This window comes from Corvus cornix, chromosome 7, assembly GCF_000738735.6.
Source record: "Corvus cornix cornix isolate S_Up_H32 chromosome 7, ASM73873v5, whole genome shotgun sequence".
NCBI lineage: Eukaryota > Metazoa > Chordata > Aves > Passeriformes > Corvidae > Corvus > Corvus cornix.
The window spans coordinates 38,894,035-39,007,670 of record NC_046337.1 but is presented as its reverse complement, the minus strand read 5'-3'; the positions used below and the strand labels follow the sequence as shown (position 1 = coordinate 39,007,670).

At 54.6% G+C, this 113,636-nt stretch overlaps 4 protein-coding genes across 8 annotated transcripts; 2 read left to right on the top strand and 2 right to left on the bottom strand.

Annotated features, from left to right (window-relative positions):
- Positions 1 to 11: 11 nt before the first annotated feature.
- LOC120410325 (proline-rich protein 2-like) lies at positions 12 to 785 on the top strand. Its single transcript, XM_039555552.1, has one exon. The coding sequence runs from the start codon at positions 12 to 14 to the stop codon at positions 783 to 785; it is 774 nt and encodes a 257-aa protein (XP_039411486.1).
- A 25,755-nt stretch (positions 786 to 26,540) lies between these two features.
- Positions 26,541 to 45,866, bottom strand: LOC104694604 (aryl hydrocarbon receptor-like). Of its 5 annotated transcripts, XR_005602404.1 has the most exons (12): positions 45,605 to 45,866; positions 45,342 to 45,529; positions 35,954 to 36,060; positions 32,518 to 32,607; positions 31,573 to 31,696; positions 31,219 to 31,349; positions 30,392 to 30,594; positions 30,198 to 30,307; positions 29,799 to 29,940; positions 28,703 to 29,443; positions 27,877 to 27,990; positions 27,639 to 27,730 (listed from the first exon to the last, which is right to left on the bottom strand). XR_005602404.1 is itself a non-coding variant. In XM_039555497.1 (11 exons), the coding sequence occupies exons 1-11, from the start codon at positions 45,643 to 45,645 to the stop codon at positions 27,575 to 27,577; spliced, it is 2,859 nt and encodes a 952-aa protein (XP_039411431.1). In that variant the 5' UTR covers positions 45,646 to 45,866; the 3' UTR covers positions 26,541 to 27,574. The 5 variants fall into 5 exon arrangements, 4 of the variants coding, with proteins under 4 accessions (XP_039411431.1, XP_039411432.1, XP_039411433.1 ...); XM_039555497.1 differs by having other exon boundaries at positions 26,541 to 27,730; positions 27,877 to 29,443; XM_039555498.1 differs by having other exon boundaries at positions 26,541 to 27,730; positions 27,877 to 29,443; positions 31,591 to 31,696.
- A 1,172-nt stretch (positions 45,867 to 47,038) lies between these two features.
- Positions 47,039 to 65,984, bottom strand: LOC104694579. Its single transcript, XM_039555345.1, has 10 exons — positions 65,944 to 65,984; positions 62,758 to 62,945; positions 55,519 to 55,634; positions 53,137 to 53,226; positions 52,459 to 52,558; positions 52,218 to 52,342; positions 51,887 to 52,077; positions 51,485 to 51,594; positions 51,056 to 51,197; positions 47,039 to 50,678 (listed from the first exon to the last, which is right to left on the bottom strand). The coding sequence occupies exons 1-10, from the start codon at positions 65,982 to 65,984 to the stop codon at positions 48,884 to 48,886; spliced, it is 2,898 nt and encodes a 965-aa protein (XP_039411279.1). The 3' UTR covers positions 47,039 to 48,883.
- Positions 65,985 to 68,420: 2,436 nt separating this feature from the next.
- On the top strand, positions 68,421 to 95,992 carry NDUFA10 (NADH:ubiquinone oxidoreductase subunit A10). Its single transcript, XM_039555293.1, has 10 exons — positions 68,421 to 68,537; positions 69,525 to 69,693; positions 70,145 to 70,360; positions 70,453 to 70,539; positions 72,245 to 72,366; positions 73,942 to 74,021; positions 77,131 to 77,185; positions 80,750 to 80,835; positions 86,123 to 86,231; positions 95,561 to 95,992. The coding sequence occupies exons 1-10, from the start codon at positions 68,436 to 68,438 to the stop codon at positions 95,627 to 95,629; spliced, it is 1,095 nt and encodes a 364-aa protein (XP_039411227.1). The 5' UTR covers positions 68,421 to 68,435; the 3' UTR covers positions 95,630 to 95,992.
- Positions 95,993 to 113,636: the final 17,644 nt, after the last annotated feature.

The window sequence follows — 113,636 nt, the reverse complement described above, 5'->3', positions numbered from 1 at the left end:
CCTCCCAGGCGATGGGGGACTTCAGGACAGGGAGGAGGCATGGGACCCCGGGCACGGCGACAGGAACCCCCCTCCCCAGCATCCCGCAGCATCCCGTGCACGTTACCCGGCTCCTGGGAAGCGGCGGGGACCAGCAGGACAAAGAGCCCGAGCAGCAGCCGCGGCGGGGGCACCTGCGGGAAGGGAAGGGGAGAGAGAGGTCACCCCCCCTCCTGCCGAACGCGGGGCGGCCCCCGGCCCCCGGCCCCACCCCGAGGTCCTCCCGCGGTCACAGCGGGGACCCCCAGCCCCGGCGGCTCCAGGATCCCGGTACCCCCAGCCCCGGCGGCTCCGGCGTCCCGGTGCCCTCGTGTCCCGGGGCACCGGGCTTCCCGCGCTGCCCGTGCCCGCACACCGGCGGCTTCTCGGCCCCGGTGCCCACCTTCCCCGGTGTCCCCGCGGTGCCGGTGCCCCTGGGGTCCCGCCACGGTTACACCGAGGACCCGCCGCCCCCGCGGCTCCAGGGTCCCGGTGCCTCCCCTCCACGGCGGCTCCAGAGTCCCGGCGCCGCCTCTCCACGGCAGCTCCGCGCTTCCCGCACTACCTGTGCTCCCCCACCCCCGGCGGCTCCAGCGGCCCGGTCCCCCCACGGCCCCGGCGCTCACCCCGTGCGCATGGTGCCCGCTCGGTGCCCGCAGCGCAGGGCGGCTCAGCTCGGCTCGGCTCGGAGCGGCGGGATCGGCACGGCCCGGGGGGCGGGGAGGGGAGGGGAGGGGCGGCAGGGCCGGCCCGCCCCGGGCGCGTGAGCCGGGGCCGGGGCTCAGCCCGCCCCCAGCCCCCGGGGCCGGAGCTCTCACGGCCGTCGGTGTCCTGCAGCCAGGAGGGGGTCAGGGACACCTCTCGGGGACGGGCGAGCGGGAGGGGCACAGCTCTGCTCCCCGAGGAGCATCCCTCCCGAGGAGCATCCCTCCCGAGGAGCATCCCGCCTCTGCCCGGGGCGCCGGGGAGCACCCTCACCCCCAAAGAGCACCCCCAGGACCTGCCCTGGCACCTCCTGCTCGACCGAGCCCGTGGGCTTCGGCTCGCAGGCCAGGTCTGGTCTTGAAGGAGGGAGTGAATCAGCGAGCTGAGCTCATTGCCTCTCCAAGCACTTATCCGAGCCCCGGGGGCACGGAGCAGGGCTGGGCGCTCCCAGCACGGCACCTGATGCTCTCCTTTTCTGGCCCTTCGCTCGCCCTCACTGTGTGCGTGGGGCTCGGGAAGCCCACGACCCCGCCTCCCTCATCGTGCCACGAACCCAGCCCAGCCCGGCAGGGTGGGGAGCAGGGGGGCTCCTGGGCACCCTCCCGGGGCAGCCCTTGCTGCGGGCTGCAGCGCCAGAGCCAGGGCAGCAGTGCCCCTCACCTCACCCTGCCCGTGCCGCGAAAGGGGTTAAAAAGTGCTGCCCACTTTCACTCCTACCCGTACCCCAGCTTTCATCTTCCTCCAGCCCCAGGATTATCCCAGCAGGATAATCCCCAGAAACCTGCTGCCACACCTTGCTTTGTCTTCCGCAGCATTTTAGTGCCCCGCGGCAGCAAAGAGCTTCTGAAATCCAAGCCCTGGAAACTTCGAGGGGATGTAGAAGTGATTCACTAATGATGGCAGAGGCGTGTTTAGTCTGAGGCAGGGTTTGGATCTAGCAGGATAAACCACAACATCCAGCTGCTCGGCTCCGCGCTCGCACACGGGCACGCTATCGCTCTCCGAATTCTGGCTGTAAATCTTTCACCGGCGCCAAAGGCAGGCAGCCCCTCAGCACAACCCCGGTCTGGGGGCCATGAATACACACCGAAGCCGCCTCTTGTTTGGCTGCAGAATGATTTCACGTGGTCAGGACTCTTAAATTTATGCTTTCCCAGCTGGATGCTGAGTGATTTACCGCCCCTTTCTTCTCCCGCAGCTGGATTCCTTCTCTCCAGGTAGAGGCTGGAGTACCTGAGCTGCACAAAAGGCAACACGTGGCAGCCTTGAGTCACCGGGCTGCCCTTCTGCGCAGGGATTTTGGAGCGGTGGATGGGGCTGCAGGGCCTGGACTGCGTGGAGCGAGGGGGAGGAGAGTCCTGGGGCAAGGATGGTGCTTGGAAAAAAAACTCGAAAATGGAGAAGGATCCTGCCTGATAGCAGAGGCCTGTTCAAAGTGACCTGGCTTTATATGGGCCGGATCAGAGCGGGTGGATAAGTGCTCCAGTGGGGCGGGAGAGCCTGTGGGCAGCTCTGGGAAGGCTCCACGGGGGAATTCTGGCCCTTCCAATGTTATCAGCGCTGCAGGAGCTGGGAGGCGCAAACACTCAGGGCGACACCGACCGCCCGGCTGGACCTTCCCACACACGGAGCACAGCGATGTTATCGCTGCTGCAGGTGAATGTGGAGCAGGATTACATCCCACACTTCCTCCTCGCTGCACCTCCGGACTCTGCCTGGCCCGGCTGCGCTTGTTCAAGCGCATCACCCTCTGCCACCCTCCTGTCTCGCCTGTGTCTCAGCCCCGGTGCTGTCCCCACTGCCACAGCAGGGCCATGGTGTCCCCCAGTGGACCTCCATGCAAAGCCTGACACCAGGGCAGTTTCCCATCGTAAAATCTCCTCCTGCTGAGCTTTAAAGTCCGAGAGCCACGCAGGACAGATAATGAGGCTCATCTTTTCCCAAGCAAACAAACACTGCCCGCCGCGGGAGGGGGGACACCCACGCTGCCAATGGAGGCAGCTCTTTCGAAAGCCGACCAAATGGAAACCAGCGGTGCTCCCATGGTGGCTCTGCAGCTCGCAGCCCAGACTTCCCAAGCCCCAGCCAAAAAGGCTCTCCTACCCCGCAGGCTCCCAGCTCCAGCAAAGCTCTGGCATTTTTCATCTCTGCGTGGCTCCTCCAGCGTCCCGCTGTCCCCCCACCCCTGCGCCTGGCTCCCACCTGCATCCCGCGGCCGGTGGTCCCACACTGCTGGGTGGCCCCGGACAGGGGCACCCCGGTGCAGGGACAGAGGGGCTGCCCCAGCTCCCAGCACACAGCCCCTGCCAGCTCAGCGGCCGCCAAAAATGTCACCCTGGCAACCCTGCGGGACACTGGCCTGGTTTTCCCTCTTTTGGGCAGAGAGGAGGGGTTGGAAACTCCGTCTGCTGCGGCCCAGGCGTGTCCCCGGCAGTGGCTGCGGGGCTGGCATGCATGGCCGGGGCCCAGGTGCCCCCCCGGCCCCGGCGGGACGGCTGGCCCGGCGCTGGGAGGGCGGCGGGTCCCCAGGCGCCGGCGGCCCCAGGAGCCGTGACCCGGGAGCCGTGGGAGCGGCGGGGGTGCCAGCGGGCACCCGGGCTGTCACCAGGGCCCAGAAACGCGGCTTGTGCGCGGCTGCCTCCGGAGCCGCCGGTGACCCGCTTAGTCCCGCTGCCACCACGCCGAGCCAGGAGCCTGGGGAGCAGTGGGGGACAGAGGAACTGGGTCAGGGGGGCAGTAAAAGACAAGAAGGCGGAGGACAGTATTTGGCGGAGGACAGTATTTGGCGGGTGTCCCTGCAGAAAAACAAAGGCCGAAGCAGGCAGAGGGAGCAGAAAACCACCGACAGGCAGGGCTGCCCCATCTGGGCCAATCCCCAAGGGGAGGCTGTGGCTGGTGCTGCCACTTTGATGTGCCATTTGTCCGTGCTAAAGCCACTTCCTCCTGGGGCAGCCTCCGGCTGGGAGTGCTCGGGACCACTGGGAGCAGCTGGTTTTGCATCTTGCTGCCACATCTGTTGCTCTGGCTCAGAAGTCTGTGTCTGCTGATGGCCCAGGACCTGCCAGGATGTCCTCAGGAAAGGGCAGCACCATGCCCTGCCTTCAGCTGACACGTCTGGCGAGGATGTGGCAAGGGATGACGTGAAAGCCATCCCTCCTTTCCAGAGGTGAAGCACGCACGGCCACAAAGGTGGGCGTTTGGGAAGGACTCAGGGAGAACAGGCAGGGAGTGGGAACAATTGGAAATCCAGATAATCCCCCAGTGAGGAAAGCTGGCAGGCACAAGGGCTTGGCTGAGTCGGGAGCACGTTACCTGCCCGTGTAGGCGGGGGATGAGCTCAGCCTGGGGTGCCGGGCGCTGGGAGCAGGGCAGCACCACGCCTGGCCCCGGCAGCCAGAGCTGCTGGATGTGTTAGCGGGGGGCTGTAGAGAGCACGAGGTGTTCCAGGGGCGGCTGGAGACCTGGCTGGCAGCAGAAACACTCCGGGATCTGGAGCCCACCCGCACCCCACCCATGGACGCGAGGAGGATGGGATGGGGCAGCACGGATTGCTGAGGCCCAGCAGGGAGGCGAGCGGGGCCAGGGAAGCACCACACCGTCACCTCCTGGCGCAGCAGGGGCAGGACAGGTTCCAAGTGGCACAGCCCACAGCCCCGAGCCCTGCCCACAGAGCTGCTGGGCCGGGGACCCCAGCCCTGGCCACATCCCGGAGCCCCTCCCGTGGAGAGCTCCCATCTGGCAGATCATGAGGGGACAGAGCTGGCCCGGCGCGCTCCCAAGCTGGACATCGTCAGTGTAATAGCCGAGAGAGAAGGGCAAGTGAGAGCTCTGCGCAGCCAGCAGAGACACGGCCCCTCACGCAGCAGAGGCACAGCTGGGAGCTCACCCCTACACACAGTGACCTCCTGCCCGCCGAAGGGTGAGGGGGACCAAAGGAGGGACCCCCCTTCCTTTCCCAGAACTGCGGCGCCGACAGAGCCAGCCCCAGCTCCCCGGTTCACACGCATCTTCCCTGCCCTCTGCCCGCACCCCTGGGCAGTGCCTGTTCCCTCCCACGCAGCCCTCCCAGCGCACAGGGCACCTGGGATGTCCGGGCAGCCCCCTCCCTCCCGACTTTCTCCGTGACTCATCCACTCCAGAGGAAAACCAATACTTCAGCACACACCAGAGAAAGGACCGGGAGAAGCATTCCATGGGAAAGGGGACGCGGCGGATGCTTCTCGCATGCCTCATCCCAGCGGCTCGCCCTCGGGTCCCTGCCTCTCGGCTGGCTGTGGGAAATGGCACTTGTTTCCCTTCCCGCTCGGCAGTCACGGGCCAGCACTGCAGCAGGAGGAGGGCAGAGCTCTGCAGCCACCTCAGACCTCGGGGCATCCACACCCCAGGTGCGGGGTGCAGGTTTGGTTCCCCCAAAGCTTCCGAGGGATCCGTTGGAGCTGGGGTGGGGAGCACCTGCAGCAATGGAGAGGATGGAGATGCCCCATCCCACTTCTCATCCTGCCCCAAACCCCATCCCTCTGCAGGGCTGGGGCTCGCTGGGAACGAGAGCTGCTCCAAACTCAGGAAGGTTGGGAGAGCTCCCGAAGCCTTCTGTGATGCCTGAATTGCTCATGCAAGGGAGGAGTCCTTCTCCTCCCACACTAGAACACCCTGGCTGCCAGCTCCAGCCCCTCCACATCCTTCCTGTGGCCAGTGGGGGCTACCCACAGCCTCCAGCTCCTGGCTGGGATGGGTTTCCCAGGATCACCCTCCTTTCCATGGACGGTGCCCCTGCCACCTTCCTGTTTTCCCCCCAAAGTGCAGTTCAATTCAATTCAAATCAAATCATCACCGACTGCCTTCCCTGCTGGGTGTGAGCCGGGGCCAGCAGCCACAAAGCAGGGAAACGCATCTGGATTCCTGCTTCCCCTCACCAGCCCTTTCAGAGGGACCACTTGAAAAGCAGTTCACTCTTAACTGGAAAAAACATGCTCCTCCTCCTCCCTGCATTGGCAGACAGGTGCTTGCTCAAGGGAGAGCACTGAAATCCAGCCAGGCACGACAAGGGGTCCAGGAGGGAGTAACGGGGCTGAGCCCAGGCTGTCACCTGGGGGACAGCCCTGAAAGCGTCCCTGTCACCTTGGCAGGCACAGCGCTGACGTGGCTGTCTCTGGCCTCACAGGGAGCTGGATGTGGACAGGACACAGGCTGCAGTGCAGGTGGTGGCTGCATGAGGATGAGGGAGCAGCAGTGCCCCGGGGATGCTGTGCGTGGTGGAACACACCTGTGCTTTCCCCGTGTGCAGGTAACACAGAGGAAACAGCCCCGAAATGGAAGGTCTGGGCATGTTCCTGCTGCTTCCTTGGGGACTGGCCCAGCAGTCACCTCTTCTCTCCCAGGCTGCACTCGGCACCTCCTCTGCAGAGGAACGGTCAAGTTTGACTCATCTGGGGAAAAAAAAAAAAAAAAGAGAAAAAGAGAAATCAATGTCCTTTGCTCCAGCAAGACTCAAAATAGGAGCTGGTTCCTCCCTGGGAAAAGGAAATTCCCAGCTCCCCACTGAGGACTGGACTGCTCCAGACTGCTCAGCAGCTGGATGAGGTTCTGGCCCTGTTCCCCGTGCCAGGATGCACAGGCTCCCTTCTGGGGAGGGGGAATGGCCCCAAGGAAGGATTGCTCCTCTGAGGATCCCCACACTCGAGGGGGATCACCTAGGACAGGACCTGACCATGTTCCTGCTGACCATCAGCGTCCCCATCCTGGTGTTGGCCACTTCCAAGCTGTCCAGGACATTTAGCTTGTCTACCCAGGATAACCCCACCAGGATTTCTGTTCCAATTTAAGAGCCCTTCCCACCCTAAGGGAAAAGAATGGGTGGCAGTGGGAATGCCCCCAGGGAAAGCCCTGTCACTTGTGTCCATCCCACCGCTGTGCACCATCCCACCTCCCAGTCCCTGCAGAAGACTGGCCGAGCTGGTCACCACCGGTTTGAGCACGTTTGGTAGGACAAGCCTCCAGCTTGCTCCTAGTCCTCTTGCCTCTCTATTTATATCTGACTTGATGTGTTTTTTCAGCTTTCCTGTTCTTCTGGGAGATCTTCAACTCCTCAGCATCACTTTTCCCTGGACTCCCCCTTCTTTCCCATCAGCTGTGTGGGCGCTTTACAGGACTGCCCTATTTGCTCTTTACTCCGTGTTTTACTCAGACTCTTAATTTTTTTTTTTTTTTTCTGGGATTGGCCTGGTTTGTTGCTTTGTTTTTTTTTTTTAAGCATTTCCTCATTTTCAGAGCAGATCCAGAACAGCACCTTTTCCTGGTGGTTCTCAGACTCTTTCTGGGGGAATGGCACCATGTACTGCATTCAGAAGTTTTATCCTTATGTCTTATTCCCTGACACTTCAGTCTGCAAGCTGACATGTCCTCTTATTACAGCCTCCTCTAAAATCCCTGAGTAGCTGGTTTAGGTATCTGGTGTTAGTGTGGGAGCACATTTAGGTTTGCCCTTGCTCTGTTGTCCAGGCAAAGAATCATGGAATCCTAAAATTCCAGCGTGGTTTGTGTTGGAAGGGGCATTTAAACACCATCTCATGGCCAGGGACACCTTCCACTAGACCAGGCTGCTCGGAGGCCCGTCCACCCTGACCTTGAATGTTCCCAGGGTCGGAGCATCCACCATCTCCCCGGGCAAGCTGTGCCAGTGTTCCACCAGCCTCATCCTAAAAAAATGCTGCCTTCTATCTGACCTAGATGGACGCTGCTTTAGTCACGCACCGGCTGCTCTGCTGGCACTGCAGGAGGTCGGATTTGCCTCCCATACTTATTGCAGTTGTGCTGTTTGTTTTCCTGCTGGCATGTTCCGAGGTGAACGTGAGGTGCATTTCCCACCTCAGTCCCACCATGCCCTCTCCCCCAGCCGCCTGCTGCTGCTTTAAATCCCCTTTGTCACCGCAGTGGTCAGTGCCCTGGGCGAGTCCCTTGCATCCCAAGATGTGCTACAAGTCCAGCCACAGCTAAACACCCCCTCCCTGACCCACTGTCTCATCCCCACCCCGAAATTCCAGCTCTCCAGGTGTTCCCTGGCTCTCACCCCTGGGAACGGTGGGGTTTTCCTGGGCACCAGTGTCTGGATGTAGCTGCTGGGTCACCTCTGATGCTCACACGGTGTGGCACCAGCAGCCTCTGTGCTGTAGTCGGATCATCTCTCTGGAGGTGTGTGAAGCCAGGGAGCATCAGGACATCCTCGTGTGCTTGCCTGTGGCACACAAAGCCCCTGTCCCCAGGCACCGCTTCCCCCGAGAGCCTGACCTGCTGCCTAACCCCGCTGATGAGCAAACCGGGCCATTTTCTCCCAGCACTTGCAAGCTGCCTTTGGCTCGCCTTCACTTGCTCAGCAAACGCCCCCGAACAGGTCAGCACTTTCTTCACAGCAAAGCTATGCGAAGAATTTCTCTCCTAAGGCAGCTGGACCCTTTCCAAAGAAGGAGAGCTGCCAAATTCCCACCCCCCAGCCCCCAGCAGCGAAACAAGGTGCAAATTTGGCCCCCGGAGGCTTTCTGCTTGCTTCCACTTCTGCCCTTGCTGTCTGCTGGAGGTGGGGAGGAAGGGGCCCTCTCCACTCCCCTCCCGTGCCTGCGTTGTGTCCCAGGGAAAGGGCTGGTTCTGTCCCAGAGGGAACTTGAGGTGTCAGAGCTCTCCCCAAATGCAGCAGGTAGAAGGCCCGGGTGTGGGTTTGCAGCTCCCTGCGCTCCCCTCGTGGTGCCTGCTGGGCAGTGGGCACCTCTCTGCCCCCGCCGTGCTCCAGAGGGCTGGGGACTCTTGGGCAGTTGCCTCCCGTGATTTATTTATTATTTCATCTCCAATTGCTTCTCCATACTTCCTGCTATTTACGAGCATGGCTGTTGCTACAGGAAGGAGGCTGCCGGTCTGGGCTGTGGGTTCACAGTTTTTCTGCCTTCCACTCCTCCTCCCCAAGGCCTCTGCAGAAGGTGCAGCTCCCCCACCCCTGCCTGGCCCCCAGCCCCTGGCAGAAATTGGCTTTCTAGCACATCACCCCGGCAGCACAGCTGGACACTCATCTGCTTCATTTCTCTGGCTACAATCCATGGGTGGGAAAGTTGGGGCTTTTCTCTGCTGCCCATCTGCTGGGAAGGGGAAAGAGCATCTCTGGGGGATGAGACCCCTCTGTGCACATCCTCATTCCAAGTGCCAAGGACCCCAGGAGAGCACACGAGCAAGTCAGCCTCGGGCAACCAGTGACCCTTTCCAAAGCTCAGTGACCCACGCGCTCCTGGATTTCACAGGAGCAAAGGCAACGAGTGTTGGGGGTACTCTGAGCTCTGTCAGAACCTCTTTACAAACACGGTGCCTGGCTCTTCCCCCTTTCCTGAACCAGCAGGTCACCCCCAAAAAAGTCCATAAACTCCTGTGCACACAGGAAAAGGTTACAGGGAGCCATGGGGATGGGCACCGCCACCCCCATGCAGCTCCCCTCAGCCCCCATCCCGAGGAGCAGCCCCAAGCAGAGCTGTGCCCTCGAGGCACTCATTGCTCCCCTCTCACACCCTGGGCTGCCCCGAGTGCATCAGGGCACTGCTGGCCTCACCCGGGGTCCCCACCCACGCATCCTTCAGTCACAGCCCCAGGCCCCTCAGCTCGGCCCTGGCTGCGCTCAGGCACGGTGTGTTTATTGATGCCTCTGTCCCCAGGCGGACCTTGCACCTGTGCAACAGGTAGCTTATCTCAGCTGCTGCTTCCTGCATGGCAGCTTGCTCCCTGTCTCCCAAAGGATGCCAAGAGAAGCAACTCTGGCACCTCCAAGAGCACCTTCACTGGCACCCTGTCTATTTTCTGCCAGGGACCCTGCCCAGCTAGCTGCATCCCCCTTGGGGAGGTCAGCTGGGCACCCTGGCTTCCTCTTCCTCGTATCCGCCACCCACGGCACTGCAATGGGACACCAGCTCCTGGGAATTGTCCTCGCTCATCCTTTGGTGGGATTGCCCTGCCCTCTGCCGATCTTCCCACACATGGGCAGGACACAGGCGGCTCTTCGTGGCTGGGAGAGTTTGTGGTCATCTCCAAGGACGAGTTTCTCAGGGATCCCCGCACAGACAAGCACGTTCGCGCAATCGGGAGTCAGGACTGGATACGGAGGACGCCCCGCTGGTTTGAAAGCCAGCCCAAGATGTAAAATAGGAGTTCTTCCCAGCGGAACACACGGCGGGATCACTGCCCTGCCGCCCTGCACTAACAAGCTGCACCTGCAGTGCCCTCGGTGCTCACCTGGAGCCAGCACTGAGGCACACCGGGAAGCGCCCGTTCGCGGCTTAAAAGGAGGGGAAAACATATTCTTAGCAAAGCTTTCTGTGAATTATTGATACGACTGAAATGCCAGGGTCTGTTCCTGGAGAGGCAGTGGTCGTGAACATGAGTTCATTGACGGAGAGATCATGTTCATCCAGAGGAATCTGCACTGTGGGGATGCGTGGTTTTGAGGATGGCCCTGCACAGACACCCCACCAATCCTACCCTGGGCGTCCCTGGCAGCGCTGTCCAAACGCTCCTGGAGCTCTGGCAGCCTCGGGGCTGTGCCCATTCCCTGGGGAACCTGGGCAGTGCCTGACCACCCTCTGGGGGAAGAACCTTTCCCTGATATCCAGCCAAAACCTCCCATGGCACAGCTCCATGTGACCCGTTCACCTGGGTGCTGTCACTGGTCACAGAGAGCAGGGATTGGAGCTGTCCCTCCACTGCCCCTCATGAGGAAGCTGCAGACCCTGATGAGGTCTTCCCTCAGTCTCCTCCTTCAGGGTTTTCTTTTTGTCCCAAAGGGTCAGACTGCAACCCCCACACAGGCCTCTCGTCCTACAGGACAAAGACAAAAAACAGCACAGGAAACTCACCTCATTTGTAGCACAACCACAACCCAGAAGGTCTGAACTTTCTTAGCAAAAGCTGGGGACGCTGGGTGCTCCTGCCACACTCCACCCTGTGATCCCAGTCCCAATCCAAGCAGTTTCTTTGGGGTGGTGGTGCAGGCACCTGCTGCCTTCAGAGTTAAAAGGGGGCACAGTGTGGGTGAGTTGCAATGCCTGCTGTGGGTCACCACGTCCATGTATCACCAGCAACTGATCAATTAACCATCCATCAACAATAAGGGCAAACAAGCAAGCAGTAATAACCAGCTCTAGATCTTCCTAGGTCACAGGCACAACACTGAGATGGGTTGGCAGTGGACCCCTTTTATTGCTTGGTACAGGATCATCACCCTTTGGAATCCATTAGGGCAGAACACTCTGATTTTGGGGCTCCCGTATGTCCCTCAGTGGCTATGGAGGGTAAGAGCTGTCTGTGCCAGCCGTGTGTCCCAGTGGGGTCAGAGACATCAGCATGTCTTTTATTCCTCCAGAGCTCCTCCAGAGCTGCCCCACTGCAGGGCAGCTGGCTGGGCAAGGGCCCTTTGTGACGGTGGGCACTGTGGGAATGATGTGGCCATGTGTCACAGGGCCCTTAGCAACACACCAGGCCACAGCAGGCTGGGTGCTGGTGGCCACAGTGTCCAGAGGGGGGATAGGGTGGTGCTGCAAGGAGGCCCTGTGCAGCCACCTTGTTCCTTGCTGTCCCCAGGCCTTAACCATTTTTATTCCATGTGCCCTTAGGGACAGACCTCGGTGGGACAGGGGAGAGACCCTCCAGCACGGCCTGGAGAAGAAGGAGGATGCAGAACCTGACACCACACTGACCACACGACCAACGCTGACATCACACGCACTCCGAGCATGGCAAATGTGAAGGCTTCTGCTTCCAACCTGGATTTTTTCGGGGAGAGAGTTGTCTCCCACCCAAATAAAGTAAGCAGCCTGGGGCCAGGGCTGGATCCCCCCAGGAATTGTGTGGCTCCTCAAGTCTGCTGGGCCCCCTCAGCCTTTGAGGCCATCGCAGGGTGGTGGGAAGGGAAGCACTTCTCCGAGGAAGCTGGGGAAGTTGCTGCTCTGGCAGCTCTCCAGCTCTCCCTGTGCCTCTCCAGGTGCCAGACTTTGTGAGGAACATGCACCACAGGCTCGTGTCCAGTGCACCTCCAGATGACAGGACGTTCATGGACATCCTGAGGCTGACGGAGGCACACCCCACTGATGTTGCAGTGACCCTCCTGCGCTGTGCCCCATCATGTGACAGGTACAGGGGCCACCTGCCTTGAGGCCTTGGGGCTCGCCCCAAACAGCCAGTCCAGTGGGGTCTGACAGACAGGTGGAGAGTTCCAGGGCCCACTAGGCCCTCTGTGTCCCAGCCATGGCATGTCAGTCCCCCAGCCTGTTGCCATGCTCCCTCCCTGCCCTTCAGGGCGCTGTGGCTCTGTCACCTGGGCCCCCACAGCTGCCCAGGCCACGGCGCCATGGCTGAGATCCTCCTGACACAGAGCTCTGGTCCCACAGAGCTGCTGCAAGCATGTGGAGGACCATAGCCTCGTCAGCAACAGTAGTGGAGAAGGTGCTGCCAATGCTGCTCTGTGTGCTGGAGGACTGGCCTCTGCACAGCACGCGCACCTCTGACGGGGACAAAACGGAAGTCTTTGCCCTGGCTGTGAGTTTCTGGAACTGGCCTTTGCTCACCCCCAGGTCACTGCTCCAGCAGCTCCCCATCCTCCTTCGCCCACTGCGTCTCCCTGTCTCAGGCGCTGGGCTGAAACCTGGGCTAGGGGCAGGTTCAGGGACACCAGGCCCGGTGCTCCCCCTGCGTCTCCCCTGGCCTCCCCTTCCACGCTCGGGCCCTGCCACATGGACACCTCAGCAGTGAGCGCTGTCTCTGGGTGGTTTGTCCTTTGCAGGCAACCAGGGTGGTCTGGGAGATTCTCCGCCTGCCCTGGTGCCCAGCGCCATTTATAGAATATTCCCCCCGCCTCCTCGTGGCTCTGCTCTTCCAAGTTTTTGTCAGCACATTGGGTATGCCAGAGGAGGTCAATACACTCTGGAAGGGATGCCAGGAGCAACTCAGCCTTCCCACCAGCATCAACAGGTGCTCCATCCCATTTCTCCCAAGTCCCCAGGGCAGGAGCCAGCCCTCCCAGCGTGACCTGGCTTTGCTCTGCACACAGGTTTGCAGTGCAGACCTTGAAGGCTCTGCTCCGCCATCTGCGGTGTCTGGATTTACTGGTGGCTATGGAGCGCAAGCGTGGCTGGGATGCGCTGCTCTGTGCTGACACCCACCCCTATGCCGTGGCTCTGCTGGCCAGGTGAGAGCCCCTACTCCCCGCTGCCCTGACATTTGTGCCCTGTGCCTGGGGTGCCCCCCACAGTCCCCGTGGTCGTGGGCCAGAGGGTCTCGTCACCGAGGGACGGCTGAGCTGACCAGGAAAGGCCGGGAGAGGAGGGTGCCCAGGAGCAGCCGCCTTCCAGAGGGCCCAAGTCCCCTGGCAGGGTGGTGGGGAAAGAAAGACAAGACCTCAGTGAGTCAGTCCTGGGAAAGGTTTTCCCCCGCTGGCTCAGGCTCTTAGTGCCTTTTTCTGCCTGCCAGGGAGATGCGCCGTGCCTCGAACCCCTTGTGTTCCCGCATTGCACTCCGCCTGCTGGGGCTGCTCAGCACAGAGGAGCCACGCTGGGATCTGCCTGCCCTGGCGTTCCTTGTGGAGGTGAGACTGACGGCCAGCGCTGCCTCGCTGAGCTGCCTCCCAGCTCTCTGCCCTCTCGCAGCCGCAGCTGCCTGGGACGGTGCCCGCGCCCTGCGCTGCTGCCTGGGCCCAGCCCTGGGCGGTTCTGGGCTCCTGCTGGCCGGCTCCCCTGTCACTGCCCTGTGCCTTTCAGGTTGTCGAGTGCCACGACATGAGGGAATGGAGTGACAGTGTCCTGGAGATCATTTCAAGGCGCCTGCAAAGTGAATCCAGGGAAAAGCGTCGCCTGGCACTCAGAGGCCTCGTGGCGCTCAGCAAAGATCCCTCAGTGGTGAGAAGGGGGCAGCGGCTGAAGCTGCGCTGGCACCGTGGGGCTGGGGAATGCAGTCCCTTGGGCTTGGCTGGGCTTTGGGCGCTGAGGCAGCTGCTCCCAGCTCTCCTGCCTCCCGGCTCAGCTGCCCGAGTGCTTCGGGACAGGCCTTTGGCCTCTGGGCCCTGCGGCAGCAGGGTGGGGCTGCAGCACCAGAGTGGCGTTGGTGGTGCAGCCGGACATAAATGACTTGGACACAGGACTTGAAGAAATACTAAATAAGTTTGCTGACAATACTGAATTGGGAGGAGCTGTTGACTCCCTCGAGGACAGAGGCCCTGTAGAGACAAATTTGAGGGCTGGGCAATCACCAACCATATGAAGTTTAACAAGGGCAAGTGCCAGATTCTGCACCTGGCACGGGCAGCCCAGCTGTGTGTCTAGAGCAGAGAATGCGAGATGGGAGAGCTGTGCTGTGGAATCGCCTGTGATGGCAAGTAGGAGTCAGCAGTGCCCTGGCAGCCAGGAGGGACATCTAGGGTGCATCAGGCACAGCATCGTCAGCCAGGCGAGGGATGGGATTGTCCTGCTCTGCTCTGGGCTGCCATGGCTTCACCTCAAGTGCTGTGTACAATTTTGGGCACCATAATGTAAAAAAGACATGAAACTATTAGAGATTGTCCAGAGAAGGACATGAAAATAGTGCAGGGTCTAGAGGGGAAGCCATAGGAGGAGTGGCTGAGGGCACTTGGCTTGTCCCAGCTGGAGAAGACCGAGGGGCAATCTGCAGCTTCCTTGCAAGGGAAGGGGAAGGGCAGCACCAATCCCTGCTCTCTGGTGACCAGTGACAGCACTCAAGGGAACAGCTAGAGCTGTGTCACGAGAGGTTTAGGTTGGATATCAGGGAAAGGTTCTTCCCCCAGAGGGTGCTGGGCACTGCCCAGGCTCCCCAGGGAACAGGCACAGCCCCAGGAAATGTTTGGACACCGCTCTCAGGGATGCACAGAGTGGGATTGTTGGGGTGTCTGTGCAGGACCAGGAGTTGGAGTCGATTATCCTTGTGGGTCCCTCCCAACTCAGGACATGCTATAATTCTACAGTTCATGGCTTCACTGTGCAGCATTGTGTTCCACACAGGCTGAAGGCATCCGGAGTCTGACACAAAACCTCATGGACCTACTGCAGGATGCAGATGGAGAGGTGGTTGCACTGATCCTCTCTGTATTCCTGAATGAACTCCAGGACAGAGCCACCCTAATATCCAGTCCCACTGCCCTGCAGCTGGCTGAGGTGCTCCAGTCACTCTTTGCCAATGTAAGGCTCAGTGCCCCCAGCCAGGACACTGGCTGCCTCCTGGACACTTTGTGCCCTGGGGATTTTCAGGCCTGCACCCAGATGGGCCTGGAGAAACCTTTGCTGGTTCTTTTCCTGTTCCTTTCTAACAGGACAACAGCCATGTGCAGCTGCTCTCCATTCGCCTCTTCCGAGAGGTGATGGAGCTGGTAATGGACAAGGGAAAAAAGGCCCTGAAGGCGCACGTGTGCCAGAGCCTGCTCCTACTCTTCTTGCACTGCCATGAGGAGAACCGCCACGTGGCAGAGGTGAGGACTCGTGGGCTGCCGGGGTCCCCCTGGGAGGGGGCTCAGCTGCCTCCTGCCCTGGTACCTCCTGGGCTCCAGCATCCTCCTGGCCTTGGAACAGGGACACGAGTCCTGTGCCCTGGGCTGCGGTGCCATCTCTGTGCCTCTGCTGCTCTCCAGGCCTCCCAGGAAACGCTGCTTTCTGCGCTAAGGTTCCTGAAGAGGAGGCATCTGAAGCAGGTGGTGAAGAAGGAGCAGCCGTGGAAGTTCAGTGAGCGCCTGGTAAGGATGGCCTGGAAGCCCCAGCCGCAGCCTGGAGAAGCCCCCTGCTCGTTGTGCCCAGTGCATGGGGCTGGCAGCTGTGCCCCTGCCCACTGCTGCACCCAGGGGCCGCACAGGCTCTTCTCCAGGCTCCTCTGGCCCCGAGCCGGGTGCCCATGGAGCCCCGGGCTCCCCGGGCAGCAGCCGGCCCTTGGCCCCCTCCAGAGCCCGGCGCCAGCGGCTGCTGGCCGGGCCTCGGGGCCGTGTGGGCAGGGGAGGCCAGGGCTGGGCGCAGGGAGAGCCCGGCCAAGGGGCTGAGCCCGCGCCAACCCTTCCCTCCTGGCGCTCTCTGCAGCTGGAGGATGACAGGAGCCGAGCAGCTGAGCACCTGCGCCAGGCCCTGCTGTACCTGGACAGCCCACAGGAGCCCCTGCGAGAGGCGGCCATCAGGTTCCTCGGTGAGCCACGAGATCAGGATCCTTCCCTGTCCTGCCACAGCAGGATCCAGGCCAGGGTCCATGACAGGCTCTGCATTCCCAGGGATCGCAGGGCGGTATGTGAGGAAGCAGCAGGAAGAGCTCTGGCTCATCTACAAGGGTGAGTGAGGGCAGCGGGCTGTCAGCGGGGGCTGGCGGGAGGAGCCGCAATCCCTGCCCCGGCTGCGGAGGGCTCTGCTCCCTGTGCAGACGAGGGGCGGTGTGCACAGAGCACAGAGAGCTTTCAGGGGCACGTGGGGGATTCGTGGCCAGCACCTTCGGGCTGATCCCGTTGGTCCCTCCTCCCTCCTGGCCATGGCAAGAGCGGGCTGGGATGGCCCTGGCAGGGGGCTCTCCTCAGCTGCTGGTCCCTGCAGCTCTGGGCTCCAACCATGGCTCTGTTCCTCTCTGTTTCAGCCCTTCAAGACCTGACTGACGACATCAGCCCTGCCATCTCAAGCTTGGCACTTCAAACCCTGCAACTTTTAAGAGCAGCACAGAGAGCTCCATACTCTCCAGGTTTCAGAAGGTGCAGGACCACTTGCAGAAGGGTGGGGAGTAGGAAGCCTCCTCTATGTGGCAGCTTGTGTAAATCTCTGAAGAACTAATCCCAGGAGCTCTGGGCTCCTGGGATTAGTTCCCAGGTCACCTTAGCCTGCAGGGAAGACCTCATGTCAGTATGGAAATATGAAATCACTGCTGTCATGCACAGAGGTCCAGGAGCTTTCTTTTGGTGCCCAGTGTCTGCACAGCACAGGGGAAGAGGAGAAAAAGGGTGCTTGTGCTCAGCAAGTCCCCCGGGAGTGCAGCGCGGAAGGGAAAATGGCCATAAGCCCTTTGGCCTTTGGTGGTTGTGCTGAAGCCTTAGCGCTGCCGACAGAGCGGGTGGGCAGGAGGGGCCAGAGCTGCAGGGATCCCTGCGAGGCTGGTGCCTGGAGATGGCCCCAAGCCCTGTCCCGGGCAGGAGCCGCCATCTGTGTCCTCCTGCCCATGTGTTGCTGTCTGGATTGCTGAGGGCTCCGAGGTGCCTCTTGCTCCGGCTCCTCTGGAGCTCCCTCGGGGCTGCACCGCTGCCGGGCAGCTTGGCCGGGCTGGGGGAGAGCCTGAGGGGCCGGGGCGGTGGGAGGCCGTGAAGGGATGAGGTGCTGCGGAGTCCCTGACGGGACAAGGCAGTGGGAAGGCACGAGGGGGATGTGTGAGGGGGTGGGTGGCAGCAGGCTCCGAGGGGACAGGAGGCCGGGGTGGTGGGAAGGCCTGAGGAATTGGGGGTCAGAGGCCCCCAGGCAGCCGCCTCGTTCCTGCCGCCCGGCTGCTCTGGCGCTTTCCCAAAGCGTCTCCCAGGCCTGCGGCAGAAGCCCTGGAGGCCGGGCCTCGGCAGAGGGTGGGGGCAGCCCCGAGGTGCTGAGTCTGGGCTGGCTGGGGACAAGGAGGGCAGGGGGCCCTGCTGGGGCACGGCCCCTGGCTGCTGCCAAGAAGGGGCAGTGGGCAGAGGCAGGGCTGGCGGCCAGCCCGGGCCCCCGCGGCTGCCCAGGCCACGGAGCTGTGACCGAGGCCCCTCGACACAGAGCTCTGGGCCCGCACAGCTGCTGCCACCATGGGGAGGGCGGCGATGTCTCCTCGAGCAGGGCTGCCGAGTCAGTGCTGCCAAAGCGGCTCTGGACACCACAGAAACAGCAGCAGAGTGTGCACAGGAACAGCAGGAGCCCCAATGCCGGCAGCAGCTCAACAAGGCATCCGCACCAGCCGGGACGCCAGACGGGGGGGTACTGTGGGCACAGCTGCACGTGGCTTGGCAAAAGGCTCCAGCAGAATTGGCCACAATGGCTTCCTCTTGAAATGAATGAGCAGTCAGAAGAGCTGAGTTTTCACTCCCTTTTTGAGCCGTTACTGAAGTTCATTTCCAGCTGTCTTAGATGCTTTTGAGAACAGACCCTTCTGCCAGACACAACACAGTCGGTGAATTGCAGGCGTATCTTAGCTGGAGGGGACAGGCTGGGGGAGATGGAAGCAAACATTTTGCCTATACTCAGTTTCCTGAGACAGTGCTTAGAGTGCTCTGCTGTCACATCAAATCAGAGGGAGACGCCATGAATGGTTCGTGTCATTCTCCCCTTTCCAAGAGGGCCACGTGCTGTCTTCTCTTATAGTCACCTTTTAAGGTTCTCCTCAGCCACAGATGTAAGGAAGACACAGAAGCTTGGGAAAGACCACCTAAGTCTTTACACTCTGCCTTCAAGAGAAGGGGGAAGGGCTTTGTGCAGCTTGGAGCTTCTCTTTACCCTGTTTTCCCTCCGGTGCTGTGCTGGGAAGCAGCGGAAGAGCCTTTATAGAGGCTGTTCCAGAGCAACATCAGGGAGCATTTGGCTGTTTCCAAACAGATAACCCCAGAGAGTAGGTGCTATCAAATCAATTAACAACCCCCCGCGGTGAAAGTGATGCCTTTGGTGAGCTTTTCAGGCCAAGCCACATGTGTGGCATTTAACGCTGGAGATCTGACTGCATTCCCAGGGAAACGGCAGGTCTTAGGGCTCAGGGAACTTTGCTTCAGGGCAAAAGCTCATGGGGAAAACCCAATCAATTAGTACCAAACTCTCGTGCCACTCTCTTAGGCCCCTGCACACGTTTCACAGAGTATGAGAGATTATGTGGGTACACCACAGGCATCCCGTGGCTCCTGCCTCCACTGGAAAACTGAAGGGTGACCTTCCTGCAGGGAGCAGCCTGCTGCCACCCCAGCTCCGGAAAGCCGGAGAGCTCTGCCAGTCTTTGCTACAAACCCCTGGGGCTCAGTTCTGCCTCCCAGCGTGGAAGGATGCGTTCCCAGGGATTTGAAACACATCTAGTACAACATGAACTCTAGGAAACAGTACAGGGGAATCACAGGAAGGGCTTTGGGACCCTATATGAGGTGGGAGAAAAAAAAAAGCATTTCTGCGGAAACAAAAGATTAAAAACCCATAAAGGGCTTCAGCTGCAGCTTGGGAAAATACCATGCTTAGGACACAGGATCTCAAAGACATCATAAATAAATACCTAATTCTTCATAGAAACCCAAACCAGCTTCCTTTGCAACACAAAACACATTTTAAATGGCTATTTTGACAAAAATGCCAGCATTTTCCCTGGAAACAACAAACACTCTAACATTCATTGCATTTGAAAGCCAGTTTCCTCTCTGCTTTTGTTTTTTAAAGGAAAATGTTGGCTAGCCCTGTCAGGTCTGTGTATAGTATATACATCTTCCAAACACAGAGAGCAAAGTGTTGGCTGCAAATCAGAATTCTCCCTGCTAAAGCGACCTCAGAATCATGGAATGGTTAGGGTTGGAACAGACCTTAGGCAGCGGCAAAGACAGAGACAGAACGCACCTGCCACCCCCAGAAACGCTTTCCCCCCAGGCTGTGGTTCCAAAGCACCAAAACTCTTCATTCCCATGAAATCCAAGCAGCTGTCCAGAGTGACAGAGGGCAGGTTTGGATCAGGTATTAGGAAGAGATTCTTTGCTGCCTGGGTGGTGAGGCACATCCATCTCTCCCCCAGCCACCATGCAGGGAAATGTCTGGTGTCGCTGCTGTCAGTGTCACCGTGTGTCAGGACAGTGACAAAACCCAAACAAGCAGAACAACCGGCCTGCTGACAAGGTTATCCACAAACCCCAGAGTCTGGAATTGCCTCTGGCAGCAGCTTGCCCAGGGTCTAGTGCAGAGGGGAGACCTGCCCGTGTCACAGCTCGTTAGCACAGGGCTCGGGAAGTGACAGCCGGCTGGCTCGAAGAGGGAAGGCTGCCCCAAGCTGCTGTGCTGCTCTCTGTGATTCCAGCTGAAGCCTGCGGGTCGCTGCTTCCAAGCACACAGGGATCAGGATGGAGGGGAAGGGAAGCTCGTGGGACAGTTACTGGGGCTGGGCAGGCTCAGCCACTGCAGGAGACAGCAGGAGTTTTAGGGACTGAAATCCCAGCAAATGTAGAACAAAGCACAATATGATGGTTGTTCTCATCGATGGAAGGATCTACACGGGGACCTGCACTCCCAGGGAGTGGGAAGAGCTGTCCTTTTACAAAAATCCCACTGTCTTGCCCAGAACTATGAGCAGGTTCTTGCTAGGGGCTGGTGCCACAGGGGGAAACTGAGGGCCCTTCGTGTTGAATGAAACCCTCAGTTCCCTCTGGACAGGTCCTTAACGGTAAGGAGCAGCAGAATGGCTGTGCTTGTTACAGGGACTGCACCAAGTGACACAGGATGGCAGTAGAATCACAGAATCAGGGAATCACTGAGGCTGGAAAAGCCCTCTAAGATCCTTGAGCACAACCAGTCCCCCAGCACTGCCAAGCCCACCACTAAACCGTGTCCACCAAGAGCCCCGTGGCCATTCTGGGTCGCCCCACTAGACAGTGAAATGATGTTCTCTTCTCATACTCCAATTAAGTTATGAGCACCCAGCTGGATTCATGGTTTCTCAGAATTCAGAAGGATGCTTTTGGTCATTAAGGATGTGCTGCTTTGAGGTAATGAAATTTGAAGTTCAGAAGGACATAAACGGTCCTCACAGCTGTGATGTTAACTCATGCACATCCCATGGAGCACAAGAACACGCACACCCAAGGAGTTTTAAAGTCTTCTATCTTGCTGTTTTTCCCCAGCCACTTTCAGAGAGGCTCTAGGGGAAAACCCAAAAAACTCCTTCGTTTTTTTTTCCTTTTCCCATTTAAAAAATTTGGCTTTGGCATCCAGTACGATTTTGTAGTTCTGAGCACTTTGCCTTCTACCTAAGCAAAGTCCTTGCCCTTCAAAAAGAAGATAAATTCAATTCCAAAGTAGTCAGCCCTCCCCTTCAACCCAAAAACCACAAAGGGACTTGTCACCATTCCTTTTTCTGTCTCCAAAAGTACTCAGGGTTTGGTGTCCTTGTATTTCCATGCAGCCAAGTGAGCTGGAGAGCCAGTCCTGGAGCGGCACAGCTGAGTCCCAGCACTGTCCAAACACACCAGGAAACGCCCCCAGCCCCAGTGATCAGGATAACCAGGAGGAAGAGCAGAGCCAAGGGGATACCCAGTGGCTCTGGAAGAGTGCCCACGATGCACCACAGTGAGCCTCCTCCTCAGGGCAGGCAGGTCTCCTCCTCCAGGGATGCACTCGGGATCCTGAAGCCTGGCTCCCCAACTCCACCCCAGCGGAGAGAACACCCTGGAAGCCAGACAGGATGTAGCCACCTCCTCTGTGCTTTGCCCTTTTGCAAATTGACTTGCTCTGAGCCCTCTGCTCTGCTTAATTGATCCTCTGCCCATCTCCAGCAAATTGTTCCCCTGTCTCATTCATAATGTGCTCCAAATAAAGTGTGTTTCTGCCTGAGCGAACGCCCTTCGGGGGTACTTTAAATTGTCACAGTGCATAAGGCTTTCCCTGAAATCTGCATTTTTCCAGTGCTGCCTCTCCACAATGGCCCCTGGAGCCACACTTAATCCATGTCAAGGGATGTGGAGACTTCCTTAAACAAGCTGGCTAGGAAAGCAAAGCTTGCTTTAAACCAAGGCTTTTCCATCCTCCCTCTTCCTCCAAACCAGCTGGGTTTTCCTTTTCCATCCTGAAAACAGTGATGCAAACCAAACTCCAAAGAGCGTCTGTTGATCCAGCTCCGAGAACCCACCAAACCAAAGCCCTGTCCCATTGAAACTGGGCAAGGATTCGAATCCTTGTGGGATCTGAGGACCAGCAGCAGTTGCAGCCGATTCAACCCAGCCTTTGCTGCTCGAGGAGCATCGCTGAGGTTATCAGGGAGGCTGAAGCCACCCAAAGCAAGCAGCCAGTGTGTCCAGGAAATATGATCCTTGTAACTTATTCCAGACCTAAGGATGGCACAGAAATACTGCTGGAGGAGCAGCCAGCCCTGCTGATCAACATGGAGGAGCTCAAGTTTGAGCTTCTCTGCAGCCTTCTCATGTATTTCCAGGACACAGACCCAAACCAAGCATCTCCCAGGAGAGAGAGCTCCCATGTTTGTATGGGATGGTTTCAGGGAGCAAAGAACTCCTCAGCATTGGGAGGCATGGATCCAAATGCTCCAGTTTTGTCTTTAAATCTGCATATTATGGAGGGGGAAAAAAACCCCAAACCAAACAACCAAGCCCAAGGCCCAGAGCCCCTTCCCAGGAGCCCCGAAATGGGCAGCAAGGCACAAAAAGGGAGCAGTGTAAAGGTCTTTCCCCTCAATTGATGCTGGCAGGTTCTCACCACGCGGTCCCGCCTTGCTCAAAGCCAGCAATGGCAGATTTGGAGCCTGGGCTTGGCAGGATATTGCAAAAGCTGGGATCAGAACTGCATCCCAGCTGGAGACTAAAATAACTACGAGATTACCTCCACGGGAGCGCAGCCAGCACGGATAATGCTCGGCCTGTTCCTCTCCCAGCTTGCCACAGCCTCGCCTGGCCTCCCTTCCATGTTTCTTCCAAGCCTCCTTCGCTGCAGGACCTTCAGTCCTGCTGAGGGGAAAGAGAAGGCTGAGCTTGCCCTGTCTCACACAGGGTGCTTGGCAGGGCCCCCATCCATGCCAGGCTGCCCAGTCCCTCTGCACCACCCATACCCCACCATGCTCCCAGGAGTGCTCCCTTCCTGCCTGCACTGGGAAAAGATCCCTGAGCCAGCTGCTGACAGGCACACGGACACCTTGGGAAAACAACTCCAAAACAAGCTGCAGGCAAGTACTTCAGGGCAGGCTCAAATCCATAAACCCCAGGGTCAAACCCATAAACCCTGCTGCTTGTTCAGGGGCAGGAGAGGAGAAGCAGAGGCTCCTGTCCCAAGGCAAAGGCACCCTGGGAAAATGAAGCTGATCTCTCTTTGGGATTAACTGAGCCACATGGGATCACTGCAATCCGGAGAGCACCTCAGCAGAGTCCAGCCCAATGTGTCTGTTGTGCTCCACAGGTTAGCTCAAATAACTCTCCCCACAGGAAAGCAACAGGATCTGAGCAACAGCCAGGATCTTCCAGGCTGCTTGGCACAGCACTGGCCTCACAGGTTGGGTGTCCCTTCTGTCCCCGAGATGGACATGCAGCTCAAGCCACCTCTGAGCTCCTCCACTGTGTGCAGAACTCACACTGCTTGTTTGTCTGATCCTTCGCTGCCAGGCTCTGCTCTCTGCAGAGTAATCCCAGCTATTGACTGTGCAGAGGGCCAAGGTGGAAATGGGTTTTCTTCTCCCCAGAGAGCTCCCTTCCCCATGTGTGGCCAGGCCACCATCAGCCTGGGCTGGGAATTTTAGTGCTGAAGATATTTCAAACTCAGGCCAAGGGGGTTTCTGGCATGAAACATCCTGAGAGGAGGCAGCAAGCTCAGAGGTGCAAACTGTTCTTGGGCAAGCTTGAAAAAGACATTTCCTCCTCTGGAGAGCCAGACCCACCAGAGATGGCTGCAACAGCTGTGGCTGGAACCCAGCATGAGTACAGAGCACTGTGCAAGGTAGGTGTGACACTTGGTCCACCTGCTCAGCTTGGAAATCCTCCTAGATGCATTTGAGGGTTTAGCAACCACTTGAGGGTTTAGCAGCCACAGCTGGCCAGGAAAAGGGGAATTAAGGACCGGGGAGGATGGCGAAATTCAAGGCAGAGATGGGACACCATGACACCAAACAGCCCTGGAACACATCTCTGCTCCACAGAAAGACATCTGGGAGCCATCAGCAATGTAATAACAATGGCACATCTGTGAGCAAGGGCAGGAGTCCTCACAGCTGCAAAGCAACAGCCCCCGTGTCAGGAGAAGGGTCAGGGACAGGGATACGTGGCTGGAGCCAGCAAACAGCATTCCAGGGATGAGGCACAGGTGACTCCAGCACCAGAGATACTGGGAAGGAATTGTTCCCTGGGAGGGTGGGCAGGCCCTGGCACAGAGTGCCCAGAGAAGCTGTGGCTGCTCCTGGATCCCTGCAAGTGTCCAAGGCCAGGTTGAACAGGGCTTGGAGCAGCCTGGGATAGTGGAAGGTGTCCCCGCCCATGGCAGGGAGGGGGGAGCAGGATGAGCTTTAAGGTTCCAACCCAAACCATTCTGTGATTCTGAGATTTCACAATAGATTTGAGATTATTTTTTGTGCCACGCACATTTATCAAACAATACAGAAAGTTTCAGCCCATCCATCTCAAACTTTCCTAGGTCCAGGTAAAATAATAATGATGAGGGTGATGATAATAGCAACAACTCTATTATTCCAAAGTACCTCTTAGCCATGAGCAGGTCCTTCCTTCCAGGCTGATGGCTGATGTGCTCCATCACTCTTTAGATCTTTCCAGCCAGGCTTGGAAAGTCTTTGGACCTATCAGAAAGATACACAAATATATTTTTTGGGGCAGCTGACTGCTATCCTAAGTCCTTTATACTTGAAAGCCATGGGCACAGAAGGTTGTGTAGACGGCTGGCCACTCAGCTCGGCAGGGGGAGTTCCAATGCTGATGTTTTGAACTGCCCCCTATTAAGAGACTTTATGATTTGTCCAAATTGGCTTCTTAATAATTTAAAGCAAGGTGAAAGGTGTCTCAGCTGTTCTCCAGGAACACACTGGTTAACTCCACACCTGCTGTCCCGGGTACCCCCAGCCAGGCTGCAGCACCAGTCTCCTGGTGGGCTTTCCCCTGCCCACAGCAGGAGCTCAGCACGGCTCTGGCACTGAGCAGCAGCCAGCACAGAGGACACAGGCTGGGTGTGAACAAACACCACCTCCCCACGTCCTCCTTCATCTCTATTTAATGCAGGAGCCATCACAGCGTGTTCTGCTCTACTGCCCATGGCTCCTGCCCCCATCTATAATGGATGGTGCACGTAGGTGGTGTGGGCAAACACCGGGCTGAGCTGCCACAGAAATATTTACCTTGCTCTCTGCTGCCCTGAGAGACATCTCAGCCTCCGTGATGCCAGCTGGGGACTGGTGCTTTCAGCCTCAGGGATGCAGCCAGTATCAGATGTCACCTCTCCCAGCTGGCTCAGGACAAGAACTCCTTTTTGCTGTGTCTCACAGGACCTTCTTCTGGCTGCCATTTGGGAAAACAGCAGGCAGGAAGGGAAAGGAGAAAGAGGCAAACAAATAAATGCCCTCCGCTCTCCTCCGTATGCGCACCTTACCCTGCTGCAAGGAGCTCCACAGCCCTTCCTGCCCTTTCCTGAGCTTAGAGCTACACAAGCACCCCCAAACCCAAGCACACCGTGGGATTCTCGGAGCTGTCCTGTGCAGGGCCAGGAGCTCAGTGATCCTTCCAACTCAGGATATTCTATGGTTCTGTATTTCTCCGCACCCTTTCCTCACACCTTCCTCGGCCTCATCCAGCTCCTGGGAATCAGTATGCCCCATGGGACTATGCTCCCTCCAGATGTGCAAACCAGAGCACAGCTGCCCAACTCCCCTTTTACACCACTGCAGCTCAGGGCAGGCTGCAGATGCTGGGATGATGAACAGAGCTTTCTCCCTTGCTGCAGCAGGAAGTCTTCCTCCAGCCCAGCTCCCTGGGCCAGCCCCATGTGCCAAAAATCAATGCCATGAGGCCCAGGGGAAGCCAGGCAGCAGCTGGCGTGAGGATGGGCATAAATTATGGATGTGCTGGCCTACTTTGGGAGCAGAGGGCACCTCCCTCCACAGAAACCATGGCTTGTGCCCCACAGACCTCACAGACACAATGCTGGACAAATCCACGCTGTGCTCACTGAGCACGGCGCCCTGGTGACACAGCCAGGAGGGTGCAGGCCTCCCGAGGTCACCAGGCTGCGGGGAAGCTCGTGGTGCTGTGGAGATGTGTGGCATGGAAGAGGAGGAGCCCATCAAGGCAGCTGCTCGTGGAACAGCTGCCCACACATCCAGGAGCTGGCACGAGGAGGAAGTCTGGCAGCGGGCAGGTTGTGCTCAGCGTCTGGGACCCAACGGAGCTTTGGAAGTCACTGACCTGCAGCCCCCAGGGATGCTCTGGTGCTGTGCCTCCATCACCCTTGTCACAGGTGGTGTTGCCCAGAGCCAGCTCCTCTGAAAGAACAGGGAGGAAAAAGCAGAGTAGGGTACAGAAGCTATTAAAGATCAAATGCTCCCAGCAGATCTCCATCAAAAGTGTTACAAAACCGCCTTGCTTTGCTAAGGAAAAGCAGGTGCTGGGTAGGGGTGGGAATGCTGAAAAACTCAGCATTCAGAAAAGACAAACCTGTGGTTTTTTCTAATTTCCAGGTTGAAAAATGACAGTGCAAGGGAAAAGCATCAGGTAATTTGTCCTAAAAGATGTTTTCTATTACACAGTAGAAACTATATATAGACACTTTATAAATACATATATTATATATCTCAATATATCTACATGTAACTTTGTATACATGTAATAGTTATTATTATATATTGTTATTATATAAAAATATTGTACATCTTTTTAATACACTCACCCTTCTCTGTCAAATTTCCCAGTTCCTTTCAAGCATCCATGGCAGGAGCTGGCAGATGGATTGTGTGCATCCCAAAGGCTCCACGTGCTCCTTAGGATCCCTTCCAACCCAGGTCACCAGTAGCAAGGCCTGGGCTCCAGTGCTGCAGCCAGCAAACCATGGCATGCTCCAGATTGGGAAGAGACACAGACACAACCAGCCAAGGGGACATCAGGGAGGAACTCCAAAACCATTTATTGAAACAAAACCAGTAGGAATTCACATGAATCCAAAGCTGGGCAAGCAGGAGGAAGGATGAGCTTTGTCAGGTTTCTTGAAGGGTCACTGTGTTTCTGATCTTTTAAACAACCTCTGCATCCCAGTCCACAGGATGCTGCTTTGGGATGGCAAGAGGTTGTTTTTCCCTCCACTGGACTGGCATAAAAATAAATCTGTCAGCTCATGTTATATACACACATATAGGGGATTTTTTCCTGTGGGAAAACATCACTCTCTCAGTACTTACTTACAATTAAGTAGCATTATACTTATTTTCTTTACTTACTGAAATTTCTGGTTTTTAACTGAAAACTTTGAGACTTGGAAGCCTGAAGGTACCTGAGAGGCCAGCACCCAGAGAAAACCAGCTCAGCAGCCAACCTGGGCATATCTTGTACAGTACAGCAAAGCCCAGGGTGCTTGCTACAGGAGCTCTAACCCAAACAGTGGGAACACCTGGGACACAGGGAAAGCTGGGGTGGGGAAGGACCAGAGCAACACGAGAACACAACACAGGGCTCATTTTCCTTATAAAACAGGCAAAATCTGTACAACGTGGCCACATACACAGGTGCCTGGCTGGGATGGCAGGAAATTTAAATACCAGAGGTAAAAACCTTTTCTGTCTCTTTCTTTTGGGCACATCAATCTTGCATCCGTGTTGGATTGTGCACATAAATGCAAAGCTTTGGTTGCACTCATGGGCTGACCTGCAACCACAGCTCAGCTTGCTCCAGTGCCCTGGGAAATGTGTCAGCCTGCCCTGCTGCTGTCCCTCCCCAGGCCAGGGACACCTCCACAGGAACAGCACACGGAGCAGAATGGTGGGAAGGTGAGAAAAGGGCCCAAACCCCCAGGCGAGCCAAAGCAACCACCATCAATAGCACCAGCAGGATGTGCACAGCAGTGGGGAAGGTTTGTTATCTGCAGCTTGAAGGGAGCTCCTTCCCCAGGGAACAGTCCTGCTTTGTCCATTCCAGACTCTTCTACAGACAGAAGTCTCCCCTGGAGGCGTGAGGGGGATCTGGCAGCACTTCTGCCCGGGGCTGAGGCTGGCAGGGCAGTGCCAGGCTTCCCCCCAGCACCGGGTGCTCTTGGGGCAATCCCCTGGGAGAGCTGGGCAAACCACAGCTGCTGTGGGGCTAGGGGAGAGAGAGAGAGAGAGAGAGGGAGAGAGAGAGAGAGAGAGAGAACAGTGGTGAGGCATTTTGCAGGGGGCTATTAGGACTGGCTGGGCACATTCCCAGCACAGAGAACACTGAACCCCAGAGGGGAAAAAGGCCCTTACCCTGTGCCTGCCCTCCTGGCTCAGTGCAGAGGTGCGTGTTCCACAGGAATTCAGAGTGTCCAGAGGGCTGCCGATGCTCCCAAAGTGCCCTGCAGCTGAGCTGGGGAAAGGGTGCTGGGGCACAGAGGGAAAAGGGCTCAGCTGCTTTTCGGGAATAAGCTGGCAGGAAGAGGGAAAAAAATGGGGGTATGGAGCCACCTCTTCCCAGGAGTCCCCAGTGCCTGCAGCTCCCACGCCGCAGGATCCCTTCAGGATAAAGTGCTGTGGGGGCATACTGGGCCTGGGGCCCCAACAGCCCTGCTGCTGGGACATCAAGTCATGGCTGAGGCCGTAAGAGCCAGGCTGAGCTGGAGACCCCAGGAGTGGGGAGACATAGTCCTGCCACGGGCTGGGGCGTGGAGGGGAGCCGGGGCCATGGCCACACACCCCGTTCACCAGCAAGTGACAGCGCTCTGACCGGCTGGGCAGTGCCACGCGGGCCTGGCGCTGGCTGGGCAGGGAGAAGGACTGGTGGGCATCCCCTTGGAGGGGCTGCACGGCTGGGAAGCCACCCTGCAGCTGCTGGGCCCCGGGCGACCCCTGCAGGCAGGGGGTTCCCGGGGCTGAGCTGGGGGCCTTGTCCCATGGGGTGCTCGGCGCTGGCTGGAGGAAGCGGAGCAGAGCCTTCTCCCCAGCTGGTCTCCACTGGGAGCCACTGGACGGCTCTTCCTGCTCAGCCAGCTCCAGAAGCAGCCCTGGCACAGCACTGAGGGGCTGATCCCACAGCGGGACAGGGGGCTGGCCCGAGGCAGTGCAGGGCCGCCCTGCACGCTGTGCCAGGCAGTACCTCGAGTCCTTGTTCGTCGTGTGGCATGGGGCAGTGCCTCCCTGTGGGCTGGGGGACGTGCCTGGCAGGGGACAGACCTGCTGCCCTCCCTCGTGCTCCTTCACCAGAGGGCAGGGGATGTAGGAGAGAACCTGGTTGCTGACCAGGCTGTTGTTCAGGGATGGGTGGTCTGGGTCCATATTGACCATCACCATTTTCTCATCCAGCAGCAGGAGCTCCAGGTCCTCAGCGTTCAAGCCCAGGCCCTCCAGAGCAGTGAAAAGCTCGTTGTTGGAACAGCTCTCGTCACTCTTAATTGAGAGCGAGTCCAGAGTGGCCAAGAGAGGGTCTTCCTGCTGCAAATCCAGCAGCTTCTCTTTGAGGCTGTTCCCCCTGGAGGAAACTGGAGCAGTGCCCATACTCCAGGCATTCCTTCCTGCACCTGGCAAGGACACATTCCCGAGGTGGGAAGTGCTGCTGAGGGAAGGGCTGGGAGTGAGAGCCGGGTGGGAGGCGTACACTGCCTTGTCCTGCCGCATCACAGTGCCCAGCAGAGACCTGGGGTCAGCGCCGTTCTTCTGGGAGCGCCCTCCACGGCTGCAGGAGGGCTTCCTGCACTTGCCGGGTTTCCCTTTGCTCTGGAAAGGATCAGGGAAGCCCGGGAGAGGGTGGGCGCTTTGGTACAGGAGCGCCTCTCCCGTAGCAAAGGTAAAGGGAAGATGCATGGACCGTTTCCGAAGGTGCTCTCCTCCTTCTTCATCTCTGCAGGGCAGGAAGAAGACACCGTGGCTGACACGTGCACAAACCCACCCCACAAAGTGCTTCTGTGACAGGCAGTTGTGACCCCTCAAGCCGCAGCCCCTTTGCTACAGCCAGCATGCATTCACACACCAATACACACCCAGAGCACCCATCTGCAGCACAACCAGGCATCACCCCGTACTTGTGGGGTGGCCTTGCAGAGGGGGATGTGGCTGAACAGCACCAACCGCCGCATCCCACGGCTGCTCCTTTAAAAGGCACAAGCAGCAATGACAAATCCAACATCCTGCCCTGCTCAGGACATCCCAGAGGCACGGAAAAAGGCAGGCTGACCCCATCCCAGCCCGGCACGTACACGAGGGGTCTCTGCGTGACCACGATGTACTCGGGTTCGCCGTTCTTGTAGACGAGCCGCGCATTGGCCTGCACCCACTTCCAGCGGTTCTCCTTGGTCAGCAGCCGGAACACCGTCAGGCCGCTCTCCCCCGTCCTCATCACTGCCGGGAGGAAGCGCGAGGGCTGTACCACGGCACGCCGCCCTTCCCAGCTGGGAACGGCGGGAGCACGGCTGGCACGCACAGGGGACAGAACCCAGCTGAACACCCCTCACTACGCTCCTCCCCGAGCTGCCCGCGGTGACAGCAGCCGCACAGCAAAGCATCCTGCGGGGAAAGAGCCGCTAGGCTTGACAGAGCTGTCCCAGTCCCAGCACACCCATCAGCACAAGTGACCAGGGAGGAGAGGAGACTCTTACTCCTGACGTGGTTCTCAGCACAGTACAGCGTGTCAGCAGCGTGGACAAACTGGTACCCGGTGCCACACATCCGCAGCTCCGCCTCGGTGTAGCCCAGGACAATCTTCCCCCTGTGAGAGACAGAGCACACCCAGTTCAGAGGCACGACCAGGGAGGGATGTCTGGAATGGAGCACTGGAAACTCTGCTGCTTACTTGGGATCACACGCCAAGGGCGTGAAGTCCAGCTTGTGCTTCGTCCTGAAGATCATGTTCTTGGTTTGGATCTGCAGGATGGACGGGGGCTGCAGGGGCGTGGAGATGGCGAACAGAGCGAGCTGGGGGGGCAGGGCAGAGCCATCTGCAGACCTTTTGTTCTGCCCATGAAGGAATTTCAGCCTGCCTTGAAGGTTTAAAGCCTGGGAAGAGAAGAAAAGCTCAGTGTCATGCAGAAAAGTGGATGGAGAGGGAAGAGAAGGAGGAGAGCTGCACAGAAAGCAAGATGTCTGTCTGCAGAGCTGGTGTAAATAAAATCATCAAATCACAGCATGGCTTGGATTTGGAATGGACCTTAAGGATCATCTTGTTCCAATCCCCCTGCCACGGGAGGGACACCTTCCACTGTCCCAGGTTGCTCCAAGCCCTGTCCAACCTGGCCTTGGACACTGCCAGGGATCCAGGGGCAGCCACAGCTGCTCTGGGCACCCTGTGCTCTCCAGTGCAGAGAGGAGGGGGGATGAACACCACCTACTTGATCTTAAGACATGCTTTTAACAGAAAAGCCAAGCAACACACGTGGAGGAAAAGCACTTTTGTTCCAGCTTCAGCATTTCTGAGAAGAGAGGAACAAAACCCACAGGGAGAGAGAGGCTGTAGGTACAGGCTGAACCCATGAAAAACAGGGAAAAAGTCTCCTTGCTGAGACAGGCAGGTGCTGCTCGTAGCAGAAGGAGCACTGGGTCTTTCCAGGCGGTTGTTCCAGTGGTGGCATGAACCCCTGTGGTGAGCCTACCCCTTTCCTGCTGTGGAGGGTCTGTACTCACCAGGAAGCCGGAGGAATTATCCAGGAGGCAGCGAAAGCGGCACACAAAGCTCCTCTCCAGGAAGGAGGAGTTCTCTGGGGGCAGTTGATCCGGCTTGTAGATGACAGCAGAAGAGCCAAGACTCTTCCCCACTGTGGAAGAGAGGCACTGAGAGAGGATCAAGCCAGGATTCACCCCAGTGAGGGTTGGAGGTCCCCAGCACTGGGCACTGCAGCAGCTTGCCGAGCACAGCCACAGAAACTGGGGAAAAGCCGCAACACTGGGATGAAGCCATGGCCTGAGCCACATGGGTGCAGGTGGTGACAGGGAGCTGGGCTGCCAGCAGCCCTGGAGAGCTGGCCAGCCTGCCCTTACCTTCTGGAGAAGGCTCACCCTCAGGAGCGCGTGGTGGGTCGAGGGCCCAGTGGAGGTTGCGCCTGAATTCCGGCTGGTCCTCAGTGTGGATCAGCTCGAAGATGCTCTGGTGCATGACCTCTGTCTAGAGGGGAAACACCGCCTGTGAGCTCTGCAGCCTGTCCCCAGTGCCAGCTCTCGTGTCCCACAGCCCCAGCTGGTTTTATCCTACCCAGTTTCCCTGGTGCTCAAATGGGTCCTGCCTAAGTGAGGTTGGAAACTTTCCCCCAGAACTGATGCTGGTGGAAGCAGACAGCACATCTGGCTCTAAGGCCCGTGTTGGGCCTGCCCTGCTCCCCCCAATCCTAAAGAGCCAATGCAGTTTCCCTGAGACATCCCCATAACTCAAAATCCTAGTTCTGACTTAAGAGATGAGATGAAAACACTGATTTGGGAACAAAACAGCAGCAAGGCCACTCCATCCCTACACTATTCCCAAAAGAACAATGCCCTGGGACCTACACCCTGCGCCCAGGTGGACAGTTCTCACCTACCCCAGGTGCTGGGGACAGCCAGCTGTGTGCGGGTGACACCAAACCACAGCAGCTGAAGGACTGCAGGCAAGTCCCACTTCCCTGCCAATCTGATCTAGTGCCTTCCAGGTTACCTGGGTGCCCAAGGCAAGCAGGGCAAGGAACCCCAGACATCTCACCACAGCCATGAACCCCATGAAGGCACATCAGTGTGGCTCCTGGGAAGTATCCATGGGCTGATGAAGCCCGTTGTCACCCACCAGTGACCATGTTTGGCATCTGGGGTCCAAATTCCCAAGGCCAAGGAAAAGCCCCAGACAGCCCCCTGAGGCCCTGTGATCCCTGCAGGGCCTCCTCCCTGCAGGCAATGTGGGGCTATTCTCCACCAGCAAGGAAAAATCGACTCCCCGCAGCAACTCAGAGTCGCACCGACCTGATGAAATCCCAGATAGTCCTGGATTGTATGCGAGGAGTAAAATATCAGCCCTTCTGCTGTCACCACCAGCACGAAGCCATTGAGTGCCTGTGGGAGAGAGGACATCAGCAGGTGCAGGCCACGCTCACATCACTTTTCCAGCAGGACACTGGTCACCCAAAGCCTGGCTGGCCCAGCTAGCAGGCAGCCGAGCCACCACAGATGGACTCTCTGAGGTCATGCAGCTCTTCCATACAGCTGCCCGAGGCTATCCTAATCCAGACTGATGGAAAACTGTGCTTCCATCCTGGGAGCATTCACTCAGACTCCGCTTTGGACATGTGTCCTCATCCTGTGCAGGGAGCAGACAAAAACCTCCGAACTGCTTGCAGGATGAAAGTGGACATCATCAGGAGCCGGTCCATTCTGGTGGAAATGAGCCTTGAGGGCCTTGGCAGCCATGTGTGGCCACCCCAGGTGCCAGAGGAGTGGCCTGGAGAAGGACCACAGTGTGCCTGGACTGTCCATGGGCAAGGAGCAAGGCCAAGGAAGGTGCTGTCTCCGCCGCCCGCTCCCTCCTCAAGGTGGCCAGTGTTGAAAGGGCCTTAACCAGTGGAAATGGAAAGGCCAAAAGCTGAAGCATAAGGGTTTGGATTTGAAATCCCAGCAAAAACCATCTGATTTCCAACAAGCCAATTTCCTCCAAAGCAGCAGGGAATTCAGGCTGAGGCTGGTGCCTGAACTTGGAGGGAAACCACAGAATCTGTGGGTGACCCCAGAGTACATGTTGCTTTCAGCCAATACATAACAGAATGATTTAGGCTGGAGAATCCCTCTAAGTTCACCACCTCTGAGATCACTTCCTCCAGAGCCCTCCCTGGCTCATGCACACCCCACACCCCCCAGGGCTGAATGCTGTGCTCTGCTTTTACAAAACAAACACCCAAAGCTGCTTTGCCCACACGGGTTGGAAGCCCCAAGGCCTCCCCACAGAGAAGAGCAAATGCAGCCATCAATCTGAAGTTTTCATTGCATTTTTAATGTTACACACTTCCACATCTCACAGGCCCTTCCACCCACTTCTCAAGCTCCAGGACTGCAAAGTCAATATTCAAGGGAGCACCAGGCTTCCTGGCAGGAACGGGCTGAGCTGATCAGAGCTTCTGTCTTCCTCAAGAGGCTCATTCCTACCAGTTGAATACATTGGGAAGTAATTTGGGTGTTTTCCCTGAGCTAAAAGCCCCAAGCTGGCAGGACAGGATACAGGAGAAGGGACCAGGGTGCTGGCTGACAGTGTCCTTTACACCTGGAGAAGACTAGAAGGGGCAGAGGAGCTTCCCTACCAGTCTGGGAACGCAGCTGCTTTCCAGGAGCCCTGGCTTTCCATCCCTGCTCGCTGGCAGCAGGCAGGAGCTGACAGGCAGCAGAACACTGCTAACATAGGCACTGGCAGGGTCCAGGCAAGCATCCTCAAGTGCTGCAGGCACAGCACCAACCCTTGCAAGCCTCTGTGGCACAGAGCCCAGGGCTTTGGAGACCTTGCCACCCCACTGCCAGGGCTGAGAGCAGGCCCACAGCAGTGCTCCCTGAGCCCAGCTGGCAGACATCACTCTGGCTCAGCTTCCCAGCTCTGAAAATCCTGAGAGTCACCCAGCAGACACCTTCAAGCCCATGGCGCTGCCTAAGAGCAAAGGCAGTGAAAGCCCATGAAAATCATTGGTTTACCCTCCCAGAAGCTGAAGAGCTTTCACTGCCCTGACACCACCACATGGCCACACCTCCCTAAGGGCAGCAGATCCCCATGGGGACACCCTGGCAGCAGGACCCCTCTGGAAGGCAAGGCTCCTGCAGTGTGGGCCCTAGGGCTTTTCAGAGCCCAAACCATCCTGTACCACACCAACCTGGCAGGGAAGCCACAGTAGCCAGCCCTGGCCTGCTTCCCCCACTTCATAATGTACAGACACCAGCACTAATTAGGGCCTGGCGTGCAGTCTCAGCCAAGTCCAGCTATTGTTGCTGCCAACTCCCGCTTCATTGTCCAGGTCAGAGTTTCTCCCCCCTTCCCTTCCCTTTATTCCAGGCACAAACGCTCTCTCTATTTACTGGGCTTGATCTCAGTGTGTGGGAATCCGCTGCAGAGGTTAATTAGTGCTGCCAAATGCACTTTAACCCTTTGAGCAGCTTCAGGAGGAGGAGAGGGGAAGAATCAGAGTGGACCAAGAGACAAAGGAAGCTCGGCCATCAGAGGTGACAGACCAGGTGGAAGTATGTTTATAAGTATGTGGGAATGTTTCCTTGGGGGCACGGAGGCAGATTCTGAGCTCCAACCACATCCAGGGTCACAGAGATGAGATGAGCCCTGAGAGAGCTGAACCAGCTTTTAAGACCCACTTTGGTACCTCTAAAAGGATGGTACCCAACTATGGGAGGGGCTGACAAGCAGGACATCAACCCCCAGCAAGCCCTGCTGAGCAGTTTTGTTATATCCTGAGGGAAACCCCCATTTGTTTGGTTATTAACTGGGCTGGCTTTGGCACTTCTCTCACCAGACACAGAACTCCTCAGCCCTCAGGCAGGACAGTAATTACACTTCATGCTGAGTGAGCATTTGGACAGGAGCTGGGGCTGCCCAGCACGCTCAGCCTGTGCTGGAGGATGGCCAGGCAGGCAGGGGATGGTGCCACAGCCCGTGCCCGGGTGCCAGGCAGGGACAGCAGACCTGCGTCCTTGCAGGACCTCATGCTGCCAGAGCCTTACCACTTCCCATTCACTGTGCACAGTTTGGGGACAGAAGGTGACCTCCTGGCATCTCTGAATAAACCATGGCAGCTGCAGCACCACCAGCCCTGTCTCCAGCATGGCCAAAGGAGCCCACTTGGGAAAATCAGAGCTCCTGGGATACACCCACCTACCCTGTGTTTAAGGGAGAAGCACATGGTTCCTCAGCACCTGTGTGCTCAGTGTCACACATTGCCTCCTCAAAATCAGGGAAGACTTCCAGGATGTTTTCTTCCCTGTTTTCACCAGTGTTTGGACAATGTCCTTGAGCGAGGACCAGAGTGCCCATGTTGAGAACTGTGCTCAAACACCTTGCTCAGTTTGGTTCCCACATTACACCTCTGATACACTCACACATGAGAGTGCAGAAGCAGAAGAGATCAATCTCCACGCTCAGAAATGCAGCAAGATGTTCCCTACATATGGACTATATACAGATAGCAGTTTTTTCCAGGAATAATGGGAAAAGTAGGGGAGAAGCAACACAGTTTCTGCCCCAGGGACCTTTGGAGGTCTTAAACCTCTGCCCAGTGAGAAGCACAGCGAGCTACGCCACATGAAATCACAGATCACCTGCTATCAGCAACACAACAGCCTGGTTCTGGGGTAAAACTGAAAGGAGCTGGAAGGGGGACAAGAGGAACATCCTTCGAAGGCATTTGTGAGGAGCACTAACCTGTAGGAGCAGCTCACCCTCAGGCACCGCTGCCGAGCCCGGAGCTGGTCCGGGGGCACAGTCTCCGTCCCTCTGGGCCTCTTTGGCACTAGGATTCTTCAGGGCAACTGCACCAAAGAAAGGGAGGGGATATCAGTGCTGCAGGAACACACTGCCACAGCAGCTGGAACGCTGCAGAGCTGGACAATGCAGGGAAGCCACCACGCAGCGACAGCCCTTTGCTTTGCCCCTCACAAGAGTCGATTTTAACAGGGTGTTTCCCCACCCCTCAACTGCTTTGGTCTGGAGTTTTGTTTTTTTCCCCCACTCCTTTTGCCCCACTTTTAACAACCTACAGGTAAAAAGCAGTTAGAGCCAGGGATCCTTAAAGCAGGTAGGCATCAGAATCACAGGATTATGGAACTGTTAAAGATGGGGAAAAAATGCCAGGATTGAGCCCAACTATTCCCCCAGCACTGCCAAGCCCACCATGAGCCCATGTCCCCAAGTGCCACATCCACAGGTCTTCTGAACACCTCCTGGGACAGTGAATCCACCACTGCCCTGGGCAGCCTGGTCCAATGCCTGACTTCTTTTGAGAAGAAATTTTTCCTAATACCCAAACTAAACCCACCCTGGGACAACTTGAGGCCATTTCCTCTTGTCCTGTCCCTCGATCCCTAGAAGCAGAGCCCAGCTCCCTCCTGTCAGGGAGTTGTGCAGAGCCAGAAGGTCCCCCCCGAGCCTCCTTTTCTCCAGGATGAGCCCCCCCAGCTGTTCCTCATCAGATTTGTGCTCCAGACCTTTCCCCAGCTCTGTTCCCTTCCCTGGACACACTCCAGCCCCTCAATGTCTTTGTTGTTATGAGGGGCCAAAACTGAACACAGCATTCAAGGTGCAGCCTCAGCAATGCCCAGCACAGGGGACAGTCACTGCCCTGGCCTTGTGGCCACATCACGGCCTTCCTGACCACCTGGGCACATGCTGGCCAACAGCAGCAGGACTCTGCCCTACACAGGAGGCACTGCAGCAAATCCCACTCTTCCAGGATCAGGAACATGCCATTTTGAAGGATACAGCTCAGCCAGTGATGTCTCGTTACAGTTCAGCAACACAGTGGGTTTACTCAACCAAATTAAGGCAAGCCACAGCTCACAGTGGGAGAAAAACAACACAGAAAACACATGGATCCAGACACAGGCACCCGAGATCTGCCAGCGGTCGATGCACAACCCACATGCACGAGGGAATCTGTCACTCAGCTGAACTGAAGGATGCGCCCATAAATTTTGCTCGGTATTCCCCAAGAGAATAAATCCTGGGGATGTTTTGGTGTGGCTAAGAATTAAAGGGTAAGATGACAACACACCTCTGCATGACATGCATTTCCCATGCAGGAAAGCTGGGAAGCCTCCTGCCAGCACCACGAGGACCAAGGACAGCATTTGGCCTCTGGTGAACCAGCTGCTCCCACTGGGACCCAGGGGGAAAGGTGTGAGGCACCAGTGCACCAGCATGCCAGTGCACAGAGGGAGCAAAAGCTCTCTTGGATCTGCCTTTCCCAGCTCCTGGGCTGCGTGTGCTGCAGGGCTGCCAGGCTCAGAGGTGATGGCAGCATCGAGTGGACCCTGGAAGCAACTGGACAGCGAGTCAGAAGGCAACAGCCACCAGCACACAAACAAAACCAGGCTCTGTAACAGGCTCTGCTCTGCCAAAGCAGCTGCTGAAACTCAGCTCCTCCATCCACATGGAGCCGGTCCTGAAGGATCTCAGATGCTGCAAAACATGGATGTTCCAGAGCCAGGGTTTGGGGACAAAGTTCTTCCACCAGGCACAGGACACAAACTCTGTAACCAAAAGCAAAGCATGTCCTGGTTCTAATACTTAGAGAAAACACCTGATGCAGCAGCAATGCCGCTGCTTCTGGGAGCTCTGGGGAATTCCCTGAGCTCAGCCTGACCAGACAATTTCAGGAGCTGTTTGGCCAGGGATGGGCTGACACCAGGCCTGAGGTTACAGCACGTGTTTGTACAACTGTGGGTCAGGCCCAAGCGAGCTGGGGTGGACATGCACAGGCTGCTGTGGCCTCACTCTTCCCCACCCCAAGGGACCACCCAGGGTCACCTGTCCAGGTTGGAGCCTGCACAAAACCTCGGAGATGGACAGGCCATCAGGCAGAGCAGCAGGAGAGCAGCCAGAGCACCCAGGCAGGGCCCTGTGGGGTGGATGGAGCAGGTTTGTGCCAGCGCTCTCCCAGAAACTCGCTTTTCCGATTGCTGGGTGCAAAATGTGGGAGCTATGAATTATTAAAGGTCTCCAGTCCTCCTCCGTGAGCTCCCAGCCCGCTGTGCTGGAGGTGAGAGATAAAAATAAACCTGGCTGACAGGAGAGCAGCTAAAGGTGCTGCCCTCTGCTCAGGGCTCTGGTTTAATGGTTTGATATCGCCCCTGCAAAAGGAAATCTTGATCCCAACTGCTGCCTAAAAATAGGCTTTGCTATCAGCATCAGGGCCAGAATGGACATGTTAACAGCAGAGGACAGCCCACTGTCCTCGGTGGGGATGCCTGCCACCAAACAGGATCCAACCACCAGGGTGTGAGGGATAAATCAGAATTCCCAGGGAGGTTTCCCCATGAACTTTGCCAAACAGCACCTTTTCCACACCAGTCACCCAAGGATCCCCAAAGATGATGGGCTCTTGGCTGCGGCCACGCCAGGCTGGCATCCTGCCCGGTGTCCCCCGGCTTTGTGTGTCCATAAATAGCCCCGTGCAGCCCCTGGGGTCAGCAATTCAGCAGAACTGTCACAGCACATCAGGCTGACGGAGCAGAACGAGCCAGGGAACCGCCACATCCTCCCTCCTGCGTGCATCCCACATCCCGGCACCAGGAAAGGTGGGACGCACTTCCAGCACAGCACTCGCCTTCACCTAGGGCAGCAGGACCACGTGCAGCCTTTGCAAAAGTGGGGACGGGCACTTGCAGGAAAAAAAGAGGGGAAGTAAAGGAGAGAAGTGGCTTTTCCTGGGCTCCCTCCCTCTGGCCACCAGCATCACCCTTGCTGCTGGAGGGAAAAAGGTGAGGAGACAGAAGCTGGTCACCTGAGAGCAGCAAGGCCTGCACAGCTTTCCTGCTATTCCTTCCAAGAAACAGCTCCTGCCAGGCCCTGCAGGCTATTTGGCCACAAAAAGCCTTTTAGCTGAAAGGAAGAAAATCCCTCCCATCTCTGGGAACAAGCTCCCTGCCCCGTGGTCACCCTCACACTCGGTGCTCACCAGCTCTCTGCTGCCTGACCCTGTGGTGTCACCAGGAGGGGCCACCAGGGGTGGGTTTCCTCCCTCCCTCTCCAGGTGCTTCCCCTGGCACCCAGCCTGGGAAGCTGCTCCACGTGGTGCTGCAGGGACACCTCACTGCCTACCAGGTTTGCTGGTGAACTCCTGAACCTGCTTTGCAGACCTGGGAAATCTCTGCACCACCAAGCAGGAATTAACATTTTTGAGGGGATATCTCCCACCCCCTTCCCTCTACAAAGCAAAAACTCCCAGTGGGAGCGGAGTTTCACATCAGCCACTGACTGTGAAGCAGGAAAATGAAACAACTCAATCCCAAACCTGCTCCAGGCATTGATGCAGGAGAAGGAAGCCAAACTGCATCTTGACTCTTCAAGAGATGCAGGAGAGGGCTGGGCCGTCTGCACGGCCACAGTCAGTCTGAGCAGGTCATAGGGAGAGAAGGATTTTGGTAATGGTGCTCCCTGCAAGCCTTCTGCCAAACACCCCAGCATGTACCAGCCCCTCTGGGAGAAGGATTGATTGATTTCTTAATAAAACTGCCTTTTATCCACCTCTCTCTTTCTGTCATGTGTGCCAATCCCCTGAAGAGCTGGTCTTACCACACGGTAAAGTCTCTACTCCCACGAGCGGATCTCCAGATCTCCCTTTCCCATCCACTTCTCCAGCTTTTTTGTGCTCACAGGAAGAGGAACCTGTGGCTCTGCTGCTCAGTACACATCCCCCACATCAAATAACCCCTAAAAATTGTTTTTTTCCTGCGTTTTACTGCTAGTAAGAGAAAATACTGGAAATTTAGAGAACGCCATGGAAATGGTGAGGGCAGTGGGCACAGATTTGCTGATGCCAGGCCACAGAGCCGTCTTCTTCCTGCCTTGCTGAACCATTAGTTGGGTTCTTGTCAGTGCTGTTCAAAGCCCATTTTCCAGCCACTGGCAAATGCTTCCTGACTTCCCATTTGTTAATTCATAATGGATACTGCAGTTTTACTTAACTTCATACCTGCCGCAGCTCCCTGTTGGCAAAAATTTCATTAAACAGATGAATTATTTATCCCTGCCTGAATGGTGTGGACCCCCCACTTTCCAAGAACACTCGTGGTTAATAATGGATGGCCTCTTAAAAGATCTCATTGCGCTTTCAGAAGCGAGGAGGCCTTGCCTACGTGTAGCTTTTGGTTGTGTCACTCGGGTCTCAAAGGGAGAAGCACGTGCAGGGGTTTAAACAAGGACAAAGATGACAAGGACCTGCCAGATTTTCCTTCCTCCTGCAGCATCAGGAGCTGTTGGAACCCTCCCTCTCCCACTGCTCCTCCCTCGGGAGCTTTAATGTCAGTCACAGAATGGTTTGGGTTGGAAGGGGCCTTAAACACCACCTGGTTCCACTCCCCTACTCTGGACAGGGACACCTTCCTCTAGACCAGGAAGGATCATCCCAGCCAGCCCAAAACCTCAGCCTGGAGTTTCTTCCCAGCTCTGCTCCCCTGCCTGCCTTTGCAGGAGCCTTGGGACAGCCCAGGTGCTCGTGGGCAGCAGAGCAGGCAGCCCCCAGGAAGCTCCCACAGCTTCCTACCAGCTGCTTTCCTGGGAGTCGGGGAAAAACACTGGGCAAGGCAAGCAGGCAGCAGGAAAACTGCCCACCTAAGGGAAGTCACAAGACTTCTCCAGCTCTATTTGCTCCTCCGAGCTCAGCTCATTACCTAGGCAATTAAGAGAGCACAGTGATCACAGGACAAGGCTTTGTTTTTCTTAAGCCAGCCCTTAGGCTTCCCCGCTGCTGCAGCTCTCTGCAGCTCTCGACAAACAGCTCCAGAGGAGGGAGGGCAGGCAGGGAAGGGATGAGCAGCGTTAGTCCCACACACCCCACCCCAAGCAGAGGTTTCAGGGGCACAGTTACGTAGTCCGTAATAACTATATAATTAAAAGCACTTTTCCAGCCTGACCTGACTGCAGCTCGGGCACTTTTTGGGCCATCACAGCTCCAGCAATAACAATCTGGATTCATATCACAGTTCAAAGGGCGAGGCTCAGCCCCGAGGCTCCACATCGATCCTACAGCAGCCACCAACGACTTTAAGAGGACTCTGGGAAAATACCCAAGCCCCCAACATCCACAGGAGCGTTATCTTTTAAAGATACACGGGAGAGAAAAACTGCTTAAGTTTTGCATACACAGCCTTAACCTTCCATATAAAATAGCCCCACGCAGAGCTCAAACCCACACAGAGCCCAAAACAACTCTCTGATCCACAATTGCAGACTGTGCAGCCAACGAGCTCTCTGGAGCCAAAAGTTTCTACAGCCACAACACGTGCCGGGGTGTTTCCCCCCTCTCCTCTCAGCCAGAGATGCACCTGAGCTGCCCAGAGGCTGCTGGCAAGCCCGGACATCCAGGCAGGATGCGTCTTCATTTCCAAGGATTCCCACTTCAAGACAGGGTTAGCCCACTGCTGTGGGGTTCAAACACACAGTTCCTGGCACCACGGACCGACCTTTTCCTACAGCTCATAAACCCTAGGCTTGATTCAGAGCATCAAGAGAACTCCCACAGGTCAATCACTGTCACAGGTCTGTGACAGTCACAGGGCGCCCTGGGGACACCCAGCTGGCCCCCAGGGGCAAGTGAGCGCCCAGCAGCGGCTCCTCTCACACACCAGAGGGGCCAGGCCTGCTGCAGGATGGGAAGCACAGCGTGGATGACCTTCCCAGCACGCTGCAGGAACAAACTGCGAGGGACACTTGTGCAAAGTGAGCCCTTGGTCATTGTGACATCTGCCAATTGACCTCCCACCAGGAGTTTAAATGGCCCAAGCTACACAGATGGTACCCGACAGCCACATGACAAGGTGCCTTTGGGGCATCTTCCTTTTTTGATAAGAAATCCTCACACAGAGCGAGACAGCAAACCCTCCCGTGGAGCATCTTTCCTTCTCTCTCCCTTTCCAGAAGGTGAGGGAGGCAGCAGAGACAGGGACCCCTCCTCCCCAGCCAGCAGTCAGCTGGGCCCTGGCTCCAAGGGGGGGAACAGGGAGGGATTAGAGGGGAGCAGCCCGGCCAGGCACCACGGGATAAGCTGCTGGCACTCAGATGGGGTGACCTGCCGTGCACACCCCGGGGCGGTGGCACAGCCAGGGAGGTGCCCTGCAGCACAGTGCCACCTCCACCGAACCCCATGTGCTGAGAGAGCCTCCAGCAGAGCAGGGAGGAAGGTTAGAGTGGTGAATGAGAATTAAAAACACTTGTTCACCAAGGGGGAAAAGAAATAAGGCATTTGGGAGGACTGTCGTAGGAGAAGAGACCTGGATGGGAAAGGAGGAGGTACAAGCCTTTAAATCAACTGGCACTGATATTTGGATAGGACCCTCAGCTTGGAAGCCAGCCTCAGCTCCTTTTGGTCCTCCTGGCCCAGGTGCTGGCTTCTGGTAAGTGCCACTTCTCCAGCAGGATGGACCTTACGAGTCCAGCTCCCTGGCAGGACACCTCTCCCAGTGTCTCCATCCCTGCCGTGATCCTGCTCCCCCTTCTAAGCTCACCTCTTTCATGGTAAGGAAGCACTGGTGTGAATTTGGGATTGTAAAGTCGGGCAGTGGCTGAAGGGAAAGGCACCCAGGAATCTCACAGAGGACAGCGGTGCTGCTCCACCACAAAGGGAGCCTCTTCCACCCCGCCACGGATCACAAGGAGAGCTTGGCTAAGATCCCTCCTCCTCCAGAGCTGCTGAACACACGCGGCAAGCGCCCGGCACAGAGCTGCCTCCTGCTTTGGTACACCGGAGAGATCTGAGGGGAAAAAACTGAGTGCAATCAGTAGACGAACACACACAGGATGCTCTCGTCCCTTGCTCCTCCAAAGAGCTGCAGAAAGCCACCACCCGGCATCGGGCTGGCAGCAGAGCCACAGCAGAGTCACCAGCCCAGCACATCAGCCTGAGGAAGGGCTTATTTGGGTAAACAACCCTGCCTAGCAAAGACGGCACTTGATGATCTCTAAACCACTCCAAAGACTAAACAACAGAACACCGAGCAGCCTGACAGCCTCTGATTCCTGCCAGCGAACTGCAGGCCTTTAGCTGTGCCCGCAGGCAGGCAGAGAGGCAGCAGGGACAGCTTCACTTCGGGCTATATAAAGTATGAGAATCCTCATGTCCCAAGGAAAAACGTACCTTTATAAAAATCAAAGACCTTTAAGACCGTACAAACTTCCCCACACATCAGCTATGTGCAAACCGAGATGCTGAAATAACATTAAAGTCCATTAATAATTAATAAATCAGTAATTATTTATTCATTGCGGCTGGGGACAGCCGGCATAACCCTGCTGGGTGAATTGCTGCCAGCGATCATGGGCAACACCTGAGACCTGCTCCAGCTGTTTCTCCTCACAATCCATGGCAGCACATCCCAGATTTTGTCCTTGCTTTCCCTCGATCTTCTTTCAGGGAGTGCTCAAGCAGGGACGACAGATAGATAAATAAATAAATACACTTAAAATCAATTGTTTTGTTGTTGACCTTGCCCAGAGCTCCACTTAAGGATTCCTTTTCAGTTGTTATTTTGTTTTAAAGCACCAGGAACGACTCAGCTCAGTCTGCAATCGCTATCTGCATCTGAAAGGAGGAAGCTTTCCTCCTTGCCTGCCACACCTGCCTCAAAGCCGAGAGAGGGGGGGCCCATCCATCCCACAGCCTCCGATGGACAGAAATCGGTGCCTTGGAATTAAACCAGATGGAATGAGGCGGGGGGGGGGAAAAGAAAAAAAAAAAAAGGAAAAACGAGGCAATCTCAGAACAGTAAATTTCCTGGTGCTGCAAGGCAAGCAACTCTCCCAGGCCATTCCTTTCCCAGCTCACCCACTTGCCAATCCTTTAAGCGGGGTTAAAAGAGAGTGGAAAAGGGGAAAAAAAGAAAAAGGAAGCATTTTAATGTATTCAATGAGAAATCGCGGTGTTTCTGTGACCTGAAAACGCAGCAGTTTCGAGCCACTGCTACTCCACCAGGCAAATCCAGGGATGCCTCGATGCCCTCCTGAGGGCTCCTCTTAATTACTACCACAGCGCGGAGGAACGGTTCCCAAAAATAAAAGGTTGCTGAGTAACCTGCAAGCACATCACAGGGAATTACTGCTCACTGCCAGCACACCGAGCCTGCCGTAACAGAGCAGGAGAAGTCCCTTCCGTGGGGAAGCTTCCCAACCGGGCAGCACAGGGCTCTGCCTCACCCTCCCGCAGAAACCGGGATTCCCTCCTTCAGCGGAGCCCACGAACAAAACCAACTTCACCTCTCCAGATCCCTCCGAGCCTGGCAGCTGGAGACGGCACAGCGAGGAAATGTGGGTTAGAAAGGAGGGAAAAAGTAATTCCAGAGGAAAGGAACCAAAATTCTGAAGGGTACGGGATTAAATTCTGGGGAGGGGGTAAAGAACAAAATATTCGGGGGGAGGGGGAAACAAGATTCCAGGGGGGTAAAGACAGGAAAGACACAAAATCCGAGGAGGTAAAAACCCACCAAAATTTGAGGGGGGGAAAAAAAAAATTCGGGTGGGGGAGAGCCCCAAAATTCGAGGGGCAGGGAGGGGGAAGAAGCCAAAATTCGAGAGGGGGAAAAAAACCCCACCACAACAGCAAAATTGGAGGGGGAGAGGGAAATCTCACAAAATGCGAGGTGGAAGGAGGGAATCAATTTCGGGGGGGAGGGGGAAGCCCCCAAACAATCGACGCTGTTGGAGTCACAAACATTCAAGGGTGGAAAACCCTCGAAAGTCAAGTAGGGGAAAGCCTATCAAAATTCGAGGAAGGAAATCCAAAATGTGAGAGGGGAAAATCCCACAAAATTCGAGGAGGGAAAAATACAAAACTCCTGAAACTTGGGGAGGAAGCCCCAAAAATTCTAGGGGGGGAAAACCAGCACGATTCTGGGAGGGAAAGAAAACAAACTTTTGGTGGGGGAAACCCCATAAAACTAAAACATTTTAAGTAGAAAATGCTCTGTGGAGGAAAACAAACACACGAAGTGTTTTGGAGAGAGAGGGGACAGGAACCGCGGTTAGGGAGCAGGGGGACACCACACAATCCCGGCAGGAATGGCGAGGAGGGGGAAGCGGCGGAAAGGCGCCCATCCCTTACCTCCGAAGAAGCTCCTGGCGCGCAGGAAGCCGGCGCTGAGGCGAAGCACCGAGAGCTTGTCCAGCCCGGCCACCACGTCGGGCGGGAAGGGCAGCAGCCCCGCCAGCCGCTCCAGCTCCCGGTTCAGCCGCTCCCGGTGCCGCTTGGACGGGTTGGAGCCGCCGCCTTCGGCCGGGCCCGGCCGCGTCCTGCCGGGCACAGCCGAGTTACCGGGGAAGGGGAACCCCCTCAGCCCTCCCCCGGCCCCCGCAGCCCTCACTCACACCCGCGGCACCGGCTTCCTCCGCCTGCGCCCCGCATACATGGCCCGGCCGGCAGCGCCCGAGCCGCCGCTCCCTGAGGGAGAGAGGCAGCGGGAATGGGAACGGGGACGGCCCGCCCTCGGCGAGGGGGGAGACGGGAGGATGGAGAGGGATTTGGGGCTGCGGGGGGATTGGGAGCAGGGATTGATGTGTGAGGGAGCTGAGGAGGGATTCAGGGGCTGAAGGAGGAGTGGGAATTGATGGGGTGGAGGTGAGGAAGGGGAGGGATGGGGGGAGTTAATGAGGAGCTGAAGGGGGCTGAGGGGGGTTTGGGGTGTGAAAATGGCCTGGAAGAAGTAGGGGGTGATGAGGGATGTAGGGGGATTTGTGGCAAGAAGCGGGGGCTGAAGGGAGATTTGGGGCGTGAAAGAGGGGTGTGGGTGGGATAATGGGTGGGTGGGGATATGGAGGTATTGGTGGAGAGGTGGGGACTGGACCGTGGGTGCTAATGGCTCAAACAATCCACCTGGGGCTTTGCTAGCGCTGCACAGAGCGGCCTCGCAGGTGCAGAGGCTACAAACTGGGTTTGCAGATAAGGGAAGAGGCTGATAAGAGGCAAATCCTGCGATGTGGATTTTATCATGCCCATGTCCCCCCTCGCGGAATAGCTGAGCTGTGAAAACTCCGTTCCGAAGTACGGGGACAGCCACACCTAAGATGAAGGTACCCATCTCGACGGATGGGCCGTAATTAACTCAACCCCGCTCACTTGGAGACAGCTGCGACATCTCAGAAGGTGTCAAGGGTCCCCAGGTGTCCCGTGATCCACAAAATTATCGGGTGTGAAGCTCCCCGCCCCAGGGGAGCTACAGGGGATGTTCCCACGCAGCCTCAGCATAACATAAACCCCAGGGGCCTGGTGTGTACTGGATTCTGTCCTTCACCACTCGATGGGGGTAGTCTGCAATCACCACCCCGGCAAGGCACCGGGAGGACTCGAAGGGGAACAACGGAACATCACTGAAATCTACAAAGTAGTGATATTTTTTTCTGCTTAGTCTGTTTCTCTGTCACTTTCTCTCCGCCCTCCTATCTTCTCCCTCTCTCCCCCTCGCGTTTACAGTTAAATAAAAATCCATACTATTGACATTGGTGTATGGTGTCGTTTACCCCTTATTTCAGAGGTATCTAATAATTTTTAACAGTTGGATCTTAACAACCATGTGTGTCCATGTCGAGTGTAACCCTGCCCGTGAGCCCCACACCGCCACAGGGCAGTCTGGGGGTGCAAAGGGGGGACACGGTCACACCTCTGCTGCTGTGTGTGCCCACGGCGGCCGGGGACAGCGACAACGGGAGTGTCACACACCCAGCACCAGGCCCGGGCTTTTCCCAGCACTTGCTCAGTCAAGGAGGAAATGGAGAGACACGGTTTCGGGGCAAAACAAACATCAGCACCGTACAAAGCAAATCGCCTTTTAATACATCGCCAGACACAGGGGGTGAGGCTCCGGACAGCTCTTTTCTCCTCAGCACCTTCCGGCTGCCACCAGCAGCACAAAGAAACCACGGAGTGGAAAATGAGACGCTGCCACCAGAACAGACTTTATCTGCACGGCCACGAGGTACAGAGAGATCAGACACCAGGGACAGCACAGGGGGGTCTGTCACGGCCCCAGGCAGGGGCTGGGTCTGTCGTGGCCCCAAGCAGCAGAGCCCCCACGCCAAGGCCCATCTTTTGCAGGACTGGGAGCCCCTGGCACACCCCAGCACCAGCTCACAGGTGTCAGGACAAGGGGCCGGTGAGCAGGGTCCATCCTGCTGCTTTTTGGATGCGGATCGTGGCAAGTCAACTCCTTGCTCAGTCCTAGGTGCTCCTCCAGGCCACTCTAGAGGGGTCCAGCACGTTTCAGCATCGCTCTGCTCCCAGCCTGCAGACAGGAGCTGGACCTTTCCCAAGCCCCATCAGCTGAGGCAAAGCTGGACAAGAAAGAAGAGACCCAGGGAGACGAGGCCACTCCATACCAGGACACGTGAGCTTGCTGCTGGCCCTGCACTAATTACCTGATTTAATTTGCTTGGTAAACACTTAACACTGGTGTGTGAGGCAGATGTGCCTCTCAGGGTGATGGGTGCATGAGGGGAAGGTGTGAATGTCCCCAGCCACTCTGATCTCTCTGACCCAACGCTCTGAGCCAGCATGGTCTCAAATCAACCCCATCCTCCCCAGTCATTGCTTATTTTGTGGGTTTCCCTGATGGATCTGCCAGAATTTGCCCCATGGTGGGGAAAACAACAATTAATTCACATCTTAGGTTACAAATATAGAAAAGAAAGGGAATTCAACAAAGTGGTTGTGCTGGGCTGCAGGCCAATGGTTTGAGGGGCACCAAGCGGGTCTGAAATGGAGAGGCAGCCAGTGGTCACTGCACGCCTCCCTGCCTTTCCTTCCCGCTGCTTTGGCAAAACCACAGGGGGAACCCCCATTGTTCCTCTGTCCCATGGCACTGCAGAGCACAGGAGAGGAAGGCAAGGACAAGCCAGTGACAAATCCAAGGGGAGTTTGGCTGGACCTTTGCCACCCTGCATCCCAGAAAGGTCACAACCGCCTGGTACCCACCTCTCCCAAATTCCCCTGGAACGCTGCTGGAAAGCCCAAACCCCTGAGGTGCCTCCACTCCCACCAACTCCACCTCCCACTGAGACCCTTCAATGGTGCTGAGCTCCTCAAAGTGCTTGGTAACACCTTTTCCAAAGGATTTGGGTGGTCTCTGGAGGAGATGGAGAACACAGGAGGGAGAGAGGCTCAGGCAGGCAGAGATGATGCAAGGGACCAAACAGCAACATGACAAGGGTGGTCCACACACGTGGGAGATGGGGAGACCACATTGTTTTGTTGAGAAACAGCAGTTCAGTGGTACCTGCCTGTGAGACAGCAGATCCATCTGCAAGAGGCTGCCCCAAGCCCGTGGATGTGCCAGCAAGCAGGGTCTTTCCTCGGACCCAAGGGCCCGCAAGCCTCCCCAGTGGCACAGCTGTATCTCCCTGAAAGACTTCTCATGGAACAAGAAGTCCAAACCACTTCATCTTAGACTGCCTGACAGCACTGGAAGACAAAATCCTGAGAGATCGGGGAGCACGGGGCGCCACTGGCAGGTATGAGAAGAGCTCACAGCTGCTGGTGGCTTTCCAAGACAGGGATCCTGGCTCACAGTGAGCTCCAAACCAGGCTGCCCACAAAGGATGGTGTGGCTGCCCCCCTGGCAGACCCTCGCTCCCTCCACAGGAGCCGGGCACCCCTCAGGTCCTGCAGCCCTCGCACCTCACCTTGAGCTGGATCTCACAGGCACAGAGGGGCTGCCCAGCTGAGCAGGGAACTGATGGGCAGCCAGGGCCCTGCCCGGAGCACGGGGGTGCTCCTGCACCCACCTTCACAGGGAGAGCTGCTGAGCACCTTGCAACCGAGCCTGGTGAGGAGCAGGGTGCTCCAGGGTGGTTCTCAGCGGGGCAAGGCAAAGCGCCTGGCTGCTGGGGAAGGGGTACTTTAGAAGCATCCCTCAGGAAGTTGCTCTCGTGCCTAAAAAGGCCATTTCCATACTGGCACTCGGGCAGCACAACGCAGCCCATCTGCTGGGCGCTGGGATCTGTGCTGGAGCCCAGCAGGAGCCCGCTGTGGTGCACTGGCCCTGCCCCATGGCTCCTCTGAGGGGCTGCCCCAGCCTGCGGGAGCCACAGCTGTGAGAACCACTTGTCCTCTTGCAGCACTGCCTGCTCCCCTTCCCAGGAAAAGCTGGGCTCCGCATGGGCTGCCAGGGGCTGTTTGGGGAAGCTGCCGTGCCCTGGCAGCTGCCTGGCTCCTAAGGATGCTCGTGCAGGGAGAGCAGCCTCCGCATCACGGAGGTTCCCGTCCCCGCAGAACAAGGACTGGGGCAGGCCCTGGGTAGGGCAAGGAACAGACTGGGAGGGGGGTGGCAACCACAGCCTGGCCCCCAGGGGGCTCTCAGGGCTGCCAGCTGGCAGAGTTTGGGGCTCCATGTGCATTCCTGCAGCTTCCAGCTGCTTCGGAGCTATGGTCATCCAAGCCTCCGATGGGCAACTGGCTGGGTTTGCCTGGAGGGGGACACTGTGCCAGAGAGTCACCAACGTGTTAGAGTGCAACGGGGGTGGGCAGCCTGAGTCTGGCAGCTGGCACCCAGGCTGGCTCTGAGCAGCAGGAACAGTGTTATCTACAGGAGCAGAGGGGCTGGCTTCTGCCTGAAACCCCTGGTTTGCCAGCTGAAGTGCTGCCGAGGGTTTGCTGCTGGAGACAGGGACACCCAGCACAGTCCCTGCCACCGGCCCAGCTGGGCTAAACGGGACCTGCTGCTCTGGCTGGGCAGAGCTGCCCTCAGAGGTGACAGAGACTACAGAGCCCATAGCCCCATGGCCTCCCCGTGTGCCCAGTGCCCGGGGCTGTGCTGGGAACGCTGGATCAGCTGCCCAGCAGCGCGGGAAGTGAGCCACAGCACTGTTTTCCTCACGGCAGCGTGGGAAGTCTGGGCTCTTCCCAGCACCCTCCCTGAGGAGCATCTGCTCCACACAGGATGTCACCCTGGTGCCCGGCCTCCCGCCAAGCCGCTGAGCTGGCGGCTCCTCCTCTGCCCCCAAGCTGAGCAGAGCCTCCTCCCACTGCTGCAGCTCGGTGTTGTCCCCACCGAGGCTCTGGCAGACGTTTCTGTCCACCTCGCTCTTCTCAAAGAGGGCTTTGATGACCACCAGGAGGGAGTCGCTGTCCTCCTTGGCATTGCTGATCTCCTCATTCTGGCTCAGCCCATCAGGCTCAGGGATCAAACCTGGCAGGGAGAACTGAGGCACGTTATCGGCATGGGAACTGTATATGGATGCATCCTGCTTCATCATGGCCCCAAGCAGAGAGTTGGGGTCCACCAAGCGCTGCTCCGAGTTGGAGTTTGCTCGCGTCTGCAACTCCTCCTTGGCTTGGAATGAGTCCAAGAACCCAGGAAGGTCATTCCCATACAACACTGCTTCCCCTGTGGCAAAGCTGAAGGGCAGCTGCAGGTTTCTCTTCCGGAGATGTTCCTCCCCTTCTTCATTCCTTCGGTGTGGAGGGAAAAAGAGATGGAAACAGCATGAGCAACTCCTCCAGGCCAGGCAAAACCACCCTTCTGACAGCAAGGGGGAACTCACAGCCCTGCCCTGGCTTTTGCAGAGGAAAAGGGGGCTGGATTGGGCTGGCTACAAGAGGGCTCTGGGGAGCCCACGGGGAGGTCTGCATGACTCAGGGAAGGGCTGCTCCTCCCAGGCAGGAACACGTCCACAAGCACCTCCTCAGAGCCAATTCACTCACACTGCAGGAGGACAAATGCTGCAAAGGGCCGACCCCAGCTACCCTTTCCTCCACCCTCATGGCCCCTGCGTGCCTTGGGCAGCCCCCCACGCCCAGAGCAGGTGAAGAGGGCCAGCAATACTCACGACAGGGCTCGCTGGCGGGCGATGATGCAGTCGGGCCTGTCCCCTTTGTACACCAGCCGTGCGTTGGCCTGCACCCACACCCAGCCGCCCCTCTTGGTCAGCAGCCGGAACACCGTCAGCCCGCTCTCCCCCGTCTTCATCACTGGGACAGGGACACAAGAGAGCTGCCACAGACAGCGTTCCTCCACAGAGGCAGACAAATGACACGTGCAAGATGCCACGAGGTTGAGCATCGCCTCGTGCCCGTGCTACGGGGGTGGGCGATGTACGGTGCTGTGTCTCTGCCAGCTCCCCGAGCTCATCCAGGAGGAAGAGCCTTTATCACAGCTACTCCAGCCCCCGGACACACAGCACCAAGGAGCAATAGTACAGCCAGGCCAGAGCCATGAGGGACCCCACAAACACCCCCCAACAGCCCCCAGCACTCACTTCTCACGTGGTGCTCTGCGCAGTGCATCATGTCGGCCGCGTGCACAAACTGGTATCCAGATCCCCTCCTGCACAGCTCCATCTCTGTGTATCCCAGGACAACCTTCCCCCTGGAATCAGCACAGGAATGCAGTGACACCAGGGGTGCATCCCCCACAGCTGCCCCCGTGGCCAGACCTCCAGTTTGGGTGGGAGCTCCATGTTCCACAAAACCCCCTAAACCATGTCAGACAAGAATTGCTGGTACCCCATTAACCTGATCCCCGTGTTACTAGGGGCTGCAGCAGAGGGACAAAAGCATCAGGCCACAGGAGCCGGGTCAGGTGTTCCTTGTCCCCACCAGGCCTAGTTTTCAGTTCAGCACCAGGGGTTTTGCCATGGGGAAAGTGAGAGGTGCCTTACCGGGAATCACAGGCCATGGGAGTGAAGTCCAGCTTGTGCTTTGTCTGGAAGATCAGCGTCTTGGTCCGGAGCTCCAGGATGGACAGAGGCTGGAGGAGCGTTGCAATGGCAAAGAGAGCAACTGGGGACTTGTCTGCTGCTGACTTGTGCTGCCCAAGAAGGACCTTCAGGCGCCCGCGGAAATTCAAGGCCTTACAGGGGATTAGAAAACGTGGGTGTGAAGCAAACAGGGTGGTGGGAACTGGCTGTGCTCCCATCCCCATGGGACACAGGTGGCTCTGGGGGAACATCCTGCGGGCACAGGGGGAGCAGGGGCGTGTCCCAGCATTACCAGGAATCCCGAGGAGTTATCCAGCAGGCAGCGGAAGCGGCAGGTGAAGCTCCTCTCCACGAAGGACTGCTTCTCAGCGTGGAGCTGCTGGGGGCTGGCCAGCAGCGGCTGCTCAGTGGGAAAGGCTGGAAAACCAAAGGGAAAGGGAAGCTTTCCAAGCTGTGCTGCGCACCCTGAGCTCACGGCTCAGAGGTGCTGGAGTGAAGCCCGGTGTTCCCGCAGGGATCACCCCCGCACTCACTGTCAGCAGCGGGCAGCGGGCTCCTGTGCAGCTGGCGGCGGAAGGCGGCCCTGTCGTCTGCATGGATCAGCTCGTACACGCTCTGGTAGATGAGATCCGACTGGAATGACACAAGGGAATAGTGTCCACTCCTGGACAGCCTGGCAGAGGTGTCTGGAGGAGAGGACATGACAGGAGGTCTCTCTTCGTGGGCACTGAAAGTGCAGGGATGGAGTGTAAAGAACAGGCAAACACCGCAAGGCCTGTGTGCTGTGTGCAGAGTGAGGGCCAGGAGTGGCTGCTCTTTTAGGGATGCATCAGGAAGGAGGAAAAGGGATCTGCCAGGGGAAATCTTGGGAATGGCTAAGAGCTTTCTAGAAGCAGTAGAAACAACGATGTCCAGGTAACCCTGGCTGCTCAGGACTGCCTGCTTCCCCAGCATTCCCTCACCACAGCCAAGCAGAGCTTTCCAGCCTCTTCCCCACACTGTCGAGGCTGAGGTTCTCCTGGTGTTCCTCAGCCCTTCCACGGATGTTTCACACTGCCTCTGGCTTGCAGTCCTTAATGGGAAGGAAACTCCAGCTCCTTCCCTTGCCACAGGAGCTGCTGCCCTTTGGGAAGCTTTGCTCCCCATCTGCACCTCCTTCCCAGACCAGGACTGCATCCGTCTGTTTCCAGCCAGGAAAACACAGTGCTCACCTGGTGGAAGCCCAGGTAGTCCTGCACAGTAGGGGAGATGTAGAAGATGTAGCCGTCTCCAGTCACGGCGATGACAAATCCATTGAGTGCCTGAAAGCAAAGGTTCAGTCCAGAGTTACTCTCCCAGCTTCAATCCAGCTGCTGGAAGATGAAATCCCCCAGCTGTTTCTTGAGCATCCAGGGACAGGAAGGGACCTTCCTCCTCAACAAGGAGCCCCACAAAGAAGGACAGCACCTGGTAACCGTGCAAGACTCAGTTCTGTGGAGGTTTTTGTTCCCAGCACGAGCAATGATCCAAGCTGGACCGACCACTTTCTCCAAACCCCTCATGGAAGCCCCTCACACTGCAGGGCAGCTCCTGCATCAGGAGGGGCCAGCTAAGGAGAGGTTTCATGGGGGACCTGGAGTTGGTTTCCTCCTCTCCAGCTGGGAATAGCTACACTCTTCTGCGGCTCTGCTTTGGACACGATGATCCTTGTGGGTCCCTTCCAGCTCAGGATATTCTATTATTCTGGTGACCATTTCAGGCTGATTTCCCCCAAAAGTGAAGCACTGCACTAGAATGTAACTCTTGCCCCCTGCTCTTGACTGTAGTATTTCTTGACTGTTTAATTTATTAGTGAATAGAAGGAGAGAAATTAGGAAAAGAACACCCTAAATGGAAACCTTGTGCACAGATCCAGCTTGCTGAGGGAGCAGACCCTTCCCTTTGTGTGCTGCAGCCCCTGAGGGATCCCGAGTCAGAGCTTTCTGCAAATCACAGTATCTGATTAAAATGATCTTTGTGGGGGGAAAAAAAAAGCCACCAGACAGCTCAGCTGGGGCATTTCTGTCACAGTAACACCTCATAAGCTCTCCAGATGCCTTCAGTCACCCGGGGCTGCCAATGCTCCAGTGGCTCAGCAAATTGCCATCACATGGTGCAAGTCCAAACCCCTGGAGAGCACTCAGGAGCAGCTCCACGCAGGGACTGGGGCAGCTCCTCCGTGCCTGTCACACTTGCAGACAGTGGAGGACCTCGTGTGGTCCAGGAGTCACTGCCAAAAGTCACACTGAGCTCCCAGGAGTCACTGCCTCACCAAAATCCCACATGGAGGCTCCTGCTGGGAGTCTGCTCACACTGCCTGCTGCCTGCAGGGCTCTGCAGGAACAGGGCTGAAGCGACCAAAGTCAGGCTTAAGGAGAGCCAAGCATCCATCTGCTGGTGTTTGGAGAGGTGGGAGCAGAGGACTGAAGGCCCAGAAAGCCTACAAGAGAGCTGGAGAGGGCATGGAGGGATAGGACAAAGGGGCTTCATGCTGCCAGAGGGCAAGGATAGATGGGATATTGGGAAGGAATCCTTCCCTGGGAGGGTGGGCAGGCCCTGGCACAGGGTGCCCAGAGCAGCTGGGGCTGCCCCTGGATCCCTGGAAGTGCCCAAGGCCGGGCTGGACATTGGGGCTTGGAGCACCCTGGGCTAGTGGAAGGTGTCCCTGCCATGGCAGCTCATCAGAAGTTGTTTTAAGGTCCCTCCCCACCCAAACCTTCTGGGATTCTGTGAAAGCCCAGGCACAGGAGATGCCAAGAACACGGAATGATTAAAGGTCTTGCACAGACTCGCCCTGCAGCCCCAGGGAGCAGCATGCTCCTAAGCTGATGTGCCCCGATGCTTGTCCAGCAATCAGCCTTTCCATGGGACCCTTCTATGCCAGGCCCTTCCAGCTCACATTTGTAAGTGGCAGCCCAAAGCAGCAGCGTTGTGGGAGGCTGGTTCACCTTGTCCTCATGCTCTGAGCTTCACTGACAGCTGCTCCACGAGACACACGCTGGCCTTTCTGCAAAGCAAAGCCCCCGCTTCCCACTGCTTTTGTCCACCACTGTTTTCCAACACCCATCTGCCCTTCTTTTCTCCCCCACAACCTGCAAACCAAAGCTGGGCTTTTCCAATCCCAGGCAGGCTCTGAACTCATCCCTAAGGAGCTCATGCAATGCCCCAGGCAGGGCAAGGAGCTCCTGGAGGATGTTTTGTCCCACAGCTCTCAACATTCTCCTCTTGGCCTTTGCTGAAGATAAGGAACTAACCCAGCACCTTGGAAACTACTCAGGGATCAATGCCTACACCACCATGTGATATCCCTGAACCTCTTGGCTGGGATGGAGCTTGTGTCCATGAGCTGTAGGAATCAAAAAGGGCAGCACACTGCAGTGGGGATGAGAGGGAATGGTGGGAATGGGGATCTGGACCCATCCCAGCCAGGCAGCATCACTGGTCTCTGTCCCTAGGAATTCAGTGCCTGCAGGAATCACAGCAAAGTGGCCCTGGGCAAGGCAGGGTCTCCTCTCACTCCACAAGCTCCAGAGCTGCTTGGGGACACCCCAACTGACCAAGCCACAGCACCATACCTGGAGCAGCAGCTCCCCCTCAGGAAACAGCTCCGTGTCACCCCGCAGCTCCATCCACCTGTCCCCTCCTGGGGCTCTGGGCTGATCCACGCAGCTGCCAACCTTTGGAGCTGTAGCTGCAAGTGAGAAGGCAAGAAATCAGTGTGGAAGGGGCAAGCCAGGAGCCTCCCCCTCCTTTTTCCCCCCCCAGGGCTGCTCATGCAGCTGTTGGATGCCCGTGGACCCAGCGTGGAGGAAGGTGAGACCATCAGTGGGAACTGATGCCCATTTACGGAGCCATGCCCAACTGCTCGAGGCTTCCTCCAAGACATTATTTCCTTGCTTGATCCCGTCTCTGGGAAACCTCACTTCTGCCAGGGTGTGAGCCAGAGTGCAGAGGACAGAGGGGAGCTGGTGCTCTGGGCTGCCCAGGCTGGGGAACACCACCCAACACAGCCAGGAGGCTTTGGGTTAGAGCCTGGCAGAGCTGGAGTTGGCTCCAAGCCACCCCAGTGGGGTGCTCTGTCTGCTCTGGTGCCCTTCAGGGTTGAAGAAAGACAGAGGCAAACCTTCCCAAAGCACCTGAGATGTCACCAAAGCACCCATATTTGTTTTCTCCCTCCCAACTGTGGCTGCTTGGAAGCAGATCAAGAGTTGGTGGCCGTGGCACTCCCAGTGACACGTGAGAGCTCTTGGCTCCCAGGACTCCACCTCCCAGGCTGATTCAGGTGCTGCCTCATGCTTCAGCACTGGATGCCTTCAAGGCAACACCCCTGGGTGCAGCCAGCATGAAACCTCCTGCTGCCCTGGTTGTGGGACCTCGAGTGTCAGGGAACAGGAATGGGGACAGAGGCTCCCAGGGACATCCCCAGTGTGGTCCTTTATCTGCTGATTTTTATTGAAAAGCTCAATTCGAACTCAGCTTCCAGCAAAAGGATGATTTTCAAGGCATGTTTTGTGCCAGCTCAACAAAAAAAAAAAATCACAGAAAAGCTCAAAGCAGCTCCTGTGTAGGAACCACCCCACGTCTGCCACCACCACCAGCTCCTGCAGCTCCCTGGGGTCTGACAGAGCTCACATATCCTGTGTGATCCACATCCCAGGAGCAAGCACTGCCCGCCCCATCTCAGCCCTGGGTGTCAGATGGTGCCGGATCCAAAGGGAGAAGATCCTCTGGATGTTGGGGAGCGGTATGAAATGAGGAAGAACCTCAAACCATCCCACACATTTAATTTTCTCCATGGTAGAAGCTCTCACTTTACCACTGAAATGTTTTAAAGGTTTGTTTGGTTTCTTCCCTGGTAGCACCAAGGTCAAAGGCAAAACGATTTGGAACCTAAAGAAGTTTCACATGCCACTGCTGATCTGGGACATTTTGCTCTGCAGCAAACCATCAACGTGCCAAAGCGTTTTCCCTGATGGGCTGGCACATTTGGATACAAAACAAATTTGGAGCCAAAGCCTCCCTGGGATGTATTTACACCTGGAGCCTGAGTGACAACAAGAACCCGCCCACGGAGGCTGTCAGCAGCCAGGGCATGGATCCAGGTAGGGTCAGGGTAATTAGCTGCAGGTCTTGCACAGGATGACACAAACAGCAGTGGAGAGGGTGCTCTGGAACAGAGTCGGCCTCCATCTCCATCACTGACAGAGCTGGGATACTTCTTCCTCCCCCAAACCTTCAGCGCTCCTTGGAGATGCTCAGGCAGCATCTCCACCTTCTCCATCAGTCACAGCTTCTGCTTTTTTCCATCCTGTGCTGTCAGATCAGCCAGGTCAGGGGATGTGAGACTGCTGGGAAAGGTTGGGAAAGATGAGATTCAACAGGGAGACACCAAGCAAAAAGCCTCCTCACATGACTGCCGTGTGATCCCCAAGGAAAAACATCCCATCTGGACCACATGGCTTCAATTTGCACTCCATGGAGTGTAATAGTTTCAAAATGAAACATCGATTCTTGTTTAAAATTTGATTTCTTTTGAAGGGCTGACTCCTCTCTAAAGCATTGAAACAAGGCAGGCTGGCAGGGGATTTCAAGAAGAAACAAGTTCTTCCAAAATAAAGCTCCAAAAGGGCAGAGAGCTTTTTGAGAGGATGCACATCCTGAGAGCATGTGGTCTCCAGCTCTCTCCCAGCATCCACCAACAGCATCTGCACGGAAAGCTGGGGAGAGGGCTGTGGCTTACAAAATCCAGCAGGAAATACCCATTTTGTGCTCTCCAGCAAAATTTCTTCAACTCTCCCACTGATCTTAGCACGGGGCTTTTAATCTCCCACCAAAGGTGCTCCCTTCCCCTTCTCTCAAACACGGAGCAGTCCATTTCTGCACAGCTGAGCTCAGCAATCCTCCAGAACCTGTCTCCCATGGGACACACAGTGATGTGGGGAGCATCAGGAGCTCTTGCTCCTGACCTGGGAGAAAGTCTGGAGCATGGAGAGAGGGGAGGAAACTCAAAGAGATGGTGTCTGCCACCAAAGTACTGGTGGTGTGGAGCAGCTGGTGCTCGCATCCAGCCCGGTCCTCGCCATCCACAGCCAATGGCTAAGATGGACTGGGTGGCTGGCAGGAAGAAGAGACGCCCATCAGCTGCCAGGCAGGACAAAGCAGGTGATGAGCTGTATTAAGAGCTGGCTAATTCATCCCATCTAACACACTCCTTCAATGGAGCAGTTGAGACTCACTCAAACACAAAGCAGCTGAGACCACAAACTACTGGGATTAAAGGAAACAGATCCAGCATGTATCCAAGCCATAATATACCCATGGCAACAGAAATAACTGGATAAAAGGACAGTGCACTTTTGCTGTTTGTGCTGTTTTTCCAATCTCCTGCAGTGCATCTTTGACAATTAATGGGAATTAACGTGTGGATGTGGCACTTGGGGACATGGGTTAGTGCTGGGCTTGGCAGTGCTGGGTTAATGGTTGGACCTGATGATCATAGAGGTCTTTTCCAAGCTTAATGGTTCCATAATTCTATGAAAAAGAACGTGGCAAAAGCCATGTGCAGTTACCAGGTAAGTCCCAGGCATTTGCTGGAGCAGTGTGGAGATCACTTACATTTTCAAAGTGCTGGGATAGAGGCTGTGTGTAATTTTTGAGACAGGAGGGGGGAATCCAGCTCTGTCCTGAGCCCCAACACCAGCCAAGCACTGCAGGAGGTTTCCTGCTGCTGGTGTGGTCCCCAAACACTGCAAGGCTTTTGCTCAGCCAGGGAAGATGCCAGGATCAGCAGTTTCCAGCATCAATGAATCAGGATGTGCCCCATACATCCCCAGTATCCTCCTGCTTTGGGCTGGCATTCTTGTCTCTGCAAGGAGGCTCCTAAGCCCTGCAATGGAGCAAAAACGTCAAGCAGGAGAAAGAAGGAAAAAGGAGCAAAATCATCTAATCTCTTCACTTTTCTGCCCATCACATTCCCAAAGAAAAACATGGCAAGGCAGCCATGGAAGCTCAAACACATCCCTTGCCTCTGGCATGGATTTGGCACTGAAAAGAAAAGGTTATTGGTAACAACTCCAGAGCCAGATCTGCTCTCACAGACTAGGTTACACCAGGGGGAGTTGACAAGCTTCACCCAGGGCAAACACTTCTCTTTGAACAGGCTCCAGAGATATCCAAAAACCAGGAGCTCCCAGCTCTTCCAGCAACACCAAGCCACGCACAACCGTTTTCCTCTTGGATCCGATCCCAAACCCTGTCAAATTAGCACCAACCTTTGCCTCAGCTGTTTAGCAAAGGCATGGTGCCAAGCAGAGCAGGCTCGTGCCATCCAAGTGAAACAGACAAATGCCAAACCCCCAGATTACAAACTATTAGGAAAAGTCACTCAGCATTTTCCGGGAACACAGAAATGCCCTGGGGAGCGCAGGCATCCCCAAGTCCACGCCAGCCTCCCCAGCCTGCTTCAAAACCTTCATCCCACACAGTCCTGCAGGATCTTGCCCAGGGACAGACTTGAGCTTGACTCCTTTCACTGCCTCAGTTACTTCAGGCCCAGACCCCTGCAGCTCTGGCTCGTGGTAACAACAAACAAGGAGATGAATACAAAAGCTAATTTAGTGCCGATTGCAGTGAGATTACCCAGGGAGACCTGCTGCCAGCTGCCCTGCAGCGCAGCACTGGGGAGGGATCTGCTGAGAACAGCACCAGAGGTGGGAAAGGACCTGGTGAGAACTCCTAAGCCAAGCCCCTGCTCCAGCCAGGTCAGCTGGATGGGCAGGTACCCCACTGCTCACCATCTGCTAGGAGCTGTTAGATACCTCAAGCTTTGCCAGACTCCAGAGTGTGGTCTCCTACCATGCCAGGGTTTTCCGTGGGTTCTGAAACAGAGTGGGCTAGGTGGGATATTGGAAAGAAATTCTTCCCTGGGAAGGTCATGAGGCTCTGGCACAGATTCCCAGAGCAGCTGTGGCTGCCCCTGGATCCCTGGCAGTGTTCAAGGCCAGGTTGGACACTGGGGCTTGAAGCAGCCTGGGACAGTGGAAGGTGTCCCTGCAGGAGGTGGGACTGGATGAACTTCCTTCCAACCCAAACCAGTCTGGGACTCTGCAATCCTCTCTCTTGCAGACCTCCCTGCCTGGTGTCCTAGGAACAGGGCATGGCAGCACATTCCCCAATCACACCGTCTCCACCTCAGAGAGCATTTTAAGCCCCGTTTTCTTGCTCACCCTTGGCAGAGCCACATCTGCAATCCCAGCATCTGCTTCCTTTGTTACAGGAACCGTAGGAAATGAACCCCAGCACGACTCTCCAGCTAGCTGGAGGTTTTCCAAGCCACTCAGCACTAAAATCCATCCAAGCTTTCAGGAGATCTCCCACTTTGCAGCAAGTGGGGCTCCTGTCACACCACAGAGAGCCCAGAGCATCGTAGCAGTCGGCAACACAGACACAAGCTTTTCTCCTTGGGCACTTGCTCTCAAAGAGACAGGGATCAGCGAAGTCACTCCAGATTTGTCTGGGAGACTGTCAGACACAGGTCCAAGTAGCAACCACTGCAAATTGGTTTGCAGACAGGGCTCAGCACAAGTCTGGCAGCGAGGTTCAGTCATTGTTTGCGCGAGTGACAAAACCTTTAAAGGGCCCTTAAGGCAGGCTGTGATAGCACCAGAGCTGTCACCACAGCCCAGCAGCACTCACAGGCTGGGCCTGATGGGCAAAGCTTGCAGGAGACCAAGCCCTGAGCCCCTGATTTTGCACGGGGAAGACTGAGATACCAGGCAGCAGAGAGCTGTGCAACACCTGCAGCGTCTGCCCCAGGGCACAGAGGAGTTAGAGAGGTGCACACCCTGAGCCAGCCCCTGGAGGCACGGAGGGAGCTCCAAGAGCTTCCCTCTTTGGGCCTGAAGCTTGGCATTTCCAGCAAACTACTAATTAGTCTGGCTTCTTATTAAAGCACAGAGAAGAACATTTAAAAGCAAAGCAGGTTCAGAAGATGATGCGGTGAGTCACTGCCCCGCAATGGAAATGCAGATGACAAGTCCCTTTGCCTCGTACCCACTGTGGAAGCAGGCGCTGATACCAGCACCCAAACCCACTGTGGGTTTGTCCTCTGCTCTGTCCCACCCCAAACACTGCCCCAGACCCTGACGGCTGGCTTCCTACACCCCATTCAACAGGCCTGTTCCCAATCCAGAGGCACACAGTACCCACACCTCAGAAATACCAGAGAAGATGGAGAAGGCTGGAAGCCTCTTCTCAGATTTCTCCTTGGTGTAAGCAGTCAGACAAGATGCAGGCAACACAGCAAAGCTCCACTCAAGGGCTGGAGAAACGCAGCACACGGGAAAAGGGAGCCTCAGGGCATCACCCTGAGCCCACTGTGCAATTGGTCTCTCAATTGCCTGGAGATAAGGCAATCACCACTCTATCAAAATATCCATCTCTCTCCTGCCTGGAGATAAGGCCGGGCCTGGGCTGTGGATGGGAAGAGGACAGGGATGCTCCCCAGGCAATGCCACACTCTCCTGCTGCAAGAGAGGAGCCTGCACGAAGCAGAGGACAGCAAAACTGAAGCAGAAGGCAGAGCACAAGGGGTGCCACCACGGCCCCCAAAATGCCCGACAGGACACACCAGGAGCTGTGCTGTAACCTGCAGCTGGCACCGGTCTGCATCAGGCACAGCTGGGACCCAGGGCCACCCTGATGAATCGCTGGGATGATGTGAAGTCAAACAAGATGAATGTCAGGGCAGAGCAAGGGGAAGGAGCTGGAAATCAGAGGCAAGTGGCCAGATGGGAGTAATTGGCCAGGCAGAACTGGGCTCCAGAACCCCTGCAATGCCAAATGCTTTTCCAGAGCAGCTCTCACACTGGGAAGCACACACTGAGCACATCCAGCAGGAACCAGCTCCTGCTCGGAGGCACAGGTCCCATCTGGAGAGTTTGGCACAGGAGTCTCCTCCTGGAGCCCAGCATCCCAGCTGGAGAGGGCCCTGGGAGGGCCCCAGAGGAGCGGGCAAGAGGGAAAAGCCAAGGGAGCCAAGTTTATCCAGACTGCAGCGGGGAGAAGACACAATGGGAGCCTCTAAATATAAAAAGCTCTGCTGCCTTCCTACCCCACATGCTCTGCCTTCCCCAGTGTCCATCACCCACTCCAAGGAGCCCACGTCACCACACAGGGAGCACGTCCCTGCCCGCACGTGCTGGTGTCTCCTGGGAATGTGGCCAGGCTCTGCACCATATCTGTGTTATAATTTATTAAATGTACTGTAACTGTAACAATAAAGGGCTGAAGAAGAATAGGGAGGGGGGAGAAGGAATATGGAAGAAATGTAAGAATACTGAATATGGAATAAGTAAGGAAATAGAGAATATGGAATATAATAAAAGGGAATATGTAATATGTATTATATTATGCAGTTTCGATTATTTAATTAATTTAATTTTAAATTGCCATTCCAGTTAGATGAGGGCAATGCTGCTGTTCAACAAGACACACTTTTACCCACCTTTCCCTTCTTCTCCATAGGCTGGTGGGAGCGGGACACAAGAGGGGTTTTGGACATAAAGGATGGCTGCTAATGAAATGGAAGAACTTTGCAGGAGGTCTCAGCTGCTGGGCAGGCCCCCAGGCTGCTCCCTCCATCCATGGTGACATTTTCCTGCCAGTATCAACATCCAAGGGCCCACTCCCACAACTCACCATCATCCTACCTTCAGGAAACACAACCTTCCATCCCAAAGCTTGGGGTGGGACACGAGCTGTGCAGCGGGGATTGATCCCAGGGGCTCTTCCCCCCTCCCAGCACGGCCACTCACCCATCAGGTAGCTCTTCACCTTCAGGTAGCCCACGGCCAGCCGGAGGATGGAGAGTTTATCCAGCCTGGAGCGCACATCCTCGGGGAAGGGCAGCAGCCCCGTCAGCTTGTTCAGCTCTTGGTTCAGCCGGTCCCGGTGCCGCTTGGAGGGGTTGGACTTCCCACCCTCGGGGGGGGGTGGTTTGGGGCTGGAAGAGGCAGAGGAGAGGTTCATCAAACTGGGGTTGTCCAACAGGCTCTCTCCAAACCCAGCACTGGCTTTGGGGCAGCCACAACAGTGAAATGGCAGGTGGCCAAGGTACCCACAGCCCACAACAGCACAAGGCAGTGGTTGGCCTTAAAGCCCATCTCATTCCACTCCCTGCCATGGGCAGGGACACCTTCCACTATCCCAGGCTGCTCCAAGCCCCAATGTCCAGCCTGGCTTTGGGCACTTCCAGGGATGGGGCAGCCATAGGGCAGAATGAGATGAGCTTCAAGGTCCCTTCCAACCCAAACCATTCTGGGATTCTATGACTTAAACAAGGATATCTCATAGGGTGGTTGTCGTGGTTGAGCAGCACTTTGAAAATAGCCTCTCTTTAAAAAAAAAAAAAAAAAAAAGTTGATGTAAAAAGTTTTGTTTTCTTCCAATATTCTGATTTCTGACCCTTTCAGTGGGCATTTCCAAACTAAACAGCATTTGCTGCCAAACTTAGGCCCCAAGGGCAACCCGCAGCCTGCAGAAGGAAGTGTCCAGGAGAGCAGCCCTCCCCTGCCTGAAGCCTGCATGAGGTCCCACTGCTATCAGCTGCAGCTATTTCACCCACTCCAGCCGAAACCCCAGCACAGCAGCAAGGTTAATAATTTAAACGAGTCTTGGATCACACCCTGTCTCCTTCATTTTTGAATGCCAATCTGAATTCTGTAGCTCAAAGAAAAACCCTTCAGACCCCCCCGGCTCCGTATCTCACTCGGCTGCATCCCCTAACACGCACCTCGTTTGGTTTGATGTGATTTGTCTAACCACAAACTCCCTCTCCGCAGGCACCCTCGCTTCAGGAAGGAGCTCTGGATAACAGGATCTGCCAGTATTTAGCAGCAATTTAAGCTCTCTCCTCTACCACCACTCTTCAATCTCATCTGGCAGGGCTGCTCGCATGTGTGACACGAGAGGAAATGAGCATTAAATGAAATGCTCTGAGGTGCCTGTTGAATTTTCAGATCAGAGGAAGATTGAGGGGTCTTCTAAGGATGAATGGAAAATTGTGGCATTTCCCTAGGAAAGCTCAGTCCTGCTGGGTTGTAAGAGCAGCACCAGGAGGAATATCCCCTCTCGCAAGGAGGCTGGCACAACGCAGCTCCAAACTTGTCCACACAAGCTGGGTAAAACACACTGGCACCAGGGCTCTTACAAAGCTTAAACACTTTTGAAATCACAGTCACGCACCAGGAAGGAGCAAAATTAAAACAGTTTTCCTTTGATGCTGATTAAAAAAAAAAGGTGAAAAAAATTAGGTTGAGATTCCTCAGGTATCCTTTAAAGTCCTCTGGCCACTCACCATCCAAACCCAGCCCCAAACAGGCAGAAAGAAGAGAAAATGAGACTGGAGGTGAGCACGGCAGTGGGCAAAACACTGAGGTGTAAGAGAATCTCTGGGATAGCCTGGCCAAGCACTGAAACCCCTCTGGCTGAGGCACACGGGGTGACACAGCCAGCAGCAGGTGACCCCAAGGCTCAGGGAGGACACCCCAACACCTCTGTTCCTGCATGTGCCAGCTGCAGCACGCAGGGTGCTCCATGGCCAGCCTGGAGAGAGGGGGTGACAGTGAGGAAAATGCCTCGTGGAAACAGTGAAGCTCGGTCTGTACACTCAAAACCTGTTCAAATTCCCTTCCCTTTGGCCCAGTGGTTATGAAGCAATGCTGTGGGGTTCGTGGTGAAGCTGGTGACCCCCGTGCCGAGGGAAAGCTCAGCTCCCAGCGGGGCAAAGGCTGTGCTGCTGCTGAGGTTTGTTTTTCCCCAGCTGCCCTTTGAACGGGAACCCAGTAGGAAGCGTATCCCTTCTGCAAGCTGGCAAGTACCGAGTGAGATCATTCCCGACAGTGGAATTGCCTGAGCTGATCTATTGTCTCCTAATTTTTATTAATACATTTTTTTTAATAAGGAAAAAGCCCTGAGCAAACTGGAAAGGGGCTGGAGAAGCCCCTCAGCCCATCCTCCCCATTCTATCCCATCCGGCTGGCTGCACATCCCACTGCCACCAGCCCTGCTCCGCCTGGCCTCTCCCAGCAGGATCCTGCTCCAAGACCTGAGCGGTCACAGAGAAAAAGAATCTCTTCCCCATTCCCGAGGCTGACCTTGCAGAACCGGGAACGAGGGCCCTTCTGCTCCAAAGAGACACCTTCTTCTGCACCCTGAGCCAGCCCAAACCCCCAGGCTGGTATTCCAGAGGACTGGAATCACTGCTCCGAGATGAACAGGAGCCAGGTTTAGGGTAAAACAATTACTCTTCATGTTTCCACAATACGACTCCCAGATAAATACCCAAGAGAGGCTCAGGGTCACCTCACCACAGGTTTAAAGTGTTGATGTTCCCTCCTTCATCCCAGGCTTGGACTCAGCTCCTCCATCTCCTTCCCCACAGCCTCACAGAAGTACATATCCACTTTTTTTTCCTATACACCTGGAAAATCTGAGGTAAAACAGGCTGAGGGGACTTGGGAGCTGGGGAAGGCACGGGGGAGGCAGGAAACACTGGGGACACGCTGAGGGGGATGTTATGCAACAGCTACTGAGCGGCGTGGTAATTAATAATTAAGGAATTGAGATGCTTTGGTAATTACTAATTGCTGTGTGTTAGATTCAGGCAGGCACCAAAACATAGCCCAGCCCGCAAATCACTGCTGAGCAGCTCAAACTCTCCAGCGAGCTTCCTCACCGGGATGCAGGACAAGCATCTTCGGGATTTCTGCTTTCCCACCAGCGTGCCAGAGCCGACACAGCGTTAGCTCCAATTAACCCTAATTAAAACCGAGTAACCCAAGCATGCTGCTCCCTTTTGCATTCCCAGCGCTCGCACCAGAGCGGCTCCAGGCACTTCCCCAGAACCAGCTGGGCTCCCGCTGCCCGCTTTTCGCTCGCCCTCCCCGGCCCCACGCCCCCGCCCCGGGGGTGACCGGGGGGAGCCCCCGAGCTGCACGCACCTCTTGGGCACCGGCTTCTTCCTCTTCCTGCCGGCGTACATCCCCGGGCAGCGGCGGCAGCGCCGGCCGGAGCGGCGGCGGCAGCGGCGGCAGCGGGACCGCGCCCGGGGCGGGGCTCCGGGGGACCGGCACTGGCCACGCCCTTGGGTGGCCACCACGCCCGTGGGACACTGGCCACGCCCCCGGGAGCCCGGTCCCGGGGACACCAAACGCCGGGAAACACCGTGCGCGTGGGGCCCCGAATCCTGGGAAACACTGTGCCCATGGAGCACTGTCCCCAGGTGACACCCTAATAATCCTGGGAACACTGAGCCCCAAGGGCCGCCAGATCCTGGGAAACACCGTGTCCATGGGACACCCTCCCTAGCAGACACCGAATCCTAGGAAACGCCGTGTCCTTGGGCCGCCATCCAAAGAGGAGACCAACTCCTAGGAAACACCATGCCATCCTCACCACAGTCCTCAGGAGATGCCAAATCCTGAAAAACACCGTCTCCACAGGCCACTCTTCCTAGGGACCACCAAATTCCCAAGGGGCCACCAAATCCTGGGAAACACCATGCCTATAGACCACCATCCTGTGTGCAGGTGGCATTGAATCCTGGGAAGCACATCCACGGGCCACCATGCCCAGGGAATATTGAATCGTGGGGAACACTGTGTCTGTGGGCCATCATCCACAGGGGACACCGACTCCTGGCAAATACCGTGTCCATGGGCCACCATTCCAGAGCCTGAGCTCCTTGCTGGTGCCCCTTCAGGAAAAGCCATCCTGTTCCCTCACACTTTGCATTTCCCTGAGTTAATGCTGCCCAAAGCTTTTGCTCTTCCCCCAAAAACCAGCCCCAGCTGCTGTGGGGAGGCCCTGGCACAGGCTGTCCAGGGAAGCTGTGGCTGCCCCATCCCTGCAAGTGCTCAAAGCCAGGCTGGACGGGGCTTGGAGCAACCTCGGATAGTTGCAGACAGAGGTGCTAAGGAAACCCAGACACGTCCTTTGTGGATTGTTTGGTTGGGTTTTTTAAGGCGTTTGCAAATTCCAGGGATAAATCCTTGAAATGAAACTTGATCGCTTCTTGCCAAGGGGCAAAGCAGAAACCACTAACAGCGTCACAAATGTGCCAGGTCAGCAGAGCCGACGTCACTTTGATGGGAAACGTGTAAAACGTTTGGTTATGACCTTCCCAGACTCAGTAATTTGGCTGTTTTTAAATTAGGCAGGCAAGGATCCAGCTCAGGCCTGGAATTGCACTCCAGTGTCTCCATCAAGTGGAGATAGGAGGCTGCAGGAAGAAGGTGGCCCAGGCATCCAGCTCTCGCATGTTCCAGTGGCAAGCAGGGCTGTGGGAAAGCAGTTTCCGGAGCTCCTGGGACACCCCCAGATTTGGGAATCACAAAATCACTTAGGTAGGAAAGGATCTCCGAGATCATCAAGCCCAGCCGTTCCCCCAGCACTGCCCTGACTAACCCATGTCCCCAAGTGCCACATCCACATGAAGACACACGTGGTCCCTCGTGGGGCCAAAGCCCCCCAGTGCTCTCCTCCCAGACTTCTCCTTCCCAGCTCCTACAAATTCCAGAGCCTTTCCGAAGCAGCTCGACATCGCTCTCCTACTGTCAGCTTTTCTCTGGGAAAATCCACCTGATTCACCTCCTTCCACCCAGTGGAAAGAGATGGAGCAAAACCCAGAGCAGCTTTAAGCAAAAAAGGTTTCCAAAGGCATCTCCTACCAGGCAGAGCCAGGCTTGGGGCACTGCCCATGTTCCCAATCGAAAAGCCAGGAACCCTCCAGGGATGTCTCTGGCACTACTGGCAGCAGCAGGAAGGGGGCTGTGAAACGTCTTACCCCAAAACCAGGTGCTTGTACAGAACAAGAGCCCACTCACGGAGCTGTCCCTGTTTTGTCCCTGGGATCACTCACTTCCCGCGGCACCTGGGCTCCCGGGTGTCCTGCCCAACCTCCCGCCTGGAGGCACCGACAGGGCTCCGCAGGGACGGGGTCTGCAGCACCACCACGCCCTGCGGGAACACTGCAGGACGTCCCTGCCGCTCTCCCGGGCTCACCTGCAGGCAGGTGAGGTAAGGGAAGCTTGCAGATGCTGGTCCAGCACCCAAAGCAGGGTGCAGAGGGAATCACGACAACTCGATGTGCGGGGATTGGAAACAGACGCAGCCCAGGCTCCCTCCTGCGGGGGCCGGCGGGCAGACATGGTGCGGGCATGCTGTCTGTCCCTTATCCCGCCCAGCCCCTAACCAGGCTGCTCCCTCTCCTCCCTGCTGCCTAACCCTGTCCCACCTGTGCCTCATCCCTAACCAGGCTGCTCCCTGTCCCTCCTGCTCGCTAACTCCACCGCCCTCAGCCCCGCTCCCGCCGGAGCCCACACGGGGCAGTGGGCGTGGCTCCCATGAGGGGCGGGGCCACCCCGCGCCTTCATCACCCCCGCGCGCCGCCTCTCCCGAGCTACGTCATCACCGCGCGACGCCCGGCACCGCCATGTCCTTGTGGGTGTCCCGGCTGGGCCGGGCCGCGGCCGCCCGGGGCCAGCGGGGGAGCCCCGGGCCGGGCAGCGCCGCGCTGGGCTCCGTCCTGCTGGGGGTGAGCGGGGAACGCCGCGCGGGGCTCGGGGGGAGCGCTGGGCTGGGCTCCGTCCTGCTGGGGCGGCCCCGTAGGTCCCCGGGCTGCGGCTCCCCTCTGCTGGGTGTTAGCGGCCGGGAGGGCTCTTTCCTGAGCTCTGCCTGCGCGGGGTGAGCGGAGGTGGCCGGGAGGGCTCTTTCCTGAGCTGCGCCCTGCTGGCGGTGCCTCTCCCCGGGGCTGTGCTGGTGGTGCAGGGCTGGGCTGTCCCTTGGGAAGGGGCGTTGCCAGCAGGGAGCTGGGAGAGACGGCGAAATGCGAGGTAGGCTGGAGGGAATGCCTGAGAGTGGGGTGCAGTGACCTTGGGTTGTGGCTGTGGTGAGTGGGGCTGCGGGGAAAGGAGCATTAAATGGAAATGAGCCCCCCGTGTGTGAGGGAGGTCACGGCGCTGCTCAGAATGGGGCTTGTGCAGTGCTTGCCGGGCTCTGGGGGGGGCTCTGAGCAGGGCTCAGAAAGGCCCTGCCTTTAGTCCCACTGCCCAGGGGGGTCCCTTTTGCTGCCTTTGTGTTGTGCAGAAGTCATGGAATAGTTAAGGCTGGAAAAGACCTCCAAAACTACCAAGTCCAAGCTTTTGCCCACTGAACCACGTTGAAATGAAGGTGTAACTCTCCTGTTTAGTGTTGTTATGTGCTCAACAACGAGCAAAATACAAGCAAAAGTACGATGTGGGGTCTCCCTTGGGAGCTCTGGGCACATTGTGTGTCTGGCCTTCAGACTGAAAATTGCTCCATGCTTTCTGTCTTCTCGGCCTTTAACTTAGTGAACAACTTCCCAGCCTAACCACTGCTTCAGCTGCTAAGCTGGAATGACAGTGCTAAAGTTACTGAATAAGGATTCCTTGTATCAGATGTGTGACAGTGTCCTGTCTGTAAGAGCGTCTGAAAAAGCTGCATTTTCAGCTGAAAATGCCCTCCCAATCTGCTGATTTCCACCTGCTTTTTTTTTTTCCAGGCAAGAATTCACACCAGCCCTGAGCAGAGCCTGCAGTATGGGTGGCTGGCCTATATGCTGGGAGAAAGGGCCAGCAAGAAGTTCAGAGTGCACAGCAAAGTCTTCACGGTGGAGGGGAATCTGTCTTCGGGGAAGGGCAGGCTGGCACAGCAAATAGCAGAGAAACTGGGTAGGTCTTGCTGTGACTGATTCCCTAAGAGCTTGTAGAATTTAATTGTGAGCAGACTTGTGTGGAGGAGGCTCCCCAAAGCAGCAGCTCCTGGTTGGGCAGGGCTGGGGGATGATGTTGGCGAGGTTTGGGATGGGGATGTGTGTCAGGTCTGTGGGGTTTGTTGTGAGCGAGGTTTCAGTTCCAAAGGAGTCTATGAGCTCGCTGTCCTCCTGGGGAGCTTGGATTTTCCACGTGGATGTGCCCAAGGCTGTGCTTGGAACAGCTCAGCTCTCAGTGGGGAGTGGCAGAGCTCGGAGTTTGGGGTCATTGCTCTGTGCTGTGACAGACAGAGGGCTTGGGGCTGTTTGGGAGCTGTCTGAGGAACAGTTGTGTGTTTGCTGGCTGGAGAGGTGTTTGCTGTAAATGAGCACAGCTAATTTCTGCTGTGGCTGTGGGGTTTTTTTGTCAGGAATGAAATACTTCCCTGAAGCAGACATCCATTACCAGGACAGGATCTCAGGGGACGGGAAGCTGCTGCCTGAGAAGTTCAATGGCTTCTGTAGCCTGGAGAAGTTCTACACAGACCCCAGGTCTCCCGACGGGCACTCGTACCGCCTGCAGTCCTGGATCTTTGGGAGCCGTCTCCTGCAGTACGCTGATGCCCTGGAGCACCTGCTCAGCACAGGTTGGGGCTCCTGGAATCACAGAATGGGTTGGGCTGGAAGGGGCCTTCCAGCTCCTTGTGTTCCAACCCGGAGCCTGTTGTCACTTTTGCAGGTCAAGGTGTAGTGCTGGAGCGCTCTCCCTACAGTGACTTCGTGTTCCTGGATGCCATGTTCAAGCAAGGATACATCCACAAGAGATGTGAGTTCCTGCCAGGCAGGAGGAAGCTCTTTTGCCATAGTCTGTCAGAAATCTGGTAGCTTACCTTAAAAAAAAAGGAACAAGAAAGGCCTGCTTGGAAGGTGGGATTCCTTTAGGTATTCAGTGTTCATGTGGTGCTGTTTTGTGTGTCAAGGACGGACCTCAAGCCGTCAGACTTCCAGGTTTTCTTCCAGACTTTGGTGTTGCTGCTATGCTAGACAACATGGAATCTGTGCATCCATAGAATCATGGAATGGTTTGGGTTGGAAAGGACCTTAAAGTTCCTCCTGTTCCCCCTCCTGCTATGGGCAGGGACACCTTCCACTGTCCCAGGCTGCTCCAAGCCCCAGTGTCCAGCCTGGCTTTGGACACTGCCAGGGATCCAGGGGCAGCCACAGCTGCTCTGGGCCCCAGCACTGTGTCCTGTGAGCCAGAGACTCCTGTATTTCCCTGGAAATGTGGGTGAGGTGCTGATGGAGAGCAGAGGCCCTTGGGGCAGAGGGTGCTTGTGCAGCATCAGGTGTGGGGTCAGTAATGAGTCTTGCCTTGAATGGCCCTCTGGACTCTCACAGAACCTAGATGTTGCCCTTGTCTTCAGGAGGGGCAAAGGAGGAGGATCCAGGGAGCTACAGGCCAGTCGGCCTCTGCTTGGTGGCGGGAAGGTGCTGGAGCGAACCCTCTGGGAAACCAGAGGATTCTTAGGAGGATGTGAAGGTGATGGGTAACAGCCATCATGGCTTTATGAAATGGAAATCATGCTCAAACACCTGCTGGTCAGCTCCTGGCAGGCTGGGTCAGGGGGTGACAGGACAGCAGTGGTATAAAAAGTACGGGGAGGGGAGGGATGGGGAGCACTGCTGGGTGGAGGCAGTCTGGTCTCAGTGGCTGTGAGAGGACAAAAGATAAAGGGCACAGTTTGAAATACAAAGTGTTTCATTTGTAAGGAAAAAAACCCTTTTTCACTGTGAAGGGAGTCAAACCCTGGAGCAAATCACCTGGGACCTCCCTCCTGGAGTTACTCAGGAGGCTGTGAACTCAGGGTGGAGCTTTCAGCAGAGTGGTTGAACCAGGTGATTTGGGGATGTTCTCCCAACCTGAGTGATTCGGTTTGGGGCACCGAGCTCCTGAGCTGTTGCTGCCTGTTCGTGGTAAATCTGTTCTTTTGGCTGCTCCTGAGGTGGAGATAACTGTTTTCCTGACTGCCCCCTGAGTCTCCTGTTTGATTTGTCATAAGTTTAAGAAGATGTCTCTTTGTTTTTTACCACCTGCTGTAAGTTGCTGGATGAGCTTGAGAGCTGGTTATAACAACCTGTGTCTTCCTGCTCTGCATTGCTGAGGCAGCAAAGCCCAGCAACCCACAATTTAATGTAAAATCCCAGTTTGGATTGCACTGGAATCCTCAGGGAACAGGCATCTTGATTAGAGCTCCTGCTGCTTACTGTCTCTAAGTGATGGAGGAAGAGCTGAGATTCCTCTAAACTTGGGTCAGGAATAAACCCCCTCTTTGATGTAACTGTGTTTAGATTCTTAGCTCTGTGTATGGAGCTTCTGAGTTGATTCCTGTTTTGCTCTGGAGGTTGGTTGTTCTGTAAAATTCCTGAATCCTGTTCGAGGAAAAGCCTACCCCTAAACTTCCTATGTGAGCCCAGAAGAAGAGACTGCAAGTATAGAGATGAGGAATCTGATTTATTTGTGTTTTGTACAGGCCTTGATCACTACAACGAGGTCAAGGAGATCAGCATTTCTGAGTTGCTGCCACCTCACTTGGTCATTTATGTAGATGTGCCTGTCTCAGAGGTGCAGAGGATGATTCAAGAGAAAGGCAAGGTAATTTTATCTCTAATTATTGCTTATTTATCTCTTATCTTTATTACTAATTGTCTCTCACTATTGCTGCCCGCTAATGTCTGTTGTAATAACACCTTATGTGTGAGTCCTGTGGGGTTTGCTGCTGAATTCTGCTTCTGAAGAGCTGCTTGTCCTCTGAGCTGTGACATCTGTGTGCTGGTGATGACTGTGGGCATTCTTGTATGCTTGCTTTAAAAAAAACAAAAAAGAAGCAAAAATCAACTCTTCTGTGACTGCATCAATATTCTGCCATTTCTGGAATGAGAAATGGTTTTAAGAGCAGGTGAATTTTATACCAGGCTTTGTAGCTGCCACTTTGGGAGTCGTGGGCAGGTGATGTGCCGTGTACTCAGAGATGATATCTGTGCTGTTGCTGAGTGCCAGCAGCCCAGCTGGGCTCCCTGTCTCCTGCTTCCCAGCTGACTGCTTCTTCACACCTGTGCTGGGGTTTGTGTGTGAGTCACCTGGGATCAGCAGGCTCACTTAACTCCCTGAAATGCAGCAAATCACTGCTGGATGGCTGTGTTATTGAACTAGTCTTGGGTCAGGAAAGCTGTAGGGTGCTTTTGGGGAATGACTGATCTAAGTAAGATTTGTCATTTGGGGTTTTTTAGATGTGTGCTTGTAACTGTTTGCAGATGTGTTATTAGGCTTAAATTATATTTGCCTTGTTCAAAGGCTATGGGAAATGCAGTTTAACTCTGAAAAACCTGATAGATTAAAAGAAAGCTTTGATTTATTAGGAAAAAATTCTCAGTTAGAAAGCTCTTCATGTATCGGGGGAACCTGTGACTTCTTAGCCCTTGTGAGCATAAAGGTCAGTGGCATTTTTGAAGCCTTTGGACAGAAGTGGCTGGTGTAGCTTGTGACTTTTTGGGTCAGTGGCAGTGCTGAGCTCTGTAGGGCTTGTTTGGGAATGGTGTTTTTGGGCATTCTGCTGCTTTGGCAGATGGAGTGTTCGGTATTCAGCATGCTGTTGTGGGCACTGGGAAAAGCAAAGCCTTCCAGTGGGGCCAACATAATGGGCAACTTGGATGAGCATTTCAAGCAGGAAATGTGCTTCAATTTCACAACTGGGCTGAAGGAATACATGGTAAATTAGGGAAATTCCTGGTGTTTTGCAAATGTGGCATTAAAAGTGCACTGTGTGGACAGCAAGCTGTTTAACAGCAGGGATGATACCCACGAAATTCCACAGAAGGAGTTTGGAGTGGGTGTTTGCCCATGCACTGGTCTGAAACTATGGGAATAGGTGCAAACTGGCCTCCATGTGGAAAAGGTGGACTCAGTCTTCTCCTGTTCTCTGGGTGATTATTACAGCTTCCTGGAATGTGCAGGTAGCAGGGATGAATCAGTCCTTGGAAAGCTGAGGGCTACTCTAGGTATTTAATGGCATGTAAGGAATTCCAAACACTCCAAATGTCTTAATTCTTTGAAACTTTCACTAATGCACACTGGTTCGCTTGGATGCTTGACTGCTGATTCCAGAGTGGGTGGTGGAGCAGCCAGGGGGAAAAGAAAGAAAGTTAATTCCACAACTTTGTCTGTTTGTAGCCATATGAGAAAAAAGTGTCTCCTTCCTATCTCCAGAGCATTGAGGATGCTTACAAGAGGACCTTCCTACCAGAGATCAGGTTAGCAGAGCAAAGCGTTTTGTCTCTCAAGTCTTTGAGTAAAAATGTGTGCAAACCTTAGAATCTCTGCCAATATCAACAAATGATGTGAAAAATCCTCCTTGTGCCTCAGGGTACAGTATTGTGCCCCACTGAAGGGGTGCCGCGCTCATGGCGTAAGAGCTGTGTGGGAGTGTAGCTACCTCTGCCATCCCAGAAGCCTGCTGCCAGTGCTGGAAGATTAAAAACGGATTCAGGAGTGATGTGCACAATGCCACAGCTATGGCTGTGTGTGTGTTGGCATGACCTGAGGGGACAGTGATGCAATACAAGGTGTTCTCAGGCCTTTTTGGAAAGCTTCAGAGCTTTTCTCTCCTCAAAAAGTCCTTTCAGTTGTCACAGAATCCCAGAATGGTTTGGGTTGGAAAGGACCTTAAAGCTCATCCTGTTTCACCCCTGCCATGGGCAGGGACACCTCCCACTGTCCCAGGGTGCTCCAAGCCCCAGTGTCCAGCCTGGCCTTGGACACTGCCAGGAATCCAGGGGCAGCCCCAGCTGCTCTGGGCACCCTGTGCCAGGGCCTGCCCTCCCTCCCAGGGAACAATTCCTTCCCAATATCCCATCCAGCCCTGTCCTCTGGCAGTGGGAAACTATTCTGCCTTGTCCTGTCTCTCTCTGGGCTCCCCTGGCTTCCTCTAGCTGGGAAGCAAAAATGTGTGCCCTGTAAACTGGGGGAGAAACAGAGCTTGCTCAGCTCTCCCAGTTCTTATAAAATTGCCCTATGGAAACTGAAGTCGTCCTAAAAACCTAAAAGCAGAATTATGGTCCCTTATAACTCTGGAAGGGAAACTCAGAGGTCATCAAATGAGTTAACTGTGTAAGTTGTGGGGTGTGCATGAGGCTGATTGAAATGAGAGGAGATTCCCAGGTGCTTTGTAGCCTGCCTGTGTGCCCTGGTGCTTGCTCTGTCTCCCGGGGTGGGTCAGTGTGATGGCTCTGCCAGCTGCTGAAGTGGATAACTCGATACTGAGCCTGTCATTCATGCAGGCAGGGATTGTGGTGTCATGTATGGTCAGCTGCCACCTGGTGTGTCGCCACAGCCAGCACACAGCTCTTGGAATGGAAAGAGGGAAATGGGGATGGGAAGCCTTGGGAATGTCATCCCCCCGAGGGCAAAGCTGCTGCAGTTCCTGCTGGGGAGAAAGCTGCTGCTTGTTCTTTGGGTCACATTGAGCCCCACATATATCTCGTGGTGTTCAGTGAGGCTGAATCCTAAGTCCTGCTGTGATTTCAACTCCTTTCCCTCTGTGTGCACATGGTCAGTACCCCTGTTAGGCAAACACCCTCTGCTTGGCACGCTGTCTGCGGATGGGCTCCCAGCAGCTTGTCACATCCATCTTTGTCTCCTTCCCTGGCTGTGGGGGAGCTGGGAGTGTGTGAATCCAGCACCTCTGGACCTCAGGGTGGCTCTTGTCTGGGATAAATGCAGAAGCCATAGCTGCCTTTAACTGTTTGTTTGCTGGCAGTGGTGCAGGGAGCTGTGTTCACACCTGCCTGGTAGCTCTTAGTCTGCCTAGTTTGATTCCCTGGCTCCTGGGGATCCCCAAAATCTGGTCCAAGCAGGCTAAAAAGAGTTACAGATTGCTGAGCTTGTCCTGCACACTTTCCATGTTGAAGTTTGTTTGCTTGTTCTCTTGAGAAGCCGTTTGTTACTGGGCAAAACTCCTGTTACCTTGTTCTGTTTAACTGGAGCAGCCTGGTGATGCTTAAAGGGGTTTATGGTGGATATTTGCTTTAAAATTGATGTTTTCACTCTAGTTGACTTGTTATGAATGTCTTTAATGTTTCTGTTGGTAGTGATTTGTGAGCTGGGTGCTGTGGCAGGTACCGCCTGGTGATTTGGAACAGACGGTGTCTGGGTTCTGTTTGATTTTTCCTGGAGCAGAGCCTTAAGATTAGCAATGTTCTCTTTCATATCCAGCACTGCTTCCACTAAGCAGCTGTTTTCTCTTAAGGAAAGCTCTAATAATCTGCAGAGTCACTGAGCAGCTGTTTTCTCTTAATGAAGCCCTGATAATCTGCAGAGTCAAATCAAGAGATGGGATCAAGTGCTTTGATTGGTGTCATTAATGCAGTTGCCGGTGTCAGGCTCTGCTGAAGGCTGACCTCTCCCTTGGGCTGATATTGAAGAGAATATCTCTTATTCCAGGTGCCTGTCCCATCCCTGGAAGTGTTCCAGGCCAGGTTGGGGCTAGGAGCAACCTGGGATGGTGGAAGTTCCCCCCATGGCAGGGGGTGGGACTGGATGAGCTTTAAGGTCCTGTCCCACCCAAACCATTCTGGGATTCTATGAGTTTTTTCTCCATGCTCCTAAGCGTTGCTGTGTGATGTTTGATACAATGTCCACACTGGGCAGCTATTCCAGGGCCTTCCAGGTCTTCCAGCTGGAGCAGTTTTGGGAACAGTGATTGCTGAATGTGGCTGAACAAGTGTAGTGTGAAAAGTTAATGTAGGAGCTCCTGTTGTGGCTCTGCTCTGCAAGTGCCTTTTCTCTGAAGTCTGCTGTCTGATTGAAAAATCTATCTTGTAACCAGGAAACATTACCTTTCAGAAATGTTTTTACACTTACAGATCCTGCTGTGCCTGCATTTGTATTCATTCAGCTAGCTCAGCCTGAGTGAATAGTGATAAATGTACACATTCTTCTCTTGAAATGATTCACAGGTAGTGAGTTGTGCACTTGCAAAGAGGAAAGTTACTGAAGTTCTGGGTTAGACTGGCTGAAAATCTCACTTATTTTTTCAAGCAGGTGGGGCAGTTGTAATAGAGGCAAGTATCCATGTTAATTAAATGAAAGCAAATTCATATGTGTAGGGTTTTACATTTTTTTTGAACTGAAGTTATGTAGATATCCAGGCCATTTGCCCTTTAAAAGCAACTTTCCACCAGCAAAGAAGCAGCTCACAGGTGCAACAGGAATTCTATTGCAGCAGCTGGGAGCAATCTAAAAAATTGCAATGATTCTGGTTAGGTGTTTGTGCCTTTTAAACTCACTTCTGTGCCTTTTGGAGCAGGGGGAGGATGGGTAGAGCAGTTTTATCAGGGAATTCAATGTCTCTGTTCTTTGCAGTGAGAGCAGTGAAGTTCTGCAGTACACAGCAACCGCAGCTGAGGATGTGGAGAAGGTAAGTTTTGCTTTTCTGGGAGTAAGTTTAACAGCTTTGCCTTATTTCAGTGAGCTTTCCTGCTTGTGAAGGGTTATTAGTGGGATAACAGAAGCCTTTTGCTTTTCACCATCATTTCTCTCATCAGCTTTTCTCTGTAGCTGCTGTTCCCTGAGGGAAAGAGCACTGAGGTTTTTGAGATTCTGGACAGGTTTTGGGCCTGTTTCAGTTCTAGGGGTAGATCTTGATTAATAACAATAACATGATGTTAGCAGGATAATAATAATCCTACATGGAAGCTTGCCAAGGAATTATCCCCACTTGGGAGGAGGGAGAGAATTGTCTGTGGGCTGTCTCCAAGGGCTTTTTGGCTCTTCGTCCTGACGAGGTGGAATTTCTACCCTACTTATACACAGCCCAAACTCCTCCTCCTCCTCCTCCTGTATTATGTGCAGTATGATCTCAGCAGAGAGTTGAGTAATATATATGTTGTAGCCTGTACCTCATTAAGCTTATTAGCATACTCAGGATGTGTATTTTAATATTTAAATGACCCTTAAATCAGACTAAAATTACCTTTTTGCCCGAGGAGTCCTTCAAAGTTCTGGTCATATCACTGTGTGAAGCAGAAAATATTGATAAGGACTTTCCTGGTCCTAAAAATTAACACTCCATACTCCCCCCCTCCACAGGTGCACTGCTGTTTGTCTTTAGGCCTTTTGGTTCCCTTTATAAGAACAGGGTTGTGTGCCACATTCTGGGTCCTCTGCTGTTGTGGATGGGTTTTTGGGTGCTCCTGCACTTGATAGTAAAGGTTATCATCAACAGTAGGCCTGTGGGGCAGTGTGGGTTTATACCCCTGAAAAAGGGCTGGTGGCTTCAGGGTGATGGCAGATAATAAACAGAAAAAATGCACCAAAAAATCAGGCTTGAGTGAACAAGAAAGCTGAGGTGGAGGTGTGAATACAGAGACTCCAGAGCAATTACAGTTATTTTTTTCTGGATGATAAAATAAAAACAAGAATCAGAGTTGAGAGCTGTGGTGTTTCAAGGTGCTGCTTGGTGAAGTAAAGGAAGGTTGGCATGGGGGTTATATGCTTGGTTTTGCCCTGTCCTTCTCTCTGGACACATCTTGAAGTGGTCAGAGTAAAGCAGGTTGTTTCCTCTCTAGATTTTTTTGTAGTAAACCCCACTGCTAGAGATTTGATTTTAATCCTTTAAATCGGGGTTTAAAGTCAGTCTAAAGCTCTTATTGTTCAAGGAGCGACTCTCCCAAGCTCAGCAATTGTGTCATTGCTCTAAATAGGGTCATCAGGTGCACCAGTGGAGTCCTTAATTTGCTTGGACAAATCTGGACTAGGGGAACGATTATTATTTGGAAGTTAAAGTACAATGCCACAGAATGATTAAGGTTGGGAAAGACCCTGTAAGATTATCCAGCCCATGATGTTGTCATGGCCATTGTTGGGTGTTGGTGATAGATATTGGTACTTGTTCTGCTTGAAATAATTCTTTTTTTTTCCCCTTTTCTGCTGAGATTGTTTCCCTTTGGGATGACACAGCAGAAATGTGGAAATCAGGGTTGGCAGGAGGGCTTTGGCTTGTGAGGTGTGTTTGCACACCTTAACAGCAGTGTTCATTAGCTCACTCCAGTCTCTTTGTTTGGGGACTGGGGAGCTGAGGTTTTTTATGGCCTTGCAGTTTAATAACTTCTGATTTGCTCAGAGCAGGCATACACAGCTTAGAAAGGATTTTTTAAAGTGTCTTAAAAAGGTCAGTTGGGGTTTCCTTTTGTAATTAACTTTGGTTGTGGTGGCTGAAGGGGTAATGAGTGCTGAAATGAGCTTCATTAGGGTGTTCCTCACTGGTTTTGCATGAGGATAAAACTGGGAATACAAAGTTAGCTGTATGTTTAATTCTTCTTAAAGCCTTGGATATTTGCTGCTGATTCCTGGGGTGTGCCAGGGCCTTCCTTACAAATTAAGTTGTTCTATCCTTGTTGGGAAACCGATGCCATTGTTAAGGAGCTGCTGGGAGAGAGATCTTCTGACACAGTGATAACAGTGAGCAAAACTAATTTGGGTACAGATGCTTTCTCCCCTGTAGCACATTCTGAGCCCTGTTGTAGCAACTCTGTGATTAGTGCTGTTATCAGGTGCAGAGAGTTTCCAGAGCTTTGCTGTGGAGTAGAGAGGGAATTACTTCTGTTCAGCTTTTCAATTAAATAATTAAAAGAAATAATGGCAGTTTGCACTAACTTACCCTACACCTCCCTTCCTCTTATCTTGGAGTTGTGCTGCAGCAGTTTGTGCTGAGAAATGTTCATTCGGTCATGTCCAAACCGTTACTACTTACCATGAAAACATAATGCTCATAAGAGTGGACCTGTATAGTCAGGGCTACTTTGTAGTAGCACTTGGTTATCGTTTTTGAAGTGGCAATAGCTGGGAGTTAGTGTTGGCAGGGAATAATTACAGTGGATTTTGTGGAAAGAACACAAAGATTTTTTCCTTCATCATTCTGTCACTTCATTGCTGATGTCTGCTTCTGTGTCAGTGGATTGACAATGTGCCATCAGGAATTTGGTTATGACCTCAGCTTTACCTTTCCCTATGGAAAAGGTCTCTGGAAAGGGATGTCTGGAGCTGTAACAATTCACTTCTTCCCAGGTTGCTCCAAGGTGCTGCCTCTACCTCATCAGGCACCTGAAGTGCATCCTCCTGACACCAGGGCAGGCTTCCCTCAGCTCCAGCCAGCCAGGTGTGATAAGCAATTACCCCCTGGAGCAGCAAAGATCTGTTTTCTGGTGGAGCCAGGCTGCAAATGAAGCTCCAGTCTGGAACTGATAAGCTTGGGGATGCTGAGGGAATGATTGCTGAGCTGGCATTGCCTGTTTGAAGGGTTCTGGCTGCTGAGCTGTGAGTGTTGCCTTTCCTTTCACGCGTGGGTAGGTCCTGATGGCCAGTGAAATCCTGAGCCCTTGGACTCCTCGGTGCAGCTCCTCCAGGTCTGAGCGTTCCAGCCTGAAATGTGCCTTTGTTTCTGTGATGTGAACCACACAACACTGAGGGAAATGCCACGCCTGCTCCCCTGCCTGTTTCAGGGAATGTGTTACCGAGCCTCTCTGGAGATAAAAACACCCAAACAGGCGTCCTCTGTACCACAATGATTTTCTTTTTGTACCAAAAGGGAGTTGAATGTAGACTTCTCTCCATTTCGTCCTCGTTCTCCCTCAGGGGTGAGGTTGTACCTTTGCTTTTCTGTCCCAGTGGCAGGTTAAGGAACAATGTCTTGGATCAGGTAAGAATTTGGAAACAAGGCACCTCTCAGCCCGTCTATTCCCTGCCAGCCAAAGCTGAAAGCACGGGATGTTAAGAGATCCCCCATGTGTGTGCCCAGTGCTCCTGGCAGGGCCATGGCCTGTGGAAATGGAACTGGGAGATGATCATGTTATCTCTGAACATTTGCCTTGTTACTACAGCTTTAGCAGTGGAGCCTTTCTCATTTGTTTAATAATCTCTTTTGATTATTTCATTGATTTTTGGATCAAGCCACCCCTTAGTGAACTTTCTTCTCTGATTCCAGGTAATTGAAGACATCGAGTACCTGAAGTTTGACAAAGGGCCATGGCTGGAGCAAGATGATGTTTCTTTCCATCACTTGAGACTTCAGTAAGTATGGTGTTATCCAGCCACTGAGCAATTCTTGGCATCAAATCCCAAGGAAAATGGTCAAAGCCATGAGTTTTTAAAGGTGGGGCTATATTTTGTGATCCTGGTGCTTGGCACTGGAACGTGGTGAGGCATTTTTGCTGCTGATGGATGAGACGAGGCTGCAGGCAAGTTTAAGAGTGGTTTTTGTCAGAGATCCTTGTCTGCCCAGTTGGATGGGAAGAGAGCAGACTCAGACCGTGGCAAGTGCCGTGTTGGAAAATAATTTAATTTGATTTTTAATCATTCTTTGTGAGTGCACCATTTATTTGTCAGTTTTATTTATATAAAATATAAAGACACATATATAAAGAATATATCTGCACCTGTAACTGTGTTAATAGCAGAAGTGAGGCAGCCTCCCCCCATTTTGGTGCAACTTCAGATTGCATGTGCAGGTGGAAATTTCAGTATAGTTACGCTTTTAAAACAAAATTTAAGAGTTACATTATTTTCATTAATTCCTGGTCATCTCACAGGTTAATAGAAACACAGGGATTTTTAAATTGAGTATCTGCCCCTAAGTTTGTGTCTTTGTGACAGGCACTGGAGTAGTAAGTTAAACTTTTTTTGCGGACTTGTGCTACTTCTTGCATTTAACTTTTCTGTGCTGTTACTTCAAATAGCTATTTAAAGATAGAGCACTAATGCTCCTTTTCTATGGTTTTTCTATCAAGAAGGGAAGGTAGATTGCAGAGGAGCAGTGTTGGGTGGTGTCTGAGAGGAACGAGTCACGATTTGGGTGCCTTTGATGTATCAAAGAGGAGGTTTCTTTGTGTAGGATCTGGAGGATAACATCTGGTGACTTAGGCTCTGCAAAATTACCACAATCAGATTTCCTTGGAAAGAGGGAATAAGTTGCTTGTTTTCCTGTAGCTCCACACCAGTGCAGGTATTAGGAAGGATCATTAATTGTAGTGAGTAGGAGGGAGTTGAAGGAAACCTTGCAATTAGAGCAGCGTGTTAAGACGCTGTATGGAAACTGTTTCACTGCTTTAGAAGGGAATAAACTGCTTTAAGGACTCCATTTTTCCTTGAACCCTAGAGGAGGGTGAGAGAGTTTCCTGCACAAGGCTCTTGTTGCTGTAGATAACATGAAATTATTTCTTCTTTTGGCAAAAACATGTGGTTGTTTGAAGATCTCAGAATGCAATAAACTGCTCATTTAAAGCACAGAATCATAAAATATCCTGCACTGGAAGGCACCCACAGGAGTCATCGAGTCCAGCTCCTGGGCTTTGCTTGTGAATCTTCACTTGTGCTGGGCTATCAGGGCAGTGATAAAGGGGTGGCAACACATCCTGTGCCAAGCTTGAGCTCATGCCTTGCTCAGCTGAGTGAGGGAGTCCTGGGCAATGTCTTGGGCAGTGTGGGAAGAGCCTCTTTGTACAAATGTGTGTGTTTGGACATGATCTTTTCCCATGGCAACTCCAGCAATGCAGGAAGCCTGCTGTGCAGGTCTTCCCTGTTGGAATTGCATGCTGGAGCATCCAATGCCCAGCTCAGGTGTGAGTCCATGAACCTTAAGGCTGATGTTTTTCTTGCTTTTTCCAGTGCCCAGGTAGCAAAGAGCTCTTGTTGTCCCCACAGATGTGCAGGTATCCTGTGCCCATGGGAATTCTCCCTTTGGAAAGCGCTTTTCCTGCAGGTTCCCGCTGCCTTCTCGTGTGCTGGCACATGCTGCCCTCTCGTGGGTGTTCCTGCGAGGTTCCAGCAGCTGTTGGGGATCCTTTAGGTTGGAAAAGCCCTCTGGGATCATCGAGTCCACCATTCCCCCAGCACTGCCGGGCCCACCACGAGCCCATGTCCCCAGGTGCCACAGCCACATGGATTTGGAACGCGTTCAGGGACAGAGGTTCCACCACTGCCCTGGGCAGCCTGTTCCAATGCCTGACCACCCTTCCAGTGAGGAAGTTTCCCTGACTATCCAGCCTAAGTTCTGCCCTGTTTGGGTTTCCATCTGCAATTGCTTCCCTTGCTGACCTCCCAGCTTGTGGGGCTGTGTTGGCCCTGCTGTTGCCTTCCACCCTCGGGTCTGGGGACCTGGGATGGGTGAGCAGGGGCGAGGAGAACCTCTTCATTGCACACATGGAGGGTCTAACGCACAGAAACCCCAGCAGGGCCCCTGAGTGATGAATGCAAATAGGCCAGCTAATCAAACCGGTGAGCCACACCCATGGGCAGTCAGCTGCACCGTGATCCCTTTTATCTCCCTGCCGTGCCCTTAAGTGCTCTCCCCTGCCCTGACAGTGTGGTTGGGGGATCTTGGCAAAAGGTTTAAAAGGGTTGTGTTTGTGTCTGGAAGCTGGAGGGCTCTTCCGGAGGATGCTCTTCACATCTCCCCTTCCTCTCCAGGTGCCCAGTCCAGCAGGAACCATTCTGGCTCTTGAAATGTCTCAGGGAGTTCCTCTGCTGTCACTGCAGTGTCTCAGGCCTGTTTTTATCTGGGCCCTTCCCAGTGATGTTTGTCTGGCCACACGTGTTGCAAAATGAAGCACGTTTGGGGTGAAGAGCTGCAGGCTGGGTAACCTTGCCTGTGTTATTTTATCAGCTCCTGGGGGGACTTTGCTGTGCTTGACTTGTTCCATCAGACAAGTGCACAGCTAAATCTGATCCATCCCTGCAGCTCCTTCAGAACCTGGGGAATGGTTTTCAAAGCCATCCCATCCTCCCCCTGCCACGGGCAGGGACACCTTCCACTATCCCAGGCTGCTCCAAGCCCTATCTATCCCATCTTTTTGCTTCAGTTGAAACACTTCTTTTGTGATTTCCTCTTTGCAGTGGCTTTTGCAGGTTTGAAGAGCTGTTGTTGCACCTTCTCCCCTTTCCTTGCAGACCTGCTTCTTTTGGAAAATGCCTTTTTTTTTTTTTTTGTTCTTGGTGTTGATGGTGAGTGTTTGCTCACCAATGGAGTGGCTGTGCCTCACCTTGGCCATGCCATACCTGCTCTGCCTGGCCAAATGGGGGAATCTGTCCCTTTGGCAGAAAGAGGAAAGTTAATTTCATGTATCAACACAGAATTCATCTTGAATGGCTCTGTGGTGTTGGCTCTTAGGCCAGTGAATGCTTTTAGGTCTCTCTTGCCACTTGAGTTTTTGTGACTGTGCCAGCATCAGGTGTTGAGAACTCACAGCCCAGCCTATGGCAACTCAGGGTTTTTTGTTGGGTTGCCTGGTTTATTTATTTGTTTCTAACCAGTCTCCTTCCCTTACCCCACCTTGCACCTTTGGCAAGGCTCATCAGACTCTGATGTTCATGATGTGCGTCCTGCTGCGAGCTGCCTGTGAGGGAAACAGGAACGTGTCCAACCTGATTCTTCTGGTTGTGCTGGATAAAGTGTCTGAATTGGTGTGTAAGAGGTGCTTTAGGAGAAGAGATGAGTTGTCCATTGCTGTAGGATACTTCCAGGTGGGATTCCTGTGCAGCAGTGGGAAGAACCATGGTTAAGAGGGTTTTGTCAGCTAAAATTTGATGTTCTTAAAGTCTTGGGACCACACAGTCGCTTATGTGCCCTCAGTTCCTTTTCAAGCATGACCTAATCTGGAAGGTAGAGGTGCTGCATGCTGAGAGCTCCTTCAGGAGAGTCTGGTAGAGTGTCAGAAAAGAATAAATAGTGATAATTTTCTGCTGGGGGAGAGAGAGAAAACAAAAGCAACATAAAAGGTGCCTGTGAATGCTTCCTGCTGAGCAGGGAATTAGTCCTGGCAGGCGGCTGTGGTTTTGTGGTTAGACATTGTTGTGGCAGGTGTCTTTGGGTGTGCTTTTACTTCACTTTCCAAATTATTTCTGAGGGTGCAGAGAACATGGAGAAGCCATCAGTAGCTTTCAGCATTTTCTTGTGCAAAGAATTTTTGGGAGCAGCAGGTTTGTCACTTGGCCCTTAACTAAAATTAATTGTGCCTGCGAGTTGTCCTCTCCAAATGGCTACTTGGCTGAGATTCAGGAAGGAATGGATTCACTGTGGGCTGGATGACTACAAAACCTGGTTTCTGCGTGTGAAGTTATGCTCTTTATGTGCCTGGACTCATTTTTGTGCCTTCCAGCATGTGAAATACACATCTAGTGTTGCTGAAGATAAATAATGTTGCTGTTTATAGGAAGTGTCTTTGATGTTGATCCTGATCTTGGAAAAGGGCATTTATCCTCACCTTCTCCCAGCTGAACTTTGACTGGGTTGTTGTATTTCCTGACAAGTCGGCCTCTAGAAGGATAATGTACAGTGTGAATATCAGGGTATGTTAGCAAACCACTTTATTTGTTGAAGCTCTTCGTTGCTGGGAGGAAAGGTCCCAAAATTTACGATCCGGGGGTAAAAACAATTGCTTAAAGATGACGAACTTTGCTTTTCTCGGGGCATGTGCTTGATGTGCATGTCATTATTTGTAAGAAATGTAATTCACTGAGAACAGCACCATTTGCAGCAGAGTTTCTGGCGTTGGGTTGAGGGTTGGGTCAGTGCTGGCTGGAAAGGGATGTGTTTTTCCCGGACGCATCCAGGTGGCACTGTCGGCCTGTGGATAAGCACAGGCAGCAGGAGGCTTTCTAGCAGTTTCTCAGGCGTTTTGAACTGGGGCTGTCTGAAGTGCTGCTGTGTGCAGAGTGGGTTGTTGGTGGATGCCGAGATCCACCACTAGAGCCGCTGCAGCAATTGCACACCTTCCTCCAGGTATTCCCAGGCAGGATGCTGGAGGCACTGCTGGCTTCCAGACCCTCTCATTGCCTCAGTTCTGATCCGTTTGGGATGGCAATTTAGCAAGGTAGTGTGTGGCATTCAATAAAACCACTGCTTTTTACACTGCTTTTATGGAAAGCTAAAAAGCCAGAGGGGGTTCATGGAGAAGGCTCCCAGGAATGGTGGAGCATGTCCAAGGAGGAAATAGGGAAGCAGGAAGTTGGAACAGGAGCAAACTGGAGGCAAGGATGAGGGGCACTACATCATAGATTTGTGAGGAGAAGGATAAATGTTTGGAAAATAGCCCAAACCCTTGGAAGCGTTACTTAACAGAAAGGTAGTTCTTTCATCATAGAATGATGATTATGAATCCCAGAGTGATTCGGGTTGGAAACAGCTCATCCAGTTCTACCCTGTGCAATGGGCAGGGACACCTTCCGCTGGATCAGGTTGCTCCAAGCTCCATCCAGCTTGGCTCGGAACACTTCCAGGGATGAGGCAGCCACAGCTTCTCTGGGTCCAGTATTTGGCCGTTGCTGAGGCAGGGTGTGAACTCACTGCTCCTTCTCCCCTCAGTGTCCAGGACAAGGCTGGATTGCTGGATTCCGTGTCCATCCCGCACTTCGTTCCTGAGATCACCATCGGGGGCTCCGAGTACGACAAGATCTACTACGAGTATCGCTCGGTGAGTGCTGCTGGGGACACGGCCAGGGTGCTCCTCCCTGCTGGGCACGCCCTGCTGCCACCTTCCTGCCCTTTCCTACCCATAACTGCTGGGTTTTGCCCAAATCCCCACCTGTTTTGAAGTCTGGCTTCCCCCTGAGAGGAATAACGAAGCAAATGGTTTGTTTCATAAGCTGATTTTCTTTTTTTTTTTTTTTTTTTTTTTTTAATCTTTAGCTGTGGACTAAAGGATAAATGGTTTTCATTTGTTTTTGTGTCGCGTGCCCTGATGAGTCTGTGACCTCTGAAATCTAAAATAATCCCTTAAGTCAAACAAGAAAACTGGAAACCCATGGCGACTCCTTCCCAAGCGCTGAGGGAGGGGGTGGGTTTTTTTTGAGGAGGAATGGATGCTGCCTCGCTTCCCCAAAGTGCTGTTGCTTTAAATAGAGCGTTTCTGCACGTGGGCACGCATCCAAAGCCTGTTGTGCCCAGTGCTCTCGTACACCTCATGCAGGCTCCCACACAGGGTTTTAATTAGCTCCTGCCTTGCTGCTTCTGGAGACAGCAGCTTCCAGTCCCCTCAGAGCTCTGCCCTGCTGCTGCTCCGTGGTTCCCTGGCAGGGATGGGGTCCTCTCCCCCTACACGGGGCTTGCCTGAGGCCCAGCTATTGGAAAAGCTCTGTAGAGAAGCTGTGGAGCTGATGATAATTAATACTGAGTGGCCAAAGCTACAGGTGAGCCTCTGCTTTCCAGTCGGGTTGAAATCTTCTCTGCCACTGCATCTTATTTTCCGAGCACTCCTGAAGACAAAGGGAGGAATATACAATATAAATTGTTAGAAATCATGATTTGCATAATCAAAACACAATCATTTTTCTTTTCCTGGTAGCATACAGTCTCTTATTGAAATTAAAATGTAAGCTACAGATTTATGGACTTGTTTGGAAACTGAACTACCAATGTTTTCTTCTGGAATAGTCAGAATATTCCACATAATTTGTCCCTCCTCGGCTGGCTGTGTACTGGAGAGGCTCTGGGCTTCACACTGTTCTGCCTCATTTGAGATGTGACCTTTCCAGCTTGTAAAAGGGGCTAAAGCTAAAGGTTAAAGCAGCAGAAAGCATCTGAGGTTGTCTAATGGGTTTGAAAACTCCCCGGTCCAGCTGAGAAATTGCTCGTAGAATTTCCTCCTCCTTGCTGTCACATTCTTAAATCCAAACCTTCAAGCTCGGGCTCGGGGTTTTTGGAGCCCTTCCCTCTGAGAGCCGCCTGTGCTGTGCAGCACAGATTTGAGCAGGATCTGCTGCACGACTTGTCTCTAGCACACAACATCCATCTGCACTGCCAGCGCCTTTCTTCCCCGAGATGAGAGGGCTTTTTTGGGCCTGAGATGTCCCTTTGCAGTGGAGCTGGGAATTACTGAGGCTGCCTGACACACAGCTAGATGTGACCTCGGTGCTGTGTGCTGAGAGCCAGGGGTAAGGCTTCTGAAAGGCTTTTTTCCTCTGGCTGTTACAGCAGCACATCCCTCTTTGTGCTGGCAAGAAGCTGAGAATGTCCTGGCTCATCAGATAACTGGCTGCCAGGAGAAGTTTGTGACTTGCCTTGCAGATGTAGCAAAGGGATGCTCAGGAGCAGGAATATGGGTACCTGGGAAGGAAAGCTGTGCTCTTGGATTGCTCTGCTCTGTGCCAGTTAGCTGACAGCTGAAGCTGAGCAAAAAAAATAACATTGCCAAAATACAATCTCCCTTCTGCAGCCCTGTTTGTAGGCCCTGATTCAGGAAAGTGCTGTAGAAAGTGATAATGTCCTTTGGAATCAGGAGGAGCTGCTCGTTTCAGGAAGTATTCTGTTGGATTTAGCCTACACTAATACTCTCTCTCTTCTCAATGCTTGGGTGCTTGTAACCCTTTGGTGGTCTGGAGGGTGTACAGGGATGGTGCACAGTGCAAAAGGTGCTGAGTTCTCCTGTTTTCCATAAGTACTGGAAGGGGAAGCACAAAGCCAGCCCCACCTGCTGTTTTATGTTCTGAGGATTGCATTCTTTCTGTTGAAACTTTGAAGATCTGGGTTGTTTCTTTTTTTTTTTTTTTTTCCTTCCAACTTTGTTTAGCAGATGAAGGGGCTGAATTTTTTTCTCAGGCAAGGCTGCTGTGCAGAGGTGATCCAGCAAGAGGCCAACCAGCACAGGCACAGACACCCAGATTTGGGCTGTGATGTTTTGGGTCTGTAAAGAGGGAATCACAAGCCCTTGCCCCTCTCTGTGCAGGGATGGTCACAGCTGTGCTGCCACTTTGGCATTTGAAGATAAAGGGTTTAGGCTCATGTGACTTGTTAAATAAAGGCTTAATTACGGGATAATTACAGAAGTTTAACTTTTCCTCGTGAGAAATACGTGCTTTTAAAGTTGGGGTAATGATGTTTACCACATAAACACAACGATTTGCGTAGGGGATTTTTTTTCCCCCTCTGTAACTACTCATAAATCCTTGATCTCTCCAACAGGCAGCAAACTGCTGTGCTTTTCAGAGTTCCGTGCACACAGTTCATGCTGCCTAATAATGGTGGTTTTCAGGGATTTACAAATTCCAGGCAGAAGCTGGGTTTTGTTCAAAATATTCATTAGAAGCAACCAAGAAGGAGGAGGAGGAGGGAACACTCTTCAGAGTTCAAGACTTTAGTGTGTGTGCTTCTCCACAAAATAATGAGGTGGCCACATACAGTTCTGAATACTCAAAACTCACCTTTTTTTATGTCTGTCCTCTAAATTTCTTCTGTAAGTGTTCTTTTCATGTGTGAGGAGGTGGCTTTCTGCAGCCTCCTTACACCATAAAGTCCTCTGGCAGGGTCCAGCAGTTCTGCTCAGGCATTCAGAAACCTCTGAGGATGCTTTTCTGGCAAGGGAGAAGCAACCTTTCAGTCTGTAGATCAGAGATAAGCATGCTCATTCTTCAGGGAAGCAACATTATTTTAGGAACTGTCAGACTAGTAAAGGCTTGACTACCCTTTCCCCCCTCCCTTAACAACTGCTGTATCTCCCTGCCTTTCCTCCAAGTGCTCGCAGTCCCCAGGGATGATGCTCCAAATGCTGCGTGCGCCCTGCGAAGCTGGAGAGCTGGAGCACTTAGGCAGATGTGTTTGCAGCGAGGATGAAAACAAATGGCTCTGTTTAATGCAATCAGTGTACTTAAATAATGTGCTGATGTACTTCACACTCCTGCTGCATCTCCTGGAGTGGGCAAAAGCGGCTCCTTTGACGTGCGTGTGCTTTTCTGCGTGCATAAAAGTGCAGCTGTTTGCTGGAATTCAGAGAATCAAAGAATCACAGAACGCTTTGAGTTGGAAGGGACCTTAAAACTCATCCCGTTCCCACCCCCTGCCATGGCCAGGGACACCTTCCACTGTCCCAGGCTGCTCCAAGGCCTGTCCAACCTGGCCTTGGGCACTGCCAGGGATCCAGGGGCAGCCACAGCTGTGCCAGGGCCTCCCCACCCTCCCAGGGAAGGACTTCTCCCTGTTATCCCATCTATCCCTGCCCTCTGGCAGTGTGAGGCGATTCCTCCTCGTCCTATGCCACGGAAAAGTAAGAGAAGGCTCTCATTTTGTTTCCATCCCTGTTTTCCTTGGTGGAAGACTGCTTTTGGAATAGAGGGATGAGGCAAGGAAAGCTTGAGCAGATCAAAGACCTGTCTACTGCTGTGAGGTGCAGTCCAGCTCCTTGCACAGCTCAGCTGCCTTGCCAAACTCCATCTTTGTACCCTGCTCCTCATCCTCCTCCCTCCTGCCCCAGGGCTTGGGAATGTGTGGCTGGCAGCGCCCTGCCAGCCCTGTGTCGCAGCAAGCGGAGAAGAGGGAAACAGGATGGAGGGGAGGGGAATTCCACACTCTTTTCCCAGGCTTTTCATTACACTTTTCCATAAGGATGCAGCCATAGGAGGGGAAATCCTCCAGTTTTGAGGTGGTTGCAGGGCAGTAGCTTTGAGTGATGGAAGGTGGGCCTGCAGCACAAGTCAGCTCTGTCTCACACCCCAAAACTGAGAGTGCTGTAGGAGCACGTGTTTGCAGTGGGAAATCACTACCAGCCCCAAGGGCAGGACATTAAGGGAAGACTCTCCGGGTTTGAGGTGGCCCAAGAGCAGCCCTGGCCCCTCCTGGCAGCTGTGGGGCTCAAGGTGGCTGCTGGCAAGCAGAGGGGTTGGCAGGTCCCTGAGCTCCCCATCTCTGCTGAGAGTGCAGAGAACTGCTCACATAAAAATCTCCTGAAAGGGCTGCAAAAGGAATACGTGAGCTTTCAGAGAGCCAGAGTCTGGAGCCAACAGCAGGATCAACTCTTGCCTTTGCAGGAGCAGGGAGCTTAGGATATCTTTCTTCTCCATGTTTGTGATCGTTGCCATAGTTGCTGTCTTTGATAGAACCTTCTGTTTTCTCTCTCCTGCCATTTTTTTCTTGGCTTGATGAAGTTTTCATTCTTTTTAGGATCAAGATCTCCTTTCCTAATTCTGTTTTAAAGGAGGTGTTTGACAGCTGTAATGCCCAGCCCTGTCTGCTCTTGAATCCAGGAAGGAATGAAAGCAGACACACAATAAATTAGAAGAGGCTTCATTTAAGGGTTGGGTTTTTTTTTTTCTGTTTTATCTCTGCAAAAGTATTTTTGGCCTTTTCTAAAGTAACAAGATGTTGCCTGGCTGGGTATCAGTAAGCCCAAAAGGACCTGAGGAATAACAAAAACCTGAGAATGACAGAGTTGTTGCTTAAGGATCTACTTCTCTTCCCACCTTCCCACTTCTCTGCTCTCCCCAGTCCTGTCCATATGGAGAGAGAGTGAGAGCAGCCCCTGTTGAGGAACAGGCAGCTTCTCCACCCTGCTCCCCCTGAAAAGTATCATGGACAGTTGGCAGGGATATCTATCCCAGAAATAGTAGGGAAAGGAGCCTGACAGACCTTGGAGCTGTCTCAAATCTTGGTCTTGGTGGTTGTGTCTGTTTCACTTTAGGTGATGGTTGCAGGCACTGGGTACCTCTGTAAATCAAAAAGACAATCAAATCCCACTGGCATTAAAAGAATCCATTTTCACCTTGATAGGCTGTCCCTGTGAAAGGAAACGCATTTTTATGTGGGAGCACATCCCTCTTTCCCAAACCCCTCTTAATCCCATAACTGTGGAGGAAAGTGATCCCCAGAGTAGATCTCAGTTAAATTAAAATTAATTGGCATATAATTTAATAGAGGGGTAGCATCTCCATGGATCTTACACTGTGAAGTGGTGTCAGTTGGAGGTGTTTAACTGTGCTGTGTGGCTTGGATGAGCTCCTTGCCTTTTCCCTGCACTCTGCAGTGGATAACTGATCCTCTTATGGACACTTCTCTTTCCAAAGGATTTTTATTGTCTGTTTTTCTAATAAATAAATGAAGGGCAGGCAGGACAGCAGCCACTGAACAATTCCAGCAGGCTGGAATTGTTTTAGCCTCAATTCAGCAAAACCTTTGGGTGCTCTTGTGTTTTGGGCAGTCATGGATGTTAGCAGCACGGAGGGTTCTGTTGGAGTAAGGAGTGGCAGGGGTGAAGCTGTAACAAACACCTGTCCGTGCCAGGCCTTTGGAAACCAAGCCATGCGCCCCTTGGATGTGTGTTTGGGGGGAATTACCCCCCTTCCCTGCTTTAGCTGTTGCTTTGGAGCACAGGATTGTTGGGGTTGGAGAGGATCATTGAGTCCAGCTTAAACCCAGCATGGCCGAGGCCACCACCAGCCCACGTCCCCAGGTGCCACATCCATGTGGCTTTTAAATCCCTCCAGGGATGGGGACTCCTGGGCAGCTGTGCCAAGGGTGGTGGCCCTTTCCATGAAGAATTCTTTCCCTAATACCCAGTTTCAACATTCCCTGATGCATCTTGAGGCTGTTTCCTCTTGTCACTTGGGAGGAGAGATTGACCCTACCTGGCTGCTACAGCCTCCTTTTGGGTCTCTGTGGAGAGGAACCAAGGCAGGAATAATAAGGAGCAATCAGGAACCAAACCCTCCCAGGATCCAGCCAGCATCTGAAGCCCCACGTTCCCGGATTCTCTCAGATTTTAGCTGTGTGCCTACAGCACTGCCAAACGTTTGGAAGCGAGGATTTCTCCTGCAAAAAGCAGTCATCTGCTCCCAGCAGTGATGGAAGGGGCTATTATTATGGCTGTTATAAACAGCCACTGAAGGATGAGCTTGGGGCATTGATGAATGAGCCCGAGCTTGCAGAGTAATGACTCTGCTTTTAAGTGCTCTTTGATCAGCGCTGCTCCAAGCAGGCTATTTATAGAGCTCCTGGAGCTGTGCAGCCCAGCCATTAGCACAGAGCAGCCCAGGAATAGAAGGCAGAAACGGCAATTCCTTTTGTTCCCCAAAGGCTGGAAAACAAGGCGGGCTCCTAAACAACCTTTCCAGGTGGTTAAAGCTCTCCAGAGCTCTACCTGCACGTGCCCGGTGCGGAACGATCCGGAGCAGCCACGGCGCAGAGCAAACAGCTGGCTGGAGCTGCTTGTTGCTCCTCCACAGCCTCTGCCACTTTATAGGGCTTTTCATCATGTTTATAGATTTGACAGACACTTCTGTGGCAGGTTCTTAATTTAACTGATGAGCTGGTCTTGTTTTCCTCTCTGTTCCTAATGCTCTTTTAAAGTTGAGCAGTTTGCTGCCTTGGAGCTGGCTCTACCTTTGGGTACAGCTCATTTCAGGAGTTTCATGCTCCGTGTGGTGGATTTTATCACATCCCTCTGGAAATAATCCTCGCTGCCAACTTTGGGGCTCTGTGCAGTGTAATGCAGCAGGCCAGGGCTTCATTCTCACTCAATTTCCATGGAGTGGAAAAATCTGTTCCTTGGTGACCTGGCAGGAGCTCAGCCTTGCCTCCTGCTGCAGGGATGTGGGGGAGCTCTTGGGGTTGCCTGGTGGGATCTCTGTTACCATAAAATCGTGGAATCGTGGGTTGGGTTGGAAGGGACCTTAAAGCTCATCTCAGCCCCCCTGCCATGGGCAGGGACATCTTCCACTATCCCAGGGTGCTCCAAGATGGCCTGGGACACTTCCATGGATCTCGTACTGCAAGAGAAGGTGGATATTCAGCCCCTCTCTGTTGTCTCAGCTGCTGGCAAGTCAGAGCTTTTTCCTATCTCCTCTCCATCGTCTCTTGCAGCCAGACTGCCCAGCCTGGACAAACCCAGCAGCCTCAGGGCTGGCTGTTTGTTCCCATCCCTCCCCTGGTGCTGGCCAAGAACAGCCTGGGAGTTTCAGCTGGGTGCACTTTAGAGCACCAGCCTAACCAGAAGCAGCCCATGCTGCCCCTTGCCCTGCATCCCCAGATCTCCCCTGGTGCTCCTACCACTCCTCTTTGCTGTGGCCTGCAAAATCCTGCCCTCTTAAAAGCATGCAGCCCCCTCACCCTGGTCACAGCTGTGCAATGGGGGATTTGAAGAGCACAGCTGGAGAATTGGTCTGTGGCACTTGTGCACAGAACATCAATTCACATCCTCCTGCTTCCTAGGTAATGTGGGACTTGTTTACTCTGCTTCCCTCTTCCCTTTTTGTTGGTTTTTTTTTGGTTGTTGTTTTGCTATTTTGAAAGCTTAGCTGTAACAAATCCCCCAACTCTCCTGCCTTTGCCAAGGCCCACTGTGACTGATGGAGTTATGGATGAATACTTATTATAACGCTTGCTTTGATGTCTTGCACGTCTTTAACCAGAGGCACACAGGGAATTTGTTTTGGACAACGAATTTGAGTTCTGTAGGGGCTGAGACTGTAGATTTTTAAAGAGGGCAGATGTGCCCAGAAACAAAACTGTAAACTCCTGTATTTTCCCAGAGATCTCCTGTTGCTTTAATAATCTACTTATCTGGGAATCTCTTCAAGTATCAAAGGGCCAATTATGTGCTGCCTGGAGAGGACCAGGGAGAGCTGTTTTTGTGTCACAGGCTGGTCACAGCAGGTCTCATGTCCTCCCTGGCTCACCGCTGGAAATTCTTGGGGCAGAGATAGAAATAATTTATTTTCATCTCCCATCTCCTCTTTGCTCAGTGGGGGGAACTCTCAACAGGACTGTGAGGTTTCTGCCGATGTTTAGACAAGACATTAATTGAAAAACCTCAGACAAACTGATCACAAACGGTTTGTGACAAGGCAGGGCAGGGAGTGTCTTATGGAGCAGGTCAAGTCTTCTGTCAGCTTGCTTTTTAGGCAAAGAAGTGTCTTGTTTTTTGACATTCAAGTGAATAAAAACACAACTCTCCTTCCTCAAAACAACAGGCTTCATTTTTATTATACAGCTCATTTTTGCGGCCTGAGTATAGATTTTATCGAGACTGCATCTTGCTTCTCTCTGCAGGGGCAGCTCTCTCCAACAGGATACTCTCACATGTTTTTTTGGAGAGGAAAAATCCTCGGGACAAGTCTGGGGTCTTGTGTGAAACCAGTGTTTGTGTGGAGACAGAGCAGATGATCTGTGCTTGATTATTTGGAGAGGCTGCCAGCAGATAGCTCATTTTTAAAGGAAGAGTTTTATTACAGCATCTTTGCTGGCTTCAGGCTTTCTCACCAAACTCACTGGCTTTTTTTTATGGTGCTTTGCTTCTGGGGTCCAGTATTGGAGCCTCTAAGATGTTCTGTTCCGTTTTCTTTTTCATTCCTGGACGTAGGAATAGGTGTTCTGGAGATGGATTCTGCTTTTGGAACTGGGATCTCACCATCTCTGGCATTTCAGGTCATGGTCAGTGCCTTCCAAAGGGCGCTGCTTCAGCACTGAGACTCACAGGCTTAATACCCTTAATATTTTGGGTGAAGGCTTCAAAAATCTTTGGGGTTTTTCCATCAGAAAGTGGTTCCTGGCTTTGCTGATGAAGACAGGCAGATACTGCTGTTGCTTTAATGGAGTTAAGTTCAGCTCTCGAAGGCTGAATGTGCAGCTTCATTTGAACGGCTTAATTTAATGTGGTAATTAACTCAGTATCTCATGCACGAAGCGTTTCATGTATTTAATAACGCGTGTGCCTATTTTGGAATGAGATCCAGTGCCTCTCCTCCAGGACCCAGGTAGGGGAGCCATCTCACTCAGGCTGGGGAGGAGTTGGATGAAGCCAGGTGGAATATGGTGCTGAGATCACTGGCCTCATTTTCACATCTGTATTATGACAGAGTGGTTTTTGCAGCCCCTCCTTCAGCTGCACAGCTCAGCCTTTTCCGAGAGACTGATTTTGCTGTAAGTTTTATCATTACAATGCAAAAGCAGGTTTTCATGTTCTGTAGATCCCACAAGGCGCCTCAGAACTTTGTGTGGGGAGTGCCAAGTGTTGTGACTGAGCTTTTCTGCTTCCTTCAGCTCCCTGGGCGCAAGTACAAGGCAGGCTACAACGCTGATGTTGGGGACAAGTGGATCTGGCTGAAATGAAGTCCGTTCCTGTCGCAGCCCTGGCCATGGATGGACCACAGAACCTGAGGGAAGAGGAGCCACGTTCAGCCCACCTGCTCCACATCACTTGGGTAGCGCCGAGGAAACACTGCTTAGACCATCTCCAGTAGGAGGGAGCAGACTCGCAGAAGGAAAACCACTTTATTCCGGTTTGTTTGTCCCTGAGGAACTCAGGGATGTTGGATAGTCAGTGCAGGATAGCCAAGTGAGCTGGGACAGGCTTAACAACAGAGTTGAACTTCCTCTTCCTCAAGACTGTGGCACATTATTGTCCAGGATTATTGTTGTTCTGCTGAATCAAGAGAAATTAAACCTGTACCCTCCTGGCTCTCACAAAGTTAATTTCTTGCTCTGTCATGCGTGGTGTTTTATGAGGTTCATTAGAAGCAACAACACTGTTCTGAAAGGCACTGGCTGGACCTCAGCAAAACATAAGAAGTTCATTGAGAGATGGAAATAAGTGATCTCAATTCATACAAAAAGTCTCTCTTTAAGCAAAAGTCTCTGCTTAAAGTTATAAAAAATATTCAAATTAATTGCCAACAGTTGTACTCACAGCTTCTTGCTTTGATTCCACTGTAGAGCCAAATGTTTGCTGGGTATAAAAGACAAGTGTAATTATTATTTTTGTGAGTCCCTGAAAATCCAAGTTGGAGGGGTTTTATTACAGAAATGATTCATTTGGTATTAGTTAGTCACAGAAATGAGGCACCTTGGCGTTGGTTCAAGCAACACTGTCCAGATTTAGGCTGCAGTTAATGTTGCATTTCCAGCACGGGGCTCCCTGCTTCGGTCGCTGCGGGGAAGTGCTGCCAGGCATGCCCGAGTTCAGGGCAGTGCCTCGGAGTGCAGCGGCCGCGTCTCGCTCGTGCCCCTTCCCCTGTCCAAACCAGTATGGAAAGAGTCCTTTAGCAGCAGCCTTGGGGGCCTGCTGAGGTTCTGCATGAATGAGCAGTGGGACAGAGATGTGGCTCTTCTTGCTGATCCTGTAGCTCTTTGTTTCCATGTTTTATGCCTTGTCCATGTGTCCTCTAGGAAAGGATGCCTGAATCCCTCAGGACTGCCAGGCAGTGCTGCTGTTCTCTTCTCCTCTGCAGTGAGATCCTGAGCCTCCCTCCACCTGCCCAGAGCACTGAGGGCTGTGGGGATGAAAGGAACACCTGCCACCGTTTTGGGATCCCTTTGGAGAGCGCAGCTCTGTTTGTACACGTGTCCTCCATCCCGGCGCTGCCGCCTTCTCCGGGTGCTGGAATTCACTAGGCAGTGTGTGTGCAGCCTGAGGCCAGCTCTGGAAAGGTGTTCTGTGCTGTGGGTAGAGCTGGGGAAGCTGCTGTGGGGCTCACTGGGGTGCAGAGCAGCTTTAGGAGCCTTCCCCACCCGCTCCAGCAGCACAGAGGGCTGAGCTTTGGATGTAAAGGACTTCAATTCCAGTCAGGAAAAGCAATGCTGGTGAGCCCTGTGGTATGACAACATGCATCTCAAGCATACTTTTTATTTTATTCAGGCTTTAAGTCTGCTTTAAGACTGTTCATAACCTAAATCTGTGAAGGAAATAACTTTCTCTCCCCTTGCTGTAGGAAGGAGCGCTAGCTGTGTTTTTCTCTTCCCTCCTCTGTGTTTTTCTCTTCCCTCCTTCCCACTCCAACACCTCGAAAAAAATGTCTTAGCAAACCAGCTGTAAAGATTTGGGTTTTGGAGGCTATGCTGTGCCAGTTGGATGAATCCATCTCCAGTTCTTACTTAGATTGGAGAAGATAACACAGCTCAAGTCCTCTCTGTGCTTCTGTGTAGGTGCACGTGTGAAACCATCTGCAGTGTGTCCTCTTATCCCAAATTCCCATTGCCTGTGCTGATGCCTGGGGTTTGCCTCTTGCCTGTCAGATCCCGTGCTTGGCTCTGCCTGCTTTCCCAAGGCAGAATCCCTGGGGAAGGTCACATTTATGGGCAGAACCGCCAGCTCTCCCTGTGGCTCCACTGGGCACTCCAGCAACGAGCTCCCCCTTGGCTTCACTTTGCAGTGGCACAGGAGGGGAGAAAGGAGAGAGGAGGTGAGTGGCTGGTGCTTGTCTGGGCTTTCCCAGTATGTCCATTAACAGCTTCCCCCTCAGCTGGGGCAGGCTGGGACCATCCAGGCTGCGAAGAAAGCTGTGCATGGCTGAGCTTCTCCATGAGGAATTGGCTTCTCACCTGTCCTTGTGCTCCTCAGCAGTGACATCAAGCCCAGGGCTGCAGTTACAAGGTCCAGCAGCTTTCTTCTTCCTTCTTCAAGGTGAAACTTTGATGTTTTAATTACAGAACCACAGAATGGTTTGGGTTGTAAGGGATGTTAAAGCCCATCCTGTCCCACCCTTCTGCTGTCGGCAGGGACACCTTCCACTATCCCAGGGTGCTCCAAGCCCCTTCCAGCCTGGCCTGGAACACTTCCAGGGATCTGGGGCAGCCACAGCTTCTCTGGGCACCACAATAGCAGTGAGGTTTGGATATGATCCCTGCTGCCTCAGTTCTGTTGTGCCCCCACTGCAGACAAAGGCTGGAATGAATCCCTTCTGTGGAAGAGCCTGCTGAGCAAGTGGAATTTAGGTGCACAACAAATCCCAGCTGGCTTCCAGTGCTTGTTTACAAAAGCAGCATGAATCAGTTGTGCAGAAGTGAGTGGAAGCAACCAAAGCAGAGGGGAGGTGGGATGGCACAATGTCACCTGAGGGGCTGCTCCCCAGAAATGTGCCTGCACAGGTTTAGTGTGGGCTGAGCGTTTATGGAGAACCCCAAAAGCCATCTGTGTTCAGGGAGGGCTTGGAGGAAATGGAGGTCTGAGGATCAAAGAAAAGGATGGACTCTCCTCCTTGGGGTGGCCTTCTGCTGACTTGCATTTGATGTGAGGGTGACAGGAGGTGACATCATGAGGGAGGTGAGGCCCTGGCACAGGGTGCCCAGAGCAGCTGTGGCTGCCCCTGGATCCCTGGCAGTGCCCAAGGCCAGGCTGGACACTTGGAGCAGCCTGGGATGGTGGAAGGTGTCCCTGCCATGGCAGGTGGATTGGAGTAGAGCTTTAAGGTGCCTCCCAGCTCAAACCACTCCATGGTTTTGTGATCCTGGCCAAAACTCCTTGGGAGTGTCTGGCCCTGGGAGCTCCCATCCATGCTGGTCAGCACTGATCCCATCTGATGGCGTTGCTCCCTGTGATCCTGCTCAGCTCTTACACCTGTGGGTGGCAGGATGCCACGGCGCTGGCAGGTTCTGCTCTGGTTCCCAGCTCTAAGCCTTGTTTTGTGCCAAGCACGTGTTCCCAGCGAGATCCAGCCCGGCGCGTTGCCTCCCGCTGCCGCGTAATTCCTCCGCAGGGGCTGGAGCCCAGCCTGGCTGCTGCTATCTGATGGGACCTCTCCTGCTGTGCTCCCCACCCTCCCGAGCAGAAACTGCAGGTACAAATGAGACTCCAATTCTCCGTGCCTGAGAAGGCTTTGTCTCAATTAGCTCAGCGCTGAGCGTCTTCAAAGGCAGCCGGGGCTGGAATCCGCGGCAGGGCTGCGCTTCCCTCCGGGAGAGGCAGCGCTCCTCGCTCCTCCACCCGCTCCTGGAGCGGCCAGCACGGCCTGCAGACAGCCTCAGGCGCTGTGGGTGTGGGGATGGAGGCACACGGGCTGTGCTCCTCCAGGAGAGCGTTCCCAGCCCTCACCGTGTCCCTGCACAGGGGTGTGAGCTGGAGATGTGGGGGGGAGATGGCCAAAGAAAGAACTGCTGGTGGCTCTTGCCGGGTGGGCATTCCAAACGGGAGCGTTGAGTCTCCTGGCTGGGGGTCAAGAGTTGTGGCAGAGCAATGGTTGGGTCTCCCTGTTCCTCCCATCACTGTCCTCTGGCAGAAAATGGGGAACCAGTTTTTGGGGCAGTGTTTCAGTGCCAGGGTGGCACAGCAGTGCCCCTCTGCAGACTGGGAAGTGGGGTGGAAGTGGGGTTCATCGAGCTGCTGATGCACAGGTGTGCTCCTTTCTGCTTCCTCTTGTTTGCAGGAAGGTGGCTGGTCCAAACATTGCTGCTCGCTGTGGAAGCCAATTTCTTTTTGGGAACCAAGTGCTTCGATATAAAGCTCCCAGGAGAGTTTCTGGTGCATAAAGGGAGTTGATGCACGAAAGAAAGCACAAAATGGTGCTAGGGATAGAGCAGGCGTGGCCTGTGCAGCCCTGGCATGGCCCATGTCAGCCCTCAGGGTGTTCCTGTCACCGCTGGGTGTTTTGGGAGACAAGAGTGATTGGTTTTGTGCCACAAAAGGTGAGGGTGTCAGAAACTGGGCTGGGATTTGCCATTAGGACACAGACTCCATTTGCTGCTTTTTGGGTTTCAGTTTCTCTGCTTACAGGAGAGGCTGAAGGAGGAAGGAACTTGATGAAAAAGTGGAAATGGATTATCTTTTGGATATGGGTAAAAATCAGGCTCCCATTGCCCTCACTGGGCAGCTGAAGCAGTCCTGGAAGCCAGGCTGGCACGGGCAGGGTCTGTCCCTTCAGCGAGGAAGGGAAACCAACCCCACCGGGGGCTCTGCGGGGTCTCCAATCCCCTGTGCCTTCTCCCTGGCGTGCGGGTTGCGAGCCGAGAGAGCTCTGCAGGGAGGTGAGGGGCTCCGACTGCTGCTCACGCTGGTGTTCCCCGGCGCGGCTCCGGGCACACGAAGCCCTCTCTGACCGGCCCCGGTTTGTGTTAGGGCAGCGTGAGGCACCTGCAGAGCCCCCCGGGGCCGCTCTTCCCAGCGGGATGCTCGGGCTTTCCCAGCAGGTCCCGTTAGGTGGCAATGCAGCCCGTTCCTCCGAGCTGCCCCGCGGCACGACGGCGCCGAGAAGCGGGCTGCAGCCTCGCTGGGCTGGGCTGGCGGGGGCCGAGGCTCTTCAGAGCGTCGAAAGGGCCCCTCAGATCGGGGCTTTTAGCTCTGTTTTGGCTGCTGACACCAAGAAGGACCCCGGGATTCCCGTCCCTCTGGCTTTGAGGTGCCCTGTGTCGTGTAGTGGCGGCTGTGGCCGTGCTTGGCCAGCTCTGGCCCTTGCCTGGGCTACACAGGTCCTGTTTGCAAGTGCTGTGGCCTCTGTGTCCACCCTGGTGTTCCCTGGTGCTTTATTCCTTGCCACTTCCAAGAAGCAGAAAGCACCCAAGCGGCATCAGGGCAAGAGGGACACTCAGCATCATCCCTGGGGTGACCAGCGAGCAGGACAGCTCCTGCTCATCCAGCTGCCTGGCAGAGCCAGCCCGAGCTCCAGGCAGGGCCAGGCTGCTGCTGCTCCCCGTGCCCCCTTTCCAGGCCTTTCCCAGGCCTGCAGAGGATGCAGACACCTGCCCAGCTCTTGCTCAAGAGCCCCGTGAGTCAGGAGCTCACCTGGCCAGCGCTGGCCTGCAGCCAGGGGCTTCCCGGGCTGCCCAGGCAGCAGCACTGCTCAGGGACCCCGCAGGGCAGCGCTGGGGGAGCGCCCTGTGCGGGGCTGGGAACGCAGGCCTGGGTCTCAAACAGGAGCTGAGCACAGGGCTGGAGGCTCCATGGGTGCCCTGGCGTGGATTAGGGATGCACTGAGCACCACCCTGCCCCGTGCTCTGTCCCCCCCTTCTCCTGAGCTCCAGAGGGTCGTGCATCCCACAGCCTGCCTCTTCCTGGTTTAACTGGGATGTTATTTGGAGACTGGGTCTGGATCTCGGAACGGAGCAGGGTTCCATGGCAGCCCAGCCAAGGGGAATGAAGCAATATTAGAGTGTGAGATTTCATTGCTCTGTAATTAACTTCAGCTGCTTTCAAGCTGCAACAAATTACCCTCAAAGCCCGTTTTTGTACCGAGGAGAACTTTGAACTGCGCTTGCAGCCCTTGTGCCTGGGAGGGAGCGGGGAGGCCGCTCCTGCTGTCTGTGGCTGCAGCTCCGTGTGTGGTTTGGGATGCGCTGGCGTGGCCCAGAGCAGCCGCGGGCCAGCTGTGCCAGGCTGCAAACACAGGCAGAGGTGCTGGGGCTGGCATCCACCCTACCAGGGACAGCGCCGGGCATGGGAAGCTACCACAGCATCCCAGGAGAGCCTTTTGCTCCACCCTGAGTGTCTTCTCTGCTGCGATGGATTCTGCTGCACCCAAGGCTCGAGGGGCATGCTGCCATCCCCAGGTCTTCCCAAAGTACTGTCTGGAAGTTAATCCAGGGCCTGAAACTTCAACCAGCTTGCTGGAGAGAAAATTCAGCTCAGCTGCTAGAAGGCAGCAGCCTGGGTCAGCAAAGCCCTGATGCTCTGATGGTTTTTGGGAGCCACTGCTGCCCCTGAGAAGCTCAAAATGCAGCTCTGTGTTTCCCAGCAGGACCCCTCCTGCTCCCTAAATTCCTTGGAGAATACACTTGTTTGTGTTTACTTTCCATCTCCTGTCTCCAGCAGATCCAGGGAGAGGGGCCTGTGCAGCCCAGGCCTGGGAATGTGGCACAGCTGCTGCCACACACGGCCTGGCCACTGCCAGATTTCCAGGCACGGGGTCTGCCTGCCTGGCCTGGTGGTGCCAGGCCCTTCCCATCCTGCTCTGGAAGAGCAGAAGGGCTCCAGCAGCTTCTCTGGGATGCCTCAACCAGGGGCAGCTTAATTCCCTGTGATAAATCCATGAGCTCATGAAGCCAGAGGAAGATGGGAAGTGCTCCTGCCAGGCCCTCGCTGCCGATGGGATGCAAGGACCTGGGCTGGGCAGATCCAGCTCAGCAGCCAGAGGAGCTGCAGAGACAAGAGCAGCAGCAGGCAGAAAACAGCTGCTTCTTCTAATTCTAGTTTTCTCCATATATTTTTTCTTACAGAAGTGTGGATTATATTTGTTAACTGACCAATAAGATTTAATACACAATTCTAGTTTTTCTTTTCTTAACCTATCCTGGTCTAATTCTAAGTTGTAAGCCTTACACAAGTACTACCTGGGTATTACACAGATTTGCGTATGCAGTTTCTATCGGCTCTTATTGTTTATGTGAACGCTCTATCTAAAAAATATGAACGGTGTAATTCTATCTATATTTTGTCTAAAGTAAAGAATTCTGTGAAAAGGTAACACTGCTGCAGCAAGAGCTGTGTTTAAGATCTCTGCTACAGCTTTTTCATGTTTAAGGCACTCAGCATATATTTCTACTGAAGTTAAAAATCTCTATTTATATTTCACTTTGGTGTGGCTTCATGTATCTCAGCTTGTCCAAAGGTTTTAATTCAACCCCTGTGCTTTGGCTTCCCTCTGGGCCTGAGTCCAGAGGAGCTTTCACTCCACCAATGCCCATGGAGTGGTGCTGAGCCCAGCCTCATGCCCTGCTGGGGCTGCAGGAGGAGATGTGAAGCAGTGACACGTGGCCGAGCTTTAATTACCCTTAATTACCCAAACCCATCCACCTGGGCCCAAATCTGGGGCAGGTGCATTCCCTGGGACACGGGAACAGGGAGACCCAGCGCGGCCGTGCTGGAGCTGCCCTTCCTGGGAAAGCCACTTGGTCTGGGTTCCCCTGGGACGGCTGCAGCACCAGCCTTATCACCTTCAGCCGGGCCAAGTGGAGCAGGTTAATGATTAGATTTATCACAAAGCAATCTAACGAGCAGCAGTAGCGCCAAGCGCTTCCCATTCAGTGACGCACGTCCCAGGCTTAATGGAAGCTGACAGCCTGACCCCGGGACCGTGCTCTGGCCAAGGAAAATCAGCCTGATAGGTCCCTGGAGAGAGCAGCCATGGCTTCCAAGTGTCTTCTCAAAGCATTTATCTGACCAGCTTAAAAAAAACCCCAAAAAACCTACAGAGCTGCAGGGTTGGGTTATGGGACCCCCTCACTCACTTCCCCATCTCTGCAGCTCGAAAAGCCTCGGCCTGGGAGTGTGCTGGGATGGCTCAATCCAGCAAGGAAAGCTCCACCAGCATCCCAAATCCTTCCCAGGCTGTGCTCTCAAGTCTGCATCACCGCTACCCAAGGGGAGGATTAACAGGCTGTGAGTGCTAACAGGGAAGCTTCCATCCCTGAAGGTGTTTGGAGGCTTTTGTTGGCATGTTTGTTTTTGGAGGCAATGTTTTATTGTACCAGCTCTTCCTCTGCTCTAAGCCTTTCCCTGCCTTCTCCCTCTGCAGTTTAGGACGGAAGCAACCTGCTTTATTCCAGGTTCTCAGGGCAAGTCTCTGTGCACAGAGAGGTTGTGGAATCTCCATCCCTGGAAGTATTCCACGCCAGGCTGGACGGGGCTTGGAGCAACCTGGTCAAGTGGAAGGTGTCCCTGTCCGTGGCAGGGGGTGGAATGAGGTGAGATTGAAGGTCCCTCCCAGCCCAACCCATATTCCATGGTTCTGTGGTCTGAGCAGTGGATGCAGCTCCTTGCATGGTAGGGGCAGAGATGAAGAGGAGGGCCAAGCCAGGTGTAAGGAAAACCTTCTGGGAGTGGCTGGAAGGAGAGAATCCTTGTGGTGAGAGGGCCGGATGCCACTGTGGCTAGCAAAGGGCTTTTATTGGCACAGCAGCTGGTGCCAGGAGCCTCAGGGAAAGCTGCAGGACTTCATCCAGGCTGCTCCCAAGGACCTGTTCCCACCAAGGTGTTCTGTCCTTGGGAAGTCTTCTCCAGAGTGGTCCTTCAACAGCCTGAGTGATTTCTGCTGCTTGCACTCAGCGACTTTCCCCCATCTTTAACGTCATTTACTTTTTGGTTTGAATAACAGCAATACCCAGGGCTGGCTCAGCAGTTGTTTGATCCCAGAAGTCTCTGCCCTTGGCCACATCATATGACATGCAGTTCCTTGAGGCAAATTGTGTGAAAAGATGCCTTTTTTTTTTTTTTTTCTTCATCACTTCTGGATTTACTGTCCCTTCATTCCCTCTGAATGCCCTGTTGTCTGCAGAGCCTGAATACGAGCTCTGTCCTGGGACCAGGATGGCCCCATCCACTGGGCACCAGGGGACCCCAAGGAGGCTTTTCCCTCAATGTGCTGATTTTCAGAGGAGCCCTCCAAGGCAGGGCCATTGCTCTGGCTTTGTGTGACACCCGTCATCCAGGGGGTGGCCCCAGAGGAAGATGGGGATGGTGGCAGTGAGCAGACCCTGGGAGCAGGGAGGGAAGCCAGCCAGCTCCAGTGGGAAGAGCTCTGAACCCTCTTTGTGCTGCTGGAGCTGTGACCCCGTCCATCCTCTGCCCTTGGCTCGGTGCAAGTGCCTGGGAACCCCTGGCAGAGCAGGGACTGGGATGATGGGGCTGGACTTGTGCTCATTCCATGCTCATTCCCTCCTCAGCCTTTCCCGGGGCTGCTCTCTGCCCTTTGCTTTTCATCATGCTGGATCTGTTCCCCATCCCTGGAAGCCACAGCCAAGCTGAGGAAGGGCAAGGGCAGGAGCTCCAGGAGCCAAACCTGTCAAAACCCCCTCATCAGCCTCAGAAGCATCCAGGTAAAACTCTGCAACTCTCTTGATCTTCGGGGACTTGTTTTGTTTGCTTGATTTTTCTTTTTGATCTTGCAGCCCCCTGACACTGCTGCAACCAGAGCAGGAATCACATCTTCCTTGTCACGGATGTAAAGCTGTTCCTCCACAGCTTATGCCACAAGGATCCTCCAGATCCACAAGGATCCTGCCCAAACAGGTCTGCCCAATGTACCTCAGAGACCAGATCTCTGCTGGAATTCACTTCAGCACCTCCACCACCCTCCCCAAAGCAGCCCCTGGTCCCAGGCTGGGTGGAGGACAGCAGGCACCTGCAAGGAGGATGTGGGTGACAAGTGGTGAGCCCTGAAACAGGAGAACCACCTGGGGCAGGGCCTCTCTGTGGTGGGGGATCCACGCCACGTGCCAGGAGAGCGGATGGAGTGGTCCCTCTTCCCTCCCGCTGTCCCACCCCTGGCTGCTGCCTGCTGGGAGTGGGTTGTCTGAGGGAGCCGAAGTTGCTGCCGGGTGTGGAGGTGTTTCTCACCTCGGGGAGAGTAAACAGGGCTGATTTGTTCCCTAATTGCTTGTCCATGGGAGCTGCAAAGCTTTGCCTTAGTGAGGTGGGAGCTGGGAATTTTGCTCCATGTGATCGCCTGCTCTCCTGCCCCAGCTTCAGAGCTCTCTTTGCTTTTCCACTCCCTTTTATGTCCCATCTCTTGAAATTCCAGTCCTGCACGAAGGCACAAGCCCAGGACAGCTAAAGGCTTCCAAATGCAGTTATTTTCCAAAGCATTTCAATAAGTTAGCAGCTCGTTCCTCTGCCAGACAGCATTTCCCTTCCCAGTGACCCCGTCTGTGCAGCCCACAGTGTGCTGTGGACCTTCCTCCTCTGGGATGTCAGCTCAGGGGGACGCAGCCCGGCACTCTCAGCTGTGATTCAGACCTGGGCTGGGACTCCAGAGAGGCTGGCATGAGCATCTGCAGATATATATATATAATTTTTTTTTTTAATAGCCTTTTATTTATGAAGCTACTCTGGACTCTGATTCCCTTGCTCCGTTCGATATTTATTGGTGCTTCACCCGCCTTGAACTGGGAGCCGTAAGCACTTTGATAAATGGATTTGCCTTTCCTGGAAGCGCGTCCCAACATCAGCTCGTCAGCATCCTCAGCCCAAGTGCGGCTGCTGTGAATCGGGGATGGCGAGGAGGGAAACCCCCGAGCAGGGCAGGGTGGCAATGCAAGCCCCGCCTCCCCGGGTCCGCGGGGTTCAGTGCTCGCATAAGGGATCGCTCCAAGGGACTGAGCTCTCTGCTTACTTCTGGGAGGAATTCCTTCCCAATATCCCATCCATCCCCGCCCTCTGGCAGTGGAAAGCCATTTTCTGTGTCCTGTCACTCCAGGCCCTTCTCCGAAATCCCTCTCCAGCTCTCCTGGAGCTCCTTTAGGTCTCTCTTCCCTGTCCTGTCACACCACAGGCTAAGAGGAGTCGGGTGCACAAGGATCAGGGGCAATGTCAGTGTAGGAAAGAGCCTGGAAATACCAGCTAAAGGTGAGCTGCTGTCATTGCATGATGAAACCCCCAGGCTGGGATCAAGCTGGGATTTTCCTTGAAAATGCTTGTCTGTGGCAGGGAGAGGTGGCATTTAGCAAAGGCAGCTTTGGGATCTATACTGAATGTCTGGATGTTGCTATGGAGAAGCTGGATGGAGGCCACCAGGAAAAAGGAGGCTCAGGGGGAACCTTGTGGCTCTGCACGAGTCCCTGACTCCCCCTGGAGGGGGCAGCCGGGGGGGCTGGGTCGGGCTCTGCTCCCAGGGAGCAGGGACAGGAGGAGAGGGAATGGCCTCAGGCTGGGCCAGGGGAGGGGCAGGGTGGTGATTAGGGAAAAATTCCTTCACCAAAAGGGTGGTCAGGCATTGGACCAGGCTGCCCAGGGCAGTGCTGGAGTCCCCATCCCTGGAAAGGTGTGGAAGATGCGTAGCTGTGGCACCTGGGGACATGGTCTGGGGTGGCCTTGGCGGTGCTGGGGGAACGGTTGGGCTCAAAGCCCTTGGAGGTCTTTTCCAGCCCTAAGGATTCTGTGATTCTGTGAAACAGCACATGTGGGTGGGAAGGGACCGTGGCCCCAGGGAGATGTTCCAGGGGAGATTCCTGCTTGCCCAGGTGGCTGGACGCTGGGATGGGCTGGATGCCCAGGGCAGGGCCATATGGGTGGGGGGACCAGCAGTGACGAGGATCTGCACCCACAGCTGTCCCCTCTGCACAGGGAGCTTTTCTTTTAAAATGCTGACCAGCAAACATCCCTGTCACTTAACAAAAACGTTTCAGGCCTTTTGGGCTTTTCCCCATGGTTAAGTCTAATGATGAGAGACAGCAGAGGATTTATCAGTATCTGCTCCCTGATTCCAGCTTTCCCCTTGGATCTGACAGCAGATCCAAGGCTGTTACTCCTGAGCGAGGGCTTCCTGCAATGTGACCGCAGCTCTGATGGCAGAGCTGCATCCTAACCCTTCCTGAGGTCTGGAGTGTGGGGGGGAAGTGAGGCAGCAGGATAAATCGGGATGGAGGAAGAGATGTGAACCTTGGCAGCACTGCCATGGTAACGGGGGACCTGCCAGTGCCTGCTGCAGCCTGGCACGGGCACCGTGGGCACTGTGGCATGCTGTGATCCTGGATGGAGAGGGCTGGTGCCATGGAGAGGCTGTGTCTTCCCTTGTGGAAGTCAGCAGAGGCCTTGGGAAGATGGTGGCACAGGGTGAGAGGCAGCTGTGGGACACGAGAGTCTCCCGAGCAGCACCCAGCCTCCTGTGCCTCCCCTTTCCCCTCCATGCCCGCAAGTCCCCGCGCTGCTCCCAGACCGTGTGCTGCTGGATGGAGCACACAGACCGTGGGGGAGGTTAGTCCTGCTGCTGGGAAGCAGGGATTCCCCTCTGGGAAAACACACACCGAGGCTCGGGCTGTGTTTGAATTCCCCTGAAGAGTGAATCCCAGACCTCTGTGCGTTGCTCGTCCTGACCAAAACCACCCAGTGTCCTGCAGCATCCTCTGGGCCAGCTCCCGCAGCCTTCTCCCTGCTCAAAGCAGCTGCTGAGCATCCCAATCCCCCTTTCCCGGCTGCCTGCCTGCCAGGCTTCGCTTTGAAGGCAGGGTCAGGCACAAAAGACTCTGTCCCAGAGGGGCCAGGCAGTGCCCCAGTTCCTGCCCTGCTGGTGGCTGTGGCCGGGGCTTGGCTCCAAACCCAGCTCCCAGGGCTTTCAGCTGGCTCCAGCCCCTGACTGCCTTGCTGTGACCGAGCTGTGCGGGCAGCAGGGAGAGGGACAGCAGGAATTGGGTCCCTTGGGGCAGCACCAGCGGAATGGGGACATGTTTGGGTGGGGTATCTCTAGCAACGGGGGCAGCAGTGTTGGAGGGGAGGAAGCTCGCCGCACCCTGGGAGCACGGCTGGGAGCAGGAATTGATTAGCGAGGCTGCTCTGCCATCACTGCCCGCGTGTTTGCCCCCAGCCCTGCCGTGCTGTAGGGGGAGAACGTGTCCTTGCAGCCGCTGCCATCCCTCCCCGTGCAGCCATGTGAGAGGCGACGGAGGGAAGAGGAGCTGAAAATAAACCTGGGTAAAAATAGTCCCACGTGTGCTGGCTTTCGAGGGGAAATGAGGGGAATTTTCATCTGAAGGAAAAGGAAAAAAAAAAAAGACACTGAATTTTTTTTTCCCAGCTCGCCCTCTGGAAAACAGGACCTGTGTCCAGGCAGGGGACAAGGGTTTGGTCCAGAAGGGCCCCTGGAAGGTGTGCAGATGTGGGGAGCATCAGCTGAGGTGAGCTCTGGCAGCAGAGCTGGGCTGTGCCGACAGCTCCGCCGCTGTGGATTCCCAGCTGGAATTGGGGCTGGCAGAGCCTGGCCCCAGCATCACCCCCAGGTAACCACTCCTGTCTAAGGGGCCAACAGAGACTCCCCCAGTGAGAGCCACGCTGGGCACCTCCCAGCACTGCTCCCAGCAGCCCAGGGCATCCGGGCAGCTGCGGGCTGAGCTCTGAAACCCAGCAGAAGCTGCTCTGTCCTGAATACAGAATTATTTCTCACCCAAATAGGGCAGGGAGGGGAAAAAAAAACACCAAAAAACCTGCTCTTGAGCTAGAAATCTGGGGTGGTTCCTTGGGAGTTTCACCCAGGGAGATGCCCGGGCTGGATCAGCGATGTCCCAGGGTCGGGGCTCCATCTCAGCCCGTGCTGATCCACAAAAGGTGTCAGTGCACCTCTCCCCTCTGCCTTGCCGCTTCGCTCTGCTGCAATTTCTCTCTTAGCAGAGGGAATTTCTCTCCTTCCCGATATCCATCTTGGCTCTTAATTGCTGGGAAAGCGGCTGAGCTGAGTGCAAACAATTGTTTAGGCCGAAACAGAGGAAAGAAATGGTCATTACAACACATTCTGGGCTGGCACATGCCAGGAATGTTGTTAATCAACAGCGCGGTGGAAGGAAAACGAAAGGGGAATGTTAAAGCAAGCCCGTGGGCACACGCAGAGGAGGAGCCCCGTGAAGGGAGATGGAGATGTCCACAAAGTCTCTCCGAGCGCACCGGAGAGGACGGCGGGGCCAAACCTGGCTCAGCCCCCGCGCTGATCCAAGCTGTGGCAGGACGGGAGGCTGGATGTGGGGCGAGGAAAGGACGGGAGCGGGCAGCCTGGATGGGGATGGAGCAGCTGAGGGGTCTGCAGAGGTGTCCTGCCGAATCAGAGGATGTGTTTTAGGTTCTGGCCGAACCTCGGTGTGCCAGGGCAAGCCCGCGTCTCCAGGCCGAGAAGGTGCTCCCCGCCTGTGCTTCATCTCCCGCGTGCAAATGAAGGAGGAGAAGCGGGGAAGAGACCCTTTGACACCTCGTTCCTCACCTTTTGTTAGGATAATCCTCCTTTCCAGTGCCGTCTTTGCTTTGTTTGCGTGGAGAGAGCACTGGCACGCACTCCAGGAAATTAGCTCTTAACTAAAAGCATTTATGTAATTGGGGAGGGAGGCAGCGAGGGAGGGGGAGGTGTATGCGCGCTGACTTTGGGGAAGTTCAGTCTACAAAAACAAACCTCGCTAACTACGCTTGGTTCTGATTAAGGAAGATAAATCTGTCAGTGAGAGGCTAAATTTACCGAGAGCGTAACCCGCTGCCCCTCGCCCCACCAGCCATGGTCAGGCTGCGTTTATTTCTGTTGGGCAGGCTCCAGAAAGCGCTGGGAGGTGAAAAACAATCCCCAGAAATGTGAAAAATGTGGAATGAAGTGGGGGCGGCAGGAGGAAAAGTGGGGGGGAGCGAGGAGCGAGAGACCAATGGCAGCACGGTGGGTGCGATCTCAGCTCCGCGGCTCAAATGAGAAATCCCGGGATGCTCAAAGCCGATGGGGAGCGGCTGGGAAAGGGGCTCGGGCTGGAGCAAAGGAGGCTCAGGGGGGACCTTGTGGCTCTGCACAAGTCCCTGACAGGAGGGGGCAGCCGGGGGGGAAATCGGGCTCTGCTCCCAGGAACAGGGACAGGAGGAAATGACCTCAAGTGGCATCAGGGAAGGTTCCGGTTGGATACTGGGGGAAACAGGTTGGATACAGGGTGGTCAGGCATTGGAATGGGCTGTCCGGGGCAGTGGTGGAGTCACCATCCCTGGAAGTGTTCAAAGGGTGTGTGGATGTGGCACCTGGGGACAGGGTTTGGGGTGGGCTTGGCGGTGCTGGGGGGAATGGTTGGACTCGGTGATCTCAGAGGGCTTTTCCAAGCAGAGATTTAGGACTGATGAAGCACAGCATGGCAGCGGCACATCTCCCCAAAATCATATGCATGGTGATGTCCCCAGCTCTCATGGAGCAAAGGGTCCTGCCATCACTTTCCCATGGGCTCCCAAAGGTGCCTCTCTATCCCTGGGAGTGTTCCAGGCCAGGCTGGACGGGGCTTGGAGCAACCTGGGATAATGGAAGGTGAGGTGATCTTTCAGGTCCCTTCCAATGCAAAACATCCTGTGATCCATTATCCTGCTGAGGATGACACGTCTGGGATGCCATCACTGATGGCTCATGAGAGCAATCCCTCTCTCGCCTGCAGGATGCAAATGTGCTTCAGATTTGGTTATCAACCCAAATCTCTCATTGTACTGATTAATCAAAGAGTCACTGTCACCCACTGCCCACAAACCAGGAGACAAACCCACTTTGTTCTGGTTTTTAGCCCTCTAAACCCATGTGTTTGTGGAGGAAGTGCCAGGAGAGAGGGAAAAACTTGCTTGCACGGTTGTTGACAGAGACCTCTCACTTCCCAGTTTTTGCTCTTGGAGCTGTTTGAACTGCCTGATCCCTCCTGAGTTTTGCGGGTATCCGAGCTGAGGAAACCATCCTGATGCTACAAGGAAGGTGTGGCTCCGGGAGAGCCCGTCACACCTCTCTGAACTGCTGCAGGACGTGGTTTGGTGACAGTCGTGTGGCACTGTGGCAGCTAAGCCCCACCGTTCTGGAGATTCAGCAGGAGAAGCCCCAAGGAGATGTCTCAAACAAACAAACAATGGGGTCCAGCTGCTCCGTGGGTGTGGATGGATTGGCTGGAGCCAGGTGGATTCCTGCCAGGTGAGGCTTGGGCTCTGCTGCTGGAGCATCCCCGTGCTGCCCCGCTCAGCAGCCTTGGCTCTCTCCTCCAGCCTGTGCGATCCGTGCGGCAAGGACATGGTTTTATATCAGGCTTTGCAGCTGCCAAAACAAACCCTGCCTCAGATGCAGCCCCAAAAGGCATTAACAGTATTGGCATGTGCTCTGGCGGCCGCGTTTCCTCCCAAACCCCGAGCTGGACCTTGATAAGCCTGATTGCTTTTTCACTTAACTCTGCCTCCTCCTTAATGAGCCTTCCACTGAAATGCCGGGCTGGCTTCCCGGCTGTGGGAGAGCTGGTGGGCATCCTTTGAGAACTTAGTCCAGGGAAAGCTGCTCCCATCTGTGGCAGGAGGCAGGGACAGGGAGCTCCAGGTCCTGCCTGAAAAGGGAGGGCTGCTGGAGCTCATTTATTGTAGAAACATGGAACCACAAAATGGTTTGTGTTGGGAGGGACCCTAAAGCTCATTCCATCCCACCCCTGCCAAGGGCAGGGACACCTCCCACTGTCCCAGGCTGCTCCAAGCCCCAATGTCCAGCCTGGCCTTGGGCACTGCCAGGGATCCAGGGGCAGCCACAGCTGCTCTGGGCACCCTGGGCACTCCCCAGCTTCACAGGGAAGGATTCCTTCTCAATATCCAATTTAAGTTACTCCCTTTCAATCTGAAGCCATTATGCAATGTCTGAAGAGGCGATACATGTACCCCCTTATTCCCCCTTCTTCCCTGGCAAAAACAATTGCATTAATGTGTGAAAATGGTTCTCAACCCAGCCTTTGCACTGGTGTCTTCTCCAGGCAAGGCCAAGAGGGGTGAAGATGCTGCTGCCACTGTTCCCTGGGTGGATGGCTTTTCACATCTCGGATTGGCAGGACGGTGTGTGTGGTAAAACAGGGTGTCCTCACCAGTTAAACCACTGCCTGGGCTCCTGCTGGGCTGCAAGGGCTCCTCGGGGTCAGTCCACGGTGCCCAGGTCTCAAGGAGCAGCTCAGAGCTCTGTAATGCTGAGGGCTGGACAAAGCCACTGCGGTCCAAGCTGACTGTGAGGGAATCCCACAGGGAACAGCCTCTCTTGTGGGGCAGCCGCTGCCCTGAGCTGTCCTAAATGGCCGGGAGCGGAGGGGAGGCTTTGATGCCATCCCTTGTGCCAGGATAGCAAGGCACTACGCTGATTGACCCCGTCACCTTCTGCAGCCCGTGGTCACCTCCCTCGAGCTGGCTCCCCCGGAGCATCCCTCCTCTCCCCTTCAGCCACATCCTGCCTGCGTGGCCAGCGGGTGTTCCTGTGCCGCCGCAGTCCGGCCCCGCTGGCTCTGGGATGCCGTGTGAGGGGCATCGGGAGCACAGCTGTGCTGCAGCTCTCCCACCCCGCCCTGATAAATGAGCTGCTGCCACACTGGGGAGCAGAGCCGGGAGTGCTCGGCCCGCCCGCGGCCGCTGCGGCCTCGCCGTGGGCAGAAGGTCCCGCTGGCCGTGGCTCCTGCCCTGCCCACCCTCCAGCCCCCGCTGGGTGGGAAGGCAGGGTGCTGTCCTGCTGAGCTTGGCTCCCTCAGCAGCTCCTTGGATCCCTCACCAGGTCTCTGCCCCGCTGGCTCCGGGGCTTGGCCTGGGCTGCTCTGCTGTCCCAGGAGCTTCGCCCCTGGGGAGAGGGTGCGAGGGACAGCGTTGTGTCCCCAGAGCTCGGGGACTGACCCAGGATCTGTCTGCTGGGAGCGACGGGGAGGTGGTTCTCCGTGTCCGTCACTGAGGGCATGTGGATAAAATTAGGGAAGACTGGAAGAGAAATGGTGCGTTTCGGCAGGAATAAATGAGTGTGCTGAAAGGGAAGGGGAGGGAGGAGAAGCTCAACCCTTCTGCCAGCTCCCTTGCAGGCTGAGTAAGATGTCCAGTGTCCCCCAGGACCAAATGGTCTCAATTTGCTCCTGCGTCAAACGGAGCTGGTTCTGCCTCGGCTGGGGCCTTGGCGGGGCCGTGAGGATGCGTTTCATAACAGCAGCTCTTGTCAGGAACAACAACAAC

Excerpts from the sequence above, each read along its gene's own strand:
- LOC104694579 (XM_039555345.1), bottom strand. The coding sequence starts at position 65,984 with ATGTACGCCGGCAGGAAGAGGAAGAAGCCGGTGCCCAAGAG. Across the intron at positions 52,559-53,136 it reads ACTACCTGGGCTTCCACCAG|TCGGATCTCATCTACCAGAG; the intron begins GTGAGCACTGTG and ends GTGTCATTCCAG. Across the intron at positions 52,343-52,458 it reads CCCGCTGCCCGCTGCTGACA|CCTTTCCCACTGAGCAGCCG; the intron begins GTGAGTGCGGGG and ends TTGGTTTTCCAG.
- LOC120410325 (XM_039555552.1), top strand. The coding sequence starts at position 12 with ATGGGGGACTTCAGGACAGGGAGGAGGCATGGGACCCCGGGCACGGCG.
- NDUFA10 (XM_039555293.1), top strand. The coding sequence starts at position 68,436 with ATGTCCTTGTGGGTGTCCCGGCTGGGCCGGGCCGCGGCCGCCCGGGGC. Across the intron at positions 72,367-73,941 it reads TGATTCAAGAGAAAGGCAAG|CCATATGAGAAAAAAGTGTC; the intron begins GTAATTTTATCT and ends GTCTGTTTGTAG. Across the intron at positions 77,186-80,749 it reads CAGCTGAGGATGTGGAGAAG|GTAATTGAAGACATCGAGTA; the intron begins GTAAGTTTTGCT and ends CTCTGATTCCAG.
- LOC104694604 (XM_039555497.1), bottom strand. The coding sequence starts at position 45,645 with ATGTATGCGGGGCGCAGGCGGAGGAAGCCGGTGCCGCGGGT. Across the intron at positions 32,608-35,953 it reads AGGGTGAGCTGCTCCTACAG|GCACTCAATGGCTTCGTGCT; the intron begins GTTAGTGCTCCT and ends TCTCTCCCACAG. Across the intron at positions 31,697-32,517 it reads ACTATCTGGGATTTCATCAG|ACAGAGGTCATGCACCAGAG; the intron begins GTCGGTGCGACT and ends TTTCCCCTCTAG.